This window comes from Pituophis catenifer, unplaced genomic scaffold (genome assembly GCF_029215685.1).
Source record: "Pituophis catenifer annectens isolate HBS135680 unplaced genomic scaffold, rPitCat1.0.hap2 SCAF_2, whole genome shotgun sequence".
Classification (NCBI taxonomy): Eukaryota; Metazoa; Chordata; class Lepidosauria; order Squamata; family Colubridae; genus Pituophis; species Pituophis catenifer.
In genome coordinates this window covers 273545389-273684910 of record NW_027256882.1, presented here as the reverse complement: position 1 = coordinate 273684910, position 139522 = coordinate 273545389, and the positions used below count along the sequence as shown (strand labels likewise).

General features: G+C 40.0%; 1 protein-coding gene across 1 annotated transcript; it reads right to left on the bottom strand.

Annotated features, from left to right (window-relative positions):
* Positions 1-25281: 25281 nt before the first annotated feature.
* On the bottom strand, positions 25282-117291 carry PLCXD3 (phosphatidylinositol specific phospholipase C X domain containing 3). The gene is made up of 3 exons (XM_070935915.1): positions 117189-117291; positions 59021-59729; positions 25282-25438 (listed from the first exon to the last, which is right to left on the bottom strand). Exons 1-3 carry the CDS (start codon positions 117289-117291, stop codon positions 25282-25284), a joined length of 969 nt encoding a protein of 322 aa, XP_070792016.1.
* Positions 117292-139522: the final 22231 nt, after the last annotated feature.

The following is a 139522-nucleotide window of genomic DNA, read 5'->3' as shown; positions in this document are numbered from 1 at the left end:
GGATTGTAGCTCAATGGTAGAACATAAGGCATGCTGAAGTCACAGGATGATGATGATGATGATGATGATGATGATGATGATGATGATGATGATGATGATGATGATGATTTTACATTTATAGTCCAGCCAATATGCAGTTGGTTGGACATTATGGCCTTCTAACTAATTTCCAACTTTTTTATGACACTGCTTGCTTTTTAAAATGGTATCTTGAACAAATCCAGGGATTATGCTAACATATCAAGCTAAGATATGTCAACATGGCTGGTTTTCGCCTGGTATAATGTGTGACTCTGCCCATAAGGTTCCAACCAATGTTTTAGGGATTATTGTGATTATCAGTTTGGGCATCATGGACTAAAAAAACTGTGGCCAATCATTGAATCCAGCTAGTGGTTCAATGCAGCAAGTTAATAGAAGAGGCCTTCACCTCAGACTGAGGAAAAAATACCAGGATGAGATAGCTCAATTTCCCCGATTCAATCGCCTCCAAATGGTTGACTACTACTCCCATAGTCCCAAAACACTGCAAATAGTATCTTGAAATACTATATTTGAAGTCCATTATATTTGGAGAATCTAGATAAGGAAAGAATGAGCTAGCTAGATAAATAAAGAATTTAGCCTGGCATTTTAATCACATTGTGAATGGGTGCTCTCTGATAAGGTTGGAGATGGCCTAGCTAGAACTTGAGATGCAGGATCCAGCATATGAAAATGTCATGGCATGAGGACAAGTCATAACCACCTTCTTAAGCATGCAAATACTCTAAGGGAAATAACAATAGTGCTTAGCAACAAAATAGAAGACATTTTAAAGCAGTATCATTCCAAAACATGGGAAATGTCAGGAAAAAATGCTGTTCCCAGAGCAAAGGTTATTTCAAATGTACAGGGACATTTCTGAGGCTGTAGCAACTGTTCTTACTGTATATGTTATTTCTCTTCTTGAAAGAATTCAGAGGGTGATCATAACTAAATTCCCATTCAGGTGTGAATTACCAGGAGTGTCTGCAAGTGGAATGGGTGGCGGTAAAATGCCAAGATGGCAGACATGACCTTATGATAGTAGCTTCTCCCATTGAATGTACATGTAGAGTTGAAGCATATACAAAGAGTTGGGCTTTGCTCACGCAGTTGTACCTCCCCCCCCAATGTGGCTTTTTGATCAGCCTTTCCCAATGCCCCTGTGAATGGTATTAATTGAATACAGGTAGACATTATCTCCTTGGCTGACATTGTACTCTCTTATGAACTTTTTTTTTAATTAATGTATTTTTGCATCATCCTTCCAAAGATAGAATCTGTATAGTGTCAAATTGCTGGATCAAGTACTGGACTGAGGCCAGGAAGATTCACGTTCTGTCACAAAAACTCAATGGATGACTTCAGCTAATTGCTTTCTTTCAGTCCAAGTTACCTCACAGTGAGAAAAAAAGGGAGCAGGGAGTACTGGACACCATGCCTCAATCTCCTGATACCTATGAAAAATGGGATATAAATTGAAGTGATAAATTTAAAAAAAAAAGCCCCTCACCCCACCCTGTTCACGTTTTAAATATATTAAACAGAAAATCCCAATTTGCTAAGAAACAGCCACATCTTACTGGAAAAAGTAATGGTTCTTTGAATAGAATGCTTTCACTTTGTTTTATTTTGTTTTATTTGGCTTTGGCTTAATTTAGCATGACTGCTTAGTCATTTGTAAGTTGCAGTTTGTATTTCAATGGTCTATATGAACCCAGCCAATTGTTGTTTATAGAAAAACCCTCAAAGGGTCCGTTTCTTATGCCAAAAAAATTGACTGCCCAGTCAGTTTCATCCACGCTTTTGAAATTCAGATATTCAACAGCCTTCTAACCTTTTCCTTCAAGAAAGAGAAAGGATTACTGTGTCTAAGGTGTTCCAAGCAACAATGGGGGTGTGTAAAGGGGCTCCCTCTCTTTGATAATCTGAACAGGCCTTTCAGAGCTGCATAAAAGAAACAGTGTGCCGTTAACAGGATCAGGAAGCATCAAGCCACGACAGCATCTGGAGCACTGGAGGCAACATTGCCCCATGTAATTACGTTAATTGCATATAATTGCTTTCAAAGACCCACACATGCTGCTTTGAAGGTAGGCATTATCAAAGGGGGTTTAGGAAGTAACTTCATCAAGCACATAAACCTCCTTATAATACGATAGCCTTACTTAATGGGTCCAGGAAATATTAGGAGCTGTTGATGCTGCATTTTCTAACCATTGAGTTTTTTTTTTAAATTGCAGCTATATAGAAGCTTAATAAATCCCTTAAAAAATAAAATTGGAGGGACCAGAATTGATTGGAAGGAGTCTGGACGTCCCAAAGGTGCTTTTTCAGGAGGCAACTGGACTTTCTTAGTTTTCTTTTTTGAAGACGTTTCACTTCTCATCCAAGAAGCTTCTTCAGCTCTGACAGGATAGTGGGGAATGGAAGGATTTATATTCCTTGCAGACAGCTGGTCATTTTCATTCTTTTAGCGAGTCGTTGAGGCCACTTTATCTGTGTCCTCAGGGTCACCTGAGTAGTGCTCCTGGTTCTTGTAGTCTGCAATTTTTCTCTGGAAATCCATTCCTACTCCTACTCCTACAAAGGGTGTTCATCCCTTTGAAGGAGTTTGGAGTTTCTGTAAGACACAATCCATAATTTAAGGTAGGACTAGAACGCACAGTTTCCCAGTTCTTTGCCTGGTGCCTTAACCACTGCACCAGACTGGCTCTTACATGTACTGCATATGTAAAGATAAAGTCCCATCATTTTTGGGTAATGATATAGATGTCAGTTTTGGAAGCCATCTTAGGCCGGAAGCTTCCATGCTGCCATCTTCTCATGTGTGGGAAAGTAGGAGGGGGGATTTAGTAGAGGGGTTGTCTTTAGACATAATAGCATTCTTCCTGTCAGTCAAGGTCAGAGCGATCCTGCATCTGGAGGAGGAGTGGTCAGAGTGATGTCTCGAGATGGGAGGGCTGTTGATTGGAGCATGTGATCGACTGAGGAGTGAGGAGATGGTTTTGGGGGTTTTGATTTACTGAGAGAAAACCTAGACCTCAGGTTTTCCCAGATGTGCCAGTTTACCTATTCTAGTAAATAGAACTTTGAAAAATGCTTGCTTCAGAATCTTTATTTGGAGTTGGCTTTTTTTCTGGAATGCTGACAATAGAGCAGTAATAGCAAACCTATGACATGCACAAAGATGACATGCACGATGTTTTGGATGACATGCCAGCATTCACCAACACCCAACAAAAGCTATTCTCAAAAACACACCCCATTCTCACACAGTTTTAGAGCCCAACAGGTTCTCCATCACTGCTATAGGGGTTTGCCATTCCAGCCATTGAGAATTTCTGAGCCTCCCACACATCTGAGTCTTGATTTTTTTTTTTAATTTGATTTATATGCCGCCCTTCTACGGAGACTCAGGGCGGCTTACAATGCGTTAAGCAATAGCCTTCATTCTTTTGTATATTTTATACAAAGTCAGCTTATTGCCCCCACAAACTGGGTCCTCATTTCACCTACCTTAGAAAGGATGGAAGGCTGAGTCAACCTTGAGCCTTGGAGAGATTCAAACCAGCAGAAATTGCAGGCAGCTGTGTTAATAACAGGGTGCACTAAACCCCTGTACTATCAAGGCTCTTGGGTCAGACCCTCTTAGCTTTTGAACTGAGTGAGATATATCATCATCTGCAGAGGGAGTCTAGGGGGAATAAACAATGAAAGCAGCATCATGTCATTGCAATGCAAACCCCACCCTTTTGTACAATAATAAAAAAGAGATAATGCTGTGCCATATTGCTTTCCTCATTTTGATGAAATTGGGCACCTCTGGTGAGATATTATTACCAGCTGGGTATATTTGTCAATACCAAAACCTCCATGTTTTTTTTCCCTTCTGCTTCAGAAATGAGGATGGGGCTGTAACAGGGGTGAAATCCAACAGGTTCTGACAGGTTCTGGAGAACCAGTAGCAGAAATTTTGAGTAGTTCAGAGAACCAGCAAATACCACCTCTGGCTGGCCCCAGAGTGGGGTCGGAATGGAGTTTTTGCAGTATCCTTCTCCTGGAGTGGGGTGGGAATCAGTGGTGGGTTGCCCCCAGTTCGGACTGGTTTGCAAGAACCGGTAGTAAAACCAGCGGGAGTCCCTGCCCACCACCCCGGATGTCATCATTGGCGATCTGTGCATGCGCAGAAGCAAGGTGCAATCCCATTGCGAACCAGTAGTAAAGGTAAGTAGAACCCACCCCTGATGGGAATGGAGATTTTGCAGTATCCTTCCCCTGCCATGCCCACCAAGCCACACCCACCAAGCCACACCATGCCCACCAAGCCATGCCACAGAACCGATAGCAAAAAAAAATTGAATTTCACCACTGGGCTGTAATCATACCATTCTCAGCGTAAAACACCTTTTGTAGTGATTAAAAAGGGCAAACACATATTTAACGGCCAAATTATAAGATATTTCTAATATGTAGCTCCACGTCTTATTTTTGTTTACTTCAATAGGGAAAGATGAAGACCTCTCTACTTTGAAGAGAAAGAAGGTTAATTCTTCTTCCAGTCTTTGTTTATTAAAATCCTCATTCTCTTTCTACACACGCACTAACACGTAACCAGAGGCTTTTTCTAAAAAAATCTGCTGGTGCCAATGGAGTTCTTTAAATGAAAACACAAATCCTGTGTGGAAGATTAGTTTTTCAAAGAGGCTGTGAGGGAAAAAAATCAGTTTTTTCTTTATATTTTGTGTAGGGCAGTCAATCTGGATTGCGCCTCGGCACATTCACGCTAAAGTAAATAAAACAAGTCAGCTATTTTGCATCTCAATAATTGGCTGTAATACTTGAAAAAAGGATATAGTTTTGATAAGTAGAGGAATTTGGAAGGGTTGAATATAGGAAATGCTCCTGTAGAGTAATTTAATCCGTTTCCATAACATCAGCGTTTCCCTGGTAACACCACATTCCCAACTGAAATTCTTTGGGACACCAAATATTTCTTAGGCATTTTTTTTTTTCATTAATACATTCCCCTCTAAAAAAGATGCCATGCTACATTTATACTAAAGAATCCTTTTAAATTCCAATTAAGGGCTGATTCTGGAAGTAAGGCTTAAACCTTGAGGGATAACACTGTTCGTGCTTAGCCTTAAGGCACAGAATGGTAAAGTCATGAAGACTCTAATTAGGCCATGTTTGATATAAAACTTAGCTGCCTGGCCAACTACATGTGAGTTCATAGTGGAATAAGGCATAGCTCAATCCCACAGCAGACGTTATGAATGCAAGAAATCCAAAGCAGATGGAGTTTGAAAAGATGCAAGTCTCAAATCCTATAATCCCAGGCATTTTTGCATCCTATTATGATGGTATCAGACAAATAACATTAATTATTTCATCTATATCAGTCGCATCATGCAAATACCACCTCTGGCTGGCCCCAGAGTGGGGAGGGAATGGAGATTTTGCAATAACCTTCCCCCAGGAGTGGGGAGGCAATGGGGATTTTGCAGTATCCTTCCCCTGCACGCCCACCAAGCCACACCCACAGAACTGGTAATAAAAAATTTTGGATTTCACCACTGATACAATGATATTTCCCCCAGATAATTTGTGAGTCTTTATTTTGAATTTAATTGTTCATAATTGCCCGGTGTAAAGTTTGATCCAACAAAATAACAACATTTTCATAATTAAAAAGCAAAATGTATTTAAGGTTTATTATAACTTTAGGGTTGCATGAGTAAGCAATCTTTGGCATCTTTGCTCAAGCCCCAGTCTTGTTTAGTTTCCAAAACTGTGAAGTACAGAGTATACAGTGTGCCGTAAGCATCTGTTTTCATGGCATATTTTTGCAATATGTATGTGCAAAAATTCAAAGACGTTTTGGAAAAAAATAGAATGCAGTATAGTATTTCAGCTTTTCTCATAATTTTAGTCTGAAGCAATGCCCAATTTCTGAATATCAGATGGCCATAATTCTGGAAGGAAATCGCCAGTATTTAGATCCAGCTTGGGGTTCAGGGGATTCCAATATTCCAATCATGTTGTGATTAGGATCCTATTGCATTCAGAGGACACCATAATAAAATACTCTGGTGTAGAAGGTACTAAGCTACATGGAACAATGTTATGATTCCATATGAAGCCTCGGCTTTATAAATCTAGCTTGGTGCTTATTGTTCTGTCACAGACCCAGAATTGGTAAAATGACATTTAGAAATTATGGACTGTTAAATTAAGGTCTGGCCATGATACGTCACAATCTCTCCTGCCACCACTTTTTACCATGGTTTTTTAAAATTCCACTTCAGAGGCTTATAGAAGGAAAGCTTCAATTGCTGAACTGGGGGAACAGTACAACTCTGGCCATATTGGAACATTAGCAAAAGAAGGTGGAAGAAATTCAGGCTACCAAGCAGAATGAATTTGAAGTCCTGTCTATATGCTGTCTATATGCTCCATTAAAAGGCCTTAAACCTTTAGAGCAGTGGTTCTCAACCTGTGGGTCGCGACCCTTTTGGGGGTTGAACGACCCTTTCACAGGGGTTGCCTATGACCATCGGAAAACACATATTTTCAATGGTTTTAGGAATAATTTTATGGTTGGGGGTCACCACAACATGAGGAACTTTATTAAAGGGTCACAACATTAGGAAGGTTGAGAACCACTACTTTAGAGGAACCTTTTTCTTCCTCTATCATTGCTGAGGGTTCTTGTTCCTTATTAAAATCCCCCACGTAGAAAAACGCTCAGGCTATTATGGCTGACAGTTGTTTCAAGGCTGCCTTGGTTATTTACCAATCACATCACTGAGAATTGTTGGCATTTCTTGCTTCTCTCCTGTGACACTTTGCTTAGTTATGATGGCAAAATAATATATAGTCTTTTATATGATCAGTTTTATAGTGAGAAGCAAGGCATGGAAAATAATAATGCTTCAGTACATGGGACATAAAAAAGTATTCTAATTTCATTCATATATATATATATATATATATATATATATATATATATATATATATATATATATATATGTTTTTCTTCTAGCCAGGTTTTCCCTACGTAGCCAAGGTTTTTTTGTAGCTCCAGCTCAGTAGAATCTCATCTACTCGGTTCTGGGCTTTTTTCTTTTCTAACACCTAGCAAGCTCTCACTGCTAGGTGGGAGACCTAAATAGATCCATTTCTAGCTCGTTAGCTTTCATCAGTAGGCCACACCCATCTCCTCCCTGTAAAGGCATAGTATCAATTTTCTTACTTCTTCATAGGGTCTATGTGTTTTTTTCTTCTAGCCAGATTTTCCCTACGTAGCCAAGGTTTTTTTGTAGCTCCAGCTCAGTAGAATCTCATCTACTCGGTTCTGGGCTTTTTTCTTTTCTAACACCTAGCAAGCTCTCACTGCTAGGTGGGAGACCTAAATAGATCCATTTCTAGCTCGTTAGCTTTCATCAGTAGGCCACACCCATCTCCTCCCTGTAAAGGCATAGTATCAATTTTCTTACTTCTTCGTAGGGTCTATGTGTGTTTTTCTTCTAGCCAGATTTTCCCTACGTAGCCAAGGTTTTTTTGTAGCTCCAGCTCAGTAGAATCTCATCTACTCGGTTCTGGGCTTTTTTCTTTTCTAACACCTAGCAAGCTCTCACTGCTAGGTGGGAGACCTAAATAGATCCATTTCTAGCTCGTTAGCTTTCATCAGTAGGCCACACCCATCTCCTCCCTGTAAAGGCATAGTATCAATTTTCTTACTTCTTCGTAGGGTCTATGTGTGTTTTTCTTCTAGCCAGGTTTTCCCTACGTAGCCAAGGTTTTTTTGTAGCTCCAGCTCAGTAGAATCTCATCTACTCGGTTCTGGGCTTTTTTCTTTTCTAACACCTAGCAAGCTCTCACTGCTAGGTGGGAGACCTAAATAGATCCATTTCTAGCTCGTTAGCTTTCATCAGTAGGCCACACCCATCTCCTCCCTGTAAAGGCATAGTATCAATTTTCTTACTTCTTCTATATACTTCTTCTATATATTATAGATCAATGTTGGCGAACCTTTTCAGCAACGAGTGCCGAAATGGGAGCACATGCGCACACTCAGGGGAACGGTGGAAACTAGAAGAGCAGTTCCCTGGCGCGCATGCATGTGCGGGGAAGCTGAGCTTTTGGTTTCCAGCATGCACATACACACCGATCACCTGGTCTTCCGATTTCTGGCATGCATGCATGCACGAAGACCAGCTAGTCAGTGCGCATGCGCACACTGGAAACCAGAATCTCAGCTTCCCGGTGTGCACATGCGTGCCAGGGAACTCCTCTTCCGGTTTCCAGCGCTCCTGCACATGCAAAGACCAGCTGGCCGGTGCGCATTTGCATGCCAGAACCCTGAAGAGCAATGGGTGGTGTGCCCGAAGAGATGACTCTGTGTGCCACTTCTAACACGTGTGCCATAGGTTCGCCATCACTGTTATAGATGCTTTTTATTTTCTGGGCTGCTTAAAACAAATGCCCTCACAAGTTGCCAGCATACTTGAAGCTGTTTTAAGCAAGAAGCTGATTATAGCATGCAGTTTCTTCCCCAAGGTGATGTGCTAGGTGCACATTTAGCTGCAACTACTTCATTAAACTAGCTTTACAATCTCTCCCCCCCCCCTCTCTCTCTCTCTCTCTCCCTCCCTCCCTCCCTCCCTCCCTCCCTCCCTGGTTGGGATTCAGCCAGTTCGGACCGATTTGGGTGAACTGGTAGTTACAGCCAGCGGCTGGGCCAGCCCATCTGCCCCGGCGCTATCCTGTCTTATACAATTGCCGTGTTTTTGATGCAGTGCACATGTGTGCAAGGCATACGTGTGAGCAAAGCTATCCCATCCTATACAACCACCATGATTTTGACGCAGCATTCATGTGCGCAAGATGCACGCTCACATTTTTGATTCTGGGCAAACCAGTTATTAAATTATAGCTCACCTCTGTCTCCCTCCCCCCCTCCTCTCTCTTTCTAACAAATCTTGCCAATTTCATCCCCTGTTGCTTTTGATAAAGCATGGGTGTGTTACATACATGGGTAGAAATAATAAGGAATGGAAACAAGCTTTGCAAAGGATAAAATTCAAGTGATTCCTTTGCTTCATTTTTGTTCTTGTGAGATCACCAACTAGGGAATGTCATGTCACTAGGTTAGGAATGAAGCAAGACCATGAACAAGGTTCAGAATACCTCAGCTTATTCTTTGAATTTTTATTTTTATTTTAAGTTTTTTATTAATAATATAAATTTAAAAACATTGGACATAGTTTGACTTTTCTGGTTTAGACATTTTCATCAATTTTTGCCTTGCAACAAATACAATTCCTTATCAGTATACATATTTATATTGTTTATCACATTTCAAACACTTAAATTCTTTCATCTGTGAATGTTACATCAATACCCAGTTCATTCCTATCTATCACAGACGACTAACATAAACGTTTCTAGACATTCAACTCATCAATAGTCTTTTATCCCATGATTTTTATTTTTTGAGGCCTTACCTGACCACAAAAAGGATTGGACTAATTGTCCTGTTGAGAATTAACCTGTTAGTGAAAGATAAAGTTTCCATCTAGTTAAGATCATTCTTGGTGTTGAGGGACATGTTGAGGTTTTCTGGTCAAAAGAAGGAAAGTGATTTGCTGTTGCTTTCTTCCAGGATCTTTTTAAAAATGTCTAATTAACCAGATTCAACCATTTCTGGCTTCTCAAGATCAGCTAATGTCAGGTTTCTGATTCTACTTGAACTACCAGCTTGGAACATTTTCCTATGTGCACCAGAGGTGGGTTTCAGTAGGTTCTGACTAGTTCTGGAGAACCGGAAGTGGAAATTTTGAGTAGTTCAGAGAACCAGCAGTAAAAATTCTCACTGGCCCCACCCCCATCTATTCTCTGCCTCCCAAATCCCAGCTGATCAGGAGGAAATGGGGATTTTGCAGTAACCTTCCCCTGGATTGGGGAGGGAATGGAGATTTTACAGTATCCTTCCCCTGCCATGCCCAGCAAGTCACGTCCACCAAGCCATGCCATGCCCACTAAGCCACACCCACAGAATCGGTAGTAAAAAATTTTGAAACCCACCACTGATGTGCACTCTTAAAAACAATATCTTGCTTGCCGTAATCTAGATTTATTTGTGCCACTGTACATTTAAAACTAAAGAAAATCTTTCCAGCATGTCTTTCCAGCATGGAGCAATCTGTGATTCTAGTATACTTTGAACCAGCACTGAAATGTACATAACCAAAATAATCACACAGCTATGTCTGATTGGCTGGTCAGCTGAACAACTCATGATTGCTAGTAAATTTAGGGCAGAAAGAAGAAATTAAGGACCAATTTTTAACTCTGCTATGGTAAGAAGATTGGAACCTTTCACAACAGAGTGTTTGTGTTTGTGAAATAAAGTTATATAATTATTGCTAAAAATCTCAATTGCTTTCTTATGGGTGAATCAGGGGTGAAATCCATCAGGTTCTGACAGGTTCTGGAAAGCGGAAATTTTGAGCAGTTCGGAGAACCGGTAGCGGAAATATTGAGTAGTTCAGAGAACTGGCAAATACCACCTCTGGCTGGCGCCAGAGTGGGGTGGGAATGGAGATTTTGCAATATCCTTCCCTCAGGAGTGGGGAGGGAATGGGGATTTTGTAGTATCCTTCCCCTGCCACGCACACCAAGCCATGCCCACCAAGCCACACCATGCCCACTAAGCCATGTCCACAGAACCGTAGTAAAAAAATTGGATTTCACCACTGTGTGGGTGTAAACTGACATTTAGTTCATTCCTTTGTTGGTCAATACATGGCCTAAAATTCACTTTGTGTAGCGAATTGTCTTAGGAAAATAGATTTTGATGTCTTCAAATTGAAATAGTACAAGCATCACACTACTTAATTTGCAAAAGAAAAGAATATTAACAGCTGCAATACAAAAACATTGTACTATAGGTTGCTCCTGTATGTAAAGCTAGAAAAACCATCATACCCTTAAAGCATTCCTCCTATATCTGGATGATCGTTTAAATTGTTCATTTGGTTGACAGAACTTGAGTTTTCCTGAAGCCTGTAGATCCTCATCTCTTACATCTGTGTGTGATTCCTTCTGCATGTAGGGTGCTATTCCCAAAGCAGAAGAAAGTAGATTCCAAAATTGGTCCCATTCTTTGTGTGCCTATTTTTCATCCTGTAAAATGCTACACAACTTTTCTGACTTTTGGCAAGTCCTAACAAAGAGCGAGACTGTTTTACTGGAGATACTTCTATCCCTTTTTTGCTCTTTTTCTATTGCAAAATAGAAGCTGAGATTAATGGGATTAAAGATCAAAGTTTTTAAAAGTAAACAGAAGGTTTATAAAGTGAACTTGTTCAATCAGGATTAAAATATATATGTTGTGGTTTCTGATAGCTATTAATCGGATTTCTTTTTGACTGAAAGACGAGGATTCAAGGACCTGTTCATAAGTGTTTGCTTTATTTCTTAGAGAAAATGATAAATTGGATTGCAAAATGGACTTTTTAATATTAAGATACATTTGTTACTATTTCTGGTAGCTCTTAATAGACTTCTGCTGATTAGGAGTGAATGATGAATTTGATTCACAATTTGATTACTGATAAGGGATAAGATATTGGGAAGTTTTTTTTAAGTGAAATACTAGAGAAATTATTAAGGTACTGACATTGTTTACACTTGTCTGCAGGGAGGGAGAAGATATCTTTTTTATATATCTGCTTTTTCTTTTTTCTATTTATTTGCACTTTTTTATTTTGTATTAATCTTTTAATATTGTTACGTATAAACTGGATTAACAAAATCACAAATGAGGAGGTTACAAGCCGCCTGGGAAAGCCAAGGGAAATCATCCAAGCCATTAAAAAGCGAAAGTTAGAATATTTTGGACATGTGATGCGACATCCAGAAAAATATGGCATCCTTCACTTAATCCTCCAGGGAAAGATTGAAGGCAAATGAGATCCAGGCAGAAGAAGAACACCATGGCTTCAAAACCTAAAGGACTGGCTTGGAAAAAGACTCAGCAGCACTTTTTCATGCGGCTGTTGACAAAAATAGGATTGCCAACATGATCGCCAACATCTGATGACGGATATGGCACAAGAAGAAGAAGAAGATTAATCTTTTAGCTTTATATTTATAAACTTTAATAAAATTAATAGCAGACAAACAATCAAGCAAAAAACAATATCTTAAGCAAGGAACTACAAAGGATGAAACCACACCTCTACCAACACTGGTAGGGCAAGGTGCTGTATATAAACAGGGGATAAATTCCAACTAAGCTCGGAGAGCACCAAGGACTCCAACCTACAAAATAGGTTATACCCATTTTAATCAGTCTTGGAAACCTTCTCAGCTTCTTTATCAAACAGCCAGAGTTCAGTGGCAGAGGCCTTGCTCTATGTTCTTTCTCAGCAGTAATTCACAGCAGTAGATAGAATGAAAGGGAAAATGTGTTATCTGTTCTAGGAGACTATAGTATAGTGTACTCAGAATGGTGTTTTGACTTTGGATGAGGCAGCTTCCTGTCTGACATCTGAATTTGCCTTTTCTATTTACTCCAGATATAAATAGCAGAACACCGGTGCTGAGAATTAAATATTATTTCAAGTCTCCGCAGAGCTGGGCATGGATGAAATGTGACAATGATCAATTTCTGCCCTAATCCCCAGAGCTAGAAAACCAGATTTTAATTAATTTAGTCACAGCTGAATATTGTTTCAGAGGGCACATTGATATGCAGCAACCATCAACTTTCCCATGATAAGGGAAGAGGAGGTAGCTGTGCCATTTTATTCCGTTGCCATCACCTCTTGTCACCCCAGCTAATTTGCATTCAGATTGCTTGAATCAATGCCATAATGAAATTGTCACATTTTGTAACTTATAGAGGAGCCATATTTTTTTTTTGAAGCATAACCTAAAATGATAAATTCAGGAAGGCAAGCAAGAGAATAAGACCCATGCCTTTGACAAAAGCAAATAATGGAAACAATTCAATTACATTTTCCACAATGACCTATAAAGTTCAGCAGGCATCTATGTGCGTTTCAGAAGGTGGGAAATGTATGTGTAAAAAAGCATTCTCAAATTGGTTGGAGGGAGTTTTTTCTCTCTCTCTTGCTTCCAAACATTTTTGTTCAATGATTTGCAGAGTTTTCTACATGGTTGAATTTCAGTCTTTCAGTTCCACCCGTAAGGTTAGGTTAATTCTATGGTGCCTGCCATTAATTTGTGCACATATATAGGCGTACAAGGTTTTGTGTATATGTAGGGATGATTCATCCGTGACATTTGTACTGTACTGCCCCGTGACATCTATGAACAAAAAGAATATGGATTATGAAATACTTCTATAATTATTACATTTCTTAAGGAGGAGGACAGCAAGATTGACACTGAAACATGAACATCATGATGTGTGCCTATAAATGAACACAAAAGTCCTGTATACTCTGAGAATAAGGAAGAAATTCAAGATGAATTTCATCAACTCCATTCATGGTCTTGAACCACCTATTTTTTAAATGCCCTTTGTAGCTTTAGTGTTTTTGATGATGAAGCATCTCTAATGCCTTGACAAAAAGCAGCAGAGTAATGCAGTCAATACATAAATAATGAAATAATAATTTTAAAAATCCTTCTGGCCAGTTTTCCTCACCCAGCACCTTTTAAATATGTTGAGTCTATAACTCTCAGAATTTCCATCCTTTACGATATCTATCTATCTATCTATCTATCTATCTATCTATCTATCTATCTATCTATCTATCTATCTATCTATCTATCTGGTGCCAGATTGAGAAAGATTGTCTTATTGACAATCTATTATAATATATTTTATAATAAGGGCTAATTACAAATAACATTAGCAGAACCCAGACTTTATTTTTGACAATCATGTTTCATAAGTCTGTCCTTAGACATTGCAGAGAGCAAGTTTCATTTTTATATATGCTCCAAATTGCTATTTTCAATATTTAATATTTATTTAAAGCACTCTTTGTTGCTATCAGAGAATGAGCTTCATTGTCTGCTAATATTTTATATTTTCTAACATCTTCAATCTATTGCACTAGGAGACCCCTCTTTTATGGATTACTGTGGAGTCATGTACTCTTCATGTAGCAACAGATAATGCAAATTGTCGTCTTCATTATAATATTCCCAAATTCAGCTAGGCAGGTCATGGTTATTTATAAGGAAGGCTATTTCATAAAATCATTACAACTATCTTTGTCTCAAATCTGCAAAATTTTCAATGCGGTGTACTAAATAATAATGAAAAATGAAATAAACAATGAAAAAGGTGACTGAGATTGATGGCAAGCGAAGTCTGCCAATAATATCAAGGCTGCTCCCTTAATAGTTATCTCCATTGTTCATTGTTTCTTGATTCAAAGGAGCCACAATTACAGAGACAGGCCAAGATTATGGGGAATCCTTGCTGAACAACCATTCAGAATTACAGCACTGCTGAACAAAGGGACTTACGACCTTGAGCCTGAAATTATGACCTTTGCAGTTTTCTGTGGTCATTTGATAAAAATTCAGGTGCTTGGCAGTTTTCCCACACTTACAACTGCCGGGGTGCTGAACTTCCACAACTTGGCTATCTCTCCCCCCATTTCAGCCATCCACCCAACCTACCTGTGTCCCATACCCTGGGAATCTTCAGCTGGTTAAAGGGTCCACCAGTGCTCACAAAACTCCCCACTTACTTTTGCAGCTTTTCCGCAGTTGATGTGACGCAGGGCCACCTCGTGCCATTCTGGAAAATGTTTGTGAAAAAGAAGCCATCTTTTGTGGACTTTTGGAAGCCTCATTCTCCAAATTGTACAGTTGGAAGAATCCTAGGCCAGAGAATGCTGGGATTGCGGCTGTTGAGTGACTCGCTTTATGGCCACTTTGCTTGAGATTCTGATCCAATTGTGGTTGCTGGATGAGGACTACCTGTATGAGAATTTTTGCCTGCACAATTGCAATAGCAGAGGAAAGCACTAGATATTTGTCCAATATGCATTCACCGTAGGGATCTGTCAGATGATTGAGGAGATGCATCTGTTGAATGTCTACTATGTGTCTATCCTTCCTCAGATGAAAATTGACCTGAAAAAGCAGGGTAACTGTGGCTGCCTGCACATCAACGTGGAGCCATATGAGATTGAGCAAAAACCTCACAATTTATGTGTCACAGAATATAGGAATAGAACAGATATTATTTTCTTGAAGTGTAACTGGAACCTGAAAATATTTTTACACCCTTATATTAAATTGATATAAAATTGAATGGGGCTCAGTTGGATAACCCACTGTTTCAAGGGCTGCCTAGATCAGATAAGAAGCCATTGGAAGAGATCTTAGCAAGATCTCTTCAAGGGAAGAGGCTATTGTAAGTGTAGCTCAGAAGATCTGAACTGGTTTCTGCTTGAAGAACTGGAAACAATGCTGAGAGAGCAGAGCAGAGCAGAGCAGAGCAGAGCAGAGCAGACCAAACCAAACCAAACCAAACCAAGGATGAAATGCTACCGGTTCGGACTGGTTAGCCCGAACCGGTAGTAATAAAACTGGTTTGGATGAACGGCTAGTAAAAAAATGCTACCGGTTTGGACAAACAGGTATTTCCAATGATCAGTTATGCCACGTGATTTATAGAAAGCAGGAAGTCTTGCTTTCTAGAGAATCTAAACAGCACAGCTGTTTCCCCCCCCTTGCTGTTCTACTTACCTTAGAAAAGTCTTCTTAAGCATCCTTTTTTAGTGCTGCGCGGTAGTGGCTATGGTGCGCATGCGCACAAGGCACGCATTTGGCGCACACCATGCATGCACGTGCACAGTGAACCGGTAGCAAAGCGAACCGGTAGCAGACCTCAGAGCAGAACCAAACCAAACCAAGCCGAGCCAAGCCGAGCCACGCCAAGCCACGCCAAGCCAAGCCAAGCCAAGCCAAGCCAAGCCAAGCCAAGCCAAACCAATATAGCCAGTTGGCTCTTAGAAGGAAGAGGCTTCCTTGCTCTGAGCGGTGCTGTGTGTGCTGAAATATTCATCCCAGCAAAGCATCTCCAGGAAGCTTTGCATAGTGTTAATTACCTTGCAGGCACATCACCTGTCCTCTGATCACAGCCATCCCCTGCCTGGTGAAGCAGCAGAATACATTTTTATTTGAGTTAGAGTAATTGCTTGTACATTTGCATCTCTTAAAACAGCCGATGCCATTTGAGTGAAACTGATAGCCTAATGTACTTTCAGACAAAAGCCTTACCTGCTTTTCATTTGTTTACTCATGGTCTTCCAACTACCTATTCCATTGAAGCAAAGGCCATTAAAAACTTAAAATAAAAAGATAAAACATTTTATTTTAGAATCACGTTGTATCAACACATTAATCAAATAATCAAACCAAAAATATGGTTACCAGGGCTTTATTTGACATTTCACTGAATACAAAGAAACATTTGGTCTTTTTTTTTTTTTACATTACATACATATTTTTGTAATAAAAATTCACATTTGCTATACAGAACTGTAGGCGGTTTGTTTATATTCTTTATGCAATATTTATTAAAATACCTACATTTGAAAAGAAAAAAAAAGTGCAGCCTAGTAAACCTTTGGTACACATTGCAGTTTTAACATATTCACAATTTCCATCCAAATAAAATTAAGTCACTGTAATACATTAGCGGAAAGAGGGAGTTGTTAGAGAAAATTTTCCATTTTTCTGAAGAAGCAAGAAGGATATCAAAACTCACAACTGGTAGCTAGAGCAATGTAAGAATGAATCTTGGCCTGCAAAACAATCCATCACTTTTGTGATTTTCTAATCTTAGAAAAGAAATACAACTTTACTCCAGCTCCAATTAACTGGGGAATTAAGTCCCACTGAAAGCACCACAAGACATTCAACTTCTGTGTTCCATTCATTTTAATGGAACACATCTCCTGATAACATGTGTTCATTACAGAGACCAAGTCTTGATGGAATTTACTTACAAAGTGCTTGTACCCAGAATGGGAAATATTCTGGTTTAAGCAATGGGGAAAGTGATGGCAGATTGAGAGAAAGGTACATTAAGCCACACCACAAATATAGTACTGCAGCTCCTTTCAGAGAAGTGACTGGCAACCTTTGAGAAGCCCAAGGCCATGCTTGACATTTCTTGGATGGATAATTATTGCAGTGGGCAGACCTAAGATACAGAATGGTAAGCATATTTTCTTATATTTTCCTGGAGCTTGTTTAACCATAGCAAATCTAACACAGGCCAATATTTTGTCAGGCCAATGCAAGACATACTTGTGACAATTGGGAAGAAGATGACTACTTATCTAATGTGCTACCTTATTTAGATTGCAGGTAGTCCTCAACTAACGACCACAATTGAGCCCAACATTACTGTTGCTAAGCAAGATAGTTGTTAAGTGATTTTTGCCCCATTTTACCACCTTTCTTGCCACCGCCGTTAAACAAATCCCTTGCAGTGGTTAAATTAATAAACATGGCTTCCCCATTGACTTTGGGGGAAATCACATGACCCTGGGACACTGCAACAGTCATAAACACGAGCCAAGGGTCTGAATTTTGATCACGAACCATGAGGATGCTGCAATGGTCATAAGGTGCAAAAAAAATGGTCATAAGTCATTTTTTCAGTGCTGTTGTAACTTCGAACGATCACTAAAGGAATTCTTGACTACCTATTCACCACTGGATGACCAGTGAATAGCAGCAAAGAAGAAACTTTTTATGAATCTTTCTGGACCTGTCTGGGGGTCTAGCATATTGCAGCCAGATTTGCTAGCTTATGCAACGCACAGGGCACCTCACTGCGTACTGCATAACATGTCCATCTGCTGCTCCCAAACTCTGGAACAGAATTCTTTTCAGTTAGGTTCAGCACACAGTGTCTTTCTGCCTTTGCCTTTACAATGAAAGTAATAATTTTCACTCTTTCCCCCCAGAATTCGCCTTTAAATAATTACCTCCTTGAGTGCTTTGGGAGCCGAAAGATTGGATTTTTAAAAAGGCATACAATTAATGATTAATCCAAGAAAATTTTACATTTCTAGGTGTCAGTTTTAGTCTTTTGCTTGACAATATATCCGGGCTTATACTTATATACCTAATTGTTTTTTTTGTTTTTTTTTAAGGGCTGGAGAATTCTTTGTATGTCAATATGGTTTTAGGGCGTGATCCAATGGAAGCTTATTTTAGCCCCACACAGGGTACAATCTGTGATTTAGTTCCAAGTAACAAAGTGAAGGATTGCAACCTTAATCTGTCAGTAAAATACTGGAATTTGCTGAAAAGGCATCAATAAGTACTGAATGCAGGAGAAATCAGTTTTATGTAATGCTTCAGTTGTTTATAGCTAAAGGTATGGAAAATGAGTGGAGTGGCATATTAATTTAATAAATAAATAATAAAATAAATAAAATAACAGTGTTCCTAAATCAGCTTACCCCATTCTGAATGTGTTTTCAGTCACCCAAGACAGAAGCCATGGACAAATTTCTATTCCTATTTGTGAAGAGTGGCTGATCAGTATGAAAATCAATGTATTAAAGCTGTATGTAGCCATTCATGAATATGTTAATTTTCATTGGTTTAGTGCAATCAGTTCTGAACATTCAAGAAAATCACTCAAACCACAAAACAAAGAACGTTTTGTTTTGGGTTTTCTTTTTTTAAAAAAAACTTTTACAAGTGATATCCCACTTTTCCTTATAAATATAAAATTCAGATTGGGAGAGTAATAAGGCTAAGATTTACTGGTGGTTATATTAATAGACTTGAGTTTTAAACATTACAGAATTTATCCATCTTCCTTCTGGGGCCTGAACTCAGTCTTCATGCTGGAACACAGACAGATGAATTTCCAAACTGCATGACAAACATGTAATTTAATTTCCCAAGAAACTTATAAATCAATTCTTTCCCCATTTTCGGATGTGAGATTCATGGTTATTATTCAGTATTTATTTTCTTTCAAAATACCACAAGTCATTTTAATGTTTATGATTTTTAAAAATGCATACTAAGGACAACAATCCTTATTTTTTATAGGAGCTCACTATAGAAGATCTTGGTCCATATACATTAATCCTCAACCATACATGAAGCTTCAAGATTTCACAAACTCTTAAACAGACGCAGCTTTTAAGAAACACAACCAGCTTTTTCATTTAGAATTAAGTTGCTAATTCTCATAAATTGTATAATGCACACAACCCACACCCCTGCACACATACACGCAAACATACACAGAGAAACTTACAGGAACACTGGCATAGTTTCAGAATTATGGAGAGGGAAATCACCAAAGTTTCAACAAGTATGTCATTAATACATTTTACACTGCATACAGCATTTTTCTTAAAAGAACCTTGTGATTAAGTAAACAGATACGGTTCAAAACAGTGTAAACATAGAGGCTACTGAAGAATTATACCACACAGATTGTATAATACACTATTAACTTTTGCTTCACTGGAAAGAAAGAAACATCTAAGAAAGTTTTATCATTACAATTACACAAACCACACTTTTTAGATGGCTGTGCTTGTGTCTCCAGGTGCTCTCTTTGAAATTAAACACCCTATGAAGAACAAGTCACCTTCAGAAACATTCGATCTAAAGCTTCCCAACCTGAAAGCTTCTTTTTTATTTTTATTTTTTATTTTCTTGCTTTTTTTACATTCCAGTAAGGGAGACGGTGCTTTGAACTAGTTAAAATCACACTGGATTGAAATAAATGTAGAAACAAAAACACAAAGGCAAACATAGAAAAATATTCATCCTGAACCATGGATTAACAAAGTTGGAAGACCATCAAACTCAATCGTTCTGATCAGTGTAGGACTAAAAATGAAAGTGAAGGAGGTCCCAACCACTTCTCTTAGCAGCTTGTTCCACTGTGAGCATCTTTGCCCTTTAATTTTAAATTCCGTGTTATGCACTCTAGGGTGACAGCAGGGGTGAAATGCTCCGAAGTCTGCTATTGGTTCGCTTCGCTACTGGTTCCCTGCACGTGCGCATACACGGGGTGTGCCAAATGTGTGCTTTGCGCACGCACGTGCAGTGTGCACCAAATGTACACTTCACGCGCAGGCGCACCGCAGGTGCTACCACACAGCACTGAAAAAGGAGAATTAAGAAGCCTTTTTTAAGGTAAGTAGAACAGCGAGGGGGGGGGAAACAGCTGTGCCACGTGATTTAGATTCGCTAGAAAGCAGGATTCCCTGCTTTCTAGCGAATATAAATCACGCGGCACAGCTGATTGTCGGAAATACCGGTTCGTCCGAACTGGTAGCAATTTTTTTTGCTACCAGTTCAGGCGAACCAGTAGCTTTTATTACTACTGGTTCGGGCAAACCGGTCCGAACAGGTAGCATTTCACCCCTGGGTGACAGAGAACAGTTCTTGGCTTTATGTGATAGCTTCAGAAACTGAAGAATGTGATCATATCTCTCTTTAGGCTTCTCTTCTCAAGGCTACCCATTCTAAGTTCTTTCATCTCACAGGAATAAGATTGTAGAGCTCTTATCGTCCTTATCGTCCTTCTTTGAAGTTGTTCTGCTTTGCCTTCCTACGGTGCAGTATGCAGATTTCATTGCAGTACTTAAGGTGCAGTCTAATTAATAAAGTCAATGGTTACTCATGCCATTGATAAGCTATACTACTCTGAGTAAATAATGTTTAATGTGCCCCAAGGGAGACAGGTTTAATCCATGGATCAAGTGTGCCCCTTTTTTTGTTAATTTGGTTTACATTTTATTAAGATCACCTTTAGCTTTTATTTTAGGCCTAATTTATTTATTAGGCTTTATTTTATTTTAGGCCTATTTTAGGTCTAATTTGTAAAATGCAGCCCCCATCCCTTGGAAAAACTGTGCATAAAGTTTTTCCATTTGTATGAGTATACATTGTATGAGTGTCCTGCTGTGGAAAGACTCAAATGCCAAATCACTTGAATTGGAACTGCAGAATTTTAAAACTGTTATTGCAAAAGTTCCCCATTAAAACTGTGTAGCCTTGCTTTATCCCACTGTGTTCATTTGATGTTTTGTCTCTCACTGATTACTTCCACCAAAGGACAAAATGGGTCTTAACTCTTTTTAATGAAGGCCAATATATCCATCTGTTGTCATTTCCATGCTAGTTTAGATCTCTCTAATAGGAAAGTAATTATTAGTTACACGTAAATATATATTAATTAATGTTTCTCTTTTTTTTTCTACCTGTAGTTCAGTAACATCAATAAAACAAGGAAAGATATTTGGTTATATTTGCAGGAGCCATTCTTTGTTTTTAGAGCTTGAATCAAAACTACAAGGGATGCTAATCTGACATCTGAATTATTCCAGTAAATCTAAGATATATTGTACTATAGCTATGCACACACACAATACATTCTTCTTTTATGACTATTCAACATTAACTCCTTGCAGTGACCTTGACTGTAGGCTATATACTGGAGTTCTAAGTATCCATCTGTGAAAGAATGTGTGAAGGTACTAGAGCAGGGGTGGGTTCTACTTACCTTTACTACTGGTTCGCATCGTGCCCACACGCGCTCTTCTGCACATGCGCAGAAGCTTCTGCGCATGTGCAGATCACTTATGATGACGTCCAGGTCAGTGGGCGGAGCCTCCCACCAGTTTTACTACCTTGCGAACTGGTCCGAAAAGGGGGCAACCCACCACTGTACTAGAGTCATGTCAACTGCCATATTGACAATTTGAGCAGCCCTTCCCCCAAATCTACCTCATATTCAGAAGAGAACAGTGGAGAAGGAATGTTGTGTAAATTTTGACACTGGCATCTAATATTTCATAAGGTTAGGTAGATGGAATATCAGGCGACACCGTGTTATTGAGACTCTTCAGATGAAGGTAGCTAAATGTCATTCTGTGGTTTCAAAGTCTCTACTAGGAATTGGACTCATAGACTTTTGCCCTTTAGATGACTATACATGGCATTAGCTTTAATGTCAAAAGGGAATAATATTGTAAGATTCCTCAAATTAGCGTCTTTCAATTGTGAACTCCCATCTTTCCTTGTCATGGATCCTCTAAAGGTAACCCAAACGAATGGCATGCCCTCACCAAGGGCATTCAAATGTTATTCTTCAAAGGAAAGCTTTGAATGTGAATTCAAAGGAACTGGTTGTGATTTGCTCCCAACTACATGTACATACACATTTGCAAAAGCTGTGCTGCTAGATTGGGTCAAAGGTCCAGGTTGTCTAATGCCTCTTTCCAAACAAACTAGTCAGATATTCCTGGAGAAATTATGTTTTGAAGATCTTTTCTCCCTCAATCTTATTTGCTCCTTTGCTCCTTAAAATAAAATATATTATTTAATTCTAATAAGGACTTTTAAAAGGAAATTGACAAATCAAGAAAAAAAATCCCTCTGAATTAGGCATTGCAAACTTCTTACATTACCCATTTCAAGCTATGATTAATGTCAAAATTAAGGTCCTTGGTTCTGCCTAAGTACATAAGATACGTTGGGTATAGAGACTGAATGATATACTGTATTTGAGCACCAGATGATTACAAGTATTTATTGGGATGAGTATTTCCTACATTCATAAATATTTTATCTCACTAATGGTAGCTATTCTGGGAACAGATGAAAACTGACTTCATAGAATTCTTAACCTATGTTAAGATTTAAATCAAAATAAAGAGGAAGGAAAGGGAAATATCCATTCCCTCGGCAAAAGAGGTTAACAGGACACAGAACAATTACTATTAGCAAGTTAATCATAGTTGTCATAATCAGCAACTTCACCACCATAATTCATGCCCCAGATTAAGGAAAGTTGCAGTAAACAGAATGAGGAATTGCACAAGGAGAAATAGAAGGGGAAAAATCAAAAGCTGAAATGACTTGGAAATGTTCAGATTGTAATATCCTGGAGAGTGGGAAGTTATAACAGGGAAAGGAATGTGGATCTGGATATTAGATGGTAGGGCTTGATATTGGGGATTTGACACAGCGGTTGCCACAAAGAAGAGGGAGTCAACCTATTCCCAAAGCACCTGAAGGTAGGACAAGAACCAATGGATGGAAACTAATCAAGGAGAGAACAACCTAGAACTAAGGAGAAATTTCCTGACAGTTAGAACAATTAAATGGTGGAATGACTTGCCTGCAGAAGCTGTGAATGCTCCAACACTGGAAGTTTTTAAGAAGAGATTGGACAACCATTTGAAATGGTGTACGGTCTACTGTTTGAGCAGGGGGTTGGGCTAGAAGAGCTCCAAGGTCCCTTCCAATTATGTTATTCTGTTCTTTTAAGACTTCAGCTCCCAGAATTCCTCAGCCAACATGGGCAGTTGAAGTCTACACACCTGAAAGATTACTTGGTGGAATCAAGTAATCCACATGGTGGAATCTTCTCCAGTCATAGCAACTGAGTTTGTGCTCAGGAACTATTATTTGTATAAAAGATAAAGGGGCTGCAGGTTATTCACTCCTAATTAACATATTTCACTATTTCATCTCTTAGTATTCGGATAGTCCCTTATGCAGCAAGTGAGTGGGAGAATTTTCTATTGTAATGTACTACAGGTTGTTTTTGTGATTTTAGTGTTCTTTCACTCAGACAATGAAAAATTAGCTTCGTATTATTAATGTTCACTGAACTATTCTGCTTATGCTCTTGAGGAGATATACTTCTCTATTTTTTGCTTCGAACAAACTGGGAAAGTATTTTTCTCTGGATGTTAAAAAGAAATGTATGCTGCTTTTATGTGTTATCAAAATCCATATTTGGAGGTATTAATACTGAGTTCTACGAAAAAATAGTGGAGTAGATTTGTACTTAGGCTGAGAGATGATCCAGTGAAATCAGTGTGACATATCAGTTCATGATTTCAATGAATCTCTAAGCATGGCTAAATATAGATCCAACCTTATATTATTCTCTATACCCTGGCAGTCTTCCAAATACAAGAGAATATATGCAGTTTAAGGTAGAACTGTTGGGTCCTTGGTGCTTTATGAGGTTGGTTGTTTGCTTGCAAACCTTTCATTTACCAAACCAGGTAACATCACCAATGTGAGTGAATGTGGGATTTGTTTCCTGTTTATATACAGAGCTTACTCTGCCAGTGTTAATGGAGAGGGGGTGCGGTGTCTCCTTGATAGTTCCTGATTAGGATATTGTTTTCTGTTTGATTATTTGTTTGATGATAATCCTTGCTTATCTGGATATTGGTTGCTGGAGAAGTGTCTGGGCTTTGTATTTTTTCCGTAGCTTTTTTATTATCTCTTTTGAATGCTGTGTAAATATGATTTATCTCTATGTGACTATTGGTGGTCACTGATCCATAAGTAATCATGATTTAGTTTAATAACTCAACTTCTAAAATATTAAAATATATTTAAATATAATTCAAAATATGCATATAATTAAATATGCAGTAAAAGATAAAAATAGGCCACTCTCTAATAATGGTAATGCCATTCTATAGTCTCACTTTAATGCCACTATTCAATGTTTTCTATTCCTTTTTACCCAATAATCAATGGCAGATTGTCCGCCGGTTGCAAGAAGACAAAGTTAGATTTACAATGTAATGTTCCTTTTAAAAAAAAAAAATGAAAAAAAAATATTCAAAGTGTTCTGAATTTCCAGAAAATGTACACATAGTAGACAGTGGAGCTAAAACAACTTGGGATTAGTGTTTAATACTGATGGCCTATCCCTTCCACTTGAGCAGAATCAAGCTCATCCCATCAATTAATTCAGCATTAATTAATGGAGTACACTGGCAGATGCTACACCTTGATATGATAATGCACAGTTCTCATCCATTAGCAAAATTCCTAACAGCAATGGGAATTTATTGCATAAAGGACAGTAAATGGCTGCCAGTTATGAATTAAGCTTAGCAGTGATCATACGTATGGCCAAAAGCACATTGGTTGCTGGCAGAATATTTATTAATGGCTTTCTGAATTATGATAACTTAAATAATGAATCCTGACTGGGTTTCAAGAAATACAGTTGCATCAATGTCAGGAAATTATTACACCTCGTAAAAATGTTCCCCTTTTTGCCTATTCTGTTTTGCAATTCCTTGACACTTTCAAAAGAAAATGATAATGTTCAGCATGTGCTTGCAAAATCTGTGGTTACAAGATTACAACCTAACCTAACACAACTGGAAAAAAAGTTCAACTGTGGTGAATGTTGGAGACATTACAGTACTATCAGGTTGTATCAGCTTCACCTTCATCCAAGCTGTAGTTGAGTTTTATGACTGTGCTGATAAACTCGCCGAGTTCTACAAAGTCTGCGGTGACAATGTTGATACCACTTTCACCTGGTGTCTGAGCCTGGACCCACTGCATCATGGCAGGAAGAGCTCTGGAAAGAAAACACGTAATCATTATTATCAAACAAAGCAAAGTCCTGCACGCTATAACAAAAAAAAATCAAAAACATTAACTGCTATCCATTTACATCTCTTCTATTCTCATCTTTTAATTCTGCTAAATTGGATGTGTCTAGTGAAGAAAGGGACACGGTGGCTCAGTGGCTAAGATGCTGAGCTTGTCGATCGAAAGGTCGGCAGTTCAGTGGTTCGAATCCCTAGTGCCGCGTAACGGGGTGAGCTCCGGTTACTTGTCCCAGCTTCTGCCAACCTAGCAGTTCGAAAGCACGTAAAAAATGCAAGTAGAAAAATAGGGACCACCTTTGGTGGGAAGGTAACAGCGTTCCGTGCGCCTTTGGCATTTAGTCATGCCGGCCACATGACCACGGAGACGTCTTTGGACAGCGCTGGTTCTTCGGCTTTGAAACAGAGATAAGCACCGCCCCCTAGAGTCGAGAACGACTAGCACATGCGTGCAAGAGGAACCTTTACCTTTACCTTTTAGTCTAGTGAAAAGGAAGACTAGGGTTGACATGATAGCAGTGTTCCAACATTTGAGGGGCTGCCACAAAGAAGAGGGGGTAAACTTATTCTCCAAAGCATCAGAAAGCAAGACAAAAAACAATGGATGGAACATAATCAATGAGAGAAACAACCCAGAACTAAGGAAAAATGTCCTATCAGTGAGAACAACTAACCAGTGGAATGGCTTGCCTTCAAATGTTGTGGGTGCTCCATCACTGGAAGCTTTAAAAAGAGACTAGACAGTCACTTGTCTGGAATGGTGTAGAGCCTCCTGTTTGAGCAGGGGGTTGGACTAGAACAGGGATCACCAACCTTTCAGACCTCAGGGACCACTAAATTCATAATTTTAAATCCTGCGGACCACTGATATGATCTGCCTAATGACCAGCTGGGTGGGCGTGGCTAGGTGGTAATGTGACTGGGTGGGCGTGGTGAACTCGATATCACTTACGTGGAGGGGCGCCTTGCCAGCCTCTACTCGCCCCTCCTCACCTCCCCAGGCTCCTTAGGGCTCCAACAGGAAGCAGTTATTGGAGCTAACGAGAAAGAGTTGGCAAAACAGCTGGCTCAGTTCAAATTGGATCTGGCCAAGAAGGAGGCTCAGCAGAAGCACCTCACTGAGGATTACGAGCATAGGCTTTCCAAGCAGAGGGAAGACCTGTGGGAGTGCAAGGCCAGGTACAAGCACCTGGAGGCTCAGCGGGCTGAGATGATCAGCCAGTTCCAGGCCATGATGCAGTCCCACTGGAACAAGGCCCTCTGGCTCTTTGCCACAGTGGCACTTCCTTCTAGTCTTTCCCCAAAGCCCCGCACCAGGAGGCTGAAGCAGACCCCAAGTCGGAATTTGTGTCCCCCTCCGACCCACACAAAAAGACCCCAAAGGGGGAGACTCTCTTCATCAACACAACCATTCATTACACGTATCCGGTCAAGGGGCCGTAGTTTGAGGCCCCCTAATTTAGTGCAATATAAAAAATGCAACTAATTTTTCTGCAGACCACCAAAATTTTCTTGCAGACCACTAGTGGTCCACAGACCACCAGTTGGTGACCGCTGAACTAGAAGACCTCCAACTTTCCAACTCTGTTATTCTGGTATAAAGCTAACATCAATTTTAAGTGGAATGAAATTAATTTTCAGCACAAATGCAGTTACTTTCAAACATATCTATACTGGGCAACATTGAATACAAAGCACATTCACAGAAATGAATTTTTATAGAGTTGCATTTAAAAATAACTGCAATTTTATGTTGACGTAAGTTAAGAAATATGAGGAAATGAGTTTTGTTTAATCTTAAAGGCAAAGAAAACAAGGATAAATGAAGTATGGTATGTATTGGCTTCTTGTCCACTAGTCATGAATTAAATGAATCATCCTTTGGGCTGGATTACTTAGAAAACTGCAGGAAATCTAAAACAGAGCCAAAAAAATTGCAATCTTTGGTTGTGCTGGAGGATGATGGAGACAAAACCACACTGGAGTTTCCAAGTATACTTTTCAGAGAACTCCAAGGTATGGCACAAATATGCAAACCACTATATTTCCTTCTCACACCCAACACGCCTTTTGTTTACTACTTTATATACAAAATTCTCAAAATTGGCCCCAAATAAAATAATAATGATAATAGTAATCGAATCAAGAGATATAGTAGAAAAGTTAAAGCAGAAAATCCATCTTTCGCTGCATAAAAGTGAATTATGTTGCATGCCTAATATCTTCTTCGTTTAACATTGCCCTCAAGAGAAAGTTCACAGGAAAAAATAAATAAAACATCAGGCTAAAAGCAAGAAGAGCCTGTAGTACAGTGGACTAAAGCACTGTTATTAACATCTGCTGCTTGCAATTACTGCAAATTCAAATCTCACCAGGCTCAAGGTTGACTCAGCCTTCCATCCTTTCAAAGGTAGGTGAAATGAGGACCCAGATTGTGGGGGCAATAAGCTGACTTTGTATAAATATACAAAAGTATGAAGGCTATTGCTTAACACACTGTAAGCCACCCTGAGTCTCCGGAGAAGGGCGGCATATAAATTAAAGCAAAAAAAAAAAAAAAAAGTCCATAAAGTCCATGGCTTAGGACCTGGTTATTTATGGGACCGCCTACTACCACAAACAGCCTCCCACCGGCCGGTACGCTCTCATAGAGAGGGGCTCCTCCAGGTGCCGTCAGCCAAGCAGTGTCGACTGGCGGCCCCCAGGGGGAGGGCCTTCTCTGTGGGGGCACCCACTATCTGGAATGAGCTCCCCCTGGAGATATGGAGGATCCCGGATCTGCGCACTTTCCGCCGTGCTCTTAAGACCCGCCTATTCCAGCAAGCCGGCCTGGCCTAATTTTCTCCCCTTTCTTTTAAATTTTTAAACTGAAATTTTAATTTGTTTTAAATTATTGGGATTTTTAATTGTCTTGGGCTAAATTATTTAATTTGGTTTTAAATTGTTTCTAACTTTTGTATTTATGTATTTTATTCTGTGCCTGTTCACCGCCCTGAGTCCTTCGGGAGTAGGGCAGTATACAAATTTAATAAAACATAAAACAATAAAACATAATAAAACATAAATTCTGGTCCCCCCTTAGCCACCTGGTGAATCTTGGGCCAATCACTCTTTCTCTGTCCAACCCACCAGTGGTGGGTTGCTACCGGTTCGCCCCAAATCGGGCGAACTGGTGGCGGCGGCGGGAGGCTCCATCCATCTGCCCAGATATCTCTGCGCATGCGCAGAAGCATCACGCACATGTGTGAGTGCGTGCACACCCATGAACAAACCGGTAGTGACGGGATTTGAATCCCACTACTGCAACCCACCTCACAGGATTGTTGTTGTAGGGAAGATAGAAGGAGGAAGGTATATGTTGGATATGTTCCCCATCTTAAAGGCAGGATGCAAACAAACAATAAATATCTTTCTTGAATAACAGCTCATAAGGAAATACTCCCTTTAATGATCTCAGTGATTCAGATATGGTCTTTTCCCTCTGGGGGAAAGTGCCTTTTTAGTGGCAAAGAACAGTTGTTTATCCTTCCTTATAATTTCCAGTCTCTGCATGCCTCAGTCCTCGTAATAGCCCTCATTAAGTATTTCAGTCAGGAAAACAGAGACCACGCTGTGTAGCAACTACCCACGTGGTTGAATGCTCTCAGAAAGTTAGAACAGCTATATTCTAAACCCTAAAATTCACAAACATCTTCTGGTTTCCAGATATAAATTAAATAAAGAGGGCGTGAGATGTCATTGATATGCTAATGGCTAACCATGTTTTTCTGAGCAAAGAGACCAATCCAAAAAGGTTAGATACTTAGTATTACAGGTTGTCCTTGACTTACAACAGTTCATTTAGTGACCTTTCAAAGTTACAACGGCACTGAAAAAAGGGACTTGTGACCCGTTTTTCACATTTACAACCATTGCAACATCCCCATGGTCACGTGATCAAAATTTCAGATGCCTGTCAACTGACCAGTGGTGGGTTGCCCCCAGTTCACACCAGTTCTATAGAATCGGTAGTAAAACTGGCAGGAGGCCCCGCCCACTGACCCCGACGTTATCAAAACTCTTCTGCGCATGTGTAGAAGAGCATGCGCATGCGCGAGCGAAGCAAGTGCGTGCACACGGCCCTGCTGCGAACCAGTAGTAAAGGTAAGTACAACCCACCCCTGCAACTGACCCATATTTATGACGGTTGCAGGGTCCCAAAATCATGTGAGCCCCTTTGGCGAACTTCCAACAAGCAAAGTTAATGGGGAATTCAGATTCACTTACTAAGTGTTACTAACTTAATAACTGCAGTGGTTCACTTAAAATGGGGCAAAATTCACTTAACTGTTTCACTTAGCAACAGAAATGTTGGGCTCAATTGTGGTCATAAGTTGAGTTGACTACCTGTATTACTCCAAAAGTAGAAAGAGTTGTGAAAAAAGAAAAGAGTGGGGATAAAATCCAAGAGGTTGAACTTGATTTCGAATTGCTCTTAATAATCTGACTGGATCATAGAGAGGTAAGAGGACATATAAACATTTGAAAACAGTTAAGAGCGGAAAGAGTTTCTATATCTGATTATGGTATAAATCCTAACTCCTAATTCCTAGTCAGCTTCTCTGTGCTCAATCCTATCGTGGGCTTCCCATTTTAGTTATAATTAAAACATTTATTTCCTCTCAAAAAATTAAACTGCACCATCTGATTGAACATGCTTTCAAATTTTATCCAGCAATTGTAAAGTGCTGAATTATAGATAAGCCCTTCTGAACCATAAATCTCCCAGTTGCAGGATGCTAATCTGGGGAAATTGGATTTGCCAACAAGCCCATCCATTTGTTTGCTTCTAATTATGTATGTTGTTCCTTTAAAAAAGTTCTTCATGCTGCCAATGCAAAAACAGGATTTTGTGACCAAGAAGCTACAGCTCCCTAATTGCAACTGATAGATCGGGCTAGCAGTAGGCCTAGTGCAGGAAGACAAAATCTGCAAAATGGCAAGTGCGGCATTGCGAGTGAAGTCCTGCCCTTTTTATGCAGACAGCACACATATGTATAAAAGGGGTGGGCTTGTTATTATGACCCAGTACTTGACGTGTTGTAGGATTTTTTTTTACCTCTTCCCCCTCTGCAGACACTTCTGCAGATTACGGTAAAGTGAAAAGAGAAGGAAAACCATTCTAACTGCTCTAATATCAGGATAGCTTCTCATTAAACAGTTTCCATTCCAGTTGGAACTAGTGAGAACTCCATCCCATCCCATCCCATTTATGGCCAAAAGGTCCCAATGTCTAGGGCAGGGTTGGTAAACTTAAACACTCAAAGAGCCACAAAGGTCCTAACCAGAAGACCCTCCCCCCCAGTTCAATTCTGGAGCTGACCGGAAGTCTGGTTTCCTCACCATAGAGTCTCCTCCTAGCTCAGTGTCCTTTTTCCTCCACCAATCCTAACCGAAAGCCCTATCAATTGTAGAGCTGACCGGAAAACCCACATGCCCTGCTTTCCCCCCACAACCGGAAGCTCCTCTCAAAATTGCAGTGCCACCTGGCGACAGGGACCGCAGCGGAGGGATGAAAGAGCCACATGCGGCTCCAGAGCCACAGGTTGCTGACCCCTGGTCTAGGGTAAATTATTATTCAACTTGAAAAACTAGTGCCTAAAACAGCCTTTCCCTTCCCTCTTCATATCTGATATCTTTAAATTGGAAACTAGCAGTCAGGGACTGCCTCTATTTTAATGATTATATTCTGGAACATCTCTAGATTGAGAAGCGGAGTGAGGTCTGTTCCCTCAATACAATCTAATGCCCAGAAGGCTTGTGGACATTAGCCTTTCTGGCAACAGAAATGATTCATCACAGCTGTCTTCTGGGATGTCTTTATTACTTCCCCATCGAGCATATAAACCCATTTTCCAGACTCGGTGGTCTCCCATCCTAAAAACATCTAAACATCCCAGAGAGATATAGTAAAGAAGATGTGTATTTAACTATACATATAATAACAGCAGCAAGAATTGTATTTGCACAAAATTGGAAGAGAGAAAAAATTCCATCAGAAGGTGAAGTAATAAAAAAGATTTTAGACTCTGCGGAAATGAATAGCTTAACTTTAAGAATAAGAGATAAAGAGGAATCAGTGTATTTCGAGACATGGAGAAGATTTTATATATGGTTAGAAAAGAAATATGAAGATAAGAGAATAGATAAATGATTTAGATAATAGAAAGTTAAACGAGGGAGAGGATAAAAAAGAAATAGAAACCCAGATGACACCAGAGTAAATGAAAAAGGGGGATGGGAGGGGGGGAAAAGAAAGAAGACAATTTTTGAGATTTGTGGGGTCATTTAAATGTTGCCATGTAGTTAAACAAAAGACTGATATAAAAATGGTTCTTTGGGGAAAGTATTTATTGGATTTATATCATGTTTTTTCTTCCCAAGCTTAAAACAGCTTATATGGGGAGCTCAGTTTGGTTTGGTTTATCCCCCATAGTAATAGCACAGGGAATAGACTGGGCCAGGCACTCTTTCTTTGACCAAAGTCATCACATAACTTTCCTAGGTCATTTTGTGGGGCCTATAAAGCATGTGTTTTCTGTTGTAGCATCTGCCCTCTGAACACCATGGCCCCTGAGATTTATGTGATTCTGAACTGCCCTCTGCAATACCATCCCCCTGAGATCCATCCAGTGCTGATTTTGCTTTCTCAGAAAGCTTTAAAAACACACTTGTTTTCCTGGGGTGGGGAGGTTAATGGGCCCCCTGAGATGGAGATTATGTGTAATAATTGTTTTCCTTGACTGAATGTGTGTATCAAGTTTTAATTTTCTGTTAGCTACTCAGAGTTGCTGTTGTGAGATGAGTAGTCCTATGAACCAGAGTTTCTGAACCTCAGCAACTGGAAAACCTGTGAACTTCCAAGTTCCAGAATTTCACAGAACAGAACAGAATTGGGAGGGACCTCAGCGTTCAGAAATGCTGAGAGAAATTGATAGAAAGAAATTATTATACCTCGCTGCCTCTCTGAATTTTATATTACCTTTCTGCAGTGGTGGGATTCAAAATTTTTTACTACCAGTTCTGTGGGTGTGGCTTGGTGGATGTGGCATGGCTTGGTGGGCATGGCAGGGAAGGATACTGTAAAATCTCCATTCCCACCCCACTCCAGCAGAAGGACACTGTAAAATCTCTATTCCGTCCCCAATCCAGGGGAAGGTTACTGCAAAATCCCCATTTCCTCCCGATCAGCTGGGACTTGGGAGGCAGAGAATAGATGGGGGCGAGGCCAGTCAGAATTTTTACTACCGGTTCTCCGAACTACTCAAAATTTCCACTACCAGTTCTCTAGAACTGATCAGAACCTGCTGAAACCCGTCTCTGCTCTTCTGTGTACAGCTAAGTAAATATCTAGCAAAATTAAACATATGATCTTCCTCCTTCCTCAAAAGATTTGCATTGTGTGGCTTTTAATGATAACACAGGACAAGATTTATAAAAAGTATGTGTTTTAAATTTCCTTTTCTATTTATAAGTCACTGAGTCTTTATTATAATATCTTCTCTTGCAAGATTCAAGCCCATAAAATGGAATTTAATCAAAAGTTTACAGTTGTCTTCCGTACAATGTTATAGCTGCCGTGCCCTATTTTTACACTATGTCATCATAGAGACATGCAGAAATATATGGAATGTGGATTTTGGTCCTTTCTTACGTCTGTTTGCATTTGTTTTGCCACTATCTCTCTTTCTCTGTCAATTTTTTTAAAAAATAGAACATTTTTTGCCTTTAAAGCAACTTGTTTTGTAGAAATTAATTTCTCTTCCTTTACTTCTGAAGCAAACCTCCCCACATGCTTTTATTTCAGTCCTCCAGAGAGAGACGTGAAAATTATATTCACTGTCAGATCATTTTTGACTTTTGTTTTAAAAAGCTTGTAGGAAGCTGCCTTGTACTGTTCAGACAACTGCTACATCTTGCTCAATACAAGCCACGACAACTGTCAGGAGATCTTTAGAAATTTCAAAGCATTTATTTAAAGCAGAAATTAATCCAAGGAACCTCTGCAAAGGTTCTGTACCACTGAAGCACTGTAATTGATAGATCGATTTATTCCAGATCTACAACATTTACACACCTTTATTTATTTATTCACAGGTGTGCCTGCGGAGATTGCTTGCTGAGTGTCCCTCCTCCAGGTGAAGTGCTATGAAAAGAGATTCAAAGGCAAGAATTTTCTGTAGGAGATCCCATCCTGTGCAATGCGTTTCAACCAGATCTACGTTCTACACCCTCGGCCCAAGTACAGGTAGTTCTCAATTAATATGGCAACTAGGACTGGAATTAGCACTGCTAAGCAACACAATCGTAAAGCACAAAATCCAGTGGTGGGATTCGAAATTTTTTACTACCGGTTCTGTGGGTGTGGCTTGGTGGGCATGGCTTGGCTTGGTGGGCGTGGCTTGGCTTGGCTTGGTGGGCGTGGCAGGAGAAGGATTCTGTAAAACCTCCATTCCCACCCCACTCCAGGGGAAGGTTACTGCAAAATCCCCATTTCCTCCCAATCAGCTGGGACTCAGGAGGCAGAGAATAGATGGGGATGGGGCCAGTCAATGGTGGTATTTACCAGTTCTCTGAACTACTCAAAATTTCCGCTACCAGTTCTCCAGAAGGAGGACCTGACACGACCCCAACTTCTGACTTCCTGCCAGCTTCCCCACTGACTTTGCTTTCACATTGGAAATTGTGATCAGGTGACCACGGGGACAGGGCAACTACTGGAATTCTAAAGACTGATGGTAGCTACTATTTGTTCAGCACCATCATAAGTCTGAAAGTGATTGCCGAACAAGTGATTATTAACCTGATTTCAGGATCCTTTTAAAAACATGCATTTGGAGCCTGGGAGTAAGAATGGGAGATGTGCTTGAATTCAGATGACTGACTGCTGAATTTCTCTCCCAGCGTGACTAAGGTCCTTTAATAGCTGGGTGGGAGAATCTGTCTTTAAGGACAACTGTTGTTTCCCAGAAACATTGATGGTGGAAGCTTTTTCACTTCTTTTACAATGTACAGATGTATAGTATTTACAGGAATTAATAGCGAAAAACCGAGGGGTGAAATCTAACATTTTCCCCTACTGGTTCTGTGGGCGTGGCTTGGTGGGTGTGGCAAGGAAAGAATACTGCAAAATCCCCATTCCCACCCCACTCCAGCGGAAGGATACTGCAAAATTTCCATTCCCACCCCACTCTGGGGCCAGCCAGAGGTGGTATTTGCCAGTTCTCTGAACTACTCAAAATTTCCACTACCGGTTCTCCAGAACCTGTCAGAACCTGCTAGATTTCACCCCTGGAAAAACCCAAACTGTTTAGCTTTAGCAGTGTTTCCAAACTTTCCAATTTCTAACTTTTTCTACTTTTCTCCTCAGGTTATTTAATAGGCACTACTTGTTCCATTGCTTAGTCACCAAGTTCCCTCCCCTCCCCCATTTTCCCCTTCAGTGTTTCACTAGGAGAGAAGGCTATGAAGGGAATTGGCTGGGCTACTCTGAAGTCTGCTTAAAGCTTTTCATCCTAGGATTTTGGACTTTCTCAGCTATGCTTTTATATTGACGTTCCAGGGATCTGAATCTTCTTCCTGGTCTTCCAGTCTGGGGCTTCTCTGAGAATTTCAGGCATTGTTCTGCAAGCAGCTACCTCCCTCTGTCCCCATCAGACTTTGGTTTTGGGTGAAGCACATCCTGTGACTGAGTCTTCACTTGTCTTCTTATAGATAAGTCTCCAATGGATATTTTCATACTTTTCTCTCTCTGGGGCCAGGAAATGGTAACTGTCCAGTCCAGTGATCAGATGCCTCTATCCAGACACCAATTTCCCATGCAGTCTCTTCAAAAGCTCACCACCTCTTTTTGATACCTCAAGCAACATAGATGTAGGAAATGATCAGGCTGAGCCTGAGGGAGGGGTCAAATCAGTGGTGAAATTCAAATATTTTTACTACCGGTTCTCTGGGCATGGCTTGGTGGGTGTGGTGTGGCTTGGTGGGCATGGCAGGGGAAGGATACTGCAAACTCTCCATTTCCACCCCACTCCAGAGGAAGGATACTGCAAAATTCCCATTCCTGGGGTAAGGATATTGCAAAATCTCCATTCCCACCCCACTCTGGGGCCAGCCAGAGGTGGTATTTGCTGGTTCTCTGAACTACTCAAAATTCTAACCCTGTCAGAACCTGCTGGATTTCACCCCGGGTCCAATGCATCATCAGTCTCCCTTCATGCCCACGAGAGATCTAAGTCCAGTCCAATTTGTATTCCATTGACTCTTATCTTCTGCCACTTTGCTTTGACCATTAGTAATTCATATTCTTGTAGAGAGCATTAGCATACAATAAACCTATATTCATTTGCACTGCCTGCCTTCAACTTCTGTTTTCCTGCACTTGGTTCAAACATGGCAATGTGTTATCCCCCAATACACTGTTAGACCTGCCAGCACTTAAACCTCTAAATAGAAATTCTTCTTGGTTCCATTTGTTGAGAAGTCAAGTGTATTTCAGTAATGCATACCCAGAACTGACAATTGTGTGCCAAAATCTCTTAAGTTCAACTTTTCCCTCCCTTAATTGCCTCCCATCACCAACTCCCCCCACTCATGACCAATCAGGTTCAAGCAAAATGTCTTTAGAATGGACACTTCAAACTTAGGCTGGTATGATGCAGCTGTCTTTTTCTCCCAGTTGTGTGACCTTGAAACAGCATCTTGGGGAGATACAGAAATTACTTTCGCTTTCCCCCAAGCATTTTCCTTACCATCCACCCTCCTCAGAGTTCATGACAGACTGTCGCCACATGGCAGCGAAGCACACAAACAAGCATAAGGTAGTGGCATTTGTCCCTCTCTCTCATTCTCCCCACCCACTCCTCTCTCTCCCACAGTCTTGCCTCCAGAGGCTCCCCCTCCTCAGGCTCAAGATCTCCAAACCTATATAGTAGGTTGGCCAATGAGAATATTGCCTCCATCTGCTCCACAAGAGTCATGGCTAGCAGCCAGGGCAGCTCATCTGCCACCAAGACAATAGAGGTTGCATCTCAACACCATACTTGAGCTTCCCCTCCCCATTTTTTTCCTCACCTTCTCCCGACATACACCAGTACAACAGCCAGCCTGGCAATAAAATGCATACACTACAAGATACATAAGTTATTACGAGTTCTAATATTATGGTTATGTTAAAATTAAGATGATTGCATTAATAATTAATACTGGCTTTGCGATCTTTTTGCTCATTTTGCTCATTGGAATTATTTTAAAGTAAAATCAATCTATGTGTTTGCTGGGAGTCGACAATGACTTGATGGTACACAATCTTCAATCAATGATTTTTTTTTTGCACACTTCCTCAAGTTGCACCACCTAACTGACACAGAAACATTTTGTCATAAAATTAAAATACTCAGAAGTTCAGAAAGTTCTGGTCTTCTTTGAAAGAAAAGTCTGCGTAGGAGGAAAAATCATTGAATTGCATCCTTTTTTAAAATTACATTTTCTCAGAGAAATGTATTTTGTCTTTTGAGCACCTTTGTGTGTTCTTAGTTTGCTTGGTTACATTCTCATTTAATGGGACCGATAATTTTCCCTCAGTGTCCTCCACAACCGAGCTCCAATGAGCTAGAATACAAATGCGCTAGAATACAAATCAGTATAATGCCTAACATTCAAGCCAACAAGCTCTGCTGCTTGGTGATGATGGGAACTGGAGCTTAGCGCCCTATTGAGGAGAGCTATTCTGCACTTTTGGTATTGGCTTTCTGCCTCTCCTGGAAGATGTGATGATGAATAGCTGAAGGTGCTTGCTTTTGACATTGCTGTTATTAATATTCTGTCACTCTATCAGACCAGGATGACTCAAACACAAAATCTGCTGTTGCTTCAATGATATTCAATATCCCTTCAATGAAAGGAATGTTCCACATTTGCTTTGCTTTGGGTTCTTTTTAAAAAATGTTAATGAGGTTAGTATTCCCATTACTCTAATCCCAAGAACCGAATGGCATTAGATTCTCTTGAGTCTTTGAACTTGAAATTACTCAGTTATTATTTCAAAAAGATTCCCCAGGGATACTGAGACATAGCGTATTGTCAGAATTTTGAAAGGTTGCAGCATAACACTTGGCCTTTAACAGTGCTAACACAGTTTTGATCCTTGACATTTTCTTATCTGTGTCTAACTCACACACGAACTCCTAATTTAAAATACCCCATTTTACCATTTAGTTGGTTAGTGGGCTGGGCATCCAACTTTCTACAAAAGCAAGAAAGCTTTCCAACTGTGGCATCTCTAAGAGCTGAGCCAATAGCCCCATAACTGTCTTCTGAGCTTCAATGCACCTTTTCTAGCTTTTTTCCCCCAGAAGAACTTAAGCATGGGGGGATTTTCAAGTTCACATCTGGATTTGGCTCCATCTCTAATCCCCTGTAGGTAACCTTAGATGATTGTGAATTGGTAATGTGCAAAGATGCATGGAGGTGGTATAAAAAAACCCCAACTTCCTGATATCTGAGGAAGGAAATATTCCATAACTTATCCAATGAACAAATATGTCAATGATGGGTGGTAGACGAATTGCTTCCTATGCCAACAATTTGGAAAAGAACTCTTTTTTTATGAATGACAGTGGAAATCATAGTAACAGAATGCTTTTCTAAACAAAGGAAAAATTATAAAGGAAAATTTCACTTTCAAAGGTGCTTTTTTAAGAGGCAACTGGACTTTCTGGTTTTTCTGTGAAGATGTTTTGCTTCTTATCGAAGAAGCTTCTTCAGCTCTGTCTACCCAAGAGCTGAAGAAGCTTCTTCGATAAGAAGCTAAATGTCTTTGGGACAACCATGACCTGGATGACTAAGAATTTCCATAGAAATTTCATTTTCAAATTTAATGTTAAACTGTATGAGAATTTAATTCTAGTCAATCCAAATCTAATACAAGAATGAGTGTTCTCCTGTTTATTTCTTTTTTCAAATCATTAAAAAAAATCACCTTGGAATTCACTGTCCACAGAACTGGAGAAAACAGTGGATTTATTTCTTCCCAACAAACAGGTTGCCAGTCACCTACATTATTTCTCTGTTAAGTAAAAAAAGGTAGAAGGATACTGGAATGGATGAAAGATAAATATTCTGAAAAGAAAACTGTTTGAGGGAATCTAAGTTGTAGATCTTCCCCTTCAGGTTACAGATCTTGCAATCTGTGTTACGCAATAGCACAGAAGAAGGAAAAGACATTCGTTTCTGCATAAGCCCAAAATATATCAATGGATAAATGAGATATGAAAGCTGCCTAGTCACCAAGAGCTGTTGTATTTCCTGGACATTTGGCAACAAAGGCCTTCCTTATGTGCTGTCAGGCAGCCTCAAAGGACATCAAGTAAGGGTGAGTTTATGAAATCTTTTCCTCTCTTTGAGATTCATAACCTTCTTAACTGACAAGAAAAATCCCCTGGTCCACCTTTTAAGGACAGAGAAGTGAAGCACAAAAGCACTCGAAGGAAGATTCTGAATTTGCATTTGTTGTTGTTGTTAGTTGCGATGTCATGTCCAACCCATCGCGACCCTATGGACAACGTTCCTCCAGGCCTTCCTGTCCTCTACCATCCTCTGGAATCCATTTAAGCTCATGCCGACTGCTTCAGTGACTCCATTCAGCCACCTCGTTCTCTGTCGTCCCCTTCTTCTTTCGCCCTCAATCTTACCCACCATTAGGCTCTTCTTCAGTGAGTCCTTCCTTCTCATTAGGTGGCCAAAGTATTGGAGTTTCATCTTCAGGATCTGGCCTTCTAAAGAGCAGTCAGGGGTGATCTCCTCTAGGACTGACTGGTTTGATCGCCTTGCAGTTCAAGGGACTCACAGGAGTCTTCTCCAGCACCATAGTTTAAACTTTAAATTAAGGCCTCAATTCTTTGGCGCTCAGCCTTTCTTATGGTCCAACTTTCACAGCCATACATTGCAACTGGGAAAACCATAGCCTTGACTATATGCACTTTTGTTGTCAGGGTGATGTGTTTGCTTTTTAGTATGCTGTCTAGATTTGCCATAGCTTTCCTCCCCAGGAGCAAGCATCTTTTAATTTCTTGGCTGCAGTCCCCATCAGCGGTGATCTTGGAGCCCAGGAAAATAAAATCTGTCACTACCTCCATTTCTTTCCCATCTATTTGTCAGGAATAGAGAGGGCCAGATGCCATGATCTTAGTTTTCTTAATGTTGAGTTTCAAGCCAACTTTTGCACTCTCATCAAGAGGCTCTTTAGTTCCTCTTCATTTTCTGCCATTAGAGTGCTATCATCTGCATATCTCAGGTTGTTGATATTTCTCCCGGCAATCATAAATCCAACTTTTGATTCATCTAGCCCCGCCTTTCTCATGATGTACTCTGCATGCCAAGTGTGAAAAAATCTACAGCTCCTATCAGTGTCAGGACCATTAAGTAATCCCCTTATCAGTGAGGTTCACAGTATGGTGGGTCTTAGCACTTGCTCTACTTGGCTTGCTTGAATGAATCAGTCTCTGCTCCAGTAGAAATGCCATAAGCCTCTTTGCTGGCTGTTTGTATTTAACATCATAAGTGGTGAAAATAAGGACCAACTGGGATCACTTGCTGCTAGAGCTTATCAGGATTGGAAGATGATTTGGAGATGCCTTTTGGATCTTACCCAAGAAGCAACATGACCGCCATTTTTGAAAACAGGTGCAGTTGCTTTAAGGAGCTAAGTTATTAAAGTTATTGCAACTGTTAAAGTTGCTGCTCTTTTTTTCTTTCAGGCTTGAGCAGAAGCTTGAAAAAAGATTGGCTGCTTTAATAAACAGCAGGGAAAGCAGGTTGTACTTAATTTAGACATGAGCCTTGTTTTATTTTTCAAATTATTTTTGAACTCTGCAAAGCCTTACTGGTTCTTTGCATGAGACACAGTAATGAGAGGCAAGGATTCTGTTTCTTGTACTTATTTGGGCCAAGAAAGGTATGATAGATGGAAATCATCTTATTGGTATGATGTTGATGATTATCATTATTCTGGTGCTTTGCATGTACAGTGAGAGCTTCCACATTGGAGACAAATTCCTTGTGTGTCTAATCACACTTGACCAAATAAAGAATTCAGTTCAATCAGATCCTTGGAACAAGGCTGTGTTTGCAATGGCATATTGATTTGGTATCATCTGATCTGTGTTGGGTTCTCTACAGTTGCCTATGGAGACAACTATGGTTACATTAGCAATATTACAAGCTTGATTTGTAATCCTAAGCAATTATAGTTGTAGAACATATGCTGTGAGAACTGTCATTATCTCAGGGTATTCTTTAGGCTCCACATGAAGTGTGGCCACCCATTCCATTTCTGTCACTTCCTTTGTCTTTGTTCTCTTTTTAACATCATCTTCCCTCTCTCCAAACCTGTTCTGGGAGGGAGGGAAGGAGGAAGGAAGGAGGGAGGGAGGGAGGGAAGGAAGGGAGGGAGGGAGGGAGGGAAGGGAGGAGGGAGGGGAGGGAGGGAGGAGGGGGGAGGGAGGGGAGTGGAGTGGAGGAATGGGGAGGAAGGAAGAGAGGGAGGGAGGGAGGGAGGGAAAGGAAGAGGGGGGAGGGAGGGGGAGGGAGGAAGGAGGGGAGGGGGGTGGGGAGGAAGGAAGGAAGGAAGGAAGGAAGGAAGGAAGGAAGGAAGGAAGGAAGGAAGGATGGATGGATGGATTACTGAACTTGAGCAGATGACTTGGAAAAGACTTTTAAATTGGATGGTGATTGCAAATGTGTCAGTTTCGGGATGGACAAAATGGCATAATACAAAATAACAGTCAATTAATCAGTGTTGTCCAGGAAATTTTCTTACACTTTTTTCTACTGGTTCATTTCTTTTTTTAATTTGTTGAATTAAATTATTTCAAAGACAAAGAGAATTTTGGACCCCGGTGCTGTAGATTCTCGCTGTGCTAGTTCAGTGGCAAGCTAACCGAGAAACATGTGTGTCTGATTTATCCTTCATTGGCCAACTCCCTAATTTCCTCCGCTTCCATTAAATAAATAAAAAAAAAATAGTAGATTCTATAAGGCAAGATCTTCCATTAGGTTCTTGAGTCTAAATTCCCATCATTAAATCCTATCATAGTTGCACAACAAAACATAGGCTAGACTCAAATAATTTTAAATTAAGATCTTAGCCAAGGTCATGGCTGGAGGTGATTTAGCTCCAACTACCTTTCTGTATATAGCATTTGTTTTACATATGCTTTACTTACACAAAGCCATAATACAAGCAGAGCACTTTCTCTACTCGAGAACTAGTAACACATTGAAATATCCCTGGGTGGTTGGATGCATTCCACTTGACAGACTATTTAATGAATAACTGAACCTAGGAGACAAAGTAATAGAGTTAACCATGCGGCAGTGAAACGGAATGCTGCTGTGGAAGTTCAGGAAACCAAAATTTGATAGCTCAGGGACCAATGCAACATGTGTCACTGAGCAATGGGAAGATTCATAAAGGAGCAATGGAGGAGAAATGAGGAGCCATATTTTGCACAATTACATTAGCCTCAGATGGAGATTTTATTCCATCACCCCTGCAATAACCAATTCTTAACTATACTGGAATCTCTCTCTCTCTCTCTCTCTTTCCCTCTCCCTCTCCTTTCCTCTCCCTCTCTCTCCCGTCTATATGGGATTATGATTACTGATGTCCAGCGTATTTCTATGAAGAAAAACTAATCCACTTCTTGTTATAAGCTACCCATGGACAGTCCACTGTTTCAACCATATTAATGGGGCAAGCAGAAAATAATTCAACCAAATTCTTATAAACAGTATAAGATCATGGATGCCTTTAGTTTCACTGGCCTGGCTGAATTTCAGGAAGACCTACAGTACAGGGTCTGTACTGCCTTGCAGTATATTTTTTAAAATCTATGTCGCAATTCAGATTTTACTGTGACTCATGATTTCTCTTGATTATGTTCAGTGTCCTGTGTCACTGCACTTTCATGAAAATTGCCTTTAGAGAGACCCTCCATTCATAGCATTCGTCATTTAACATGTTCTCATTCTAAGTTTTTTTAAAAAAAAAAAATTAAATATGAGTAATCTCTCATATGATATCACATGTGCTCTTTATTCATGTACAGTAGTTAGGGAAACAGGTACATTAGCATGACATGCTTTGGACGCCATGCAACTAAGTCACATCAAACTAGAAAATTAATTTAATTAATTAATTTAATTAATTAATTAATTAATTAATTCTGAACATTCCAAGCTAATGCCCAACCAAAGAGGGGGTGGGTCTCAAGCAGTGGTGGAATTCACGCCCGGTTCTGTGGGCGTGGCTTGGTGGGCGTGGCAGGGGAAGGATATTGCAAAATCTCCATTCCCACCCCACTCTGGGGTCAGCCAGAGGTGGTATTTGCCGGTTCTCCGAACTACTCAAAATTTCTGCTACTAGTTCTCCAAAACTTGTCAGAACCTGCTGAATAGCACCCCTAGTCTCAAGCTTGATAAAACCATCCTCTGATTTCAATTGCTTCTTGCAAACCAAACGCTTTTGGATTCTCGTGTGCATGCAAGATCACAATCACTGAACTCCCCTGCTATCTATGTCAAAGGTGTTTCCTTTGCCACACAATGCAAAATGTTCTCTCAGTATCCAGCATTGATTATTGAATAGTCGACTAGTGAAAATAATTACAACTCCCACCACTACCTCCACAGGAAATCCCATACAAATAGTCCTCAATTTATGATCACAATTGAGCACAAGATCTGTGTTGTTAAGAGAGAGATTTGTTAAGTGATTTTTGCCCCATTCTATTATCTTTGTTGCTGCAGTTGTTAAGTGAATCTGGCTTCCCCATTGACTGCTTGTCAAAAGGTTGCCAAAGCTGATCACATGACTTTGGCACACTGCAAGTGTCATAAATATGGATCAGTTGCCAAGCATCTGAATTTTGATCACATGCTCATGGGGATGCCACAAGGGTCATAACTGAAAAATAATCATAAGTCACTTTTTCTGCTGCTGTTGTAACTTTGAATGGTCACTAAATGAACTCTTGTAAATCGAGGACGATCCGTATCAAGGGTCCACTGCAAGGGTGAAATCTACTTACCTTCCTTACCAGTTCAGAAGTGCACACGCCGCGTGCACTTCACATGCGCACCCAGACCTTCTGCGCATGCACAAAACCTTCTGCAGAGGCACAGAAGGTAAAAAACACATTACTTCCGGGTTAAAACCAGGAAGTAATGACACCCAGGTGGTTGGGCGGAGCTTCGCTCTGCCATCGCTCCCGGATCGCTGAACCACCAGCCAAGATCGCTATCGAATCGGGCAATCTGGTCCAATCCGGGAGCATTTCACCCCTGGTTCACTGTGAACTCACGTTGGTGGTTTCCAGCTTACGCTGTTTTGGATAGTTAAAGCTTTACACTATACATTACTGTAATTGTTTTACACGGATGGAAGGCAAGGCCTCTGTCTTAGATTAAGCTCTAAGGCTTGTAAACAAAAGAATTGACCTGGCAGATCTCCAAGGCTCTAAATTGCTCTTCCCAATCAGTTTTGCTTCACTCCTTAAAGCCACTTTATCAAGCAGCAATATATTCTACATGACAGTTGCTTAGCTACCAGAACTCTTGTTTCGACAACTCTACAATTTTTAAATCTCACCAAGGGTCAAAGTCTATTGAATGATCCTTCGATCATTGTAAACCCACCCATTGGCATACATCTTCATTATTCTACCAGGTCATTCAAGAAGATTGGAGAAGAGCATGTTCCAATAACGGTGCTATAGATTTCAACCCAAGCATCAAGATATCTGTCTGTACTGGCAAGATTATCACTGTCATTGTTTTGTCCAATACAATAAAGACAATAACATACAGATAGCCCTCAACTTACAACAGTTTGCTTAGTGACTGTTCAAAGTTATAATGACACAGAAAAAAAAAAGCCAACATAGTCCGAGGCTGCATAAACAGAGGGATAGAACCAAGATCCCGTGAAGTGTTAATACCACTTTATAATGCCTTGGTAAGGCCACACTTGGAATATTGCATTCAGTTTTGGTCGCCACAATGCAAAAAAGATGTGGAGACTCTAGAAAGAGTGCAAAAGGAAGTTTCCATCAATGTAATCCCAATTCTGTAATTCTCTTTTCCTCCAGTTGTTCAGGTATGTTGGCACCTTGGCTTACTTCCTTACCTTCCCTCCTTCCCTGCCACAAAGACGTTTTCTCTTCTCTGGGTGGCTTGCCCTTTTCCCCCTGGCTGGCTGTGAAAGCTTAAGATGGCAAGGTAAAGTGGGACAAAGGGATCTTGGAGTCCTACTGGACAACCATTTAAATATGAGCCAGCATATTTATGTGCATCAGCTGCCAAAAAAAGCCAACACAGTTCTAGGCTGCATAAACAGAGGGATAGAATCGAGATCATGTGAAGTGTTAATACCACTTTATAATGTCTTGGTAAGGCCACACTTGGAATACTGCGTTCAGTTTTGGTTGCCACGATATAAAAAAGATGTGGAGACTAGAAAGAGTGCAGAGAAGAGCAACAACGATGATTAGGGGACTGGAGGCTAAAACATATGAAGAACGGCTGCAGGAACTGGGTATGTCTAGTTTAATGAAAAGAAGGCCCAGGGGAGACATGACAGCAGTGTTCCAATATCTCAGGGATTGCCACAAAGAAAGGGGAATCAAACTATTCACCAAAGCACCTGAGGGCAGGACAAGAAGCAATGGGTGGAAACTAATCAAGGAGAGAAGCAACTTAGAACTAAGGAGAAATTTCCTGACAGTTAGAACAATTACCGTAATCAGTAAAACAACTTGCCTCCAGAAGTTGTGAATGCTCCAACACTGGAAGTTTTTAAGAAGATGTTGGATAACCATTTGTCTGAAGTGGTGTAGGGTTTCCTGCCTAAGCAGGGGGTTGGACTAGAAGACCTTCAAGGTCCCTTCCAAATCGGTTATTTTAAATTCTAAACTTATGACCATTGTTCCCACTTATGACTCTTGCAGCAGCCCCATAGTCACTTAATCAAAATTCAGACAATTGGCAAATGACATATATTTATGATGGTTGCAGTGACCCAGGGTCTTGTGATTAGCTTTTGCATCCTTCTGACAATTCAAAGTCAATGGGGAAGCCAGGTTCACTTGACAAACATGTTACTAACTTATCAGCTGCAGTGATTCACTTAACAACTGTGGCAAGAAAGGTCATAAAATGGGGTAAAACTCACTTCACAACTTTCTCACTTTGCAACAGAATGTTTGAGCTCAATTGTGGGTTGTAAGTCTGGGACTAACTGTCACAAAACTAACAGCTCTTAAAGACACAACAAAAACCAATCAGAACAATAAGGAAGTTATTGGATTTCATGCTGCTGCTTGAAATAAAACACTTTACAGTTTCTTTCCATGGGGAAAAAAAAATTAAACAGTGCTTTGGTTTCATTTGAATGGGTTTAGCCTCTGAAAACTTCAATGAGCCCTTATATTATTTGTTTTTCATTGGAAGAGAAAAATGAGACCAGAAAAAGCCAGCTCTGGAGATATCGTATCAACAACTCTGTATGTGAGACACGAATGCAATGAAGCAAAGTTGGAAGATTATTTTAATAACATGCCTGCTAACATTACGGCTGACATGACAATGGGAGGGATTATGATGGCCTGTGTATATTTGTGGTTGATATTCTATCTGTAATAGCATTGAATTGTGTGTGTGTGTGTGTGTGTGTGTGTGTGTGTGTATGTGTGTGTGTGTGTTTAATGGAAAGTCTGCATGGATAAGATACTTATGACAAATCGATGCCCACTATGCTAGCTTTCTGGCTTTATACAAATTGCCATTAATTGGCTTGCCCATCCTTTGCTATTATTAAAACTGTACGCAACGCTAAAATGTCCTAAATATATGCAAGTAGTTTCTTGACTATGATATAATTTTAGCCAAGCAATTTACGAAATATCTTTAAATTAGCCAATTTCTGGCCTTGACAAGAAGCCTTGTTCAAACTTGAAGTCTACAGATTCTTAAGCAGGCAATGAGTTAAAAACAGCACCTGGCTACCTATCACAGTATTCTTTTGAATTCCATTCTTCTGCTTACAATTCTCATGGAAATGTGGATTTTTTCATGGCTTCCTTATACAGTAATGTACAGTGCCACAGATTCTCCATTTCTGTGACAAACACTGTATATAATCCAGCAAGACAATGATGAGATTCACATACTAAGCTAAGCCAAAATATTCTTTTTGTACATAGTTGTATACTCTTAAACCATTCATTAGAGTTTGTAGAATCATAGAATCGTAGGTCTGGAAGGGACCTTGGAGATCCTCTTGTCCAACCCTCTGCCCAAGGCAGGAGTCCTTATACCAGCCTGGACAAATAGATGTCCAATCTTTTCTTGGAAACCTCCACAACTCCGGGAGGCAAGCTGTTCCACTGACGTTCTTACTATCAGGAAATTCCTCCTTATTTCCAGTTTGAATCTCCCTCTGATCAACTTCCACCCATTGGTTCTTGTCCTGCTTCAGGTTCTTCGTAGAATAAATCAATGCCCTTTTTCCTGTGACAGCCCTTCAAGCATTGAAAGACTGCTATGAATTCAGCCAACTGCATTTTATGCAACAAATTATGGAATTTGCTAATTAAGCAATAGCACTTAGACTTATATACTGCTTCATAGTGCTTTGTAGCCCTCTCTAAGCTGTTTACAGAGTCAGCATATGGCCCTCGACAATCTGGGTCCTCATTTTACCAACCTTGGAAGGATGGAAGGCTGAGTTGACCTTGAGTAGGTCAGGCAAGCCATGGTTTACTGCATTGTAACTGTAACAGCATTGCCAAAAAGGCTTTAAGAATTGTTAACCTTATTTTGCGAAGCTTCTTCTCCGGTAATATTGAATTGTTAACTAGGGCATACAAAACCTTTGCCAGACCAATTCTCTAATATAGCTCATCTGCCTGGTGATAATGTCTGATATGACCATATATCAGACATTATCACGGTTGAACGGGTACAGAGATATTTCACGAGAAGAGTACTCCACTCCTCTACCCACAATAGAATCCCTTATGCCATCAGGCTTGAAATTTTGGGCCTGGAAAATTTGGAACTGCACCGCCTGCAGTCTGATCTAAGCATAGTACACAAGATTGTCTGCTACAATGTCTTACCTGTCAACAACTTCTTCAGCTTCAACCTCAATAATACATGGGCAAACAATCAATACAAACTCAAGGTAAACCACTCCAAACTCAATTGCAGAAAATACGATTTCAGCAACAGAGTGGTCAACGCCTGGAATGCTCTACCCGACTCCGTAGTTACATCCTCAAACCTCCACAGCTTCAACCTTAAACTGTCTACCGTGGACCTCACCCAGTGGTGGGATTCAAATAATTTAACAACCGGTTCTCTGCCCTAATGATTTCTTCCAACCACCAGTTCATCAAACTGCTCAGAAAGTTAACAACCAGTTCTCCCGAAGTGGTGCGAACTGGCTGAATCCCACCACTGACCTCACCCCATTCCTAAGTGGTTCATAAAGAGGGCGTGCATAAGCGCACCATCCCTGTCTTGCTCTCCTCATTTATCTGTATTTAGTAGAATTGCCAGGTGTCCACTATTTGAGCGGACAGTCCGCTTTTTTCACATTATGTTCACTATTTTTTTTCACAAAATAATGGACATTTTTTTTATTCAAAAGCTTTATGATTAAATGGTACGTAATCTAAAGCTGTACAGTCTAAGAGAATAAGGATAGGAGAATCGTGTTTTGTCTTTTTTTTCATAAGTTAGAATGAGACCAAAATCGAATATCCATTGAACTTGATTCTCCGAAAAAATTAATGATGAGATTAAAATAAAAATATATCATAAAATTATGTACAGTTCACATTTTTAAAATGTATTGTAGCTTGTGTCGACTGACCTAAAATGGTGTCGAGTGATGAGAGTGACAGCGGCGAGATTTCGAATTCTTTAAAACGAAAGAGAGGAGTATGCAAATACAACAAAGACTGGGAAGCTACTTTTGCATGGATTACCAACAATGAAACCAACAGAACAAATATGACGGCCTACTGTAAATTGTTTGTAAGAAAATATATAATTTAATTGTATTTTTTTTTTATTTTTTTACTACTTAACCCCCCCCCCCCCCCCGCTTGTCTGCTATTTTTTGGAAGCAGACCTGGCAACCCTAGTATTTACTTCCTTTTTTTCATGCTTATGTTCGTACTTATACTTACTACCTTGTACATGTTTGACAAATAAATAAATAAATAAATTGTTTCAATACAGTAATTTCTAACACTTTAGATTAAGATTTTTACATAGGCAATTCTCAAGTATTCCATCTTTAGGTAAGATCATCAACAATGCCCTTGTCTTAAGACTCCAGTTTCACTTGAATGAAGTTGACTAACCAATTTAAAGTATAGGGATCATAGGAGGCCTCTGAAACATTTGTACTGGCTAATAGGGTTGCCAGGTCTTCTTCCAAAAAATAGCGGACAAGCGGGGGGGGGAGGGTTAAGTAGTAAAAAAATAAAAAAAAAATTACAATTAAATTATATATTTTCTTACAAACATTTTAACACGTATTAAAATAATCACTTCGAAACTTTACTTAAAATTCAAAACATCAAATATATTATAATAATATGTAAAATATTAAATTACATTTTAATTCCATCATAAAACTTTTGAATAAAAAAATGTCCACTATTTTGTGAAAAAAAATAGTGAACATAATGTGAAAAAAGTGGACTGTCCGCTCAAATAGTGGACACCTGGCAACATTACTGGCTAACTACTTACCAGACACAACTCAAAATGTTAGTGTCGTTTTGGCCTGACTATGTAAGATAATGTGTCTCCCATTGTGAACTTCTTTGATGATGCAGATCAGTAGGAGAGGCATTTAGAAGCCAGACGCTTGGCTATTTGGTATATGGGAAAGTGTCTTCTTCTGGGTGGCTTTCAAGCCATGAAATGCTTTGCCCAGAAAATCATCTTTGGCTACCATTCTCCAATCATTACAAAAATGGCAAAAGAAAAAAAAAAGAACCTTCATTCCTTTCCCGTTTGCCAAGCTTTTAACTGTTGAATGATTTGAAGTTCTTCTTCTTCTTCTTGTGCCATATCTTTCATCGGATGTTGGCGATCATGTTGGCAATCCTATTTTTATCAGCAGCCACACAAAAAAGTGCTGCTGAGTTTTGTCCAAACCAGTCCCTTAGATTTTGAAGCCATGATGTTCTTCTTCTGCCTGGACCTCAATTGCATTCAGTCTTTCCTTGGAGGATTAAGAATGCTGTATTTTTCTAGGTGTCGCATTTGAAGTACACTTTACTTTAATTCTGATTTACCTTGCATTCATTTTACTGTTATGTTTTATGTTATGCATTAATTTTTATAGGTCACCTTGATGGCTTCGTAAGCTGAAAGGCAGAGTACACATTAATGAAATTTAATTCATTTCAAACAATTAGCAGAAGCCTTTCTTAGGCCTTTGCTTATTTCAAATAATTAGTAGAAGCCTTTCTTATTATTTTTTTGCCCTACTCCATAAATAATACATTATTTCTTGAACTAATTCTGAGCTTTTATATAACACTATACAATTCATAATTAGCTCAAGAATTGAAAATCTGCATGTATCAGATCCTTCCGACCAATCATTGTAAAAATGAGCTTTTTGCCTGAAATATTCATGTTTTTGCTAATATTTCCTAAGATATTGGACAAGAACACTGAGGTCTTATGAAATTCTATATGTTTGTGAGATTTGGCCTGTTTTTTTTAAAATGGTATTCTTATTTTTGAGTCCTGGGTTCACTGTTTGGAGAGATAGGTTTCAAGGGTGGCAAAGCCCCTTAAAGTACTGCATTACCAAATCAGTGGTGGTGAAATCCAATTTTTTTTACTGCTGGTTCTATGGGCATGGCTTTGTGGGCATGTTGTGGCTTTGTGGGCATGGTTTTGTGGGCATGGCAGGAGAAGGATATTGCAAAATCTCCATTCCCACCCCACTCTGGGGCCAGCCAGAGGTGGTATTTGCCAGTTCTCCGTACTGCTCAAAATTTCTGCTACCAGTTCTTAAGAACTTGTCAGAACCTGCTGGATTTCAACCCTGATTAAAACTGTGATTTCTCCATATTTGTTATGGAAATTAAGAAAGGGAAGGAAAAATTCAGGTATCTGTCTCAAATCTCAAGTCATTTTTTGTCAATTGTGAGGTATACAATACAGGTAGTCCTCAACTTATAACCATTCATTCAAAGTTGCATAACCAGTTCGCACATTTACGACTGTTGCAACATCCCTATGTCACATGATCAAAATTCAGGCACTTGGCATGTATTTATGATGGTTGCACTGACCCAGAGGTCATGTGATCACTTTCTGTGGCCTTCTCAGTTGCTTTCTGATAAGCAAAGTCAATGGGGGGGGAGGCCAAATTCACTTAACAACTACATGATTCACTTATCAACTGCAGTGATTCGCTTAACAACCATGGCAAAAAAGATCATAAATGGGGTGTGACTCACTTAACAACTGCCTTGCTTTTAAAAGTCTTTTAAAAGTCATATATTAAGAAATGCTTTACTGCGTGTCTGGAAAAAGTATCAGTATAAATTAAACGTTAAGTTACCAATGTGGGCAATACCCTGACACGCGATAGAGAATATAAGTGTAGAGCAAAAACAAGATGTGATTACTTATAAAGAGCTTCTTAATAAGGAAGGAGGTATACTACAACTAAAATCTTTGAACCAATTAAGAGAAGAAAGGATAATTCAAACATGGTTTCAGTATGGACAGCTGCAAGCTAGATGGAGAGAAGATCAGAAACTTGGTATCTCGCAAAATGAGGAGAATTTGGTAAAACAAATTAGAGACCAAAGTCAAATGTATATAAAAAGGTTGTATAATGCATTGGTAGAAATAGATTCAGAAACAGAGCTAGTTAAGGATTGTATGATAAAATGAGCACAAAATATTGAAGAACCAATAATGATGGAAATGTGGGAAAAAATATGGGTTAGAAATGTAAAGTTTACGCAAGCCCAAAACTTAAGAGAGAACTTTTTATAAAATATTTATAGGTGGCATCTAGATCCTAAAAAGCTAGCCTGTATGTATCCAAGTTTGCAACCTAAGTGTTGGAGATGTGAATGTGATGATGCCATGTATTATCATATATTGTGGACATGTAAAAAAATTAAGGCATTTTGGATAAAAATATGGTGGATTATTCAAAACATTCTCAAAAAGAAGATAAAATTTACTCCACAGTTCTTTTTGTTAGGTATAATCACAGATTGTACAGTCATAGAGACTAAATTGATTTTAAATTTAATAACAGCAGCCAGACTTTTGGTGGCGCAGTATTGGAAGAAGGAAGACTTACCTACTATTGAAGAATAGACATTAAAAGTAGTGAATTTAGCAGAGATGGCAAAAATTTCGGCATACTTGAAGGACCATTCAAATGAAAGCTATATATCAGAATGGAGAAGATGGATTGACTATATTCAAAACAAATATCGGACTAAAAAGTTTCAAATAGCCTATGAATGAAATCAACTTTTTCTTTTTGAATTATGTTTTGTTAGTTGAAAGGGGAGTTAAAGAGCAAGAGGGAGTTTGGAGCCTACAGAAAGGTGGCATATTTTAGTTTATGTTTGTTAAATGTTATACCCTGTATTTGCTCTGGGAAGTCCGGGGTGGGGGGTGGGGGGAGGGGGGTTGGAGGGAGAGGGGGGAGGAGGGAAGGGGAGGAGGAGGGATGGGAAAAATTGCTGTAATACTGGATAAAACTTTTTAATAAAAAAAACTGCCTTGCTTAGGGACAGAAAAGTTGGCCTCAGTTGTGGTCATAAGTTGAGGACTACCTCTGTTAAATCAGGTTACCTTTGGGGATTTGGAATTTTGTGCATGACAACTGACATTTTGATATCACTCTTCCATCAAATTAGGAGATCCTTGAGAGTGGTACAGTGGTGGGTTCCTCCCGGTTCGGCCCGGTTCGGCCGAGCCAGTAGCGGTGACGATATGACGTCACTGAACCGGTTCTCTTTGTTCGGGAGCTGCACACCACCGCGTTATTCTTACCTTTTATTTGGCCCCGCCCCCACTCTATTCACTGCCTCCTGAGCCCCAGCTGATCGGCTAGAAGGAAAAAAAACTGTTTAAACTCTTGCCACGGGGCTTCAAAGGGCCGCCCTACAGCTGATCAGTGTTAAAAGGCAGCTTGGTGGTAGACCGGTGCCTCCAAAAACAAATGAGTAGACCGGTGCCTCCAAAAACCAAATGAGTAAACTGGTGCCTCCAAAAACAAATGAGTAGACCAGTGCCTGGTAGACCGGTGCCTCCAAAAAACAAATGAGTAGACTGGTGCCTGCAAAAACAAATGGGTAGACCGGTACAGTTCTTCAAGCAGTTAAAAGCTTGGTAGACCAGTACCTCTGCTAAATCCTAAAGAATTGTCACATGACCATCAAACCACGCCCACAAAATAAGCCACGCCCACAGAACCGGTAGTAAAAAAAATTAGAACCCACCCTTGGAGTGGTACCAATAACAGAAACCTGAAGTGAACATTACTGGCCCAGGAGAGATACAGTGTATTGGCCATTGAGCTGTATTATAGAGGAGGACGCTGAAAATTCACTTCATTTTATCTTGATTACAGTGAGGTTCCTGCATTGTACTTTTGCCATGGTACTCAAAGGGGTGAAGTGGGGGAAGAGCACATCCATTTTTCTTCCAGCGAGAAAAAGTGAACTGTGCCCTCCTAATTCCATCTGCATTAGAGAAACAGAGTTCTGGCAGGTGGGACTGTGCTTGTGCGTCAACACACAGCATCATCACACAAGGCTTTGTTACGGGCTTACGCTGCCTGACTCTGGAAAAGATCTTAAGGCTGCCTGCCTGTATTTCTGCCCTCCAGAAGAACAGAAGAATTATTACCGAATTCAAATTAATGCAATATTAATGCATTTATGGACAATGAAAACTACTCAAGACAAATACAGTCCCTATTAGAACAATTGCCCACTTAAAGAAATGGGTGTATTTTTAACATGTCTGAGGTAATTAATGATTTCCTGCATTAAGGCTGTCCTCCTGTGTCTATTTATTTATTTATTTATTTATTTATTTATTTATTTATTTATTTATTTATTTATTTATTTTAATCAAATTTATATGCCGCCCTTCTCCCGAAGGACTCGGGGCGGCTCACAAAAATAAAAAGCATCGCACAATAAAATAATAAATTAATTTTAGTTAATTAAAATACTCCAATTAAAACCCTTAGAAAAACTAAAAACTAAAAAACTCCCAGCAGATCAGGCGATTTGTTTAAAGAGCCACGTCTTCAGGTCCCTCCGGAAGGAGCGGAGATCGGGGGCCGTGCGGAGCCCAATGGGTAAACCATTCCAGAGGGTCAGTGCGCCCACAGAGAACGCCCTCATCCTGGGCGCCATCAGCCGACATTTACCTGCAAGTATCTCCAGTTATTGTATTTATTTATTTATTTACTTACTTACTTAACTGTATGGCTATTCCTAGTAATTGCGTGTGTGTGTACATAAAAACATATCAACAACGTGAAAATAAAAACAGTAACTTGTCTCTATCCAAAAAAAGCACAAAATTGAATAGACGTAAGCAATGGAGTATGAGAGGTACGAAGCAATACAATGCAATCTTAATGCAATTGTTAAATCTGCATAGATTTGCACATAGAGTTTGAAGGGACTTTGGAGGTCATCTAGTCCAACCCCTTGCTCACGCAGGAGACCTGTACTAGGATTCGAACCGCCGAACTGCCGACCTTTCTGATCGACAAGTCTTAGCCACTGAGCCACCTAATAAGAGTGTCCTTTTAAAATGGGAAGGACATACCACTTACATGCGGTATATTACATTTTACAGCATTTGTAAGTATGGTAGCAGCTGTCACATCAGAAAAGGTGTGTTTTTCAATAAGCTGAAGCACTAAACAAAAACAGCAAGGAAAGAAAGAGAGGCAGTTTGGTCTAGTGGTTAAGGTGCTGGCCTCGAAACTGGGAGACTGGGAATTCTAGACCCATTTTAAGGCATGAAATCCAGCCAGTCACTCTTTCTCAGCCCAACTCATCTCGCAGGGCTATTGTTATGGGTTAGGAAAATAGGAGGAACATTATGTATTACGTATAAATAAGATACTTATACTTATATTTATTATTTATATGTAAATGAGTTACATATAAATAATAAAGGTGGAATAAAAATTTTATAAATAAATAGTATGCATAAAAAGTAAATGCTCTAAAATAGTGACTTTCTTCCTCCATCCTAATATTATTATTATTATTATTATTATTATTATTATTATTATTATTATTATTATTTTTGTATCTGAAGGCTTAATAGGAAGAAGCTAGAAAGTAGCGACCAGAATCAGATCCAAACCAGTCTAAAATTGCACTGAATCTTGTCCAATCTTGTCTGAATCTTCTAAATTTCATTCAAAAGAAGGTTTCTAGGGAAGTCCTCTATTAATCAGATGGAGATTTCATATTTCAAGATTGCCTGGGGGGGTGGGGGAGGAGCAAACTTTTTTCCCCTAGTTCATACGTTTTGGAAACAATTTTAATTTATGAGTAGATATACAGGCAAGAGCCTGTTAGGTGTACTGGTTATTTAAGGCATTTGGCCGGAACCAGGAGACCTAGTCCTGTCTTAGGCACAAAGCCAGCTGGATGACCTTCAGCTAGTCGTCTTCTCTCAGCAGTTAGGAAGGAAGCAATGGAAAATCACTTCAGAAAAACTTGCCAAGAAAACTGCAGGGACTTGTCCAGGCAATCTCTGAGAACTGAGGACACAGTTGAACAGAAGGAATTTAAAAAAAGATACACAAGCAATCTGCCTTCCTTCACTTGCATAATGGCAACTTCAGTAGACTATTATTTAATCAAAGAAAATGGTTCACTATTGGACAGTTGATCAGTTTGTTTTATTACTAAGATTTCCAGCGAACTTTAGTTTCCAGGTAAATTTTTCTGTCAGTGAGGAATATTAGGCAAGATTTCCACATCCTCCCAAAGAACAGACCCATTGAAGTCTGTGTGACTTTAAGCACAGCGGCTGTGCTTTAAGAATGAGAATGTGTTAGTTCACCTATGAATATAATGTTAAATATAATTCTAAACCACATATAATTAAAGATTGTGAACTCTTATATTAACTCCTATATTAACTCTTATAATCTGACCCAGTGGTGAGATTCAGCCAGTTTGGGCTGATTTAAGCAAACCGGTAGTTAAAATTCTGGTTGGCCCCTCCCCTCCCCTCCCCGCCCTTTACAGGAGTCCCCACGCGCCCCATTTTGGCTCCCAGGTAAGTGCAGGGAGGCCTACTAGGCTCAAAATGGGGTGGGGGGGGCGCATCCCCCCGTGGCTTGTTTTTGCTCCCAGGGAGGTGCAGGAAGCCAAATGCTGCCTGTCACACCCCCTGGCCATGCCCACCATGGCCACACCCACCCAGCCGGTCATTAGGGAAGAGAACCAGTTGTTAAATTATTTGAATCCCACCACTGATCTGACCATTATGGCTTGATTGACAAAGCATGAATAAAAAAATCCTGGTTTAGTATTATGTGCTAAGTCGAGCAATAGTTATGAAGTTCACAGTTCCTCATACAGCTTTGTTGTCACACACCATTTGTTGTGGCCCACCAGCGGCCTGCGCGGATCGTGGCTGATCCCGACGACGAGGAGGCTGGTGTAGTGTTGCGCCAGCAGCCGGCACAGCCGGCGCTCGCATCGGACAGCGAGGAGGCTGAAGAGGATTTGGTGCCAGAAGCAGAGACTCAGTCAGGGCCTTCAGAACCTCCAGAGGCTCCTTCAAGTGGAGAGAGCGAAGTGGAGGAGCTTCTTCTCAATGCTGGAGCACGCAGGGCTGCCAAAAGGCAGGAGTGGCTGCTCAGAAGGAGGAGGTCTCCTCGAGAGTAAGGCTTGAGGATAATTGGCCACTCCCTTAGCCTATTAAAGTCACACGCCTTTAGTAAGTTTCTTGCTGGAAACAATTTGTAATTATCATCAGAGCATTTTTGGAAAAGTCTTATCGTATCTTGTTTTCTGGCTGGTTGCCAACCTTTGCCGGACTTTGGTTTATTCTTGCTACTTAATAAATTTGATAAGGACCGTTGGTGTGTGTCAATATCCTCAGGAATCCGGAGCTGGGGCAGAACACCATTCCTCTTAATGAACTGGTCTAAATTCCACAAAAACCTAGCGTCATTTCAAAAAATAAGTGTAAAAACTAGAGTACATATGGTAATAAGGACTGAGCAATATTATTAATTGTTTTTGGTAAACACACATGTACTAAGAAGACAGATACTTGATATCACTGAAGGGATATACAGTTACAACTGAACAGATCAAAGGTTCTCTGATGATTCATGTACAACCATTGTTCACATCTTCCATATGCAGAATGACTGAGGAAAGACATCCTATCTTGCATCAAAAAATGCCAGAGCCATCCTGTCTATATTAAAACAGGGGTCCCCAATCCCCAAGCCATGAACTAGGGGTTCTACTTACCTTTACTACCTGTTCACATCGGGAGCGTGCGTGCGCTCTTGCTTTGCTCGCGCACGCGCTTCTGTGCATGCACAGATCACTTATGATGACATCCAGGTTGGTGGGCGGAGCCTCCCGCCAGTTTTACTACCAGTTCTTGCGAACCGGTCCGAACCAGGGGCAACCCACCACTGCCATGAACCACTACCGGGCTGTGGCCTCTTCACAAGTGGGACATGCAAGTGGTGGGCCAGTGCACATGTGCGCACAGCTCAACTTGCGTAAGTTGAGCTATGTGTGCATACACATGTGTGCTGGCCTGCCACTCATGCAAGTTGAGCTGCACATGCGTGTCAGCCCACCAGTCTGCCATGCATGCAGCCTGGTTCCCCTCTCCCCTCCTGCCAGCCCACCAAGCTGTATTAAAATGAGCATAAGTACCATTGTTCTCAAGGAATTTTGAAAGCTATATTTCTCTCTTATGGACCAGCATGCTAACAGAAATCTTAATATCTTCACTATTCTAAAGCTTGCAAAGTTTTCTCCATTTTTCCTCATGTACAAAGAATCCATGGCTGAGACAATATGATCTCTGCTTCTATCGCAATTGGCCCACCTAATACTCCTCCATGAAGTGGAGTCTTCCTAAGTGTCTGAGAAACAAATTTTCGACCCAGTTACTTCCAATACAACACTAATCACAACTTTGAGCACCCTCTTCATATTTACATTTTACTCAGTTTACTAAAACTTGATATTGTCTAACTATACAGATGACAGAAAATTTAAATGCAAAGGGCCATACTTAATATTCTGGCAGGTTGCAATGGCAAACATATATAATATTCATACACATTCAGTGTGGTCTGGGAATACGCAGACATGGATGTTGTTAATTATGCAATATCTAATTCAGAACAGAACAACAGAGTTGGAAGGGGATATTGGAGGTCTTCTAGTCCAACCCCCTGCTCAGGCAGGAAACCCTATATCATTTCAGACAATGGTTGCCCAATCTCTTCCTTTCTCTTATTTACACTGAAGGATTATGGAACTTGGCTAAAGACAGAGCATCCTTCTCTCATCTTTCCTTTCCAAAATTTATTTTTCTGGCAAGGAAAAAGAAGGGAGAGCCAACTATTTAGTGGAACCATTAAAGGCATCCTTAGAACAAATTTAGAAAATAGGAAAGAAGGAGGAAATTAAGGGAGACAGAAGGTGAGAATTCTCACCAATGGAAACCAATTCTCCATACATTTCCAGATGAAATGTGCAAAGTCTCTTTGCAAAGTTTCCTTTGGAACCTATGTTGAGCCATTAATTAGCTGGTTCAACTTCCCCCCCATAGCATCATACTCATGTGAGGCCAACTTTCGGTTGGTGGCAGCTTACATAGTCCAATGGTGGGATTCAAATATTTTTACTACCGGTTCTGTGGGCGTGGCTTGGTGGGCATGGCAGGGGAAGGATACTGTAAAATCTCCATTCCCTCCCTACTCCAGGGGAAGGTTACTGCAAAATCCCCATTTCCTCCCGATCAGCTGGGACTCGGGAGGCAGAGAATAGATGGGGATGGGGCCAGTCAGAGGTGGTATTTGCCGGTTCTCTGAAATACTCAAAATTTCCACTACCGGTTCTCCAGAATACCACCTCTGGCATTGTCACAATACTTCCTTTGAGATATAACATGGAAATGAGAGAAACTTGGCAAAGTGTTTCTTCTTCTACCCATTGTTAAAGGATTCAGAGTTGGAAGGCACTTGAGTATGGTTCTTCTGTTAAGATGAGTGCAGGATTTCTGTGTGAATATTTTTAACATTTATTAATAATAGTTGTCATGCCTTTACTAATAGAAGCTTACAGAAGTAAAGAGACAAATTGCCATCAATCTGAGAATATCTCAGTATTTGGGCAGGTACTTACCTTTCCGTGATTGTTTCTCTAAGACCACTGGTGACCCCCTTGACTACCGTGCTAGCCTTTGGAGTCAGGACCACCTGAGATATAAAAAAAGAGCCCTTCTTCCTGCGCTCAGTGATTGATGCCTGGAGAAACTGGATCAATTTTTCTGGATCGGTTGTGTTTGCCCCCGGAGCTGGCATCATCTGTCCTGGCCATAGAAATGGGACCTCTAAAGCCACTGGACTGTGATAAAACACCAAAACTTGATAATCCTTCTCCCACAGGTATTGGAGAGAGACTTCATGGGCAAAGATGGCTGGGCACATTTTACTCCCAAATGTGTCTTTGAGCATTTGAACCAGTTTTTCATGGTGGCATTTCTGCATTCCGTAGAAGTGGTTGAAGTCCAACAAGACCACTTCTTTATGATGGTCAATGAGAAAGGCACTGATCTCCTCCAGGCCCTCATTGACTTTGGCACTGAATAAACCATGAGCGAAGTAGAGTTCATTATCTGGGTCTCTGGGCTTTGTGGAGATCCGAAGGTCGAAATACCGTATCCCTGCTCCAAGTTGGCTTGTAAAATTCATTGTCTGTGTTGCAAGCCATTTCCTCATCAGCTTTTTAGCCACAGTTCCAAACACAGAGACAAAATTCTGGACAGTTTCTGGCTGCTCAGGTCCCACTGGAGAGGCCTCATCAATATAGAAGCTAAATGAATCATGAGACCCTAAAGATAATACAAAAGAATAATTTGAAACAAAATCAGCAAGATTTGAACACCCATAAGTGATATCATGTACTCATCAAGATTGCCTAACTATTCCATGAAAATGTGCTGAAATTCAAATAACAGTATAATTTACTTAACTGTTTCATATTCAGGTAGATTGGTGGGAAAGTCTATAATTCATACAGTTAATGAAAGAAATAAAACCAGCATTTGTGTTTAAAAGAAGATAAATATGAATATTTTAAAAGACAGTTGTAATATATGTAACAATATTTTCTTTGATTATATCAGACATGAATGGATGTGTAATATACATATAAGATGATAGTAGTATCTCTTTCTCTCTCTCTCTCTCGCTCTCCCCCTCCCTCCCTCCCTCCCTCCCTCTCTCTCTGTGTCTCACTCTCTCTCTCTGTCTCACTCTCTCTTTCGCTAGTTTGGGAGCCCTTTTTTACACAGAAATGCTCCCTTGGAAGGTAGCTGATTGTCAGCCCTTTGAGGTAGACCAGCTAAGGAAACACTTCCAAGAATGACTGGAACTCTCCTGGACTCGAATATAGGCTGTAGTAACAATCTTGAAAGGCTGTTTTGCCTTCCCCTCCTCTTATACCTCTGGGAATTTGGGTGATGCCAGTTTGAGTTTTTAATTTTAAAGGGTTGTTGTGAAAATAATATTGGAATAGGTAATACTTCTATACCATCTTGAACTTTTAGACATGCATGCAATGAAGTAAGGAATAAACAAACCAATGAGGAAAATTACTTGGCACCGTATGAAAAATTTGCAGAACAAAGAATGATATTAACAGAGAAGATTGACTAGATGGAAAAAATGTCTGAACTGATTTCTTAGCTACTACTTCATGTTCTCAAATCATATCTGTGCAGAAACTCTCCTGGGTTCTGGCACAGACTATGACTCAGCACTGACAATTGTTTGGCTTTCATCCATAAACCCTAGCTGAGATTGACTAGCTCTTGTTTGATCCATTAGTTATACAGGAAGTATATGGGACTGATATCCCTCAGTGTGAATGAGGGAAACAAAGGATACACAAAAGTGCATAACCCCAGTACTTGTTTAAAAGGAATTAATTATAAATGTCTGAGGCAACAAGTAGTTGCTCGCTACAACATCTGAGCAACAGATGGCTTTACTGAGATCATAGATTAGTGCTGCAGGTAAACAGAAGGAATATACTGCTGCTACCTCAGTCTCACAGAACGAGATCTATGAATAGTGTATAACATTGGTACTATCTGCAATTTATTGTCCATTCTTTTACTCTGTTGTTCAGGATGAAGTAAGTGCCTGATAAATCTATCAAATCTGGACCATGCACAACTTCTTAAGAGTACACAATGACTATAAAGTTGGAGAGGGGCATTAACCACCAAGTATGCGGAGCTGGAAATGTTTAGAATTAGAGCTCAACACATTTAAATGTTAGCAGCTTGGTGAAGGCAACCTTACAACTATCATATATGAAAACATACGCCCACAGTGCATTAGCAGTAGATATACTAGCATGCTATCTGAATATGGATAAAATAAAATATCTCAATATCTTGGCTAAATTAGGTCCTCTCCTGTTTTTGAAGGAGAGTATGCCAAAGAATGAGGGAGATGTAGAATTATATACCTACTCTCTGAATAGGGCAAGAATGCTTTCTTTCCTGGGGACATCATCATGATCTCCTCCTGTTCCTTTTTCTTCTTTTCCTTCTCTTTGGTAATACAAAAGAGCATTTGTTTGCTAGTACACCACAAACCGGAGGAAATACAAGCATGAGCAGTTTTGGGGGACTCCCTGTTATTTAACAGGGAGAGCATAAGTTAAAGGTAAAGGTTCCCCCGTACATGTGTGCTAGTCGTTTCCGGCTCTAGGGGGCGGTGCTCATCTCCGTTTCAAAATCAAAGAGCCAGCACTGTCTGAAGACGTGTCTGTGGTTGTGTGGCCGGCATGACTAAATGCCGAAGGCACATGGAGCACTGTTACTTTCCCATCAAAGGTGGTCCTTAGAACCTTCTTTCTCCATGAAAGCAACCTTCCTTGGCAGTGGTGAAATCCAAATTTTTTTACTACCGGTTCTGTGGGCGTGGCTTGGTGGGCATGGTGTGGCTTGGTGGGTGTGACAGGGGAAGGATACTGCAAAATCCCCATTCCCACCCCACTCTGGGGCCAGCCAGAGGTGGTATTTGCCAGTTCTCCGAATTATTCAAAATTTCCGCTACCGGTTTTCCAGAACCTGTCAGAACCTGCTGGATTTCACCCCTGTTCCTTGGTAGAAAGGTCTAAAAACCTTTCCTCTGGGGAAGAGATTTAGCAGCAAATACAACTCTTGGACTGAAGAAAAGATTGAATGCCATTCTCTTAGAACTGAGCAAGGCCCTGTCTGGGATTTTGAACACTCATGCATACAAACATTGATTTCCACATCAAAAGCATATTGTCTGATCCATGGTAGTCTGAAAACCACTTGAAATAATTTATGTTACGCAATTACTTTCAACAAGTAACAACAAAAGAAAATAGAACAGAGAACAGGTTATCTCTTTCCAATTGTAATTCCACTTCATTTTATATTATTATTTCTATTTTACCCTACAAAGAGCAAGGGTTCCAAATATTGGGTATTGGCAATATTTATAGGCAATATCAATTATAAGGGTCTTTGAGGTGGAACAGCAAAGCAAACTGTAAATTGGAAAGACAATAGAAAAGAATTAAAACCCTATAATCATAGATGATGCGGTGGCTAAGGCACTAAGCTTGTCGATCAAAAGGTCGACAGTTCAGCAGTTCAAATCCCTAGTGCCGCATAATGGGGTGAGCTCCCATTACTTGTCCCAGCTTCTGACAACCTAGCAGTTCGAAAGCACATAAAAAATACAAGTAGAAAAATAGAGACCACCTTTGGTGGGAAGGTAACAGCATTCCGTGCACCTTTGGCATTTAGTCATGCCAGCCACATGACCACAGAATTGTCATCAGACAGCTGGCTCTTCAGCTTTGAAACAGAGATGAGCACCGTCCCCTAGAGTCGGGAATAACTAGCAGATATGGTACGAGGGGAACCTTTACCTTTATCTTTTAATCATAGGTGACCAAATCAAGCAGAGGCTGAAAGTATACTGGAATAATTGTGCTTTAACCTTGTGAAGGACAACCATGGAATGGAAGCCACCATTGAGAAGTCTAGTTGCCTCATCTACTTCCCATGAACCACATAAAATGGGCTACCCAGCAGGCTTTTGTTAGATGACTGGACGAGCAGATTCAATTCTGGCAATTCCTAAACAACTTGGATTTAGGTAGGATTTCTCTAAATCAGTGTCTTTCAAATTTGACAACTTTAAGATGTATGGACTTCAATTTCCAGAATTCCCCAGCTTAAAAAACACTGCTCTAAATTAATGCTCTGTTGATTCTTCCAAGCATAAACTAAGGGTAAAAGGATAAAAGGAAGACACAACCATGGTCTGTAATCGTGTTTCTATGAACAGTAATGATCTTATTCTACAAATCCAAGTATTCCAGGCTCTCTTGAAGAAAAGTGATAAATATGGAATCCTGTCATGTAGAACTACTTGATCAAATTGATCCAGAAGATTTCACCTTCATGTAGGACCAAATATATCTTTGCAATAAATCCAGTAATGAAACAGGGAGGGCTGATGTAAATGGGGACCAAACCCATTTACTGCAACTTATTTTTATTCCTTTCAGTTGCTTTGTCCTCTTTTAAGTGATTCATAAGGATATATTCAAGACAAGACTTTTTACGGTGCAAATGGCATTTAAATTGAATCAGCTATCAGTCAAATGGAAGCATTTATTTCAATGTGTCTATTTGCTCAGCATAAAATGTTTTGCACTGCATCATCAAAACAAAAATAAATCAATGGTTAAAAGCTCATTATTTCTCCCAAATCACATATAAGAAAGAGCAGTGATCTACAGCTAAGCAGTTAATCTGTTTGGAGCTGCCAGTGTTGAACTGTGGGGGTTTTAAAAACTCATTTTTCAAGTAAAGAATGGAAAATCTTCTTGAAAAAAATACCTTTGATGGAAGTCATCCTTCCAGGACATATTAATTTGAAACTTCTAGGTAACAATAAATTTATAACCCAAAATTTAGCACAAAAGTAGGCTGGTTCCCAAACTCCTTAAACATAACTTCAAGTTTTGTGAGCTGGGGGAAAAAATCAAGTACTGTACTGACTCTTTAATCCCTTTAACCTATTCTCCTATGTGTTGGAAAGAAAATTAAACCAGAATTTCATTTCACTTTGGCAACATTTGTTGATCCATTGTTCTCACTGGAATCCTGGATGTCTCCAATAGTTAAGAGTGGCTATTCCAACTTATTTTCCAGCAATCTTATTATTTATATCTTGCATCTAAAATTGCCCAAAGTGTTTTCTGGAATGTCATAGTAAACATGCTGGCTAGGCTCAATTATCCTAAATCTGGATTAGCAAAACATTGTTATTTTCCTTTGGATAAAACCATGGCGGGATTCCCACAACATGCTGAAACTCAGAGTAGCCAGCCCTGTTTAGACAAGATTGATGTTTTGTACAGACACAAGTTTCTCATCTAGTCCTTTCCTAGAGTTGGTATGTAAGTATAAACCAGGAGTGAAATCCACATTTTTTTTCCTACTGGTTCTGTGGGCGTGGCTTGGTGGGCGTGGCAGGGAAGGATATTGCAAAATCTCCATTCCCACCCCACTCCAGGGGAAGGATACTGCAAAAGAGCCTTGGTAGCACAGTGGACTAAAGCACTGTTATTAACATCTGCTGCTTGCAATTACTGCAAGTTCAAATCTCACCAGGCTCAAGGTTGACTCAGCCTTCCATCCTTTCAAAGGTAGGTAAAATGAGGACCCAGATTGTGGGGGCAATAAACTGACTTTGTATAAATATATACAAAAGTATGAAGGCTATTGCTTAACGCATTGTAAGCAGCCCTGAGTCTCCGGAGAAGGGCGGCATATAAATTAAAGCAAAAAAAAAAAAAATTCCATTCCCTCCCCTCCTGGGGGAAGGATATTGCAAAATCTCCATTCCCACCCCACTCTGGGGCCAGCCAGAGGTGATATTTGTTGGTTCTCCGAACTACTCAAAATTTCCACTGCCGGTTCTCCAAAACCTGTTAGAACCTGCTGGATTTCACCCCTGGTATAAACTATAATTAAGTTTAGAAAAGAATATCCAAATCCAGACCTCCAAAGAGATTTGTAACCTTTCTGTGGAACTTGTTTCATTAGACTTTTAAAATTTTTATAGGTGTTCCAGTACAAGAAATTATACGTAGTTTAAATTTGAGCCATTAGGTTCTTGGTGCCTGATTATTTTCTTGCAGACGCTTCAATAAAATGTTACCTAGTCTGGTAATGAAATGTTTACAAGAAACAACCAAGCTCAGACAGCATCAAGAGCCCAGCTGTAAATGTTATTAAGGAATGGATTTAGGAATGAATTTCTAAAACATTAGGCATCTGGCCCTTCAAAACAACTTTTCCGTGACCATTAATTAACATTATAATACTGAAGCCTCACAAACTTTTATATCAGCTCAGTTCAGTGCTTTGCCTTCTGGTACTGTTTTCATATAGATATCAAAATGTTCCTGACTCATATGTATTTGTTCAACCATGACCTTCTCCATTGCCCCTTTTATAGGAATTGTTATGCTTTCCCTGTAGTACCCATTCTACAAGTTAATTCAAGGAGAAAGACTGAAATGTATGCATTGTATCTTCTATTGCATCAAGATTTGAGCACTTCCAGCACTGTAGCTAACTTCTGCTTCATACTTTGATTGCTGATGGAAGATTGAGTTAAATTTTAAATTGATTTTAAATCGGATTGTTTTAATTTACGGCCAAAATATTTAATTATTTTAAACTGTTTTTTAAATTTTGTATGTTCTGTTTTTTTACTTTGGCTGTCCACCGCCCTGAGTCCTATTTGGAGAAGGGCGGTATAGAAATGGAAACAAACAAACAAACAAACAAATAAATAAATAAATAAATAAATAAATAAATAAATAAATAAATAAATAAATAAATAAAATTATATGAAACATGGCTAAATATATTAGTCCTTAATACAAAAATGTGACTATGTATGCATAGACATATACATTTGGGTATATATAGCCCAATGACAGTTCCATCCACCCCCACCATCCAGTCAGAACTGAAGAAGCTTGTCAAGCAAACCCAATATGACAGTCAGGATTTTGGGAACCCTGACAAAGCTTCTTGGATGAGAAGCGAAACACCTTCCTCAAGGAAAAAACATCGTCCAGTTGCCTTTTGAAAAAGCACCTTTGAGATTACACCCAAGATCTGGGAATAGACAAGTTGTGCACAAAGCTGAATTTTGTGCACAACTTGAACTACTGCTTTAGATAATCCATAATTCATATACTCTCAAGCCCAAGCCCAGAGATGACACTGCAAAATCCAATCAGGTTGAATCCTTCACTTGCTTACACCTAATGGACAGAATCTTATCCATTCTTGTCCTTTCTACTAGATATACATTGAAAGAGGCTAGGATATGGCTACTCTGAACCTTTACCCCCTGCCCCCATTCTGCTTGAGATTGTACAATCTCTTAATCCGGACTTCTCTTTGGGAAAGCACCATGTTTGGGAAAAAATCTCCATGTCATTTGCGAGACCAATTTTCGAATACAGCTCATCTGTCTGGAACCCAGACTACATATCGGATATTAATATAATTGAGAGAGTCCAGAGATATTTCACAAGAAGAGTCCTCCACTCCTCTGCTTGCAACAGAATGCCTTATGCCACCAGGCTTGAAATTTTGGGTTTAGACAACTTAGAACTACGCTGATTTTGGTCTGACCTAAGTGTAGTACATAAAATTATCTGCCAATGTCCTACCTATCAATGACTACTTCAGCTTCAACCACAACAATACACGAGCAAATAATAGATACAAACTCAAGGTAAACCATTCCAAACTCGATTGCAGAAAATATGACTTCAGTAACAGAGTGGTCAATGCCTGGAATGCACTACCTGACTCTGTGGTTTCTTCCCCAAACCCTCAAAACTTTAACCTTAGACTGTCTACTGTTGACCTCACCCCATTCCTAAGAGGCCTGTAAGGGGCATGCATAAGGTCTCTCCTACTGTCCCCTTTGTATCCATTCCATGTATTAATAACCATGTCTATATCTATGTCGGTTATCTAATATGTGATTGACAAAATAAAATAAAATAAAATAAAATAAATAAATAAATAAAATTTTGCCAAAAGCCCCCCCCACCACCACCACTTTGCTCCTTCAGCTGCACCTTTCCTCATATTTTAAAACTTTTTAACACCTACCCTAAAGATACTACTGGGCCTAGAGACATTAACAGAACTTGGGTGACCTGCAACTTGCTGTTCACGACTGTTTTTTTTCTTTTTGCAATAATATTGAGCCTTTTGTTGACAAAGTAGCCTCTTTGACCAAAAAAAGGAGAGAAAATCCGATATCGTTCTACCAGTCTGAATAGCATTTCATTCAGTTATTATTATTATTTTATTATTATTTATTGAATTTATATATCGCCCTACTCCCGAAGGACTCAGGGCGGTGAACAGCCAAAAGATAAAGTACATATAATACAAATGTTAAAAAACCATTAAAATACAATTAAATAAATTGGCCCAGAGAACAAAATTTAAAACATCCCACATTTACAAGACAAATTAAATATTTTAAAAAGTTAAAAACAGTTTAAAAGAGAGGTTAGGCCAGGCCGGCCTGCTGGAATAGGAATGTTTTGAGGGCACGGCGGAAAGCACGCAGATCCGGGATCCTCCGTATCTCCGGGGGGAGATCGTTCCAGATGGCAGGTGCCCCCACAGAGAAGGCTCTTCCCCTGGGGGCTGCCAGTCGACACTGTTTGACTGACGGCACCCTAAGAAGCCCCTCTCTATGGGAGCGTACTGGTCGGTGAGAGGCTACTGGTGGCAGAAGGCGGTCTCGTAGATACCCCGGTCCTAAGCCATGGAGTGCTCTAAAGGTGGTAACCAAAACCTTGAAGTGTACCCGGAAGACCACTGGGAGCCAGTGCAGCTCGCGCAGGAGGGGAGTCACATGGGAGCGCCACGTCGCTCCCATAACCACCCGCGCGGCCGCAAATGTTAATAAATGTAACATTTTCTAATTAAAAAGCAATAAATGTATGAGGTATCACTTGCTTTTCTGTAAATATAATTATATTGAATAGATTTTGGCAGTGGTGGTAGAAGAAGAAAAATCTTTGCAGAGCAGTGCTCATGGTTACACAACTAATTTTTAAAAATGGTCTTCACGATAATTACTGGAGCTCATCCCCAAAGGAGGCCTTCTGGTTCTCTGGCTTCTTTCTTTTTCCTTTTCCTATTTTCTTCAGTACAATCTGTACTGTTCTTCCAAGGCAGATTTGGATGTATATTTTTAGACTGTCTGCAGAATTTAGACTGTCTGCAGAATTTGTATGTCACTTTTTTCTTATTTTTATGTGACAGGTTGTATTAAAATTGGAAAACATTCCATAGCCAGTATGGATGTTCTAAATTGAGAAGAACCTGAACCCCTTTTCTGAGGTATTTTGTCAAAAGTATCTTTTGACAAAAGATCTTCCCCAAGAAAATAGGCATCACATGTTTTGTAATGCTGATTGGTAATGTTTTGTTCCAATATGAACCTGGGACAATAGGGAAAGTAAGCATCCTATAAGGATCTAGGGACACTTTTTACTTTCTTTAAATTCTAAGCAGTTTTTTTTTCATTATGGAAATAAATCAGGACTTGAAACAAACAATAAGAAATGCAGACTGTCCAGCATGATCATTTGTAGAGCACCAGGTTAGCCAAAGCTGCCAGATATCTTCCATAACTTCACTCTTCCTATTATAAATGACAAAGCAAAGGTACCACATGGCTGAGAATGGGTTTCAGAAATTACTAACCCTAATCATTTACATTCCAGAGTTTACTTTCCTGATATTTTGCCTATTCTTACTTGGATAAATGGGCAATGAAAACCTTGCTTCAATAAATTGGAAAGTCATCCTTGATGCCCACACAACATACAATATATTGAAGCAATTAAAATGGTGATAACAAAGATCAGTGGCCCATTCCCAATTGCCAAAGACTCCACCAAATGCTGCACTAATCTATGCCCCACCACCTAATGCAAAAATAAACTTCTTCTTCTTCCCCTTCTCCTCCTCCTCCTCCTCCTTCTCCTTCTCCTTCTCCTTCTCCTTCTCCTTCTCCTTCTCCTTCTCCTGACATCTTTGAAAAATATAAATGCCTAATAGACCCGATGAGCTTGTTGATTGAAAGGTCGGCAGTTCAGCGGTTCGACTCCCTAGTGCCACGTAACGGGGTGAGCTTCCATTATTTGTCCCAGCTTCTGCCAACCTAGCAGTTCGAAAGCATGTAAAAAATGCAAGTAGAAAAATAGAGACCACCTTTGGTGGGAAGGTAACAGCGTTCGGTGTGCCTTTGGCGTTTAGTCATACTGGCCACATGACCACAGAGACGTCTTTGGACAGCGCTGGCTCTTCGGCTTTGTAATGGAGATGAGCACCGCCCCCTAGAGTTGGGAGCAACTAACACATATGTGCAAGGGGAACCTTTACCTTTTTATAGCTACAATAGATCAACTATTCAGTGGTGTCCTATAGGACGCCTTTACATTCATGCACAGGCATTTATAATATCCACCGTTACTAGAGAGACAAGATGCATTAATGTCCTGCTCTGAGATTTATATTCCAACCCAAAGCCTACCAGACAAGATAAATGCTGAAGAAGAATGACAATTGCCCAGGGTATCTCACAGCAAAATGTATCCCTCCAAAATCATGAAGACAAGACCCACTAGGGATACAAGGACACTAATAAATGTTGATAATAGCTTCAGCATTTAGAGCTAGAATGGAGAACTTTTGTTCAAATACTATATTCGGCTGAAATATTTGAGATGGTTTGCCGTAGGAGTAAAAATACTCTTTTTCCCTTCAATCTCTAATCAAACTCTATCATATACCTTAAATATTTCCCCTTCCTTTCCCTCTTCTTAGCACTCTTTCTGAGAGTTGATGAGGTTGTGAACTTTCAACAGTTCCAAAAAGGTTCCACACCCATTTGCACTATTCAAGTGACCCTGAGGGCACAGGTAAACCTCCAAGTGACCTCAAATATTCTCAGAAAGAGTGCTAATGACCAGATGACTGCAAGGAATATAAATCCTTCCATTCCCCACCATTCAGCCAGAATTGAAGAAGCTTCTCAGATGAGAAGTGAAAGGCCTTCAAAGAACGAATAAAGAAAGTCCAATTGCCTCTTGAAAAAGTTCCTTTGGATCAACCATGACCTGGATGACTGAGAATCTCCATAGATGATACTAAACTTGTTCAAGTACAGATAAAATGCCATCATACTACCAGTGAAGTCTTGCTGCACCACTAGGAAAAATTAGTTCCTTTCTTCATCTATTCATCTCTTCATGGTGCCTGGCAAGACTGTATCTGTTCAGGAATTACATACTAAAAGTTAAATTGATGGTTTTGGTTGTTTACCTTCAAACTATCCACTCTGGTACATTAGCAGTTTCTCCACTCTTCCATGTACATATGATGATGAAAATCATACATTCCTGTCACAACTAGTGCATCAGAGTTTTGCTCAGCAGTTATTCTAAAGTAGTGTGAATTAGGGGTAATTAAAGCATGCCAGTAACACAATGTACAAAATGGCTCCTTGCCAAGAGAAGAAGAAAAAGATTTTGTACAGATTTTAATTTCTTATCGCTGCACTGGGATTCTTCCCATCCCACCCTCTCTCATCAAATCTCATTTTACAGTTGAAAGATAATGAGGAAAACACGAACTGCTTTGTTTTTTTGTTGTTGTTGTTTATATCCTTTTATATTCATTTGGAATGAAAGCTTTTGAAGCTTCAAAGAAGGAAAGTTGAATATTTATTTTTCAATATTTCCAACTAAATACACATGCTTTGTCCTAAAATGGATAGAATATTGCACACCCGTTGTATCTGTTGGAGTAAACCAATTTCATAGAACAACTGTGTTTAGATCTGAAGAGTGGCCTAGAAGTGGAGCTCTTGCCTCACAATCAGAAGGCTGTGAGTTCGATCCTAGGTAGTGGCAGATATTTGTCTCTCTGGGCACAATGAGTAAATATCATCTGCGAACTCTGCATTGGTGACAGGAATGGTATCCGGCCAGTAAACATTCAGCTCCATTCAGTTGCCCCAGTTGCATCCCAATGCAAGGGATTACGGGGTCATTAAAAGACCAAAAAAACCCCCTGTGTTTAGATCTGAGGCTCTCAAGTTGCCACAATGAGCCCGCTGAGGAACTTCTATGCACAAAAACTCACACAAGCAATTATTTGAGATGCCCCTGAATACCCAAAATCCTATATAGATATTTTAAAAAATGAAAAAAGCAAGCATTGAAGCTTTTCCCAGACTCTAGGCTGTAGATATTATGGCAACTCTGTGTTTGAATGTTCTTTCTGTGTGAATGTACATACGGTATCTGCACACAGACTGTATTCCTGAACACAGAAGAAAACCAAGCAAAATACTTGGGTGAACCCCTTATCCTAATATCTTAACTTTCTACATTCCTAGAAATTTACTTTCTAATCAGAAGATGAGAGGGGGTGGACAATATCCCCCATTCTGTAAGCCAGGGCTGTCAAACTCCTGGCCCATGGGCCAGATATATCACGCGCTGCCCATGCCCTTGCCCTGTTTAGTGAAGGGGGTGGGGGAATCCAGATACATCACATGATGCCGCAGTGATGACGTGAGTTTGACATCCCAAAACAGACAAAATTCAGGAAATTTTGCTCTAAACAGACAAAATTCAGGAACTTTGGAAACATTTGATTGCGCTGATTCTATAAAGGCAAAGAGCAAGAAGTTTTATTCTACTGTATTCAATGTAATCATCAGCAAAGACCTGCAGAAGTCAAATAGATCATCAGGCTTCCATGTAAAAGGAATTCAGAGGTAAGTATGACAATAATAATTACTATTTTCTCTGAAAGTATATTCATTGTCTGGAGTAGCGTCATTCACTTGGCGTGCAGAATTTCATTTGCTGATAAATAATCATAATTTTGTTATGCTGTGACTGACTTCCATAGTCACTGAGATTACTGTGCTATAATTATCTAACTGCAGTGTTCTATCCAACTCAGTTTGCATATGCTCTTTATATTTATTACGAAAGATGGATGAATATTTGCATAATGCAGTCTGCTTTTGTGCTATGTGAAATATGTTTATATGCCATAAATCCTTTATCTCCAGGTTCCCAACAATGAGTCCTATGTCCAGGATGCTCTCCCAGGCATTTTTCAGTATTTGAAGACAATGTTAATCATGAACATACCATTAAAATTGGCTTACAAATTATCAAACAAAAGAAGGAAACAAACAATAAGTAAAGGAACCAAAAGGTTAGACATTCTAAAGATTTCTAAAAATTAAAGTCTCTTCTATTTGCATCACTAGATCACAGATTTCTGTTATTTTAAAACACGAGTATCAAACTCGATTTCATTGAGGGCCACTTCAGGGTTGTGTTTGACCTCAGGGGGCCAGGGTGAGCATGGCCAGCTCAACATTATTCATGTCAGGGGCACCTGTGGCAGCCCAAGCACTCTGCCAGAGAAAATGGGCTTCCAGTCCTTTACTGTTTCCAGGTTAGTGCTTCAGGCCAGATTTAAGCATCCCGGGGGGCGGATGTGGCCCACGGGCCTTGAGTTTGACACCCCTGTTCCAGTGGTAGGTTCCTCCCGGTTTGGCCCGGTTTTCCCGAGCCGGTAGCAGTGACGATATGATGTCAACGAACCAGTTCCCCCGCCCCCCATAGCCCCCAACCCACCCCACTCACCCCCACCCATACACCCCGCATTATTCTTACCTTTTATTTGGCCCCACCCCCAATCTATTGCTGCCTCCTGAGTCCCAGCTGATGGCTAGAGGGAAAAAAACTGTTTAAACTCTTGCCGCAGGGTTTCAAAGGGCCGCCCTACAGCTGATCATTGTTAAAAGAAAACAAATGAGTAGACCAGTGCCTGCAAAAATACATGAGTAGATTGGTGCCTGCAAAAATACATGAGTAGATCAGTGCCTGCAAAAATACATGAGTAGACCAATGCCTGCAAAAATACATGAGTAGATCAGTGCCTGCAAAAATACATGGGTAGATCAGTGCCTGGAAAAATACATGAGTAGACCAGTGCCTGCAAAAATACATGAGTAGATCAGTGGCTGCAAAAATACATGAGTAGATCAGTGGCTGCAAAGATACATGAGTAGATCAGTACCTGCAAAAATACATGAGTAGATCAGTGCCTGCAAAAAATAAATGGGTAAATCGTTACAGCTCTGCAAGCAGTTAAAAGCCTGGTAGACCAGTACCTCTGCTAAATCCTAAATAATTGTCACATGGCCATCAAGCCACGCTCACAAAATAAGCCACGCCCACAGAATCGATAGTGAAAAAATTAGAACCCACCCCTGCCCTGTTCTAAAAGAGTCTTCCTAACTCAGAAGACAAATGTATTAACAGGTTGGAAGAACCCTACAGCTTGCAAAAGCAAAACATGAAAGAAAAAAAAGCAAAGAGGTAAATAGCATCTCAGGTTGGGCTAGTAATAATATAAGTTCAGAAGGCATGGAATATCATCTTTTGCTCCACTTTCAAACAGAAGGACAGACACCATGTTACCCAGTCAAATCTGCTAGTACTGAGTAGTAAGAGAAATGGATTGTGAACAGCTTCAGTCCATATTGTAACATTTGCAGGTTCTACATGCCTTAGTATGAGCATGTATATCCTCTGCCACATGTCTAAACTCTTTTTCTAGGAGAAAAAAAAAAAGAGAAAAGGCCAAGATTCTGCACTGTAAGAACAAAATGTTGACTCTTCCTGTATCGTACAGTACAGCTTTAACTTCTATCCATCTCAGAACTGTGGCTGTACTCAACGCAATATTTAAATTGCTTTGCTGTTTACCATAAAAATGGCCATCAGAACATTGATTGTACATGCTGCTAGACTGAATGCCGCACCAAGAACATGACACATGAATTGATGTGTCGGCTAGAAGATGTTGTTAATTTAGCAATCTCTGCCTACTGAATCAAAGTACTAGCAGATTTGGCTGGGTAACATGGTGTCTGTCCTTCTGTTTGAAAGTGGAGCAAAAGATATAAGGATTCTTGCAGAATGTGGCCTATTAGTATAAAAGAGAACGTAAGTCAGGTGTTCAAATTCACTGTTTTGAAAGTAAAGAGAGTTGTTGTTACAGAATCAAAAAGCCAGAAAAATGTGCTGTTTTCATGATCTACCCAAGCCTGGATATTTCATGCACAAGGATGTACAACTGGTTGAAAAATGTGCACTACAATTGTTATTCACAGTAGGCTTTACTGCACAGTAGTTAGTCCCGTTCTCAAGAATTTTTGATTTGGCATAAAAATGTGCAGTGTGTTAGCCATCCTTTGACTAATTTCAAGAGCATTTCAAGGATATCTCTTCCTTATAACTATCAGCCTTAAGTGCTGATAGAGATACCCATTATTAGCATCAGGATATGTGCCCTAGTAATCCCAACCACATATCCACACCATACCATTATTTATTTCAGAACTTGAAGCTCCTCCTCTGTAACTCTGGCCCATTCATCTATCCAATCTGGTTTTCTAAGGAAGCTCTACCATTATCCCCTCATTCCAAAGTGAAGCAGAATTTAACCTTTCATAGAAACCAAATACATGTATGGAAATTTAACAGGTCTTCCAAAATGAGATTCCAACAAGACTATAGAACTGTAGAACTATAGAACTATAGAATTCCTTATTAGCCAAGTATGATTGGATAACACAAGGAATTTGTCTTTGGTGCATATGCTCTCAGTGTATATAAAAAGACAAGATATATTCATCAAGAATCATAACGTACGACACTTAATGATAGTCACAGGGTACAAATAAGCAATCAAATCATATTAAGAAAAAGTCAATATAAATCATAAGGATACCAGCAACAAGATTACAGTCATACAGTCATAAGTGGGAGGAGATGGGTGATAGGAACGATGAGAAGATTAATAGTAGTGCAGACGTAGTAAATAGTTTTTATTAAAAGTCAACACAGAAACTCACAGCCAAAATAGGTAGAAACCATTCCACCAGAACATGATAAAATGTACGGGAAGTGGATGTTATACACTCTTCCCCTCTAAAGTATCCTGTTTCACCAAAAATAAGACATCCCCTGATAATAAGCCCAATCGGGCTTTTGAATGCATGGCAATAAGGCCAAGCGCTTATTTCAGGGTTCAAAAAAATATAAGACAGGTTCTTATTTTCAGGGAAACATGGTAGATTCATCCAGATTCCCCGTCTTCTGAGGGATCTGAATGTTTGAACTGTGAGTATGCAGCCCGGATGAGTTAGGATGAATGGGAAAAAAAATAATCATATTTGCCTTGCAGATGAAGAATGGAAGCAAGAACCACTTGTAAATTAGTTGATAGCTGAGCTTGGCCAGGCAGAATAGAGGAAAACAATGCTCTAATCAAATCACTCGCCTAGCCATGTAAAATGCTGGGATGCTAAGCCTAGGCAAAGAAACAGCCGGTTTCCCCACTAACTGTTTGAAAACAGATAAAGCAGCGTCCCGTTTTTTAATCATCTTTCCTCAATACCCTTTACCCAGCAAGAGCTTTCAACCTGCAATGATTTGTAGCCTGTTCCTCCTGTGGGTCTCAAAAGTGCCAGGACATCAGCCCTGAGCATAAATTTGCCCTTTATGATCCTGGTGATTGTCTAGTGGCAGATGCCATTTCCCTCCTGTTGTTTTTCATGATTGCAGGACAAATTCTTAGGAGGTTCTTTTGCTTTTCCAGTCTCAGTACATTTAGCACTTTGTTCTTAATTCTTTCCACATTTCAACTGAGTTCACACTTAGCACTAAACCATGGTCTGCTGACCCAACAGCTAAAGAAAAAGACCAGAAGAATCGGCCTTAATTTTACTGACCAACCAACCCTACAAACTCTGATTTGTAGGGTTGGTTCTACTCTACAAACTTTACAAACCCTACAATAAAATAGTAACGGAAAGCATTAATAATACCCTCTCAAAATTTAGCCCAGATAAACCTGCATCTTTTAAAGAAAGGAAAAGATACCTATATATTCTAGGTATGGAAGGTAGTTGATCTGGCACAGGGGTTTCAAACTTGCAGCCCACGAGCCAGATACATCACGTATTGGCCATTCCTACTTCCATTTTAGTGAAGGGGGAAAAGTTGTGATACATCATGTAATGATGCCACGACGACACGAATTTGACACCCCTGATCCGACATATTCAGGGTAGCTTCCTCTGCTGAGAGGAAAATCTTATCACATACGCTGTTCTGCCCTCTGCAAAGCAAAAGAGTTCTCAAGGAAAAACCAGGAAGGCTGGGTTTTGTAGTCCTATTGCAGTATCTGACATCTGAAGGATTGCCTAACCATATTTCATGATAGGGCTGCTGGCCCTGAAGATTTTGCAAAAGGCCAGGGATGGCTGTCATAGCCTGAGACTAAGATCTTAAACCATCCTGTTTTTACCTTGCAAAAATTCTCCCTCTAACTATTTTTGTAACTGGCGCATAGATTTAGGGGGGAAGAGGACTGAGTAACATTTTGAAATCTCAGGGGATGATACAATTTCAAATGATAGAATCATGGATCTCCATGCAGGTTTAAGATTAGAAGAGAATGAAGCAAATTTGTGAATAGTACAGTTGCATTACAGGTCAGAAGTTTCATTTTCAATTGCATTCAAAACAATTCCCAATATTTCGCCGACATGATTCTCTTCCCTCCTCCCTTCCGTACAATATACTCATTCTGAAATATGCAATTTAATGAGAACTCTATGATAGCTACTTCTACCCACTTCTCTCCCAGACCTGTAATTCTCAGAGCTTCCTTAGAATAACTATTAAAACCATTTATATCCACAGTAGAGGTGCACCTGAAGTCCTATCTACCCTTCCAAGAGAGTAAATCCTTCAGAATTCCAGAGGATAGACTTCTGCATGGACACACACAGGGATACATTATAATTCCATGTTTTGTGCATCCCTTCTGAATACAGCTCACCTCTCTGCTTCTGCTGCTAAAAATGACTTCCTATTGCGAAGTTCAAAGAAAGCCCATTAAAACTCATGCCTTTGGCAGGCTGGGGGGAAGGGTGTTGCATAACACAGCATATATTTTGTGTGTGTGTGTGACAGAATCTATTTTCAAACACATCAATGTATTTATATCCATTCCCAAAGTTTGCCTCATTAAAGCAGCTTAGCAATTGTACTAAAATTTATGCTTCTTGGCCTCGAGCCCCAATTTAGAATAAGCAGCTCGTTTTAAAAGACTACAGGCACAAAATCAACTACCTTGGACAGAATGAGTTCCAGAGTGGTTGCCCTTCTCTTTTCCAGGAGAAACTGTAGATTCATTTCACGCAGCTGCCTGTTTTGCTCTCCTCACCCTAATCAAGTTTACATTCCTCTGTGATGCCAGCAAGTGAAGCATCCTTCCTTGAACTGACCCAGGCTCCCTCCAGGCACCCATTACTGCAAAAGAAACAAAACTGGAGGCAACTTCAGTTTAGAATAACAGAGTTGGAAGGGACCTTGGAGATCTTCTAATCCAATCCCCTGTTTAGGCAGGAAACCCTACACCACTGCAGACAAATGGTTATCCAACATCTTCTTAAAAACTTCCAGCGTTGGGGCATTCACAACTTCTGGAGGCAAGTTGTTCCACTGACTCATTGTTCTAACTGTCAGGAAATTTCTCCTTAGTTCTAAGTTGCTTCTCTCCTTGATTAGTTTCCACCCATTGCTTCTTGTCCTGCCCTCAGGTGCTTTGGAAAATAGCTTGACTCCCTCTTCTTTGTGGCAACCCCTGAGATATTGGAACACTGCTAACATGTCTCCCCTGGTCCTTCTTTTAATTAAACTAGACATACCCAGTTCCTGCAACCGTTCTCTATATATTTTAGCCTCCAGTCCCCTAATCATCTTTGTTGTTCTTCTCTGCACTCTTTCTAGAGTCTCCACATCTTTTTTATATTGTGGCAACCAAAACTGAACGCAGTATTCCAAGTGTGGCCTTAGCAAGGCATTATAAAGTGGTATTAACACTTCACGGGATCTTGATTCTATCCCTCTGTTTATGCAGCCTAGAACTGTGTTGGCTTTTTTTGGCAGCTGATGCACACAAATATGCTGGGTCATATTTAAATGGTTGTCCACTAGGACTCCAAGATCCCTTTATCCCACTCTACCTTGCCATCGTAAGCTTTCACAGCCAGCCAGGGGGAAAAGGGCAAGCCACCCTGAGAAGAGAAAACGTCTTTGTGGCAGGGAAGGAGGGAAAGTAAGGAAGTAAGCCAAGGTGCCAACATACCTGAACAACTGGAGGAGAAGAGAATTACAGAATTGGGATGACATTGATGGAAAGTTCCTTTTGCATCAACAAAACAAATACTGCAATAAGGCCTCCCTTTCTTCTGAAGCAGAAGACAACCTGATTGAAAAATTATGGCTGTGTGGAGTGTTTATTTTGTACTGTGCTAAGAAGAGTTGGAAGTCAATGTCCCCTTTTCTTTCTTTTTCTCTTTCCCCTTGTAACTCACACCCCCTTTTCCCCCACTCCCTTTCCCTCTCTTAATTTCTGATTTTTCTTTTCTTCTTTGTATTTTATATAATAAAAATAAAAAAAATGATAAATGATGAAATATTACGGCAACCAGTATTTATTGACAGTCAAGCCTATACAATGGTTGAGAATTCTCAAACTTTGCAGTATTGCAACCTCCTAAAATAAGAAATCTCCTCTTGTGAATAAGACGAATGGTTGTGCAGGTAATCCTCGACTTACAACAGTTTATTTAGTGACCCCTTGAAGTTACAAAGGCACTAAAAAAGTGTCTTAGGTCCATTTTTCACACTTACAGCCTTTGCCGCATCCCCATGATCATGTGATCAAAATGCATACACTTGGCAACTGGATCATATTTATGACAGTTGCATTGTCCCAGGGTCATATGACCCTCTTTTGTGACCTTGTGACAAGCAAAGTCAATGGGGAAGCAAGGTTCGCTTTACAACCATGTTACAACTTCCGTGATTCAGTTAACAATTGTATTAAAAATGATTGTAAAATGGGGTAAAACTCATTTAACAACTGTCTTGCTCAGTGGTGAAATCCAATTTTTTTTATTACCGGTTCTGTGGGCATGGCTTGGTGGGCATGGTGTGGCTTGGTGGGCGTGGCTTGGTGGGAATGGCAGGGGAATCATACTGCAAATCTCCATTCCCACCCCACTCCAGGGGAAGGATACTGCAAAATCTCCATTCCCTCCCTACTTCTGGAGGAAGGATATTGCAAAATCTCCATTCCCACCCCACTCTGGGGCCAGCCAAAGGTGGTATTTGCTGGTTCTCTGAACTACTCAAAATTTCCGCTACCGGTTCTCCAGAACCTGTCAGAACCTGCTGGATTTCATCCCTGGTCTTGCTTCGCAACAGGAATTTGGAGCTCAATTCTGGTCATATGTTGAGAGCTACCTATATTGGGTAATTCTTCAAGAAATACATAAACTACAAATGAAGGCAAATATACCTGTTCCAGGATAATTTTGCAGGATCCAATCTGGATCAGTCACCAGGACCAGAGATTTAGTCTTCCAAGCTTTTGGACTCATGCTGGAGTCCATGCTCGGGAAACTTTTCTCTACCAGAATGTGTACTTTGGGCTCTTCTATGCATAGTTGGTTGAGTGTGGCTTTTTATTTGTTGACTGGGATGTTGCTGACTGGCTATTAAGTCATTAGCTGTATTTTCCTTGTGCTGCCAAGTCCTCAGTTCCTAAGTACCACTCATGTTGACTGACAAGGAGGCGGTTTCCCAGGCTTCAATCATTTCCCTGGATATCTTTGTACCTGCTCAGCCAACAATCTTAGTAGCTGCAAAATTGAATATAGGTCCTTGTTCATTGCAATTGTAGATAATAAACATCTGGTCCTGGTGACCAACCTAGTTTGGATCCTGCAATACATATACCATTTATTGTTTATAATTCCAATTTGAATACAATGAAATTAACTTAAATTTTGCCAGACATTTAAAAAAAATAGGCATGAGAAATCAATGATCCTCAGTCATTATTTGCCATTCTCTAGTTCACACCCACCTGAACACATCACTACTATCATGCTACTCAAGTAATCAGTAAAATAAATTATTGCCTATCTAAGCTCATGATCCACAAAATCCTCCTCAATGAATGAATAAACCTGTCCTCCTTTAAATACACCTTGTTATTTTTCCCCACACTAAATCCATTGTAGTTCTGCTAAGACAAGGGTAACAACTTCCCTGGGCTTGAGGAAATTCCTATTTTAAGAGGTAGAGTATTGACGTAAGCCATCTCTAAGTTCAGTCCTTTAAACCTTTCCGATTACCCCAAGCCACACAATCCATTCCCTATTCCAAGGGCTACAAAAATGGTGTGGGCAGGTTGTGTGTTGTCATGGACTCTTCTTCTTCTTCTTTCTCTACTAAGAACTTTAGAATTACTTTCAGAATATTTAAGTCTGTTTGCTCTCCAAATCTACGGATTCATTAATTCTCAGACACGCCATTTGATGACATCTATTCCATATTCCAAGATTACCCAAGAGCATCGGCATTCTAATGCAAAGTCAATGAAGTTTGACTTACGAGCAGACTGTGAAATAAACAATTTAGTTTGCGGTTTATGAATTACTAAGCGTCTTTTATCTTTAAATCATTATACAGTATGAAGAGTTTTCCTTGCCTGGAACGTCACTGAATCAGCACAAAATACAGGGAAAGGATGTGTGAAGAGAACTATCTCGCTAAAGTGTCACATAAGACAAGGCTTAGGATGTGGCACCTCTCTACGGAAAAACAAAAATAATCAAGTTTGCAGAAATGCATAGCGGAATCAGAATGACTCTAATTGCTCCACTTATTGGCTTCCCATTTAAAACAAAAAACAAATTAGCATACCAGTTATAAGCAAATACAGATTTTTAGCAGTTACTTGCAATGTGTTCCATTTCTGTCTTCCCTAAGGTTGATAAATAAAAAAAGGACAAAGAACTAAAACTTTGGGGATGGATGAGGGTCAGGAAAGAAACACTTAACTAATTAAAATAGGGAAACAAAACTCATTTTCCACGCCTGCTGTGCTCTGAATAAATTAAAAGGCAAAACTGCTGCTGGATGTGCAATCAAAAGAGAAGTAAACTACTTTTACTTTGGAATAAATGTCTTCTGTTTGCAATAGGAACAAGAACTACTTGTTTTGACCATTATATGCAAGAAGATTTTTAAGCTTTTCACCCTGTAGACCGGAACTTCACAGCTAGTTAATAACGATGTCTGATCAAAGAATCCACCCAAATGTTCTTATAATGAAAACTTCTCATATATTTTTCTTTGATGTAAATCCTTCTGTGCACTATATGCATAAAATAGGAAATATGGTATCTGCAGTAAGCCAGAGTTCTCAATTAGATTCCTATTAAATCCATTTTAGGTTTGATGGTGCAATTTATTCTTCAGTGCAATGTCTCTAGGTAATAGGATGAAAATGCAACAATTAGCACCTTCTTGTCTTCACTGGTGCATCATCACCATCAAAATGGGACTAGATCCATGAACAAAGTTTTTATGAAACAACACATTCATTTCCCATGAATGCATGGGAAGAATGGATTTTCAGGGATTCTTTACCTACTGCCTCTCTCTGGACCCCAATGTTGAAAAAGAAGGAAAAGAAAAGTGGCAGAAAAATCACAGAATTCTTGGACTTTGCAGGCCTTCCCAAAAATTTTTCAAAGAAGGGAGTTTATCTTCCATGATAAAAAGGGGCTTTTTATAATTATATAAAAGTAATTATATTACTTTTTAATCTGTTCAAGAGCAGATTTCTGCTGAGATTATTAGAAAAGGAACAAACGCCACCAAATCTAATGGTTTTCTTTTTCAATGCAATAAACTTCAGTAATTAGCACAGGAAACATAATGTAAAAATAGCTGCTCCGCAAAGATGTTAAAAGTTCTCTCTGTTCGAAGAAGAGGACAACTTCCCTTGACATTGGAGACATAACACTTCGGAGCATTTAAAATATTGTGGTTTGGAAATGCCCCAATACATTGGTCATGCGGCATTTTTTAATTTCTTCCAGTGTGTTTCTACCTGCTCCTAATACTCATGGGACAAACTTTTAAGTTAACATATGCACAGCCAGCCAGATTGGAATGGAAATTAAAAACAGCACAGGACAATTTAGTCTTTAATTGTCAAAAAATTAAACACTCTTTGAGTGTTTGTTACCATTTCACTCTATTTTATGGATCTCTTATGAAGCTGTGAAGATTATTCAGAGTGCCAGATAACAGAAACGAGAAATCCTTGCACACATAAAATGTCAAGTTCCCACTGAAATGCATAATGTGTTTTAAATTAGCAAAGAATTGAGAATAGTAGGGATGATACATCAAGGTAGGCAACCTGATGAAAGAAACAGGTATGGAATTAGTGGTTGAAATGGATCTTTTTCATTCCCCACAAAAGCTGAAATTACCATATGGAACTGCTAAAAGCAGAGGGATGAGGTAAAAATCACCCGATAAAATAATGACTCCCTATTGCACGATAGCAAATAATAGATACAAACTCATGGTAAACCGTTCCAAATTCAACTGCAGAAAATATGATTTCAGTAACAGAGTGGTCAATGCCTGGAATGCACTACCTGACTCTGTAGTTTCTTCCCCAAACCCCCAAAACTTTAACCTTAAACTGTCTACTGTTGACCTCACCCCATTCCTAAGAGGTCTGTAACGGGCATGCATAAGTGCCTACCATGCCTACCGTCCCTGTCCTAATATTCCTTTTTACTTACTCTTTTCATGTATTCAAATTATGTTTATACTTTTACCTGTTATCTTATATATGCTTGACAAATAAACTTATGATTGTGATTATGATTATTACAAGAATCTTCGAAACCAGGTTTAAAAACGAAAAGAAAGCCTTCAGCAATGAAGAAATTATCTCATTAATTGCTATTTAAGTGAGAGCAGCACCCCACCCAACCTCTGTTTTCTACATTAAAGCACAATGCATTTGTGTTGTCACTCTCAGTTAAACAATGGTCTCTAACTAAAAAGAAAATTACACATGAAGAACTCTTGCTTTGGAAGGATTTTGAAGGGGAAAAAAAAAAAACCTCCAGTCCCTGAAGAACAGTTTCTTTAAAGATTGTCTCCCTGCCCCCCACTTCCTCCTTCCCCCGGAATTTCATTCGGCACTAGCAAAATTGTCAGCTGCAACACAGGGTCTGGCTTTTTCAGAACTGCCTTGCCTGAGATCAGACAATGGATAGAACTGAAGTTCAATAAACGTACATGCTTTACATGCAGAAGAGGCTGGACTCCGTCTGATGTCCTCTCTTGAAATTGTCTGTCACAGGGAACTCAAGGGCTTGACTAGTTATAACTAGGGAGGTGGAATGGGGAAAAAATAGTTATGGTTCTCTCAGCCTCCCCAATCTCTCTCTCTATCTCTCTCCCTCCCTCCCTCTCTCTGTAGTATTTGTTTTTTTCTGTTCCTGACTGCTGAACTTGTGACCACAATAAAGCTTTGATTTAATAGCAAAGACAGAAAATCAGTTTTTTAGTAGCTCAGGCAAAAAGTGTATCAATTCTGCTCCAGATTATCCTATGTGAACACAAGAATGGACTGTCTCCTTTCCTATGCAGTTCCTATGCAGTTCCGGTGGGATTGAAAAATTTTTATTACCAGTTCTGTGGACGTGGCTTTGTGGGCGTGGCATGGATTGGTGGATGTGGCTTGGTGGGCGTGGCAGGGGAAGGATACTGTAAAATCTCTATTTCCATCCACTCCAGGGGAAGAATACAATGGTGGGTTGCCCCTGGTTTGGACTGGTTCTATAGAACCGGTAGTAAAACCGGCAGGAGGCTCTGCCCACTGACCCTGACATCATGAGAAGCGATCTGCGCATGCAAGCAATCCCGTTGCGAACTGGTAGTAAAGTAAGTAGAACCTGTTGGATCCTTATCCTACGGTTGGGTAGATAATATGTACTGTAACTTTAACTGCTACAAGATGACTAATTGATTAAGTGGTTAAAACAGAAATAAAAGGAAGGCAGGAAGTTCATTCACTCCTGCTCACTCCTGCTCGTGATATTACTGCTAAAGATACTGTGTCGGTGTTACGGAACTAGAACTGTAAGCAAACTTTGTTTTGTATTGAAAGTGTTATCTTTGTTTATGAGAAGCCAGGTTTGTTTGTTTTACAACAAGTAAAGACTATTTATTTTTCTAACAACGTTCAGAGTCTGAGAGTATCTGTGTTGCAACGCTGTCTGGTCCGTCGCTCTACTCTGCAGAGGGCAGTTTACCCTCAACACTGGTTATGGGCCCAGTGCCAGAGTGTGTGTACCAGTTACAGCAATAAGAGAGTTGCGACACACATTATTGCTTCAGACGTTCTGATACGTATTTAATCTCCTGGTGAGGATGGCACAAGGTCAAGCTCCCAACTTATCGCTGGTTACCCAGCTGGATGGCACCAACTACAAATCCTGGTCCACCAAGTGCAGTCTCCTGTTGCGCAAAGAAGGGCTATGGGATGTAGTGCAGAATCCACCAGATGTGACCTCCTGGAATGCTGACGATGCCGAGGATGCCAGGAAGATAGCCGAGTTCCAGTGTTGAGGGTAAACTGCCCTCTGCAGAGTAGAGCGACGGACCAGACAGCGTTGCAACACAGATACTCTCAGACTCTGAACGTTGTTAGAAAAATAAATAGTCTTTACTTGTTGTAAAACAAACAAACCTGGCTTCTCATAAACAAAGATAACATCCCTGGAAGGATACTGTAAAATCTCCATTCCCTCCCCACTCCAGGGGAAGGTTACTGCAAAATCCCCATTTCTTCCCGATCAGCTGGGACTCGGGAGGCAGAGAATAGATGGGGGCGGAGCCAGTCAGAAGTGGTATTTACCGGTTCTCCGAACTACTCAAAATTTCCGCTACCGGTTTTCCAGAACTGGTCAGAACCTGCTGAATACCACCTCTGAGTCCACCAACACATTTTTGCCACATTGTTTTGAACAAAAACATTCAAAATACTAACAAGAAGGACAAAACAACTTCATGGATGCCTATTCTTTACAATGCTTCTCCCACAGAAGGGGAAAAAATGATTATCTAAATGAACTGAATACACTTTCATTAACTTTTTTATTAAGGGGGCTTTAAGAATTCCAGATGTCATCTTGATGTTAAAAACATAGTGCATACAATACACATCTCCCATATTATTTCTTTCTAGCTTCATCCATTTTGTAGCCTGAATGGTTATTATGGTTTGTTGCACAGTCAGCCAGATGTTTAGTCTGGTTTTTAGCATTTTTAATTATTATTCTTACTTCAAATCAAAGTTATGGGTGCTTTTTAACTAAATGGGCAAATCTGTTCTTATGCTGATGTTACTCTTTTGTCTGTTCGTTGTTTGATAGTTGCAGCTGCTTGAAATGCTAGCATTGGTTTATGCAGGATAAACGATGTTCCATATAAATATATTGATGTTAGAGACCCAATTGTGATCATTCGTTTTAGTTTTCTTCCAGCAACAACCACTTGAATGCGTAACTAATTCAAGAGCTGCTTCTGCTGCAGTCCTTAAAAAATGGACATCCTTCATCCTTTCCAGTTTGCAAAAAAAAATTAGTTTTGTTATTTATTGATTTTGATTTTTTTTTTTTTTTTGGTCAGCCATTTCAGATTACAGTTGTCCAGCAGAAAGAAAGAATAACAGAATAACAGATTGGAAAGGACCTTGGAAGGTCTTTTATTCCAAACCACTGCTGAAGCAGAAACTCTATACTAGTCTTGAGCCCTGGTGGCGCAGCAGACTAAAGTGCTGTTAAGTAGCACCAGCTGCCTGCAATTACTGCAAGTTCAAATCTCACCAGGCTCAAGGTTGACTCAGCCTTCCATCCTTCCGAGGTAGGTAAAATGAGGACCCGGATTGTGGGGGCAATAAGTTGACTTTGTATAAAAAAGAACACCGCTTAGGGGGGGCAGAAAGCCCTACTAAGCAGGTATATACAAAAGTATGAAGGCTATTGCTTAATGTATTGTAAGCCTCCCTGAGTCTCTGGAAAAGGGCGGCATATAAATCGAACCAATAAATAAATAAATAAATAAATAAATAAATAAATAAATAAATAAATAAATAAATAAATAAAAAATAGTCATGGCTAACCTTTTCCAGACTGAGTGCCCAAAGTGTGTGCATGTGCGAATGCGTGTGCATATGCGCCCAATCCAGTGGTGGGATTTAAATAATTTAACAACTGGTTCTCTGCCCTAAAGACCAGCTGGGTAGGCGTGGCTCGGTGGTCATGTGGCCGTGTGGGCATGGTCAACTCAACATCACTCACGTCGACGGGCGCTTCGCCTTAGCTGTTATAATGTAATAAGGATTAACCAGAGAGGCAGTTTCTATAAGCAGGGCAATAAAGATTAGGCTAGAAACAGCACCAGAATGTTTCCTTCCTGCCTTCCTTACAGGATTAGCCCTGTAAAGTGGAAAAAAACAAAACAAGATTTCTTCCAACAACTGGTTCTCCGAACTGCTTAGAAAGTTAACAACCGGTTCTCCCGAGTAGGTGCAAACTGGCTGAATCCCACCACTGGCCCAACCCCCAAAATGTAATGTGCGCAGCCCCCATGCATGCACCCCACCCCCATGCATGTACGAGCAGCTCCCTGCATGCACCACCCCGCACATGTGCCAGCACTCCTGCATATGGCCTGCCCTCCCGCATGCACAACCGCCTGCCACACGTGGCCCGCCTCCCACACATGCGCAGCAGACACCAGCTGGCTGGCGGGAGGCACATGTGCATGCACAGCAGAACTGAACTGGGGCGACGGCTTACATGCTATCAGAGAGGGCACTGTGTGCCACTTCTGGCACACGTGATATAGGTTCGCCATCATGGCCCTATACCATTACAGACAAATGGTTGCCCAATCTCTTCTTAAAAACCTCCATTGATGGAGCACCCACAACTTCTGGAGGCAAATTGTTCCATTGATTAACTGTTCTCTATCAGGAAATTTCTCCTTAGTTCTAGGTTGCTTCTCTCTTTGATTAGTTTCATCCATTGCTTCTTTGTCCTGCCTTCAGGTGCTTTGGAGCCAGCAAAAATAGCTGAGGAATTCTGGGTGTCCCCAAGTCTTAAAGTTGCCAAGGTTGGAGATCCCTGCTTTGGAGAACAGATTGACCTCTTCTTCTTTGTGGCAGTCCTTAAATATTGGAACACTGCTATTATGTCACCCATAGTCCTTCTTTTCATTAAACTGGACATACCCAAATCCTGCAACCTTTCTTCATATGTTTTAGCTTCCAATCCCCTAATCATCTTTGTTGCTCTTGTTTGCACTCTTTCTAGAATTTTCACAGGTGGACAAAATCTCCCATAGTTGAATTTTATTCTTTTTATTTAGCTTCATGAAGAAATATTTAATTGATTGTCTTAAACATGGAATGAAAATACAATAACTTTTTTTTTCCACAGAAGATATATTTTGTGCTAATTTCCTCCCCAATATTCATTACTTTGGCAAACACTTTTCTTTTACATAAGCAATCTGTTATACTTTTTTTTTCTAATTTATGCAATTTGCATTATTCATTAGCAGATCCGTCACAAGTTGGAATAAGAACAAAATCCAAAAGAGCTCTGAGATTTGGCTTATATATGGATGTCAATTTGGAGCATTTTTATTTTTAAAACAGAAATTTTTTATTTCTCACAACAGCAATCACTTGAGAAAATCAGGTGTTCAAATCTTCAAAATAAATTCCTTCTGCACTTTTGATATATCTTTCAGGGAGCATCAAAGCCTTTGATACATTTGAACAACTCCACAATGACTAGCCATGCACCAGGGAATAATATTTTCTGCTTAATAGTGGGCTAATAGAATGCACACTAATTTACCAATTCTATTATTGCAGTGGCCTATACTAAAGGATACTGAAGTAGAATCTCTATTATTAGGATGATAGTAAATAATTATAATAATTAAGCTCGACTCTCATAATTTGTTATTATAATGGTTGGGTTTAGAAGACACTAGGCTGATTCTCATAAATGTGTTTCGCTTTTAACTACTTTATGTATTATGGGATAATATATGGACCACATCAAAGCTTGTTTACCTATTTTGACTTAGACATGACAGAGCTTTATTAAAAACTAACACGTTGAAAGAAAGATTTATTTAAAAGCATGTCCACCCTTCAGCATGTGGCAAACAATCCCTTATTTTCTTTCCATAACTGACTTTTCTTCCTGTCTGTTTCAGCAATAATATTGATTAAGAAATGTCAAAAGCATAACATCACCAAGTATAATTTTAATATCGTTTTATTTATGCACTAAATTGGTGGGCAATTTACTAACTGTCTTAACTTTTGGCAGAAAAATATTACAGGTAGTCATCAACTTACCGTTTGAAGTTACAACAGCAATGAAAAAAGTGACATGACCATTTTTCACACTTATGACTGCTGCAGCATTCCCCAGGATCACGTGATCAAAATTCAGATGCTTGACAACTGACTCATATTTATGACGGTTGCAATGTCCCGGGGTCCTGAGATCACCATTTGTGACTTCTGACAAGCAAAGTCAATGGAAAAGCCTGGTTCACTTAACAACTGTGGCAAGAAAGGTTGTAAAATGGGGCAAAACTCACTTAACAACTGTCTTGCTTAGCAACAGAAATTTTGGGCTCAACTGTGGTCATAAGTCGAAGACTACCTGTACTTCAGGCAATAAAGTAGTTCTTTGCATGCTAGCTTATGTCTTCCATCAATCTATCTTCCAGCGAGTACTACTCATTAATTTAACAAATTAACAGGGTTGGAAAGGACCTTATAAGTCATCTAGTCCAATCCCCGGCTCAAGCAGGAGACCCTACACCAATTGACAAATGGCAGTCCAATCTTTTCTTGAAAGTCTCAAGTGATGAAGCTCACACAACTTCTGAAGGCAACTTCTATTCCATTGGTTGATTGTTCTCACTGTCAGGAAGTCCCTCCTCATTTCTAGGTTGAATCTCTCCTTGGTCTGTTTCCATCCATTATTCCTTGTCTGGCCTTCAGGTGCTTTGGAGAACAGCTTGACCCCCTCCTCTCTGTGGCAGCCCCTCAAATACTGGACACTGCTATCATGTCTCCCCCAGTCCTTCTCTTCACTAGACTAGCCATGCCCAGTTCCTGCAACTGTTCTTTGTATGTTTTAGCCTCCAGTCCCCTAATCATCCTGATTGCTCTCCTCCTTTTTCTAGAGTCTCAACATCTTTTTTATAGTGTGGTGACCAAAACTGGATGCAGTACTCTAGGTGTGGTCTTACTAAGCCTTTATAGAGTGGTATTAGTACCTTACTTGATCTTGATTATATCCTTCTGTTAATGCAATTTAGGATTGATTGGCTATTTTAGCTGCCGCTGCACACTGCTGGCTCATATTTAGCTGGTTGTCCACTAAGACTCCAAGATCCCTCTCACAGTCATTGCTATTAAGTCTGGTTTCCCCCAGTTTGTATGTGTGCTTTTGGATTTTCTTACCTAAGTGCAGGACTTTACTTTTCTCTACATTGAATTTCATTTTGTTAGATAGGGCCCAGTGTTCAAGTCTGTCAAGATCCATCTAAATCTTGAGCCTATCTTCTAGGATGTTAGCTATTCCTGCCAGCTTAGTATCATCTGCAAATTTGGTAAGTTCCCCTTCTATTCCCTCATCTAAGTCATTTATGAAGTTATTGAAGAGTACTGGGCCTAAGATGGAACCTTGTGGCACCCCACTGCTTACTTCTCTCCATGTAGACTTAGACCTATTAAGGACTACTCATTGAGTACTGTTTGTCAGCCAGTTGCAAATCCATCTGGTGGTGAACCTGTCTATCCCACTTTTTTCTAGCTTATGAAGAAGTAGGTTATGGTCTACTTTGTCGAATGCCTTGCTGAAGTCTAAGTATATTATGTCCACAGTATTTCGCTGGTCTACTAATTTAGTCACTATGTTGAAGAATGAAATAAGATTGGTTTGGCATGATCTGTTTTTAACAAACCCGTGCTGACTGCTAGTTATTACTTTACTTGTTTCTAGGTGTTGGCAGATCTGTTTTTTTATTATCTTTTCCAGTATCTTCCCGGATATTGATGTTAGACTGATGGGTCTGGGTTTTTTTCCTTTTTTGAAGATGGGAACCACATCAGCTCTTTTCCGGTCCTCTGGTAGTTCCCTGGTGTTCCAGGATTTTTGAAAGATGTGATGCAATGGTTCTGAGATGACATCTGCCAGCTCCTTTAGAACTCTGGGATGTAATCCATCAGGTCCTGGTGATTTGTATTCATCAAGATCAGACAGGTGTTACTATACTCTTACTATTTTTTTGCTTATTTTAACTTTTATTTCCAGTCTGTTTTTTACAGTTATGTTTCTGGTAGATTGGACTATAGTTTCTTTTTGCGTGAAGACTGATGCAAAGAATGAATTAAGCAGCTGTTTTCTCTTGGTTGACTGTTACTTCCTTGCCATCCTCTCTCTTTAGTGAACCGACTGTTTTCTTGATTTTTTTCTTGTTATTTATATGTTGGAAGAAACTTTTTTTGTTATCTTTGACTTTTGTTGCAAGTCTTTGTTCATTCTGAGCCTTTGCGTTCCTGACTTCATCTTTACAGATTCTGGCTGTATGCTGATATCCTGCCTTAGTTATGTGTCCCTCTTTCCATTTTTTGTACTTGTCCTTTTTGTCTTTCAATTTGTCAGAGAGATCTTTGTGCAGCCTTGCTGGTTTCTTCTTGGATTTGTTGTTTTTCTTTCTCAGCAGTATTGCGCTGGTCTGGGCTTTTATGATCATATTTTTCAGGGTTTCCCAAGATTCTTAAATTGTTTTTCCCTTTAGGATTTTCATCCAAGGTATCTTTCCCAAGTTCTCTCTGAGTTTATTAAAATCAGCTCTTTTAAAATCTAAGACTCTGGTATCATTTTGCTCTACTGCTTGTGTTTGTGTTATGTTGAATTCTAGTATGACATGGTCACTCTCATCTAAGGTTCCTGCAGTTTCAACTCCCTCTATCACTTCTTCTCTGTTTTAAGTATTAAGTCCAGTATGGCTGTCCCTCTAGTTCCCTCCTCTACCTTTTGGACAACAAAGTTGTCAGCTAGGTTAGTTAGGAACCTATTTGATTTTTCATTTGGTGCAGAATTAGTATTCCAATTGATATCAGGGTAATTGAAGTCCCCCATTACTATTGTAGTGTGTTTCCTACATATGTTTGTTAGTTGGTTGGCAAAAAGGATATCTATTTTTTCTGCTTGATTGGGTGGCCTATAGTATACACCTATGGCCATGTCATTCTTTTTGTCTTTTATGTTGACCAATATGCATTCTAGGAGGTTTTCGTCTTTGGTTTCATGCAATTCTATAGCAATATAGTGGTCCTTTACATACAGTGCAACTTCATCTCCTCTTTTATGGTGTCTGGTTTTTTTTTGAAGAGTTTGTATCCTTCTATCACTATGTTCCAGTCGTGGGTTTCATCCCACCAAGTTTCTGTTATTCCTACTATGTCATATCTATCTTTGTGCATTAATAGTTCAAGTTAACCCTGTTTGTTCCCCAGACTTTGTGCATTTGTATATAGGCACTTGAGGTCTTTATGCCTGACTCTGGGTATGCTTCCTATTTGGTATTTGAGTTTTCCATCCCTCCTTACTTCGTTATTTGCCTTGCTTTCTAGGGGTTTTTGCTTGGAATTAGGTCCTGGAGTTCCTAAAGACTGGTCACCCTCCCACCTCAATTTTAGTTTAAGGCCCTGCTGATAAATTGTGCCAGTCATTTTCCAAAAGCATTCTTCCCAGTCTTTGTGAGGTGCAACCCATCCCTTGCCAAAAGCCCATCTTGGAGGTAGTACAAACCATGGTCCAGGAATCCAAAGTTTTTTTGGCGACACCAACCCTTTAGCCAGTGGTTCACTTCTAGAATTCTTTGTTCTCTTGCCAGATGTTGTTTTTTCATTGGCAGTACAAATGAAAAAACTACTTGTGCACCTAAAATGAGCCTTGGTAGTACAGTGGTCTACAGTGGTCTACCACTGTACAGTATAGTGTTATTAACATCAGCTGCCTGCAATTACTGCAGGTTCGAATCTTGCCAGGCTCAAGGTTGACTCAGCCTTCCATCCTTTCTAAGGTACGTAAATTGAGGACCCAGTTGTGGGGGCAATAAGATGACTTTGTATAAATATACAAAAGTATGAAGGCTATTGCTTAACGCATTGTAAGCCGCCCTGAGTCTCCGGAGAAGGGCGGCATATAAATCAAATTAAAAAAAAAAAATCCTTGACTTTCTTGCCTAGCTGCTCATAATCATTCAATATTGTTTTCACATCCTTTTTTGTGTCAATTTGTTTTACTGCCCTTGGCCTTAAAGGATACGTTGCTGCATTTGCATTTTAAAATGTAGCATCATTAAATGCTTCAAATCTCTTGTTCGTTTTTTAAGAAACAAGCACTGGATTTATATATATTGCCCAAGGCACACACTAAAAATCAGCCCTTGATTTTCATCAAGATGCCAAGAGCAGTTAATGGCAACCCAGTAATTCTCAATCGTGATGTCCCGTTTCTTATTCTAGCTCTACGTTGTTTCAGAAAATCATATTACATGAATTATTCCATTGGCAGAATAGTTCCACTTCCTCGCTATCTCCTTTTTTAAGAGCAGATTTTGTAATCCAATCAACCTCTTCAAAGCCTCTGCCTCCTTAGCAACAGCAGTCTGTGTCATACATCTCGGCTAATCTACAGAGGAACTGGCTCAAATCTGTCAGATATTTGGGACATCTTAGGCTGAAATAGACATAGTGGAAAGCATTTTATTCTTTCCTAAGTGCCCAATGTTAGGAGGGGGGGAAGTTAGGTTAGATAAAACAGTCTTATAAAATGGACAATTTTGAAAAATGTATAGCAGAGTAGCGATCTTGAAAATATTTAAAGGATGAGTTTCCTGAAGTTAAGTCAATGTGATGCCAGGTCTTGCATGGATGGGAAGCAGTAATTATCTACAGACTCATGTGCCAACCTTTGACTTCAGCGAACTGAAAGAAACCATTCAGTGTGTACATTTTATCACTTAACAACTTATGTGAAAATTTAGGACACTTCTGGGTTTCTTTGCAGCATAAAGGAAAGACACTGGACACACTGTTAAAAACTTGATCTTCAGCCCATTATGAAAGCCTTTAAAAAAATCCATATTTGAATTGAAAGACCGATTAATCTTCAAATCTTAGATCCTTTCTGGCAGCGAACAATGTTGTGTATTTAGAAAAAATTTGCAAAAAATAGTTTGTCTGTCAGAAATATATATTAAACTGGGGGCAAATGGAATAGAAAGAAATGACCATTTCAGATGGGAAAAAACTTTTACTTTCCTGGCAAGGAAAAAAACAAGGAAGGAAAAAAACATGCTTATTTTTGGGACTGTTTTTGCTTTCCCTCCCAACTCAAACCCCCCCACCCCCCCAAAAATAAAATCCTAATTTCTAATTATTCTAGCACTCCAGTATTAAATGTATTTCCTGTATCCCTGTGTTTTAAGCTTCTCTGAATTGGGGACGGTGTTGCAACATTTGAAGGAGTATGAGATCAGATGGATAATTATCTAGCCTTGAATTCCTCAAGCATCTCTACGGAAAAGTTAGGCATGCATACATATAAAATGAACTTATCTAATGATTTTTTTTAAAATAGCAGAGCAGAACAGGATGGCCATACCACTAACATCTTGTTCATAGACAATAATATGGATTTACAGCACCATCAAGGAATTCCAATAAGATTGCCAGCTATCAACTGGGAGGAAAGACTATAAATAAAGATTATACAGCCTACCAGCAGAGGTGTTGGCAGGCTGCATTGTTAATGTGAGAAGAATCATTATCACTCCAAGGTTAAGTTGCCAAGGTTAAAATGACAAAAATCAAGCTGCCTTTGCAGTTGATATCTGCTTGCTTGGAAGCAGAAAGATATTGTGAACAAGACAACAGCTTTTAAGAGAGTGTGACACTTTCTTTGACACTAGTGTGCCAGGGACAACAAAACCCAAGATCTAAGCAAGAGCATCTTGAGGCCAAAAACTCAGTTGACCTTTGAATGGCATGCTGACAAAGTTGTATTTTCTTTAGTTTAATTTTCATTTGCATTTATTTAGAATCAAAACGAATTAACTAAATGCAGCAAACAGTAATATTTTCTTTGCTCAGTGAATCACCCGACACCCAATTTTAGAACCTGCAAAGTCCTGAGACAATAGATTGAAGACAATACAGTGTACCAAATACTCATACAGTAGCAATACATTTTATCAGATAACAGCAGAGCTGAAGTAACTATCGACTGCCTCCATTAAACATAGGAAAGCAACTCCTGATGGAAGATCCACTTGGAATTGGGCTGTAAGAGTAATATTGGTGGATTTATTTCCTAATAGTTGTACACTATCCCAATCCAACTCACTGATTACAAGTTACCAAAAAGATTTATTGCATTGTTGATAGCCAATGATTCTATCATTTGTCAGAGTGTTTCTATGGTTTGTTCCCTGTTGATGCCTTCTTATGAGGCAATTTGTTGGGGGAAGGAAAGGGGTTGAAGAAAAGAAATGCTGGAAAAATGTCTTGACAAACCTATTTTTTTCTGAATGGTCAGGAAAGGAATATTAGCATAGAAATTATAACTAAAATTTACCCAACACTGATAGCCAAATATGTTGAGATTAAGTATTAAGTGGCCTTGACTATCCCTTCTTCTTTTATCAGATCCCAGCATACCATATGCCTTTTTTTTTTAATGGAGAAACAATCTCATATTACTTGGTCAGAATAAGGGCCAGTGACCAAAGCTGTGATCCTTAAGGTTCCAAATTGATTTCAAGGGCTTCCCTCCATTCACTGGAAATTCTCAGAAAGCTTCTGGATCCAACTGAAGCAATTGCTAGCCAAGAAAAATGCCACCGCTATGTTTCCAAAACTCTGGACAATCCTAGCCTCAGTCTAGCCAACTGTCGTTTACTGTGCCCAATTTTCTAACTTCCTGCACCTGCCTTGATTGATGTAATTCTAGTGAATTGTTGCTACACCTTCAAGCTACAAAGGACCACAACAGCTCACTTTTCTGGAATATCAGGGCTTATTTTGGGAAATGCAGAAAAATGTATACAGAAGTTCTACCTAAGGGTATTTTTTCACCTAGATTTTCACCTCACTGTTCTTCTTTTATAGCTGAATATAAGAAGAGACAAATCGGCTCAGACCAAGCCCTATTTAATTTGACATTTTGTTCATCAGAGGGAGACCAAATGTTTTAGAAAGGCCATGGTAAAAAAAGATCAAGCAGTACCTTCATATATTTCAAATTCTGGATATTATTTTCATTTTTAATAATGACTTTTTATGGAGGCCTCTCTGAGCTTGAATGCTTTTCTGCAAACATTTCATTAACCAACCTCAGGACTTATTCAACCAAGTTGGTTAATGAAATGTTTGCAAGAAGACAACCAAGCTCCGAGAGCACCAAGGATTCTATCTTTTAACCTTGTTCTACAAATAGTCTCTTCTATTAATGACTTTTTAATAATGTTTGTATATGTGTTTGTTGTTTTCTGTGGTTTTTGTACACTGCCCGATTAAACTAATAAAATATGTGGTTCCTAGCAACTGACATTTAGAGTTGGATAGTGGAGATAATATACAAAGAACAAGGAAGCAAAGATCAAGAAATACATTTTTCTTCTATGGATTTGCACAAAACCTTTTAAAGTTGTCCAAATCCATCATGGGAAATGGAAATTTGCCAATGTTTTTGTGATGAAATGAAATGGAGGGGGTACATTCCAGAGAAGTAAGAAGCAATGCATCTCAGATATGTGTGAGAAAAAGAGGGTGACAACAACCCCTCTCTAATAGTTCACAGAGTATGTTGCAGCTGTGTATAGTAGAGTCTTTAGTCTGGCAAGATTCTGTCTATAGGTGTGAAACAAAGAATTCAGCTTGGAGGAACTGCCACATTCCATTCTTCGTTTTGGGACTGACAGCTGTATTGTCAAATCTGTGCATTTTCTAGTCTATGAAAATGCACATATTTTATTCATCCCAGATCTCTTACAGCATGACTGTGGACTCTAATATTATGAGCAAAAAAGAAAATGTTGCCTCAATCTTTATATTAACTCCAGTTACTTCCTCAGCACATTTAAAAAAAGATTTCTAGTATTAGTGGCAGGCATGAAGGCCCAATGCAAAAGATGGCTTCCAATTAGCTGAGGAAAAAAAATAGCATGACCTTACATAAAAAGTTCACAACTTATTTTTTTTAAACCTAGGAAGTATATTCTCTGAGGAAATTAGATATCATGAATATACTGTAAGATACATAGTGTTTCCTTGAGCCAAGTTTTCTAGGAAAGGAAGACCACTTTCTTTATTTGTTGAATTTCTCAGCTGCCCAACTCTAAAACAATTCTGGACATTTAAAATAACACTCATTGTCTGAGAGAAAACAGAATTTCCAAATGTATCACTCTCAACTCAAAGGAGGTCTATTCAGCCATTTGAATCCAATCTTCGGAAGTACAAGTTTTTAAAGTTTATTTAAAGGTAAACAAGCAACTCATGCAAATTTCTGGAGCTTGCTATTGTATAGGCCAGGGATCTGCAACCTTAAACACTCAAAGAGCCATTTGGACCCATTTCCCACAGAAAAAAAAACACTGGGAGCCACAAAACTCTTCCCGTGCCTGACTATTTCTTGAGCGGCCACAAAACTAGGATATGTAGTTGAATTAAACATTCTGTTTTCTTCTGAAACTTTTCTTTTCTTAGATTTATCTATGGTTGGCCTACCAGGTGTTGAAAAGCTCAATAAATCGCATGCCGGTGGATGTCACACATGGGCAGTTGTGACGCATATTTTGAGTGACAGGGAGCTGCAGCAGAGTGGTTAAAGAATCACATGCGGCTCCAGAGCCACAGGTTGCTGACCCCTGGTATAGGCCAATGCTGTGACAGAAAAGAATCATTATGTCACATTTAGGCTCTGTGGTATAAAGCCCGTCAGTCCCTGAGGACTGATCCTGAAATGCAATGAAAGCAAAGTTCTTATGAAGCTTGATAGACTAAGGCAGTGTTGGTGAAGCTTTTCGGCACAGAGTGCCAAAGAGCAGCTGCCCTGTGCATGCGCCCGCCGGGAAGATGATCTTCTGGTTTCTGGCATGTGCATGCGAACCGCCACCTGGTCTTCTGGTTTATGGCATGCATGCATGCATGCATGAAGACCAACTGTCTGGGGTGCATGCACGCGCCGGAAACCGGAATATCATCTTCCTGGTGCACACATGCACACCGGGTGGCTGCTCTTCCAGTTTCCGGCATTCCTGCATGCATGAAGACCAGCTCCGGCATACCCGGAGAGATGGCTCTATGTGCCACTTCCGGCATGCGTGCCATAGGTTTGCCATCATGGGACTAAGGTATGGGACCTGCGAAACATGATAGGTGGAGGGTGTTGATGCCTATAAACAAAGATTAGACCAACTAGGATCTTACGAGCATGATTGTACACTTATTCAATGCAGTCTGTACTGTTACATAGTCTTTTTGTCATTTTCAGGATTAAGATAAAGTGGCCATGCCCAATGCCATGCCCAATGTTTTAAAGGTATTCTTGTTTAACTTAACAGAAAACATAGTGTTTGATTTTATTTTTCCAAAAGGGGTAATAGTTTGCATGAAATGTCGTTTGGCTTTCTTGTAGCTGTGAGGTTGGAGAGTGCCTTGCCTTTCATTATCTCATTGTCTCGCCAGTGATCTGCAGCCTTCATGGCTTCTCTCACTTCAGTTGAATTATGATTCCATGATAAGACATCATGAAAATATTCTTCCCTCAGGACCGCCAGGAGAACTGCAGACTGATGGAAAGACGTGCAGGGGGGGAAAAACAGCAATCGTACAAGAAAAATTTAGAAGTATCACTGAAAGAAATGTGAAAGAAATAGCAATAGTACTTAGACTTATATACCGCTTTACAGTGCTTTTATAGCCCTCTCTAAGCAGTTTTTACAGAGTCAGCATATTGCCCCCAACAATCTGGATCCTCATTTTACCCACCTTGGAAGGATGGAAGGCTGAGTCAGCCTTGAACCTGATGAGATCTGCCAAATTGCAGTCAGCCGGCAGTCAGCAGAAGTAGCCTGCAGTACTGTACTCTAACCACTGCGCCACCACGGCAATGGTGGGATTCAGCCAGTTCGCACCTCTTCGGGAGAACCGGTTGTTAACTTTCTGAACAGTTTGATGAACTGGTTGTTGGAAGAAACCATTAGGGCAGAGAACCGGTTGTTAACATTATTTGAATCCCACCATTGCACCACGGTTCTTGAAAAGCTAAAGCACACTAAGAAAGAAGTGTAAAAAACAGAGGCCCCTTTCCAGACTTTCTGGAAATTAAAAACAGATTCAAGCATGTTGTTTATCGGAGTCAGAAAAACAGTACTGTCCAATCAGATTAGAATAAACTGAGTCTTACAGTATGTATGCTGTTATAAGATAAATTCTCCATTACCCATAATATTCCTTGGAATATAATCTGGAAAAGGGGGAAAATTGGCCCATACTGTATACTTCTATATTTTTACTAGATTCATACCATGGGTTTTCTGATAGGTTATCCTAGCTTGACAGAGATAGATAAAAGTTTGTTTCGACTATAATAATAAATTGTGCATTCACATTATGCACAAAACCACGGAAATGCATGCATCCTATTTGCTTTTTGCTGTGCCAAGGAGGCTGAAAGTTTGGAAGAACTGAAAGTTTGGAAGAACTGGGGGAAAAAACTGAAGTTTTTTTCCAGTTTTCAGCTAACCCCAGTTTAGACAAACTGTGTCGATAGCATTAGCTATAGTTTACCCAGGCAAACCATGTTTGTGGAACTGACTTTGTTTCAAAAAGCCACTGTTAAGAATAATCAGAATAAAGTTATTTTCAAATATTCCTAACCATCATTAAGAATAATCTGTTGCAAGGTGCCTAGAGGTGCCTCTAGGTGAGATGGGTGGCAAACAAGCAAACAAATAAAATCAAAATGTTTAATTTAATTTAATTTAATTTATCGCATTTCTATGCCGCCCAACTCCCAAGGGACTCTGGGCAGCTTACAGCAAAAATAATGCGAACAATGAACATAGAAAAATTATTTAAAACATTATAAAAACATTTTAAAAACATTAAAAACCCATGCACACCATTCATGGCCAGATCGCGCAAGATTTCAACAGCGAGATCAACGGCCCCAGGCCTGCCGGAAAAGCCAGGTCTTCACCACTTTCCAGAAGGCCAATAGGGTGGGGGTAGTCCGGATCTCAGGAGGTAATTGGTTCCAGAGAGCTGGGGCAGCCACAGAGAAGGCCCTCCCCCGCGGGCCTGCCAGCCGGCATTGTTTAGCTGACAGGACCCGGAGGAGACCAACTCTGTGGGATCTTACCGGTCGTTGGGAGCTATGTGGTAGAAGGCGGTCTCGAAGATAGCCTGGCCCTGAGCCATGTAGGGCTTTAAAGGTAATAACCAACACCATTAAGAGAATGGTTAAATGCCTAACTGTGGTTTGTTGGATGACTGCACTAAAGAACTCTGGGAGAATACATAAACCTAAGCATCATTAAAGTAACAGTAAAACATTTATTACAATCACTTCCAAAGCAAGCAATATTGACTTGATCAACATCACACAAACATCACATCTGCTTAGGAATTTCAGCCCAGATCTTCTTAATCCAACATTGGTTCATTTTAACTATAGCAACTACAGAAAAAAACAATGGAAGAATCTATGTTTAGGATGAGCTAAAAAAAAAAAAACCCTAGAATCCTAGAGGAAAATCTATGTGCAAATCAGTTTTGAAATTTTCAGTTATTGAAAATGAACATTTTTTCCTCCGTGTCCATACTAAAATAGGAACCAATATTTAAGCAGTGAAATGATATAATTTCTACATGCTCCACTGGCCCCTGAATAGTTAAGCAGATGTTCTTGAAACTTCCCCAGAAAAAAAAATTATCTTGGCCAAATATAAGGTTATAAAATAATCAGCCTAAGAAATAATCTACAACAGAAGAAGTAATGTACAACAGAAATTTGAAGATGTCAAAAGAGTTAGAATTAAAATGTAATTAAAAAGAGAGAAAACAAGCAAGAACACTCCCAGTGTTATTTATAAGAAGAAAAAAAGAACCCATTGTAAATTAATTCCATAAAAGGATGAAACAATCAGTAAAAGAAGTCAAAATATAGTACACGTACAGCAGGGGTGTCAAACTTGATTGATACCCTGAGGGCCACATCAGGGTTGTTTTTGACCTCAGAGGGCCGGGGTGGGCATGGCCAGGGTGGGCATGGCCAGAGTGGGCATGGCCAGCTCAACATCACTCATGTCGAAGGCATAGGTGGTGGCCTGAGCATTCTGCCAGCAAAAATGGGCTCCCAAGCTCCATTTTCACGCCACATGCAACCCTCTGCCAGCAAAAACTGAGCTCGTGAATCATGCATGCTTTGTCAGGCGAATCCAGGTTCATCCAGTGACTTTGCTTCTTGGAAGCCAGCTGGATAGGTTGCAAATGGTGATTGTGTGGACCCAGGATGCTGCAACCATCGTAAATGCATAGGAGCCATGATGGCACAGTGATTAGAATGCAGTATTGCAGGTTAATTCTGCTGACTGCCAGGTGTTCAATCCTCATTGGCTCAAGGCTGACTCCATCCTTCCGAGATGGGTAAAATGAGGATCCAGATTGTTGGGGGGCAATATGCTGACTCTGTAAACTGCTTAGAGAGGGCTGTAAAGCACTATGAAGCGGTATATAAATCTAAGTGCCATTGCCAAGTATCTGAATTTTGGTCACGTGATCATGCTGCAAAGATTGTAAGTGCGAAGGGCAGGTAGTAAGTCACTTTTTTAGTACTGTTGTAATTTCAAATGGTCACTGAACAGTTGCAACTTGAGAGCTACCTGTATTCAAATGTAAGCTGGAGAGTCCATTATTCAGAATGTTTCAGACTGACTAATAGAATGGATTATAAGAGCCGTGGTGACGCAGTGGTTCGAATGCACGTACTGCAGGCTACTTCTGCTGACTGCTGGCTACTTGTAATTTGGCAGATCGCATCTCACCAGGCTCAAGGTTGACTCAGCCTTCCATCCACAGGTGGTATTCAGTTACCTTCGCTACCGGTTTGCAAATGTGAGTGTGCGCATACACAGAGCCTTCAAAAACGGGATGTGATGACATCCGGGCAGTTGGGCGGAGCATCCCACAGCCGCCGCTACCAGTTCTCCCAAACCGGATAGAACTGGCTAAATATCAACACTGCTTCTATCCTTACAAGGTGGTTAAATGAGAACCTAGATTGTTGGGGGCAAGAGGTTGAGTCTGTAAACCACTTAGAGTGGGCTGTAAGCACTGTGAAGCAGTATATAAGTCTAAGTGCTATTGCTATTAGACTCAATGGCTTAAATTATGGTTGCAGTCAGGAACTATGGTTGTGCACGTAAGGCTTTGTGAAGTTGTAGAGGTTGATTTGGAGAAGAAAGGAAAAGATATTGCCACCATGATGTAATAGGAGCAAACTTCAGGCTGAAAAAAAGCTTGGAATTGTTTCAGAATAAATAATTCCTCTTTGTTTAACATTCCTAGCAATATAAGTTTCAAATATCATTCCCACCTATGATGCAGACACACATGGGAAGTTGGTCTGAATATTCAAAAGTCCATCTGAAACTTGATCTGGAAATTACAATAGAAATTAACATAAGGAAGATGTTCCAAGAAGTTATTAATATTGCATAAATAATACTAGCAATTTGTACTAAATGCCGAACGTGAATCATGTTCCTGAAATTTTTTTCACACAAAATCTGGACTACTGTTTTGGAGATGAAAAGTGAATTCGTGGAATATTTTCTTTTATTTATTGGCATGGTGAGATGTATTTCAATAAGCAGTTTCCCCTGGTGTGTAATGCATTTTATACTATTCTATCTTTTGCAATAACACTCCAAAATATAACTCCGTGCTCATTTTTCTTTGGCAAATAAATATCTAATGTATAAAACAGGATTGTTGAAAACGTGGTATGTTCTATAACAGCGGTCACCAACTGGTGGTCCATGGACCACTGGTGGTCCGCAAGAAAATTTTGGTGGTCCAGAGAAAAATCTTTGTATTTTTGCATTTTTTATATTGCACTAAATCAGGGATCCTCAAACTATGGTACCTGGGCCAGATATGGCCTTCCAGAGCAATTAATCTCACTCGCTGATGGGATGGGGTCCTTCAGGCATTTAGCTTGGCTGCCTGTTTAGTAGCTCCAGCCCCTCCTTCCTTCCTTGGGAGTCCAGATGCTTCCGTGAGCAGTGCACGAAACTTCAGCTGGGCTCCTCGATAGACAGTGTTTGCAAGGGTGTGTGAGTGATCTAGCGCCTGGGTTGGCTACAAGACAAACATTCATTCTTGGTTGTGTTTGAGATGGACAGCAAAGCTAGGGTTGACCCCGGACACTTCTTTTTGCTAACAGGTGGCCAAGCTAAGTGCCTAAAGGACCCCGTCCCGTCACTAATTCATATTAGTGGTCCGCGGGATTTAAAATTATGAATTTAGTGGTCCCTGAGGTCCAAAAGGTTGGTGACCCCTGTTCTATAATGAGTAATCAGTTCATCGCATTAATTTAAACTTTATTTTTCCTGATTAACCCATTTTTGAGTATGCATGCACTAGCTTAAACTATGTAGTTGTTCCTATTGAAAAGAAGGCACTATGTCTTAATCAAAGTTTTATCCTCTATTTTAATTCTTCCACTTACATTACTCTCTTACAGGTGAGAGTAATCCACATAGATCAGTACACAACCATTTATAAATCTCAAAAGATCTATATGTTAGTGGTGGGTGAGACTTTGACATATAACATTGGAGCTATAGTTAAAAAGCAGGCAAGGACCACCCATTCTGTCTTCCTGGTATTCTCCCATTTTATCTCTTTCTCACATAATTTCCTTTTTCCTCACTCGCCATTGGATTCATACATTCTGTTGTACCATATCATTGTTTAACCGTGGTTTATCGAATAAGCCACATCTGGAAAAAGTGGGCACACTTTCCTGGATCAAGAGCTACATTAGAGTTTCCAGTGAAATCTTGAGGGCCCCTGTTGAAAAAAATAGTGGGGAAAGTCAGGATAAAAATTAATTTAATTTACATTTTATTAAAATTAAGTAGAAGGAATTACTCTGCAGCCATGTATTTTAAAATGTTTTCTTCCTGCCATATTAAAAATTCCAATTTAATAATGACTCTTAGCACAGAAACAGAAGTTAAAATGGCAGCCTCAACTCTACCATTCAACCTCAACCGCTTTGGTATTTGTGCATAGTCATGGCCACCATTTTGACTTGTGAACACCTCTGCTTTTGTTATCTCTGGGTGACCTGTGAGAGAGACCATGGGATCCCAAGTGGTACAACTCTGAAAACCATAACTGCCAAAATATACCTGGTTTTGTGCATTGTGCTAAGCTCAAAAGAAACAAACTGAGCTACACCTAAGTACAAGGTGAGAAGCCATGGCCTGCATGAAATTAATCTAATTAGAAATTTAGCCTACTGAAATTACTGGAAATTGCTCTCGTGGTTGCTCAACCTTCTACAAAGGTTTTTCTTTCTTACTGAGCAACAGGTAGCAACTGCTTCATTTACCTGCCTCTCTCCTCTGTACTGTGTTGACTTTTTCACATCCTGCCACCTGTCTCTCTTTGTCATTTTTCTTTATCCAGCTTCTTGCAGACTGCAGAATGGAAAGCTGAGCTCTGACCTTGGGGACAACTGGTCCTTGTATTGTGTTAACTTTCAGTGAGGATGTTATAATCACTGATCTTATTAGTTCCAGATGAAAGAAAGTTATTATTCAAAGGTCTGGGGCCAGGCTGATGTTGGGTTTATTAATTTTAATACCGAAATCTCTAGCAGATGATTAACAAGGGCCAACCAGATAATTGTTCCCACAAAAACTCCCTAATAGCAACAAAACTACTCTGTTCTTGCTAAGTCCTTGAAATGTGCATCAGTGGAGCAGATAATTAAGAGACTGGACATCATTGAAATGAATCAATTAGCAAACAATGGAAGCAGAAGGAAAATATGTGTTGAGGGTCATCAATTGTCTTTGATGAGAAATGGATGCATTTTATTTCTTATTGGGCACACCAAGATAACCTCCACAAATGTCTTTTTATGAAGGTTGAACTCAAAATCAGTATGGCATTTATAATTCTATAAGACTTGTGCCAGCTTACCCACGTTGCAGAGCTCTGGATGTGTGAAAGTTGAACTCAAAACCAGTGTGGTATTTATAATAGTTTTGTGCCATCTTACCCATGTTGGAGAGCTCTGGCTGTGTTAAGTTATAGCCATATAATTCCAAGCCATAATTCCTAGAAAACCTGTTAGATTAAAGGGGTATTTGTCCCCTTCAACCATATTGCTCACTCCAGTCATATTCTCTTCCCTGTTCTACTTCACAAAATAATTGTGATGACTGTAGAGCTAGAGGGAAGCAACCATTTCACTAATTTTTGCTTCCCGAAGGAAAGCAGGAATAAAAACGAGCTCATACATGGGGTTTGCACAGCCTGCAACAAAATCTTACCCTGAAGTCTTATGGAAAATTGTATGTGTAATTCCTTGGCAGTCATTCTTCATCTTCTTAGCATTTCATCTCCCTGAATTCAAACGCATATCTGATGTGGAGGGAAGCCTATACAAAATGACTTGGAAAAAAATGTGTAAACATTTCATTCCAAATACATATGTATGGGTTTATTACTTCAGCTATAAATTGGGTTAAGTGAATTTATTTATTTTATTTTATTTATTTTGCCAAAAATTTATATGCCGCCCTTCTCCCTAAGGACTCAGGGCGGCGAACACAAGTTAAAAACATACAATAATAAAAGATCAAAAAGATTAAAATCCAGTTTATTTATTTATTTATTTATTTATTTATTTATTTATTTATTTATTTATTTATTGAATTTCTATATCGCCCTTCTCCCGAAGGACTCAGGGCGGTGAACAGATTAAGATTTCATATACATATAATTTTTTTTTTTTTTATAAACAGTAAATAATAAATTGAGTCAACTTGGTGTATCTGCTAAGACCTTGGCATAGAATTTAGATGTTTATGCTAGCCCTGCTTGTTGAAACAGAAAGGTCTTCAGGGCACGTCGGAAAGTGCGAAGATCTGGGATTATTCGTATTCCAGGGGGTATTTTGTTCCAAAGAGTAGGTGCCCCCACAGAGAAGGCTCTCTCCCTTGGAACTACTAGACGACATTGTTTTAATGATGGTACTATGAGTAGGCCTACTCTATGAGAGCGTATTGGTTGGTGGGAGGTTATCGGTTGCAGTAGGTGGTCTCGTAAGTACTCAGGTCCTAAGCCATGGAGCACTTTAAAGGTAAGAACCAACACCTTGAAGGGCACTCGGAAGGCCACCGGAAGCCAGTGCAGCTCGCATAGAAGAGGTGTTACATTTAAAACAACGACAATCAAAATAAGAAAAACCCAAGGATCAAGGTCAACCCATTTGTTGAAACAGCCAGGTCTTTAAGTCCCGACGGAAGGAGCGGAGATCAGGCGCCGTCCGAAGCTCGGTGGGTAACTCGTTCCAGAGGATAGGAGTGCCCACAGAGAATGCTCTACCCCTGCATGTCACCAGCTGACATTGTCTGGCCAATGGTACCCTGAGGAGGGCAGCCCTGTGAGTTCGAACAGGACGGTGGGAGGCGGGTAGGAGATGGTCCTGCAAATACCCCGGACCTAAGCCATTCCTAAATAAGTGAGCACAGTGTTTCAATCAAGAAGCGCAAAGCTTGTTTGTGTGGATATAAATTCTGACTTACATATCGAACTATACGAGGCAGTAATGGGGTGGCAATGTTCTAAGGAGGCAGGCTGGACTCGATGTTTTCATAATATGAAAATGGATCATATTTCTCAAGGCTTTTAAAAGACTTTGCAATTAGATCATCAGAGGTCTTCAAACTTGGCAGCTTTAAGATTTGTGGACTTCAACTCCCAGAATTCTCCAGCCAGCATAGCTGGTTTTTCCATTCTGGGAGTTGAAGTCCACAAGTCTTAAAGCTGCCAAATTTGAAGACCTCTGAATTAGATACTAAGGACAGCAGAGAGTCAGCTGGAAAAAAAACCTTTCTTTTGAATGGTAACAGCCCCAATTACACATATCTAGAAATAGGTACCCCTGAACCTATTTATCTCCCTTGTAATGAAGGACTGTTGTTGGATTGCTGAGCATTAGACAGAACTGCAGCTAGTACTCTGAACTAATCTTGTTAATACTTTGCATTGATATGATTCATAAGCCCAACTGTGGATACCAGTTAGAAAAGTTTGCTATATTTCAAGTTTCTGAAACATGTTAAACTTTAACCAACCCACATTAAACTGCAGGACTGATGAGTGTAGCATGTTCAGAGTGGTATTTCTTTCCTAGTCATCTCCATCCATTCGAAGAAGAGATACCGATGGCAGCAGATCTTGTTATTTATATATTTCATTTATAGCCTGCTTTTCCTCTGGAGTTCACGGACTGGGTTTTCTTTCATTTCATCTCCACAGAAACAACCCTTTGAGGTAAATAGGACTGAGCGAGAGGAACTGATACAATTCTATGGGCCCTGCGATTCAGTCAAGACTTGAATCTTGGTCTCACTATTGTAGTCTGATACTTAAATCCCCTATGCTGCCCTGAATGGTCAACTGGACATCCTTCAAACAATCCCCTACTCTCACCTCATATTCTTTGAATGTACAAAGGTTTTTTTTTTAATTTGATTTATATGCCGCCCTTCTCCGGAGACTCAGGGTGGCTTACAATGCACTAAGCAATAGCCTTCATCCTTTTGTATATTTATACAAAGTCAGCTTATTGCCCCCACAATTGGGTCCTCAATTTACCTACCTTAGAAAGGATGGAAGGCTGAGTCAACCTTGAGCCTAGTGAGATTTGAACCTGCAGTAATTGCAAGCAGCTGGTCTTAATAACAGAGTGCTTTAGACCACTGTACTACCAAGGCTCTTTTGTTGTAAAGTTGTAAAGAATACTAACCTTGCAGGAACCTACATCATTCTTTTTGGTTACCATCTTGCCTATTTTGATCAGCAATGCGGAAAGATTTAGAGAGAGCAATTTCTGAACATCTTAGAACTGTGGTGGGTTTCAAATTTTTTTACTACCGGTTCTGTGGGCGTGGCTTGGTGGATGTGGCATGGCTTGGAGGCCTTGGCTTGATGGGCATGGCAGGGGAAGGATACTGTAAAATCTCCATTCCCTCCCCAATCCAGAGGAAGGTTACTGCAAAATCCCCATTTCCTCCTGATCAGCTGGAACTCAGGAGGCAGAGAATAGATGGGGACAAGGCCAGTCAGAATTTTTACTACCAGTTCTCCGAACTACTCAAAATTTCCACTACCGGTTCTCCAGAACTGGTCAGAACCTGCTGAAACCCACCTCTGATCTAGAAGAGAAGTTATATTACTGAGACAAGGTTGATTTTTGTCTTGTTTTGTTTATTTATTGACATTAAGTTTACATCTTTATATTAAGGGTGGGCATCAGAGCAGAAGAAGGATTCCTAATCATATTTCCATTCTTAACCTCACCACTCAACATGCCAAAAAATGCCCCTCCCCCTACCTCAAATCACTACTCCAATATCTGAAGTTATCTTTGGAACATTGGGGATGAACGGTGAAGTGCTTTCTTCTCAGAAGCTACGACTCCCATTCTTCAGGGTGATGCCTGCTAACAATGGGATGCCATCACCTCCTGTAGGAGAAGCCCAATTTTGGTTACTTAATCAACATATGTCACTCATACAGGCACAGAGATCTACCCCTGAATTTTATGTCAGACAAGCAAGTCAGTTCTAATGACATGTTGTCTGCTCCCAATGTGTAAAATTTGATTCCCAGAAATTTCCAGACATAACAGCCATGCTGAAAATTCTTTAGGTCAAAATTCTCTTATCTGGAAGTTTGAAATAAATGGTCACTTATTTGACAGCAAAACAAGCAATACAAGTAGTCCTAGACTTACGACCACAATTGATACCAAACTTTCTTTTGCCAAGCAAGATAGTTGTGAGGTGAGTTTTGCCCCATTTTATGACTTTTCTTGCCACAATTGTTTAAGTGAATCACTGCTGTTGTTTAGTTAGTTAAGTGAATTTAGCTTTCCCATTGATTTTGCTTGTCAGAAGGCTGCCACCCAGTGACCCTGGGACACTGCATCTCTTATAAATATGAAACAGTTGCCAAGGGTCCAAATTTTGATCATGTGACCATGAGGATGCTGCAATGGTCATAAATATTAAAAACAGTCATAGGTCATTTTTTTCGGTGCCGTTGTAATTTCAAATCATCACAAAATTAATGGTTGTAAATCAAGGACAATCTGTATCAGGGTGAAATCTACTTATCTTCCCTACTGGTTCAGAAGTGCACAGATGGCCCGTGCACATGTGCACACTCTCTGTGCATGCACAAACCCTTCTTCGCATGCACAGAGGGTAAAAAGTTACTTCCTGGTTAAAACCAGGAAGTAACGACGACCGGCGGGTGGGCGGAGCCTCCACTGCTGTCACTACCGGTTCTCCGAACCACCCACTGCCATTGCTACTGGTTTGGCTGAACCGGGCTGAACCAATAGCATATTACCCCTGATCTGTATTCAAAAACCAAATTTCAGTCTTCCAGGATCTTAAAGTGGCTACTCTTAGATCAAGCTGTCAAATGTTTCAGCTCTTTCTCTTGGGACTTGATCAAAAACTGGATTTTTTTCATGTAATATTTGTGTTCATCAGCTTCTGTAGTGCAGGAATACTAACATCATAGACAACAACTGTTTGCATATGTGCATTATCAGTAGATAATAACCATTGTCCATGTCCTCAGCATTTCATCTCCCTCTATAATTTTGCCAACCCATTATTCAATCCGGACATCATCTCAAAATATCCCTTTGTATATTCAGCAAAGCAGTTACATTTTAGTTGCAGTAAATTTGATGATTTTACAGGGAAGGGAGGATGGTGCAAAATAAAGAAAAAACTCACTTATGAGTTTTATATCTTATTCTTTAACGATAAATCTATTACAATTTTGAGACATCCAGACTACCCCTTGCTAGGTGCAATCTACCTTTAGAGTGTGGATTGGATAAATATAAGCTTTGGTGTACTGCTAATCACTGCTGCTAAAAGCCATGCCCTCATTTTAATTCCAAGGCCAAAGAACAAGCAGTATTCATAACTGCAGTGAATTATCAGGAACCAACTGTATTTTATTACCCTGAAACATCTTAAATATTGAATCAGTCAAGAGAAATCCATTAGTGCCGTAGAGATAACATGTCCTATGTACATTATTCTTCTTATAACAACAGAGGCAGATAATATCCAAAACTAGAATTCAATTCTTGCTATGTAAGTCTTGAGAGCAACATCGTTCCCGATGTAACAACAAATTTAACATCTGCCACAGGAATATATTGATTTCAGTGAAGATGAATAAGAACAAGCTATAAAAGAATTTATCCACGATTGGGGCGAATTGGTCTGGCAGATCTGGATTGCCATATTAATCTATTAATGCTAGGTTTATCATCAGAGTTATTATCCTGGAGCAGTATACAATGCTTCTAAACTGCTAATAGCAATAGCACTTAGACTTATATACACCTTCACAGTGCTTTACAGCCCTCTCTAAGCAGTTTACAGAGTAGGCCTATTGCTCCCAACAATCTGGATCCACATTTTACCCACCTCAGAAGGATGGAAGGCTGAGTCAATCTTGAGCCTGGTGAGAATCGAACTTCCAAATTGCAGGCAGCCGGCAGTCAGAAGTAGCCTGCAGTGCTGCATTCTAACCACTGCACTACCGCAGCTCTTAATAACCAGTACTGAGTAAAATAAAAATGGAGTATGTGTGTGAAGTTTCCGAAAGATGCCCTAATTAATTCATGAGCCACAAGCAGCCATATGTTAACAAAGAGAAGACTATCTAAAAATACTTAATTTTGTTGAGTTTCAACTATGACTAGACTATAATTGCACCCTTTGTAAATATAGTCTGATGGGTCTTGGTCCGATTTCATCTCTAAGATGTAGATCAGACCAAGAAATCCATCTCATTTTAAGATTAAAGCTACTTTTATTGAGATTGACTTTAGTAATCGAATTTTCAATCCTGATTATGTTTCACCTCTTCCTTCTCTTATACTCAGGTGAATTAGGGAGTGGGGAGAGTGTCTGTCTGAGATGTTTACACATACCTTCATTGTTTGAGCTTAAGCGATGTTTTCCTCCTCATTGCTATGGCAACAGATCTCCCCTCTCTCCCTCAAGGCCATCCTCTTTGCTCTCTATACTCTATGAATGATCACTATAGTAAATGTGTTAAAAGAAAAAAAAGTATAACGAGAAAGCATTAATAAGATTAGATAGCACACTGGATCACAAGATTACCCAATTTCCTCACAATATGAGCAGACTATACAATTCCTATCATCCCCAGTCAAGGTGGATCGCTCAACCCATGTATGTGAGACTGCTGTATTGGCCATGCTAAGCAGATATGATCAGAAATCTAAAGCAATACACATGGAAGTTCCTAAACTGGCAGAGATCTTTCTGTATTCTGTGTAACTTGCACAGATACACTTAACTGCAGTTATTATCTACTTCAATAAAAATATAAAATTTTAAAATGAACAAAATAAAATCAAGGCAGGGATGAAATCCAGCAGGTTCTGACAGCTTCTGGAGAACCAGCAGCGGAAATTTTGAGCAGTTTGAAGAACCGACAAATGCCACCTCTGGCTGGCCCCAGAGTGGGGTGGGAATGGGGATTTTGCAATATCTTTCCCTGGAGTGGGGTGGGAATGGAGATTTTGCAGTATCCTTCCCCTGCAATGCCCACCAAGCCACGCCCACTAAGTCATGGCAACAGAACCGGTAGTAAAATAATTTAGAGTTCACCACTAAACCAATCAAGGCATAGCTCTCACAATAACCCCATGAAGTACTATCAAAGAGCCTTGATAGTACAGGGGTTTAGTGCACCCTGTTATTAACACAGCTGCCTGCAATTTCTGCTGGTTCGAATCTCTCCAAGGCTCAAGGTTGACTCAGCCTTCCATCCTTTCTAAGGTAGGTGAAATGAGGACTCAGTTTGTGGGGGCAATAAGCTGACTTTGTATAAAATATACAAAAGAATGAAGGCTATTGCTTAACGCATTGTAAGCCGCCCTGAGTCTCCGGAGAAGGGCGGCATATAAATCAAATAAAAAAAAAAAAGTATGTTGTGCAGAAAGAAACTAAGATGAGGAATAGGGTACATTTCTCAGGTTGCATGCTAAGGATCTATCAAACGGAGAGAGAATGTCAGGTTGGGATAGTGGTTAAGACTCTGGGCTAGAAAGCAGGAGACTAATTTCTAGCCAACTTTAGGCTTAAAGCCAGCTGATGATCTTGGGCCAGTCCCTTTCTCTCAGCCCTAGAAAGCAGGCAAGGGCAGAAAATCTGAAAATCTTGTCGGTGCTTGTCTCAAAGGTGCTTTTTCAAAAGACAACTGGACTGTTTGTTTTTTTTTCCCTGAGGAAAAAGGAGATGTTTTGCTTCTCATCCAAGAAGCTGGATCATCCAAGAAGACATTTCACTTCTCCTCCAAGATGAGAAGCAAACTGTCATCTTCTTCTTCCTCAGGAAAAAACAATCCAATTGCTTTTGAAAAAGCACCTTTAAGATAAACTATGACCTGGATGTCTGAGAATCTCTACAGGCATGCAGGAACTTGTCCAAGCAGTGTTCAGAAATCAATACCAACTCAAACGTACACACACACACACAAATAACAATCAAACAATATGTCAGACTTTATGTCTGTATAGGTAGATGTGTACTCTTGGTCTGCAACAAGAAGTAAACCACTAAGCAATTGTCCAGAACATACCTACCTTCCCTAACTCAACACTTTCTAGATGTTATGGGACATTAAATCCAAGAATTTCCAGCATAGCCAAAGACTGGGAATTTTAGAAGTTAGAGGGCAATACTTGCGGGGGTGGGGGGAACAGACGGAAAGGCTGATTTGCACACTACCGAATATTTGCTTGCACAAAAAATTATTATTTTCATTAAAAGACTTACCATTTATCTTAAAGGACAGAATAACTAATCATCAAGATACAATGGGGGCTAAAACTATGCTTAATATTAGACTCAGCATTATATGAACTCTCTCTCTCTCTCTCTCTCTCTCTCTCTCTCTCTCTCTCTCTCTCTCTCTCTCTCTGTGTGTGTGTGTGTGTGTGTGTGTGTGTGTGTGTGTGTGTGTGTGTTTATTTGTGTGTGTATGGATTCATTGAATCTCCTCAAAAATAGTTCATGAAAGCAAAACTGGGAATAAGTAGCCAACTTCAGCATCATTTTAATAGGCTTTCTTGCAGGGAATATTCTCTCTAAATTTAAAGCTAAAAGTGATCAGTATATTAATTGATCAATTGGGGGAAAGTTAGAGAGATATTTAATGAAAATAATCTACACACACACACACACACACACACACACACATGAACATCACAATTTAAGTAGAGGTCATCCGAAACTTACAACTGTAATTGAGCCTAGCAATTATGGTCATAAGTCATAATGGAAATAAAAAGGGTAAACCATGGGAACTGACCTGATTTTACAACCTTTGCGGTGGCTGTTAAGTGAATGCGGTAGTCATTAAGCAAACCCATGACCATTTTTGCCAGAAACCAGACGTAAATGTTGATTTTCAGCAAAAATGTCATAAATTGCATGTGACAGCAGGATGCTGCAAAAGGCCATAAATGTGGGCCAGTTGCCGAGCGCTCAAAATGCGATCATGTGACTGTGGGAACTGGCCATCAGAACTGAGTCAGAATTGGATCATAAGTACCTTTAGGGAGGTTCAATCATAAGTTTGGTCAGTCAATAAGCAACAGGTCACAAGTCGAGGACTGTGTACTGGTTACATACTGGAGTCAGAATGGTTGAGATCCAGACTCTCAAAAATATGGAAGTTCTCTTGGTGACTTTGGGCCAATCAGCTGAACCTCTTTCATAGGGTTGTTGTTGCTGACAAAAGTACGGTAGGTAAGAGTTTTACAAAGCAGTTGGAAAAACCCTGGGATCTACTTTAATAGTCAAACATAAATATCAATAACACAGCTTTTTAAAAGATGCCCTCTGGGTGCTCTTCAAATACGTTGGGACTATAATTTCCCAAATTCATAGATAGAATAAAGTTTTAAATAATTAACTATGCAATTGTGGGGTCCAGTCTAGTTATCATGTTTAAATTCAGAAGATTTAAGATTTAAATCAACCCAAAATTGTGTACGTTTGTCATGGTCTGGCAGAAGATTCTTTCAGTATAGTTCCATAAATGTTTAGTAGAAGTAATCCACTCACAATCATAGGAACTTACTCCAAGTACGTACCTGAACATACAGGTACAATGCACTCTACCTGTACCTGTAAGTATAGGTAGAGTGCATTGATACATCAAGTTCTTTTTCTCAGGTCTCCTCCTGCTTTTAATAACCTCAGTTTGACACACACACCCTGGGGACCTCAGAATGCTTGCAACTGCCATAAGAAAAAGGGAATTATCTTTTGCTACCCTCAATGAAAGAGAACCAAAAGGTGTTATCGATATTGCCAAGGTCAATTCAAATTAGTGTTTAGGAATGAAATCCCAAGGGTGACTTTGGAACAAAGTCACTTTTCTCAACTCTGCTTTCAGATCACTTACACCAGAGGTCTTCAAACTTGGCAGCTTTAAGACTTGTGGACTTCAACTCCCAAGTCTGAAGATCTCTGACTTACACGGTCCAAGAGCCTCTCTGATAAGAGGTGTACTATGGTGCAACATGTTTAGAGGATGAAGTCAGAAAAAACTGAAGGAAAGAAGGAAGTGCATGCAACCAGTTCCAGACAATGGCACAATTGGCCTTTGATTTGGGGGGGGGAGGATTTTCAAACTAACACTTTATTTATTTATTTATTTATTTATTTATTTATTTATTTATTTATTTTGATTTCTATACCGCCCTACTCCCGAAGGACTCAGGGCGGTGCACAGCCAAACAATAAAACACATACATACAAAACTTCTTGTCTTGCCCCCAAAAGGCAGCAGAGTTATAAAAATATTCACTAGTATAGCCAATGTCTTCCAGTTACGATACTTCCCATGAGCATACATACACCTTATAATTAGGAGGTCAGAGCCTAGTAGAACCATCAAAGGAAACAACATGAGTCTTTCTCAGATTCAAGCTATATTTTGCAGTTATCATTAAAAATTAAGAGTATTCTCATGTATTATTTCCACCTGTTTCTTGTCCAGAGCAATCTACTCTGAAAGGACTCGCAATGGGCTCCCAATTTCAATATCAAGCCTAGCTCCTCAGCATGGGCTAAGCTGTCGATTTCTTCAGCTACAGCTTTTCCCAGCAATACCTAGAGACATCAAGGAACAAAACTGAGATATTTAGCATGCAAAGCAGGTGCATTACAACTGAGCTATGACATGTCTGGAGTGTGTTCAACAGCAAGATTAAATGCCAACCACCCACAGATGGTCTCATCGTCTATTGTTAAATGCCATTCATGCTGTACCACAAACTTACTCCTCACTGTAGTCCTGGCACCTGAATTACTCAGTAATCAAGAAAGGTTATCTAACTATAGTGCTTAAGATGGGTTTTTTTTAAAAAAAAAAACTTATTGTGATGGGAGGGAGGCATAAAAGAGAGACAAATAATTGTGTTTTGTTTTTAAATTTAACTAGCCAAATAAACACATCACCAATCAGCAAGCTATCCACTTTCTATGTCAGAGCAATTAACCTATTTGCATGCACTAGATTTCAATTAGCATATATTAGATTTCAATTAGCAATTAACAGAAAATTCCTTTGTACTACAGAATATAAAAGGTTTCTCTCTCACCCTCCCCCTTTTGTCTAAATGCTTTTTGCAAACAAATTCCTTTTCAAATCAGGTATTCATTAAGAGAACATATTAGAATATATCCATCCCCCAGAAACCCTCTAATTTTACCTCTGTTTTGTCTTCTTTTTGCCTTTACTAAGTACAAGTAGCAAAAATGCATGGAAATATTTGAAGTATCATCTGTTTTCATAATTAGGTACAACTTCCTTCTAGCTGGTCTATATTGTTTTATTGATTACACCAAATAAGTAAGCATTGTTTTTAGCCTAAAGTCTACTAAAATTTAAAAATACATCCTTTTTCCAGATCATATAGAACACAAGGCTGAAACTTACTTAAGCCCCCCCTCACACATATGCATTCTTTAAATTCCTTTTTCATCCTCCGGTATTATTACAAATGTTGTACACTGGGCATTTGGATCTAATATGCACCTAACACGTAGAGATTTTCATAAAGGCAGCTTAAAAGGTATACCACAATGATTTATTATTTATGCAGATATAAAGCTGAAGTGGTTGGGATCCAGACCTGTATACAGTATACTAGATATTCACAGAAAAAACTCAAGGTGATATAAACCAGGAGATTTTAGAAGGTATTGATGAGCAAGAAAGAACAATGAAACAAACTCAACAACAACAAAGTCTCAATTATTCAGATGAATAACCCCATTCTTTTCTTCATGTCTGTGTGTGTTAAGAAAATTTACTATTTTTGGAAGCTGACTTTTTTTTGTGAAGAAAAATGCTCACAGCACAATCATGGCAATAATTGCATTCTCCAAGAACATAACAAAATTTATAATAATCTACCTCCACAACAATCCTGCCAGGTAAGATAACAAGTAGACAAACTTCCCTCAAGACTTTCAAAGGAGAAATAAGATTTTGCTATTCAAAGCTCCCTGTCCCACCATGGTTATTTCTTACAGGTTTTGTGGAGGTAGGTAATTTTGAAATGACAGCAGTGCCTATTTTGAATACGAGCAGATTTTTCATGTTTTATGGTACGTCAGCAGTAGCAATCTCAAAAGCTTTTGCCAACCAGTTATATTTCAGCACCGAATTGAACTGCTTGTCTCCCTACATGAATATACCTTTTTAACATGCACATCCATTACTCAGTCACTGCAGCAGCAAGCAAATGTGTGAACCCGCCAACTTCATAGCAGAATGGTTAGATTTTCATCTTAACTTCACGTGTCAGGGGCATAGTATTAACTGTCTGCTGGTTCAAATACACAACTTCCCCAGTGTGGTAAACAGAGTGATGGGGTAGGATGTGGTGTGTGCATACTGATGTGTCCGGTTCAGGGCAAAAAAAAAAACAAAAAAACCCAACCTTATCTGAATTAGAGTTGCTATCTTACAGAATAGTAGGGAAGTGTATTAATGAATCAAAAAGAAAACATACAATGTGTGGACAAACCAAAGTGATTTCACCACGCACATCACTTTGTGGGATGCTATAGAGGGTGCTATAGAGATATCGATCTACCTATGCAGTCTAAAAGTCCGGAAAAGACGGCTAAAAATATATGGTTCCATGAGCCGTAACTTTCTTCTCTTGTTCTCTGAATACAAGCTGGTCCTCGGAGAGCGGGGAATATTTCAGCACCATGGATAGCGATACGACTCCTATTTAGATCTCGTGGCCATCTACCTAAGCTGAAGCCGAAGCTCGGGATGTCTCGTACAGACAGATCGTCATTACAAAACGGGGAGGTATGTCATGATCCCCAGTCCGCCATCACGTTCATTTATCAATCCCCATCAGATAGCAGGCGCTGCACGGAGACGGCGTCCAATGTCACCTTTCCGAGAAGGCAAAGGAGCTATTCCCGGCGCGTTCAAGACTCAACCGTCTCGCAGCTTCCCACCAATGAAACCAAGCAAAACATCCAACAACAACAACAACAACAACAACAAAAACCCAATGCCCCCTCCCTGTCTTCCCCCAACGACTCCGGTTCTTACCTGGGATGGCCAGGTTTGCCAGCGGCACGCTGTGGATGCTTTCGGGCAAACTTGCCATCCAGTCGGCGAATTTCAACTCAGCCTTGCCTTGCGACGAAGCCATACTCGGTGCCTGCCAAGGAAACCGCTCGCTTGCTCGCTCGCTCGCCTGGCTCAGCCGGTTAAGCAGCAGCCCCTCCTCCTTCTGCCGGCTCCTGGAAGCCCAGCCGCTTTGCTCGTCTCCAGCCCTCGCTTTGCTAGAGAGAGTTTTTACGCGCCACGCTGCGCCACGCCCACGGGTGGATGGCGCAGGCACGTGCGGAGTCGACTTATTATGCCAAATCCTCTCGGCGGCCGCTGAAGGGGCTCGGCTGGAAAAGCGCCAGTCCGGGGAACCGCAGCTTGCAGCCCCGCCGTCTCCCTTTGCCATTTCCGAGCGCGTCTTCCGTCTACCTAAAACTCCGCCGAAGGCTCAACGCGCGCCTAGGGCGCAACGGGGGCCTGGAGACGATCCCTAACTCTGGATCTCCTCCTGGGGAGGGTCAGGCCAACCGAGAATCAACAGCAGGCTCTTCTCCCCTCTGGTGCCACCGGGGGGGGGAGGACGGGGGGACATACGAGAAGGAGGCATTTTTTTCCCTCCGGGAATGAAAACGTGCGCGATCTAGAGGAAGCGACAGCCTCCTTTATCTTGCCGCCATCATTTTAGCGCCTTGGCTAGAAAGATCGTTATGCTTAGAGGCAAAAGAAAAAAGAAAAAAAAAAAAGGAGCGTTGCCATCCTATTCGCAATTTTTCCCCCTTTCAAGCCTGCCCTATTGTTCAAGTGGTTTATTGGGATTGGGTTTATGCTGCCTGAAAGCAGCCCTCAAGATTCAACCACACCATTGGGGGTGCCATCTTGTCATACCCTGCCTGGGAGAAAATCCATTATAACTCTTGTTCAGCAGTTGAAATCTCACCAGGCTCAAGGTTGACTCAGCCTTCCATCTTTCCGAGGTGGGTAAAATGAGGACCCAGATTGTTGGGGGAAATAGGCTGACACTGTAAACCACTTAGAGAGGGCTGTAAAAGCACTATGAAGTGGTGTATAAGTCTAAGTGCTATTGCTATTGTAATGCAAACTGCCCCTTAGGCACTTGCCTGCAACAGGTACAAAAGGTATGAAGTTGCATTGTGGCATCACAATATACATTTTGTTATTATAGTTAGCTGGCCACGTTCTTTCTTTCACAGAAATAACTTAGCTACGGTCCTCACAGCCATGTGTCCTATGGAGATTTGCTTTGAAGACAACTGGGAAATTGCTGGTAATACTCAACGTGGCTGCAATTCTTATGCAGAGCACCCTTTAAAGAGCACTTGTCACTGTTCCTCTACAACTGTATGGGCTACCTAGAGCTTAACAGGTAAATGTGAAAGATCTAGTAATGATGTTTAAATAGCATTAATGTTTAGTTTGTCCAAGAGCATATCCACAGAACATTCAGATCTGCAGAGATGCATCTTCACAATGCCCTGCATAGATAGATAGATAGATAAATAGATAGAGAGATAGAGAGATGATAGAGATAGAGATAGAGATAGAGATAGAGATAGAGATAGAGATAGAGATAGAGATAGAGATAGAGAGATATGGAGAGTTGAGGGTCTTCTCTGTTGTGATACTCATTCTTTGGTCTTCTTTTACTTCTGAGACTTCACACTCATATTTTAAGGGATAGCTAATATTTCTTCTTCATTGCTATGAAGTTTACTAGTTGTTGTTGTTGTCGTTGTTGTTGTTGTTATTATTATTATTATTATTATTATTATTATTATTATTATTAATTTACTATTAATATGCCAGTTTGGTGTAGTGGTTAAAGCATCAGGCTAGAAACTGGGAGGCTGTGAGTTCTAGTCCCACTTTAGGCATGTAAACTGACTGGGTGACTTTGAGCCAGTCACTCTTTCAGTCCAACTCACCTCAGAGGGTTGTTGTGGGGAAAATAGGAGGAGAAAGGGGTATTAAGTATGTTAGCTGCCTTGAATTATCAAAATAATAAAGGTAGAAAAATAAATAAAATATGTTTTACTGTACCTTTCTGACAAATATATTAATTATTTTACTTGGTTTTATTATTTTGCTTGTGGATTGTAACCTTCTCCAAATAAATACACTCACAACAAAAATCTGTTTTATGGTCACAACTGCTATTAATGCTGATAGGAGAGAGGGCTAGAGAAGACAAATAGCTTGCACAAAAGACTAAAAGAATAGAGGGTGAGGTTTTGTTCTGAGATATACCATACTATTGGCCTATCAACAAAGGCAGTTGTACTGTGTTCCATGAATCAATAGCTAAAATATGTGAGTTTTGCAGTTTGCAAATCAATACAATTTGCCTCACTGATTTATATAATGCTGCAATTGATCCCAAATATTCTTTCCACCATACCAATCATTGACCAAAGGTGAGCAAACAAGCAAAAAAAGTGGCTCTGTTTTGCTAATACATCTAGATAGCTCAGCTTCATTTTTTTCATTGCATCACCCAAGAAACAGAACATGCAAAGAAGTAAAGCAAAGATCCTCCACCTTTGTGGGCTGGTAGGAAGATTTGGAATCTTGAAAGTATGGCGTAAGCAAAGAGTGCCTGCCATCTTTATCCATGCTGAGTCATAAAAAGCCTATAGTATTCAGATCCAAAGCAGGAAAGCTGATTCAGATGTTGTATGAGCATGCCAACTGTTTTTGTTGTTGTTGTTGCTTGGTTTATTTGTTTCTGGCACCTTCAGATCAGTCTTGACTCTTGGCAACTGTCTAGACTTGGTCTTGAAGTTTTCTTGGCAAGATTTTATAAGTGGTTTGCCCTGGCCTCCTTCCTAGGGCTGGGAGAGACTGATTGACCCAAGATGGCTTTGTGCCTGAGGCAGGTCTGGAAAATTATGGTTTCCTGAATTCTAGCCGAATCTCTTAACCACTAGCCCAAACTGACTGTATCTGTGAATTACTCCTTAAAGATAAGTACAGTGGTGTCTCTATGCTGGACTGGATCACAATTTTGCACAACTCTAGAAGGCAAAGGGATCCTTTTTTAAAAAAAAAGTTTTTATTTTTATTTCTCATAAACATATTTACATGTATAGTCATTTATCTACCATTTTTCATTCATCTTATCTTTTAACTTTCATTTTTAATTTTTACTTATTCGGGGCTGCTCTTTTACCATTTACCCTTTTTTATTTTGCCACAATCTTTCTTCTTCTCCTCCCCTTCTTTTCCTTCCTCTATCTCCTCCTACTTTTTTCGTTCTTCCTCTCCTTCTCTTTCCTACTTCCCCTTCCCTTCCCCCACTCCTCTCTTCTTCCCCCTTCTAACCTTCTCTCCTGCTCCTCTTTCCCCTCCCTTTTCTTCCTCTCCTTTTCCTTTTCTTCTTTCTCTCCCTCTCCTCTCCTCTCTTCTCCCTTCTTCTCTCTCTACTCCTTCCCTCTCTCTTGTTGTTTCCCTTTTCAGTTCAATCTGGAATGGTGGTCGAGCTGCCCCAATTTTCTATTTATCTCTATTCTCATTTCAATTTGTTATTTGATTAATATTTATATCTATTTCATAATTTGTGTACATTTTTATAATAATCTCACTTTTTCCCTTTTACCTCCCCCCTCCCCTTTCTCCTTTTACCTAGGCATCATCTGGGTTTCTATTTTTCTGATTATTTTCTCCCATCTTTTCCCTATCTATTTTATTTCTGTACTGGCAAAGGGATCCTTACCTTCCCTTACCTTCCTTACCAAATGTGCATGTGCTGTCATCTGTGCATGCACAGAGGCTTAACATCATCACAAAAAAGTGACATCATGACATCCGCGTGAGTGGGCGGAGCCTTCCGCAGCCCCCGCTACCTGTTCGCCTGAGCCGGATAGAACCAGCTGAATTTCACCCCTGGATCCTTATCATCTTTAGTTTCCCAGATTGCTGTTTACCTGTTCAACTTCCTTTTGTCTTTTTTGTAGACAAGTGGGATCCCTTCCAAAGAAAGCACTGGAATCTTGTGCCATTTCATTTTCCAAGAATTCTCTGGAAATTGGGATGTATTTGGGACCCAGAAGTATCCTTGGAATGCAGATTATGTTGCAGGCTGGTGCTTTGATTTGCAGCCGGCTGATCTCCCATTTTTGTTCCTTTCCTTTTGTTTTCTAATTCAAAACATTATTTAAAAATGAAATTTGGAGCTGGAGTCTTACAAGTTCTGAGATAAGTGTCTGTGAACATATGGATGCCATGCTGGAAATGAAGCAGCAGATGAGCAGAGGAAATGACAAGCATTATTTGCCTGCAGAGAAGATTGGCACCAAGGACTCTGTCTCCTTTTCTCTTTTTGAAGACAACGATGCAAATGAAAAAGAACTGATCTTCCAAATTCTGTTTCTTGTTCATCTTTCCTAGGCATTATGGCCAAGTGGATGGTGCTCGGAAGAGAAAGAACCATTTGCTTGCCAGCCTTTTCTGCAGTATCTCAGCTGAGCATGGAAGAAATAGACTTCTAACTTTCTTACCCATCATCTGACTCTGCTTAGAGGAACATTTCTTCCATGCTATAGTAAAAGAAAAGAACAATGGGCCCTCTGCTATGCAACAACATGAAATTTAATGTGGAGAAAAACAAGGTTTTACACCTAAGCAGAAAAAAACCAAAGGTACAAGTACAGATTACTGTATTTTTCGGAGTATAAGACACACCTTTCCCCCCCCCCCAAAAAAAGAGGGTGAAAATCTGGGTGCATCTTATACTCCAAATGTAGACCCGCCCAGCCTTGCAAATGGAGATTTCAGAGGCTTAAAGAAGCCTCTGAAAGAAGCTTCAGAAAAAAAGCCTCTGAAAGGCTTTTATCTAAAATAATATGGCAAGCAACAAAAGAAGAATCAGTAAAGGTTCTAACCAAACTATGTTAACAAATCTGGAGAATGACACAATAACCAACAGATCGGAAGAGGTTAATCTACATATCAATACCAAAGAAAGGAGATTGAACAGAGTACAGATAGTCCTTCAGAATAAAAGCCTCTGAAAGAAGCTTCAGAAAAAAAGCCTCTGAAAGAAGCTTCAGGAAAAAAAGCCTTTTTTCTGAAGCTCTGTTTCGGAGGCTTTCAGAGGCAGAAAAAAAAGTTTTTTTCTGAAACAAGAGTTTCAGAAGTTTCAGAGGCAGAAAAAAAACAAGGTACAGAGCTCACAACCAATGAATCTGTTGCTAAAATTCACCTTGAACCAGCTGGTTGGGGGTATTCCGGGAGGCCGATCCACCCACCAATCAGCTTTTTTCTTATTTTCCTCCCCAAAACTAAGGTGTGTCTTATACTAAGGTGCGTTTTATACTCCGAAAAATATGGTAGGTAAAACCTGGCTCAAAAACAGTGACTGTGAGAGGGACCTTGGAATCTTAGTGTACAATTATTAAACATGAGCCAGCAGTGTGCGGCCACAGCCAAAAAAATCTAATGCAATCCTTGGTTGCATAAACAAAGGCATAGAATCAAAATCATGTGAAGTATTAGTACCAATTTATAAATCCTTAGTAAGACCACACCTGGAATACGACATTCAGTTTTGATCACCACATTACAAAAAAGATGTTGAGACTTTGGAAAAAGTGCAAAGAAGGGCACCTAATATGATTAAGGGTCTGGAGACAAAAACATATGATGAAAAGTTGCAGGAACTGGGTATGGCCAGTCTAGAGAAAAGAAGGACTAGGGGGGACATGATAGCAGTATTCCAATATTTGAGGGGTTGCCACAAAGAAGAGGGGGTCAACTTATTTTCCAAAGCACCAGAGGGCAGGACAAGAAACAATGGATGGAAACTAATCAAGGACAGAAGCAACCTGGAATTAAGAATAAACTTCTTAATTAATCAGTGGAACAGCTTGCCTCTGGAAGTTGTGGGTGCTTCATCACTGGAGGTTTTTAAGAAGAGACTAGATAGCAACCTGTCTGAAATAATATAGAGTCTCCTGCCTGAGCAGGGGGTTGGACTAGAAGACCTCCAAGGTCCTTCCAGCTTTATTCTGATTGATAGAGAAATCTTTATGCAGTGGTTCCCCAGACAGCAAGGTGAGAAACTGATGCTACTGTCCTTGACATAATGCTTAATGACTAAAGTCACAATGGACTCAAAAAAGAGTTACTTTCAACCCATCCTTGAAGCTGCATCATTCTCATGGCCACATGATCATATTTCAAGCACTTGACAATTTATGTGATCACATTTTGTGACTTTTGTGCTGTTTTCCAGTAAAAAAACACCCATTGCATTCAGACTTACAAACATGATTTTATTAACAACTGCGATGACTATTGTTAATGACTTAACAACCAAAATTCCAGGCTCAATTAAGTTAAGGACTACCCGTAACTTTTTTTTTACATCCTGGAATCTTCCAGTTGGATACCAAGACTGCAACTGGGCATTGTAGCTCCAATCCATTTGGAAGGCTGTTCTAGTAGGTTGCATATTTCCCCCTCTCTACAATTCAAAGAGACAGAAACTTAACAAGAGCATGTAGCAAGAAAAACCGACTGACAGGAAGCAGCGTCCTGCTTCTTCGCCTTCTACAAGAACATGATTCACATTTTTTATCTCCCTTCCTTGGCTAAAACATTTATTTTCCAGGTCTCTCTATAACATACCTCTTATTAGTTTGATGATATTCTTATGGTTGTCAGCATATTCTTCCCCTCTCATCTTAATTCTCTCTTATTTTTCCCTTTCTTTTTTTCTTTTTCTTTCTTTTCTCTTTTTTTCCCCTTTCTGTCTCTGACCTAATTCTATTCAAACACTGCAGACTCTTAGCTGTAAATACAGTTAAGTAATTCAGATTTTCTTATTACTTTTGCATCTTAAGCAAAGCTTAACTTTCTTTCAGGCAAACATCAATTTCAAAAATATTTTCTCCTAGAAACTACACTCCTAACTTCAGTACTTCTCTCTAAACACATTCTTGTTTGAGCAAAAGCATCTACAGTACTAATAGTATCATTAGTGACAACGAGATGATGACACAAGTGTAATAGCAATAGCACTTAGACTTATATATCACTTCTCAATGCTTTACAGCCATCTCTAAGCAGTTTATAGAGTCAGCATATTGCCCCAACAATCTGGGTCCTCATTTTACCAACCTCGGAAGGATGTCATCATACATGCGGTCATTTCTCCAATCCCACTGCTGACACCACTGCACCACCTCAGATTAAAGCATCCTTGGATACAAACTCTGGTGAAGAACCAAATCCAGTTAATAAATGGTAGCCTATCAAACGTGTCAACAACACAACTCAAGGTTCCCTGTTGATTTGTTTAGTGGTTAATTAGATATTAGATATAATGTTTAGTGGTTAATTAGATATTATTTTAAAAACGATACCTAGTTTTTGGTTAACAATAAGCAAGGAATCTTCTCAAATGGGGCTAAATGCTGGTTTTGCTTCTCCCAATTGTTCAGAAAGAGGACAGGAACTGGGAATTGCATGAAATCCAGGCTCCACGTATGCTACTTTCTGATACTAATAATACAAAGTCTTTCATTTACTCATTGGATTCATATCTTTTTTTCAGGAGTTTATGACAACATAATACTCTCCTCCAATTGTATCCATATAGCAACATACAATAGTGATAGAGGCTAAGAAATTCTGTCTGAATTGAAGCATACTACTAGGTCACGATTTTTTACCCATAGTATGTTAGAAAAGCCATATTGGCTGTTTCACGCTAATTTATAATGAGCAATTTTACCTTTTACTAAGTCAAAAGCAAACTTGCCACAGTGTGACATAGCATTATGTGTTAAACTGACAGGTACCCATGAGATTCCATGGCTGAACATGAATTTGAATTTCTGTTTCCCTGTTCCAGCAAGTCCAACTACATTATCCTGCTTCATCGAAGTTTAGTATTATAATGGATGTTATTTTACATGGAGTAACAATGGAACACACATATAACAATTTGAGTATTGATCCTGATGAAACAGTTACACATCAGTAGTGCACTTCTGATTCATGAATAGACTCAATGAAACCAGACTGTCTAAGTGGAGAAAATGAAAATGATATTCAGTGAAGGGCCAAGCCTCAAAATTCCAGGATCTATTTTTCCTCTTATTGTATACAAAATCAGGGACACAAATTTTGTTCTCTGTTATTCACATTACATAGATAAACTCTCTCACTGCAACAGCACAATCAGAAAGCTATAAAACCCAGCAGTATACATTGCACTTCACAGTTAATAAACAATAGCATATTGGTAAAGTTGCTACTGGCTATTGCATAAAATAAGCATAGACTATAATGCACCATGCTGGTGGAAACAATCTTGTGACAGAGAGCATTGCAATTGTTCAATATTTTACAACAATCCTAGAAGTCATTGTTGACTTTTCTCTTAATGTTTAGGTTTCTGCAATATTTAAATAAATGTGGCATCACTGAATCATTTTGCAAAGGAAAGTAAAAAGGGCTGTGGAAGAAATGTGCTTAATAAATTCAATTTCTCCTATGCAGCACAGACAAAATGCTTTTACAAAGGGATGCACATCATAGCTTTCCCAAAAAAAAAAAATCTCAACTATGTTTTGGTCACAAGATGTTGGTGAGACGAGGATTGAATTTCCCAAATGTGTTGATTTAAGGAGGAAGTACTGAAATACTTAACCTAATCTTGTGTAGCTTCTTCTCTGGTAATATTATACTACTAACTAGAGCATACAAAACATTTGCTAGATCAATTATTGAATACAGCTCATCTGTCTGGAACCCGCACTGCATATCGGACATAAATACAATTGAGAGAGTCCAGAGATATTTTATGAGAAGAGCCCTCCATTCCTCTACCCGCAATAAAATACCTTATGCCACCAGACTTCAAATTTTGGGCTTAGACAACTTAGAACTACGCCGACTTCAGTCTGACCTAAGCATAGTACATAAAATTATCTGCTACAATGTCCTACCTGTCAATGACTACTTCAGCTTCAACCACAACAATACACGAGCACACAATAGATACAAACTCAAGGTAAACCGCTCCAAACTTGATTGCAGAAAGTATGACTTCAGTAACAGAGTGGTGAATGGCTGGAATGCACTACCTGACTCTGTAGTTTCTTCCCCAAACCCCCATAACTTTAACCTTAAACTGTCTACTGTTGACCTCACCCCATTCCTAAGAGGTCTGTAAGGGGCATGCATAAGTGCACCAGCGTGCCTAGTGTCCCTGTCCTAATATTCCTTTTTACTCTTACTCTTTTCATGTATTCAAATTATGTTTATACTTTTACCTGTTATCATATATATGCTTGACAAATAAATAAATAATAAATAAATTAAAAAATAAAAAGTTTGCCAGTGGTCATAGAGACCACTGGCAAAAGACTGCCTACCTATTCTCTACTGACCAGATATGGCCATTGGAAAGGAGTGACTGTGTTTCTTAGGATATGAATTCTCTTGGCTCATACTCTGAACCAGTCACTTGCTAAGGGAAGCAAATCATTCTGGGACAAGAACCTGGCTCACATCTAAAAGAGGGAGACACTACCGTTCGGTCCGTGAACAACACCAGCATGAAGCTTATATTGGAGGATAGTTCATGTCACTCAATGTCTGGCTTTTTTTTTTTTTTTTTAGGTCCCTGAGCAATACCATGGACTGAGACTCACAGTGGAAGAGACTCCATTTAGATTTATCTAATTCTTACATCATTTGAATTAGAACAGAATACCATTCTTCCCATGGCTTTTCTCCATCGCCGCTATAACCTTCCTATGTTCAGGCATGAATGTGATGTTAATGCTGGGCACAAACCTTGATCAACCTGGGTCATAAAAAGGATGCAATGCCTCCAAGATAACATGCAGACATAGCGCCAACATGTGAAGCGTGGAAATGATGTTCCCCAAACATCATGACGTTGCCTGATTGTTTAGAAGGTAATCTTTATATAAAATTCCCAGCTAGACATGTGGATTGGCTGTGTTTTTACATTACTGGGCATCCAGTAATATGCTCAAATTCTGACATCAGTGCTGTACAAGCAAAGTACTGGAATATATTGGTTTGGTTGGTCTATCGCTTAGAATCAATGTGTGCATTGTTTGGGTGCACATAGTACATCTTCTTGGTCCCTCTTGATGTTGAAATTGAGGATTCCTTTATATAAGCAGCAAGTATTTTCATCTTCAAAGGCACTTTGACAGTTCCACAATCAATAGGTAAAAAAAAAAAACCCATGCTTTAAATGCATGTTACACTTAAACTTAGCAAACTGTCATCAATGTAGTTGATCTTTTCAACTGTTATGTTATTTTTTTCTGAAAATTGTGTGATAATTGCTTCCTTTGTTTCAGACTATTTCAGAATTTTTGACATAGGCATCCATTCATCGTTTGGCTCCAGGCAATGCATTTACTTGTACTTTTTGATGTATGGAGACTTCAAAATATATTTCAATTGTATATTTTTAAAAAATCTATACAAGTTCTCTCTCCCTCCCTCCCTCCCTCTCCTCGCTCTCCTCTCTCTCTCTGTCAAAGAGACAGAGTTTTCTATATCTCTTTACCATCACCTAAATACTTGGGTATTTGCAACCCAAGTAGTTTCTTCTGAACCCCACTGTTTCCTCTAGTCGAAATACCTAAATACCTTTTGAATTTTCCTTCTGCCAAATCACAGCTTTTCTGAAGCATAATAATAAGAATAACCCCATGTTATTCTTACCTTTTATTTGGCCCCACCCCCAATCTATTGCTGCCTCCTGAGTCCCAGCTGATGGCTAGAGGGAAAAAAACTGTTTAAACTCTTGCCGCGGGGCTTCAAAGGGCCGCCCTACAGCTGATCAGTGTTAAAAGAAAACAAATGAGTAGACTGGTGCCTGCAAAAATAAATGGGTAGACCGGTGCCTGCAAAAATACATGAGTAGATCAGTGGCTGCAAAAATACATGAGTAGATAAGTGGCTGCAAAAATACATGAGTAGATCAGTGCCTGCAAAAATAAATGGGTAAATCAGTGCCTGCAAAAAATAAATGGGTAGATCGGTACAGCTCTACAAGCAGTTAAAAGCCTGGTAGACCAGTACCTCTGCTAAATCCTAAATAATTGTCACATGATCATCAAGCCACGCCCACAAAATAAGCCATGTCCACAGAACCGGTAGTAAAAAAATTTAGAACCCACCCCTGCACCACACACACCCCCGGCCATTCCTCTCCTGCCCCCCCAAGGTCAAACACAACCCTCATGCAGCCCTCAATTAAATGGTATCTTACTGCACCGGCTGGAGGGGTTAGGAATAGGGGGCACCGTTCTTCGGTGGTTCTCCTCCTTCCTCTCTGACCATTCGCAGTTTGTGTTGGCAGGGGGGCAGAGGTCGACCTCGAGGCACCTTATTTGTGGGGTGCCGCAAGGGTCAGTCCTCTCACCCCTTCTGTTCAACATTTATGTAAAACCGCTAGGTGAGATCATCCGTGGTTTTGGGGTGAGTGTTCATCAGTATGCTGATGACACACAGCTATACATCTCCACCCCAGACCACCCCAATGATGCCCTTGCTGTGATGTCCCGTTGCCTGGAGGCCGTGCGGATCTGGATGGGGAGAAACAAGCTCAGACTCAAAGACCGAGTGGCTGTGGCTTCCGGCGTCCCGGTATAGTCAGCTGGTACCATCACTGACAATAGGGGATGAGATCTTGCTCCCCACAGAGAGGGCCCGCAACTTGGGTGTCCTCCTGGATTCACGGTTATCTTTAGAAGATCATTTGACGGCCGTGGCCAGGGGTGCCTTTTATCAGATTCGCCTGATCCGCCAGTTGCGTCCCTTTCTGGACTGGGACGCCTTGCGCACGGTCACTCATGCCCTAGTTACCTCCCGTATGGACTACTGTAATGCTCTCTACATGGGGCTCCCCTTGAAAAGCACCCGGAGGCTCCAACTGGTCCAGAACGTAGCCGCGCGGGTGATTATGGGCGCAGCTCATTACGCCCATGTAACACCTCTCCTACGCGAGCTGCACTGGCTCCCGGTGGTCTTCCGGGTGCAATTCAAGGTGTTAGTTATCACCTTTAAAGCGCTCCATGGCTTAGGACCTGGGTACCTACGAGACCGTCTTTTGGCACCAATAGCCTCCCACCGACCAGTTCGTTCTCACAGGGAGGGACTACTCAGGGTACCGTCAGTCAAATTATGTCGACTGGCGACTCCCAGGGGGAGGGCCTTCTCTGTGGGGGCTCCAACCCTTTGGAATGAACTGCCCCTGGAGATACGGAATATCTCTGATCTCCGTGCTTTCCGCCGTGCCCTCAAGACCCTGATGTTTCAGCAGGCGGGGCTAAACATATGAACATGTGAATGATTTTTTTTTTAAAATGTTATCTAATTCTGGATTTTATTTAATTGACCAAACTAAGTAATAATTTTAATTAGCAATTTTATGATGTTTGTGTGTCTATATTTTTCTTGACTGTACACCGCCTTGAGTCCTACGGGAGAAAAGCGGTATAGAAATATAATAAATAAATAAAATAAATAAATAAATGGAGTTTGACACCCCTGATTTAGACTGACATTTAGTTCATGGCCAACACTTCTGCATTTCATCAATAGAGGGCAACATATATCCACCCTGTTTTGTTCACATTGGTCTTCCTCTGAGACCAAACCAGGCCTCTTATGCCAGAAAGAACCAGCTTCTGATAGATGTCCTGCATCCCCATAATTATGAGTAACACTTAGAGATGTTTTGAAAAAAAATGTTGATACAATAGAATAATTGGGGGAGGGAGCAGACCCAGAAACATGAGTTGAAAGTTACCTAAATTAAGTTCTCAACAGGTAGCAGCCCAGAATCTAAACAAGGTTAGGCCTAGTTCCTGTGTGAATAGAAATCTTTATTAGCCAAGTGTGATTGGACACACAAGGAATTTGTCTTGGTGCATACGCTCTTGGAGTACATAAAAGAAAAGATACATTCGTCAAGAATCATAAGGTACAACACTTAATGATAGTCATAGGGAAACAGTCAATATAAATCTTAAGGATACCAGCAACAAAGTTACAGTCATACAGTCATAAGTGGGAGGAGATGGATGATAGGAACGATGAGAAGATTAATAGTAGTGCAGACTTCGTAAATAGTTTGACAGTGTTGAGGGAATTATTTGTTTAGCAGAGTGATGGCATTCGGGAAAAAACTGTTCTTGTGTCTAGTTGTTCTATAGCATTGTTTTGAGGGTAGGAGTTGAAACAGTTTATGTCCAGGATGCGAGGGGTCTGTGAATATTTTCACATACCTCTTTTTGACTCGTGCAGTATACTGGTCCTCAATGGAAGGCAGGTTGGTAGCAATTGTTTTTTCTGCAGTTCTAATTATCCTCTGAAGTCTGTGTCTGTCTTGTTGGGTTACAAAACCAAACCAGACAATTATAGAGGTACAGATGACAGACTCAGTAATTCCTTAATAGAACTGTATCAGCAGCTCCTTGGGCAGTTTGAGTTTTCTGAGTTGGCACAGAAATGGGAAACCATTTGAAAACACCAGGGTTATAAACTGGACTGTGAAATGGGGGGGGTTGTCACAAAAGAAGGCAATGCCAACCTTTCTCTATTATTGGGTGTTTTTGCCAAGACACCTACAAGGATATGTGCAAAATAGTTGCATCCCCATCATTATGAGTAACACATCTTTCAGGAAAGTTTGGTTGCTCTTAGTGAATATTTGGGGGAGCTGAAACTCAACTTGTATTGGGTGTTTGCTAAAATTTTAGAGAGAGAACATATTGGGAAAGGTATGGGAAGATGAGAAAGTCATCTAAGGTATCCTTGCAAGTCATATATTTAGGCCTTTAGCAAAACCGATCTGCTGTGTTCTTTGCTAGCAGTTGGCATTGAGCAGTGCCAGAGAGGAGTAATGGCTCAAATCAGAAGCAAATGGAGCATTAGAATGCAAGCCTTCAGAACATGAATGCAACTTTGATGCACAGAGAAATGGAGCAGTATTTGCTTCACAATGTTCTGCCTGCCATCTTGCCAATTTTGAAACACACACACATCTCATGGATGCCGCTATGTGAGATGAAAAGAGTATAGGAGAAATTTTAAAACAGGAAACAGTGTATACACTCACTTTTCACACTGACTCTGTACATCATTTATACAAGATGCTACTGTGCTTATGTCATGTAAAAGAGTCCCTGCGGATTTTACTCCGCTAGTCGTTGCTGACTCTAGAGGGTGGTGCTCATCTCCGTTACAAGGCCATTGTGCCAGGGCTGTCCAAAGACATTTCCATGGTCATATGGCCAGCACAATGTCATGGAGCGCTATTACCTTCCTGCCAAAGTGGTACCTATTTATCTACTTGCATTTGCATGCTTTCGAACTGTTAGGTTGGCAGGAGCTGGAGTGAGGATGGGAGCTCATCCCATCGTATGGCACTCAGGTCTTGAACCCGTGCTGCCAGCTTTCCAGCTGACAAACCCAGCATCTTAACTGCTGAGCCACGACACTGCCCCTCCTTATGTCATGTAACACACATAAAAAATCCAGGGCTACAACTCAGGGGTGAAATCTAAAATTTGTTACTACCTGTTCTGTGGGCGTGGCTTGGTGGGGGGAGGGTAATGTGACTGGGTGGGCGTGGCCAACTTTTTTTTTTTTTACTTTTAAAAGCATTTTTTCTACAACCTCTTGAGCGAAGAGGTTGCAGGAAAAAAATGCTTTTAGAAGCCTCTGACGATCAGGCAACTCAGCTGGGATCATCAGAGGCTTTTAAAGGCATTTTTGTTTCTACAACCTCTTCAGCCAAAGAGGTTGCAGAAAAAAATGCTTTTAGAAGTCTCTGACGATCCCAGCTGAGCCGCGCGATCATCAGGCTTTTTTTTTTTTTTTTTACTTTTAAAAGCATTTTTTCGACCGAAGAGGTTGTAGAAAAGGTTGTAGAAGGGCCTGGTGGCTCAGCAGACTGATAGCATTGTGACTAACACCAGCTGTCTGCAATTACTGCAAGTTCAAATCTCACCAGGCTCAAGGTTGACTCAGCCTTCCATCCTTTCTAAGGTAGGTAAATTGAGGACCCAGTTTGTGGGGGCAATAATCTGACTTTGTATAAATATACAAAAGTATGAAGGCTATTGCTTCACGCATTGTAAGCCGCCCTGAGTCTCCGGAGAAGGGCGGCATATAAATCAATTTTTTTAAAAAATGCTTTTAAAAGTAAAAAAAAAAAAAGCCTCTTATGATCTCGTGGCTCAGCTGAGGGGGCCACAGGGATTTTTGCTACCGGTTCTCCGAACCACCCACCGCCATCGCTACTGGATTGGGCGATCCAGTCCAAACCAGGAGCATTTCACGCCTGTTACAACTGCATACTAATCTTCTTACTTTCTTTCTCAAAATGCCCTTGTCTGTAACAGAATATTCCAGTGGAAATTCAACTCTTGTGAGAAAAAAAAGTCTAAATTGCTATATTTTCAACAATATTAATGATAGAATTAATCCAAAAGAAATATTATGAAATATTCACAAAATCCCTTTATTAAAAAAAAAATTGTTAAAAATATACAATGGATGTAAATTGTTTAGACTTTGTACTTTCTTAGAGTTTCTTGGGAAGCCAAAGGAATTATCTGAAAAACACAGAGGTTTTCACCCAATAAGAACAAATATACAATGTTTTGAGACAAGACATCTTCCCATTATTGGGTTTTTTTTTCCTCCCACTCTTTTTTATTTCTATAATATCTATAAATCAGCAACAGAAAAACTGTAGTTCACCGCATACTACTAATTACATTGTAGACATCTGTTACCATCAACCATGCTTGCTGAATTGAGTAGGAGTCATAATGAGTAGTTCTTCATATTATAGGCATTTATTTATTTATTTATTTATTTATTTATTTATTTATTTATTTATTTATTTATTTATTTATTTAGTCGCATTTCTATGCCGCCCAACTCCCAAGGGACTCTGGGAGGCTTACAACAAAGAATAAAACAATGCAAACAATCCCATAAAAAATGTTAAAAAGAAAAACATTAAAAACTTTAAAAACGTTAAAACACATGCACTCCTTTTCATGGCCGGGTCTCGCAAGATCATTATAACGAGATCAATGGCCCCAGGCCTGCCGGAAGAGCCAGGTCTTCACCGCTTTGCAGAAGGCCAATAGGGTGGGGGCACTCCGGACTGCAGGAGGTAATTGGTTCCAGAGAGCTGGGGCAGCCACAGAGAAGGCCCTCCCCCACGGGCCCGCCAGCCAACATTGTTTAGGTGACAGGACCTGGAGGAGATCAACTCTGTGGGATCTTACCGGTCGCTGGGAGCTATGTGGTAGAAGGCAGTCTTGAAGATAGCCTGGCCCTGAGCCATATAGGGTTTTAAAGGTAATGACCAACACCTTGAATTGCACCCAGAGACCAATAGAGAGCCAGTGCAGCTCGTGGAGAATTGGTGTAATGTGGGTGTATCTAGGCACACCCACTATAACTCGTGCGGCGAGTTATATTTTTATTTATTTATTTATTTACTATACTTAGAGACTGTCATCTCTAAATGTTCATGTCCACCCTTATCCATCAGTGAAGAAGATCTAACTCCATTCAGGTGTTAATGAGTCAGCAGGTGAGAGTTCCAGGTAGAACACCTATCAACAATATTCTAATGCACGGATGTCAAACTCACGGTGTCACGTTGCCATCACGTGATGTTTCACGACGTTTTCCCCATTTATGGAGCTGGAGTCGGCGTGGCCTGCATGTGACACATCCAGCCCGCAGGCCACCATTTGACACCCCTGTTCTAATGGATTCTACCACAGACTTTGTGCATATAGCAATCTTGCAGGTGACTTTCTCTGTCCAAGATACCAACAGGCTTTAACTCTAACTAGAGTATAGTTTAGTTTGGACAATTCAATAGAATAGAATATCAGAGTTGGAAGGGACCTTTGAGGTCTTCTAGTCTAACCCCCTGCCCAGGCAGGAAACCCTACACCACTTCAGACAAATGGTTATCCAATCTCTTCTTAAAAACTTCCAGTGTTGGAGCATTCACAACTTCTGGAGGCAAGTTGTTCCAATGATTAATTGTTCTAACTGTCAGGAAATTTCTCCTTAGTTCTAAGTTGCTTCTCTCCTTGATTAGTTTCCACCCATTGCTTCTTGTTCTACCCACAGGTGCTTTGGAGATTTGTATAAACAGGGTTTAAATACTCTTGCTACAATTTAATCTGGAAAAGCCACTGTTTTTCCTTGTGATTTGGGCAAGTAAATTCTTCCTTTGAGATTAATAAGGAATAGGATGGATTCTTCCTCTCAGCACCACTATTTTAGCCCTGCTAATAATGTATTTTTAACTCTGAATTGTCCTCTAGAACATGAAGGTGTTGTAGACACAAACAATGGGTATAAGGGTCTAGGATGGAACACACTGGGTTTTTCCCCTGTGTTTCATATTTAATTGTGATACCAATAAAGCTGTAAAGAAAGAAGTGGGTGGCAACCAAAGCAATTTTTTTAAACAGTTCACTTGCTTAGAGTAAAGTTCAAGATGTTTCAGCTTCGTGTAAATATGGAGAATTAGACAAAACAAGACATGGCATCATTTTGGTGAAACAAAAAAAGGCAGAGAAAATTGAGATCACAGACCATATGGAAGTGAAGGTCACCTTTTCTCATCAATGAAAAATATTCTCTTCTCAAGCTGTCTTGAATTAAAAAAGAAATCTGGCAGTATCTTAAAAAGCAGCAAAGTATCCAGAACTGGCAATAATGAATATATTCTATTTAAAAAAAAAAATACATTAAATTAAATTATGGTAACACTATTACACAATTTCTCTACATTAATTTTGGCCATGATCTTAAGTATGCTTTTTTTAAATACATACCACCCATTTGCTAGTAGTATATTTCAATAATATATAGTTTACAGCATTCCTCTGTGATTGCGTGCATGAAATTTTCTTGGCAATATTACAGACATCGTTTGCAAATGCCTTCTTCCTGGATACTTTTTCAATTTCTCAATCACAGGGGTGTCAAACATGAAGCTCGCGGGCCGGATCCATTGGCCACGCCTATGCCCTGTTCAGCGAATAGGGAAAAAGTTCCGATACCTCACGTGGTGCCGCCATGATGATGTGAGTTTGACACCCCTGATCTATTGAATATCCCTTAAATTCCCTTGAAGTCCCCCACCTGAATATTAACCAAGGTCACACCTGCTTAGCTTCTGAGAGCAGCCAGATGTTGCCATTTCCTGAGGCTTCTCATTGGAAATGTTATACAGAGAGTAAAAATTGATTGTACTTGTAACTATAATTTTCTAGAGTCACCTGAAGCCCTTGAGCCAATGTCAAAGCTGTACACAAAACATCATTCAGACCTCTATGGAGAGCTCAAGGTCCCTCTGTGCAGCTGGTCACTTGGAAAAGAGAGGATATATTTAGAGAGAAGAAGGAAAATAGAAGCACATGAAGGGGAGAGAAAAAGCTACCTCTGAGAATGAATTACAAGACTGCCTGCTGCTACCAATAGCCTCCCACCGGCCAGTACGCTCCCACGGAGAGGGACTCCTCCGGGTGCCGTCGGTCAAACAATGTTGACTGGCAACCCCCGGGGGAGAGCCTTCTCTGTAGGGGCACCTGCCCTCTGGAACAAATTGCCCCCCGGGATACGGAGGATTCCCGACTTGCGCACCTTTCACCATGCCCTCAAAATGTTTTTATTTCAACAAGCCGGGCTGACCTAATTTTTTAACTTTTTTGATTTTTTAAAATTCTAATACGGATGTTTTATTTGAATAGCTGGGCCAAATTATTTAATATGGTTTTAAATCGTTTTTAAATTTTATATTTGTGTGCTTTTACTTTTGGCTGTACACTGCCCTGAGTCCCTTGGGAGAAGGGCGGTATACAAATTGGAATAATAAATTAATTAAATAAATAAATAAATAAATAAATGAATGAATGAATGAATGAATAAATAAATAAATAAATAAATAAATAAATAAATAAATAAATTGAGACTCCCACTTCCCAATCAGTGCCCTTCTCACTACAATAAACATTTTCTTTTTTCAATCCACCACACAACAAAGAGACGGCCCCACCAAAATTATCATGAAATGAAATTACATTTTCATTGGAAACTGATTAGAGCCTACCCAGTTAGCTTCAATGAGACAGACATCTATATCCTTCCATTAGGTTCATGAATTGTCAGAGTTGTGTTGGAAGAAAAATCCATCTGGTTCAGTTCCAAGCTGGGAGAAAGACGCTGGAAACAAAATGGAGGCTGGAGGCTAATTGGAAAGATGGTCCATTTATTGGTGAACAGAACCACCAGAGTTTGTGGTTCAGGGCAGCTGACAAAATGGAGTTTTGAGTGGGTGGATTTTTTATACCTTCTGGATTCCTATGGGGTCATGTAAGGGTCATGGCTGACTCTATAGGCAAAAGGGGAAATGCAAATCCTAGATGTTTGTCTGAGCTAATTTTATCAACCTTTTGTTTGTTGCTTATCTGAGTTTCTGTCTTGACCCAGTCTTTCTGAATGGATTACCAAATCTGCATTTCTAAAAGCTGGCCTCCTCAGTTTCTGCTTGGGGCAGGGAAACTGGAGCTGGTTTCTGCCTCCCCAGTGCTGTGGAGTCGGAGTCGGAGTCGGAGTCGAGGAGTCGGAGTCGGAGGAAATTTTGGGTACCTGGAGTCGGAGTCGGAGTCGGCAAACAATGCACCGACTCCGACTCCGACTCCGGAGGCATCCTAAACAATGGCAAAAAGACTGCTAACCTAAAGTTATGAAAGGATGTTTTGTCTTCCTTAAAATGGATGCATGCACACGTCACAGAGTCAATTATTTCGCTATTAATGTTAGATTTGTGGATGAAAATAACAAAACAATAACACGGACCCTCGGAGTAAAGGACACTCAGGCACATCACACCAGTGATTACCTTCAGAAGTTAGTGGAGGGTGTTCTAGAAGATTTTGAAATTAAAAAGGAACAGATTTTATGTGTTGTGACAGATAACGCTTCTAACATGTTGAGCACAATTGAGAAGATGAAGGCAGATGAAGAAGGTATCAAACAGATATTAGACTTAGAGGAAGACAGCTCTGCAAGTATTAGAGAAAGTTTAGAAACTGAAGAGAATGCTGACATTTTTTTAGACAACTTTGTTGAAGAAGCATTGAAGCTTGCTACTATTCATCATATGCGATGTGCTGTTCATACACTGCAACTTGCCATAAGAGATGGATTAAAAGATCGCCATGCAGCTACATTAATTGGCAAATTATGGCAAGTAACTGTTGCAGCCAGGGCCCCAAAAACAGATGCAATTTTGAAAAGACGTGCAGGAAAAGGAGCCATTTTGGATCAAACAACTCGCTGGGGAAGCACTTATTTAATGGTGAAGCGTTTGCTTGAACTTAAAGACTTCATAGAAGAAATGGACAATGAAAATCTTGCATTAACTGCAAGCCAGTGGACACAAACAAAAGAGCTGGAGAACCTTCTTTCTCACCCCTTCACTGTCACCAAGAGGTTGCAATGTGATGATCTAACCCCGGGTAAATTCCTCTTGGAATGGAAGAGCCTGTTATATCGCCTGAACAAAAATGGAGGGTTAATAGCTGAGGGCATTGCATCTTCAATGATGAAAAGAGAGAGTCTTTTGCTGGAAAATGAAATCTTGTTAGCGGCTATTTATGTCGACCCAATGAGCCGACTTTTATTGAACAGTAAACAGATTGCTACTGGGAAAAAGGCCCTCTATGATGTAGCAGTTCGCATGAAGGGATTACGACCTGAAATACCTCCACAGGAGGATGGAGTTCTTTTAAGCAATAGTGGTAACTCAGAATCATCTTCTTCAAACGAAGAATTAGACTTTGATTCCTTCTTAGACAAAATGGAAGTTGCTAAAGGAAAGCGACGTTGCATAAGCGTTACAGAACCAGTAAATGTCCAAATAAAAAAATTCCAACAGGAGTTTTATAAAGCACTAAAAGAAGTTGAAAAGTATGATCGCTCATCAAAACTTACTGTTGAAGAAGCCATCCTTGTTTATCCAGAGATCGTTAGTGATGTGGCCAGAATAGTTACTGCAATGCCACCCACCCAAGTCAGTGTCGAAAGATTATTTTCAGCCCTAAAAATAATAAAGTCTGACTTAAGAGCCTCTATGAAAGAGGATCTGGCAGAGGCAATTCTCTTCCTTAGAACTCTACATTGAATTGATTTGCATTTGCTAAGCCTATAACTACATTTCAAGATTAATATAAACCATTTCTAGGTTTTACAGATTTTGTTTTTGGTTCATATAGATAAGCTTTGTTTTTGTTCTAAAACAACCAAATAATGTGGTTTGTATTTTTGAACTGGTAAAGTTCCTGTTCCTGATGTTTATGCCTGCTGCTACTATCCAGCAACTTGATTAATTAAATTAATAAAAAAAAATTAATAAAACTTTGTTGTTTTCATTGTGTTTGTCTTTTGCTTAAACTGTTCAATACAGTAGACTGTTGGCTTCCCAGCCAGTAGTCCTGTGGTAATGACATGTATGTTGCCTTTCTTTCCTTCAAGGAATGTATAAAATACATTCGCATATTAATACAGAGGAGTCGGAGTCGGGGAGTCGGAGTCGGAGTCGGAGTCGGAAGTACAAAAAACTGAGGAGTCGGAGTCGGAGTCGGAGTCGGAACATTTATCTCCCGACTCCACAGCTCTGTGCCTCCCTTAAGGTTTTTTCATTTCTCCTTTAGGAGAAAAATTTTATTCTGCCTTTTTTTAATATTTCCCAAAATATTTCATTCTTCTGGGGGAGGGTGGGCTTCCCACAATTGGACACCACTTTTACTAAGCCAATACAATATATGCAGGCTCCCAATTTTTCTCTGTATTACACTCTTACAGTTCTAAAGTATATTTTAATAAAAACTTTCAAAAATGATCTTATGAAAATTAGTTCCACTGTAGTTAATATATGATCCTTCCCCCCCCCCCTCAAATATTTCTCCTTGGCTGAAGTACATCAATACTTTGCAATATATAGCAGAGCTCACACAAATGTTGGATGGTTTCCTTTGCTTCATCAATGGTTCAAGGAAAGTTCTCCTTTGAAGCAACTCATTGAAGTACCATTGGACCCAGCTTCCTGCCAGCAGAGTGGCTACAGTGCTTCCTTTAATTAGCTGACAATTAGAGCAATTAATCAGTAGAACAACTTGCCTCCAGAAATTGTGGGTGCTCCAACCCTGGAGGTTTTTCAGAAGAGATTGGACAATGGCTAACCTTTTTGCCATTGC

Excerpts from the sequence above, each read along its gene's own strand:
- PLCXD3 (XM_070935915.1), bottom strand. The coding sequence starts at position 117,291 with ATGGCTTCGTCGCAAGGCAAGGCTGAGTTGAAATTCGCCGACTGGATG. Across the intron at positions 59,730-117,188 it reads GGCAAACCTGGCCATCCCAG|GGTCTCATGATTCATTTAGC; the intron begins GTAAGAACCGGA and ends TATTATCTTTAG. Across the intron at positions 25,439-59,020 it reads AGAGAAACAATCACGGAAAG|AGCTCTTCCTGCCATGATGC; the intron begins GTAAGTACCTGC and ends TTTTCTTTCCAG.